Source organism: Elgaria multicarinata, chromosome 1, assembly GCF_023053635.1.
Source record: "Elgaria multicarinata webbii isolate HBS135686 ecotype San Diego chromosome 1, rElgMul1.1.pri, whole genome shotgun sequence".
Taxonomy (NCBI): Eukaryota; Metazoa; Chordata; class Lepidosauria; order Squamata; family Anguidae; genus Elgaria; species Elgaria multicarinata.
This window is the reverse complement of record NC_086171.1, coordinates 160,321,577-160,463,500: the sequence shown is the minus strand read 5'-3', so window position 1 is coordinate 160,463,500 and position 141,924 is coordinate 160,321,577. Positions and strand designations below refer to the sequence as shown.

Below are 141,924 nucleotides of genomic sequence, written 5' to 3'. Positions count from 1 at the left end.
ATTCAGTTCCCCTTTGTGATTCAGTACAGCCATTTCAGTGACATCTTGGGGTGCGGTGGGGCTTGTGTTGGATTCAATCCATAGGGTTCTATTGGCCACAGAGCTGGGAGCAGCAGCTGTCACTATTTTGCTGTACGAAGAGGGTTTATGCCAAGATGGATTTTTTTCCTCTACTTGTCCTGTACTGGTTTATTCAACTAAAGCTACTTTAGTTGAATGAACCAAAGTATTCAAATAAACCAAATAAACCAAATTATTTAGTTGAATAAACCAAAGCTACTAAAGGCGATCAATCAACCAATAGTACCAGTCTGACTGAATATAAACTCAATTGGGGACATGTGCCAAGAAGGAAAAGTACCATAATCTATTCATAAATGACAACCGTAGCTATTATTAAGGCCATCAGCATTTCCACCAGAGGTTGTATCTTTTTGCCAATTAAGTGCAGTGCTGCTATGATGGCCCCTTGCCTCCACCTATGGTGACCTCCACCCGACCAGCCCCCATGGGCACCACCCACCACTGCTGGCAGTTTTTCCCTCCACATTGTGCAACATTTGGTAAATTTTGCAGTAATTTTAGATGTGAAGGCCCAGAAAACATGGGAAAACCCTAGAAAAAAGTAATTTAAAAAAAAATCTCCATATTTCCCCCCAAAATCTGGACAAAACTTTTCCTTTTTTTCCTGTTCCCCTCCCCTTTTTTTCTGTGTCCCCAATCCCAGGCCTTCATATCACTGAGAGACACAATTCAGTGGTAGAGTCCATGCCCTTTGCATGCAAAAGGTCCCAGGTTTTCTGGTACATACAGCAAAAAAGAGTATTGGGAGGAAAAGGTCTTTCCCATCCTTGAGGTTTTGGAGAGTAGACACTGCTCGGTAGAGTTTGGTACCGGACTAGGTAGGCAAATGCTCTGATGCATATTTCCTTCCATTTCATAACTCGGAGCCTGCAGTAGCTAGTCTTTGGGTGGCAGACAGAATTCGGAAAGAAAATATGAATATCTGGGTTTCCTGTCAAGCCATTAGTTTGAATGCCACTGATCCATTTTTTTAAAAGGTGTGTGTGTGGGGTGGGCGGGCAGTGGAGGTTGCTGGCTCCAATGTCAGTGGTGGTGGTGGTGGTGAATCTGCTCCGGGTTTCAGTCAGAACCAGTCATAACTTTAAAGGAGCTATCCAAGTTGTGAGAGTTCTCACGGGTTCGGACTGAAACACAGAGCGGATTCACCACCCCAGTGACATTGGAGCTACCAGCCTCTACTGGTGGGGGGATGTCACCGCTTTTTCATGATTTCTGAGATTGGCAATGTGGAGAGCTCTGCAGCTGTTTAACCACTTGGCGCAAGAGATACGATGGGCTTTTTCAGAATAATAAACAAAACGAAAAGCAGTGGGAATGGGCTGCTAGACAAGAAGACTCTTTACAGGTTTGTTCCCAGCAGCCCAACTTTTCTGTTTCTCTACCCACCCTTTATTGTCAGCTAATCAGGTGGAAGATTATTATTCAAGGATAGAACTAAACCAGGGTTTGTAGCTAAATGGTCATAGAGAGCAGGGTAGGTTTGGGAAAGACTAAAGGGCCTTGCATTCCAAACTTCCCCCTACTGGCAAGGCGGGCCATCTGCGCATTAGCTTCCCAGTGTCATCATCCTGCATAAGTGAGACCACAGCAGGACACGACCCAATCGGCGAGGAAGAGACACTCTGCAGAAATGTGCTTACCAAACCAATAGTTCCAAATGAGGCAGGCAAAGTCAGGCTACATGAGAAACCAGCCCCATCATCCCAAACAACTCAGCGTCACTAGCCAATCGGATTAAGGCTGAAAGATGGAGCAAACAAACTGTGACCAGAACAAACAAATTGAGTCATTCCAAAAGAAATCTGATTTAGATGTAGCTAATGTCATCTAACATCCTCCCTCTAGTTGTGACAGTCCCCGATGGACTAGACTAGAGAAAATGGTGGTAGGAAAATATAGCCAAAATGGAAATTCAAGGACACCTGAAACTGGTGAATTTCAAAACATTCACATTTTCAATATCTAATCATCATTGTCAAATTTTGATTCAGAAATTAACATCTTAGATTTTGAAGCGAATCTTGAAATCAAAATTTGAATTCCAATTTTTGAACCTCCCCAGATTTCACATTTTTTCAAAATTTCATTTTAGCTCTAGTTCCCCTCATCACTGCCAAAATTTCCCCCAATGGCCCACCAAGGATTGCTTCAGCATCAATCACACATTGATCTGGTTCACACACAATGGTAACCCTGAATATGGGTTGAGTATGGGGTGACTATAAGTTGTTGAATCCTGGCTTGTCATTATGTGCAAACCTATAACTATGGGTTAACTATGGGTTGTGAACCAAGAACAACTCAGGAAGAGAACCCATGTTTTGTTTTGGGGTTGTGAACTTTGAATTGTTTAACTATGGGTTGTAGTTAGGTGCAAATCCAGAACTGTGGGTTGTTTTTGCAGGTTACAGAGGCAGCAGGCAAGAGTGGGACCCCTCCCCACTGCCCCTGGCTGCTCTGCATGTTAGTCCTAGAGTGCCACAAAGGCATTTGGGATACAAGAAGGGAGCGGGCGAACTATGAGGGAATTAAAAACACACATTCCTGCACAATCATCTGGCAGACAAAACATGGATAAACTCTGGGTAAGGCAACAACCCATACTGTGGGTTGTTGTTATGTGCAAACCAGATCATTGACAGGAAGCTATTGAGAAGTCAATGGTGCTAAACAGTGAATATTTGCTGACAAAGTGCGAAGAGAAGAACTTTGATATTTTTAACACAGTTGTTTAAAATGGTGGGGTGGGGAGGGAAAGACTTAAAACGATATTCGTTACAACTGCATCCCCATGAACACACAAAGCCCTTGTACAGTACAATAACATTCCCCAAACCTTCCTCCCTATTGATAGGTGAACTGGGATAAGAGATGCTACAAAAACTATCACGGTTAGAGATGAAGGATAAAAACCACAGAGGCCACAATCCCGACCACAACTATCTGTTGCAGGCGACGAGGGGCCTGATAATCCCACGCCCGCTTGCCCTGGTGGCCGTTGGCATTAATTACTCCTCTCTGCTTGTGCTTGCCTCTCCGAGGCACTGAGTGTTGCAGGATGGGACAGGGAACCCTCTTTATCTGCAGCCATGTTGCTATAGCAGCTGAAGCTGTCGAACACAAGCCCTTTTGTTAGCATTCATGGACCAGCTCCAAGTTACCCCTCCCCTCCCCTTGCTCTGTCGGAGCCTTCGCCAGTCTCTGAATTACACATTCTGCACATAGGAAGGAAGAGCAGAGCCCCGGGGAGGGCAGATTGTGTGTGCGGCTGGGGTTACAGCCCTCACTATGGCGACCACCAATGGTGAGGCGGTTACATGCAGCCAGGCACCAATGAAGCCGCTTGCATACATTTAGCAGGAAAGGCTGCTCCCTTCCAAGGTCATTGCCGCCGGAGCTCAGAGCCAGGCCTCTGACTCACGAGACAGCTACAGCAAGCTCCCTGTTGCTGGGATAAGAGCTGGACCACTGGTGTGAAGGGCTGTGGAGACCGAGGAGGAAGTTGATCTCACAGCTACGCATACAGGACAGCCGTAAAGTCGCAAGTGCAGAAAATCAACGCGAGCTTCACGAAGGCTCAATTCTGTATCCCTTCATGACCCACTTCCTGCTGCCCACTGCCAAAATGTAAAGGTCTATATTTCTTTTGGCATTTGTCCTGGAAATGTATTTTCACATGGGGTAACACAAGATCAGTCATGCTGGGACAGACCAAGAGGCTGTCCTGTCCAACGTTCTGTCTGTGATGTTAGCCAGATCTAGATGTGTGAGCAAGTGTATATCAGCAAAATGCACTAACGAACAGCAACTGTAGTGAGTAAACTTGATCTCACCACAGTTATCCATGTTTTGGTAATGTCCAAACTGGATTATTGCAATGCATTGAATCTGGGGCTACCTTTTGGGAGAATGTTTCTGTAAATTTCAACTGGCACAAAAGATGGCAGCAAGGTTGATAACTGGGAGACAGAGATAAAATCATATAGCTCCAGTATTCAAAGAATGTCTCTGACGGTGAATTTTTGTCCAGAATTCAAAGTGCTGGTTCTTACCTAAAGGGCCACCTGCTCTCATACAGATATGCCCATATATTAACACCTTCTTCTGAGGCCCTGCTCTGGGAACTCTCACCTTCAGAAATGAGGTGGGTGACTTTCAGTGACATGAGCTTTTCTGTGGTGGTACCCAGACTTTGGAATACCCTTGACAGGAACATGCATGAGACACCTGATTTGTTTTCTTTGGGCATCAATCAAAAACATTTTTCTTTGCCCAAGATTTTCTTTCTTGTATTGCCTTTGGTTTTGTTGTGAGCCACCTTGGCTGCCTGTATTTGGTGGAAAGGTGGGATATAAACACTATAAAATAATAGTTTCCTTTCTCTCGTTCTCTGGCAGTTTACTGTACATTTGTTTTTAGCAACTATGGCCAGTATCCAACGGGGAAGCCCCACCTCTGTACGTTCTGTTGCATTTGCGGGATTGACTATTTGTGGAATGGGTTTTTTGCTACCTTCTCCGAGCTCCGCTATTCTGAAAACAAGGATTTACATTCATTTCAGTTTATTTTTAGAAGTGTGAAAGCCCCATTGCACAAGCGGTTGCTCCTGTTAAGTGCAGGGGCACAATGAGATGCTACTAGTCTCATTGCACTGGTGGCAGAGAGTTCTTCAAAGTCCAGAGGGAGTTTTCAATTCTTTGAAATCTGTAGTACATTACTTTTTGTGATAGTTTTTGGTTCTAATCTGGAATTTGCATCCAGCACTAGCACTTTTAGGTGATAGCTAAACTCCTTTCTATTTCTCCCAATCTTCCCTTGCATGTCTTCTCATAGTCGGATGTGCTACAGCCCTGTTATACTTTTAAGGGATAGAAGATGAAGTTTAGGGGATCCCAGCACTAGCTCAACAGACAGCTGTATCTCTTTGCGCATTCACAGCTTTCATAACAGTGACTTTCCATTATTAGTGCCAAAATTCATCCACCTTCTAAGGATCCTGCATCCCACAGTTATGCCCCATTTAAGATGATGCGCAGGTGAAATACTATCTAAGTTTAATAAAATGCCAGAATACCATTACTTGGCCAGAGGACAAATACAGTAGTAGGCTTTGCCTGCTGGATCCTCCTGTGTGATTGAAAACTGGAATGCAAATTGTAGATCTTTGTCTCATACTGGAAAATGAAGGAGTAGCACCTGAAGCAAAGAGCAAATGTCACACTGCTACAGGCACAATGATCTAGACTGTAACAAGGGCTGTCCAAAGTTTGTTGTGTAGTATTTGAATATTTGGTGCTGGCATTTGTCTGTGCACTGGCCAACAGCAGTGCTTGCTGAAGTCTACCCAACTTCCCTGGGCTGGATCTACACTTTGTGTCATATTGATACGATCCCATCACGGTGATGGTATAACTCTCTTGCATATTTATAACTCATAGCACACACAAAACATCTGTTTTGGTATTTTGGTTAATAGGGAATAAAAAGCAGGAAATAACACCAGAAAAGTAGTACACGGACTGCACAATACTGTTCAACTGTTGAAGAGCACAACAGTTATCAGTGCTCTTCAATACCAAGAAAAAGCTCTACATTAGGTCTAGCCCTGGGGCCGATCTACACCAAGCAGGATATAACACTTTAAAAATGGTATGAAAACGATATGTGTAATGTGTCCTGGGCCTGAACAGTTGTCATTACCACTATAAACCAGTATAAGCAGCAGTGTAGATCCTGCCCAGATCTCCCACCACTGTCAGTCCAAAGAGCCAAAGGTTCCTGTTCCCTATTGGTTGGTCCTTTGACACCAACTGGGACTTTAAAAAAAAATTAAGGCATAATTAACCTATGTTAAAACATAACACTACTTAACCCAAACGTAACCTTAACTTATTTCAATGTGTGTCCTGCTTAATTTGAGGGTAGATGTTCCCACACTTTGGTATTATGGTTTATAAACTGTTCATTTATTCCTACTCTCTACTGTCTGTTCTTTAACAACTCCCTCCCCCGCCCCAAAAGAGGATCTCTTCACTTAGCCCATGGCTGCTAAGTTTTCTCAGGAGTCTTTAGTGAGGAACTTTGCCAAAAGTCTTTTAGAAGGCCAAGTAAACAATGGTTCCTATCCTCATGCTTGTTGACATTCTCAAGGTATTCTAAGAAAAGACTTATCTTTTCAGAAACTATGTTGGGACTCTTCTTCAGGAAGACATGTCCTCCCATAGGCTTGATAATTTTATCTTTATTAATGCTTTCTACCAATTTATCCAGAACACATGTTAAGCTAACTGGTCTCTAATTTCTTGGATACATTTTTTACAGTTGGTATTACATTGCACACTTTTCTGTCTTCTGGTACAGAGGCTGATCTTAGGGTCATGTTCTTGCTTGTGGAGCTCTCTTTCCAGTGAGCCTCACCTAAAGCCTATATTAATGTATTTTAAGTGCCAGATGCAGCCCTTTATATTTTGTGTTTTATTTTAACTTGTGATATATTTTTCTTTATTTCGACTGTGGCCATAGCTAGATGGAGCGATATCCCGGGGATTGCTCCAGGATCGTCCCTGTGCATCCACATGACGCACAGGGGATCCCAGGAGCAGGGAGGGATGATCCCTCCCTTGCCCCAGGATATGGCCCTACAGGGGTAGCCCACTTTTTCCGTGGGCTGATCCCAAGACTGCGGAACGTGTGGGCGGGCGTCGTGGTTTGTCCCGGCTCTTTGCGGTTACTCACGAGGAGCTGGGAACCAGAGCTCCTCGGGGGTGGGGTGGGGGGAGCAGGAAAAACTGTTTTAAATAAAAAACCCTTACCATTTGCGTATGAGCACTCCTGCACTCTTCTCCTTTAAGAAAAAACAAACAAAATGGCAGGTGCTACATCCTGTTCCTCCGAGGCCGTCGCACGCAGCGTGTAAACAGAGGGGGAGATGTCGCGATAACAATATTGCGAGATCCTCAACCCTCTGTCACACTAGACCTGTAGGTCTACCTGAGACCTGTGACTGTTTTAGTGCTTTTTCTTTACTTATCAACTGGTTTTTTTTCTTATTGTGTTTTATCATTTATTTGGGGTGTGTCCCCCCCCTCTGGTTTTATTATCTAGTTGAAACCATCCTGGAAATTTTTAGTTGAAAAACAGTAAAAAATGTTTTATGTAAATGAATAAAAGTTTGTTTTTTGGTTTTAAATCTCACATCTGAATCTCATCAAACTACTGTAAACAGTGTCCTCGACTGAAATTTCTTTCCCCTAAAACATCCTTTCCCAATTTGGTGCTCTCCAGACGTGCTGGAGTACAACTCCTAAAGAGACCAACCTGCATGGACAATGGCCATGCACCAGATTGGAAAAGGCGACCTAACATGATGATTATACACAAGCATCTTATGCCTAACCCCTGGGTAGGCTTCTTTTCCTTCTTCTTTTTTGTCAGCACTCCCATTACCCATATTTCAAAGAAACAAAGGGAACTGCAGAAGAAAATTTAAATTTAATGGCAAATTTTCTTCATTGTTAGTTAAACAAGTCGATACACAACTGTTTGAGATTTATAGTGCCCATACGAGGGACAAACTCTAACCCACAAAGAACCACACGCAAGGCCATAGCTCAACATCTATAGTGGCATTGGATGCACATAGTGACAACTGCTGGAATGAAACTCAGAAATCACATCAACCATATATAAGATGGGTGCACTTTGGAGAATTGCTCGAGCCCCATGCAATTATGAAGAAAGAAGGTGGTGCTTTTGAATAAGTATAACACTTGTTATGCGCAAGCAAGATCCTGCTACAGAGTTCAGAGAAATCCATGCTAACAATCACTCTATTCCAGTCCAGAGAAGACAGCCCTATGCATCAAGATGGGGCAGACCTTGAAATTATTGGTTTTGGTTTCATTTGCTCTTGAGCATAAGAACATACATTTTCAGATTTGAAGACATTCTTGTCCTCTTTTCACCAAATATGAAATAGAATTTGGGTGGGTTGTACTTCCATCATTGGCAAACTGGCTTTCCACAGTTTTCTTAGCACTTCAAGATGTAATTGTGAATATTTAAAACCTTCCTTACCAGACGTACAACCAGCATTATTGTAAAAGGGGTGTGTGTGTGTGGGCAAAGGTCACTAGGAGCCTACTAAATCGTACTATTGCATAATTGGGCCGTGTGTGTGTGCGTGCGTGTGTGTGTGTAGAGAAACACATTTTCCCCATCCTCCAACACTTTAAATGTCTGTGCAGTTTTGGAGTTTCTGAAGTGGGGGTGGGCAATCTGTGGACCTCATAGAATCATAGAATAGCAGAGTTGGAAGGGGCCTACAAGGCCATCGAGTCCAACCTCCTGCTCAATGCAGGAATCCACCCTAAAGCATACCTGACAGATGGTTGTTGAGCTGCCTCTTGAATGCCTCTAGGGTGGGAGAGCCCACAACCTCCCTAGGTAACTGATTCCATTGTTGTACTGCTCTAACAGTCAGGAAGTTTTTCCTGATGTCCAGCCGGAATCTGGCTTCCTGTTACTTGAGCCCGTTATTCCGTGTCCTGCACTCTGGGAGGATCGAGAAGAGATCCTGGCCCTCCTCTGTGTGACAAGATCCCACAATACTTCACCACTGACTATATTGGCTAGGGCTCATTTGAGTTGTAGTCTAATAATATCTGGAGGACCACAAGTTGCTCGCACATTCTAATGTTTTTATTATACATTATTTTATTCAACAATATCACATGAGACCTTATGTAGCCCCCCATCACTCTGCACCAAAGTCCCACCATTACAAGAAACTTTTCTCATTTAATTTTTCTTTGCTTTGAAGGATGCATGTTCTAACATGCCATCATTAGTATGCTCCCCTCCTCTCACCCACGCTAGTGAACAGGCAATACCACTTTGCAGGTTTATCCCCACTACATAAAAATTTCCACTCGCTATTACATTCTGGGTGCTTCCAGGTGAGGCGTTTATTGCACTATTGCCCTGCCTCATTCACAGAAATTGATAGGGTATGGATGGAAGGGGGTCCACAAGTCATTCTCTCATAACCCTATTGTGTTTTCTCACCGCTTTAAGCTAATCCATTAAGGAAAAAAAGACTGAATAGATACAGAATGCCTTCTTACTATTAGTGCTAGGAGCCCTTTGTGTAGAAGCACTCTTAGACAATTATCACACTCTGGTTGCAGGATTTGAGCTGGCAGCGCAGTAGCACGACAGAGATCTTCAGTACAAACCCTAAGTGGCTGCCCATTTTTGTGACCAGGACTGGCAGTGGAATGCACCAAAAACATAATTTTGCACCCAGAATTTAGCTTATCAATATGCACAAAACAGCTCAGTGTACATAATTCACATTTGTGCAACATTTGTATCTTGCAGGATTTTGAACAAATGCATAAAAAATTAGGAAGGAAAAAGAGCCACAAGTTTCATGGAAACAGCCAGTAGGAACAGTGAGGGAGCCAAGGTTGAAACATGAACGCTCACCGTTAATGACTGAAGTTTAAGTATTCCAAGCTCAGGAGGATACAGGAACCAATGACAAGGAAATAAAACAGACCAGGAAGAGACAAAAGTGTGGTGGTGCAGAAACAATGTAAAAACTGGGAGATGAAGAGAGGTAGAGAGCACAGGAGTCCTGTTGGTAGACTTCTGTAATGCTGCCAAGTCATGACGCCTGCTGCGTTATATGCAGTCTCTGAAAGCACATTTTAAAACTTCCCATCACAATAATTAGGTCTTGAAATGTGCTGTTTTCACAGAGAAATACGTAAGCCAAGATTCTCAGTGTGCTTCCAGATGGACAGCTCGTAGTGCAACCAATCAAAAGACATTGTACAGCTATTCTGTCTTTTCCACCTTATTTTTTTGTAGAAAGAAAAAAAGACAGAAGAAGCGGAGGAGAAAGTATGGGAGGTTTATCAATAGAAGATTATGTAATCTGCCCCCTCCCCACCCCCGGTGAAATTTCATGAATAAGGCAGGGCGATTGCACAATAAAAACTTCATCTGGAAGCACCCCGAGACTGCTGAATTCTACACCATTTAGAGATGTGCATTTATTTTGACCCATTCAGTTCAAATTCCATTCATTACAAAATGAATGCCATGAAAAACAAATGAGTGACGAATAGGTATGAATAGTTCTTTTTTTGTTACCCAATCTGAACCTGTTAGTCACTAATTCAGGCCAGGCATGTGCATGTATTTCTTTTCTCCAGCAGTGATACTGATTTTGGTGGCTATCATTTTATTTTTCCTGAGTGCCTCAGACCAGCCTTCTCCAACCTGGCGCCCTCCAGATGTGTTGGACTACAGCTCCAATAATATGGGAGTTGTAACCCCAAAACATCTGGAGGGCAGTGGTTTGGGGAAGGCTGTCTCAGACATTGCTTCATTTCAGAGCATTCTAGGGGAGACAATGGGGGGTACCATGATGTGGGGCAGTTGCATTTCCTCTACAGAATTATGCAACATCTGGGAAAATAAAATAGTGGCCAAAATCAGAAAAGATGAATGAAATGAGGAGGCTTTTCTCCAACAGACACACAGACTGTCACTACAGAAACTTAGAAGACACAGTACAACAAGGGACCATGTTGTTAGTTAGGCTGCTTAGTGACGGTGCATCATGAAAGGAAAAACTGTTCTGAAGCGCTGTGCATCCAATGATTTCTAAGGCAGATTTGCTGCTCCTTAAGGAAGGCAATAGACTGTATAGTTATCACCTGAAATGGGATGTAATCCCTCCCACAAACTATACAACCTACTACCTCACCTCCACAGAGCAGGACAGAGGCCTCACACATTGGGAAGCTGCTGTGGAATCATGGGCCTGATGTCCAAAGCCCCCCAAGTGGTATTGTCCATGGCAGATGACTTGAGCGCAGATTAACCAGCATCAGGAATGGGTGATCTGACAGGAGCGGATAACTTGACTGTCTCCTTAGGAAAGACAGTAGATTGTATAGTTAGCTCAGAGGGAGAATATGGCTCCACAACTATTCAATCTACTACCTCAGCCTCAAGGACAGCATTGTTTTGTTGCTCATGAACCGCAAACTTGATGAAGTGTTGGCTATGAAGAACATACATGGCCTGGAGCCTTCAGGTGAAGCACAACCTGTAAAAAGAAAAGATTAGGAAACATCAGCAAATGCAAAGTGAGGGGCTCTTGCAACCATATTGAAGTGGACGGTTTCTTTCTTTGTCTGCCTTTTCTAAGTTCCACAGGAACTCACCAAGAGTGCTTCCAGAAGAAGGTCTCTCAGAACTACCAGTCAACAGGCACTGTGCAGCTGTTCCACCCTTTCCTCTTTCTTAGACTTTTTCCTGGTAAGAAAAAAGATGGAAGCACTGGGAAAACACAAAACAGTTACAGACTGAAGACAGTGATGTCCTGTGAATGAGGCAGAATGAATGTATAATAAAACTTTGTCTGGAAGCACCTCTTGTTAGAAACCAGTTCTGTTTCTTTAAAAAAAATGGAGGCAAATTTGGGGTGCTTCCAAACAAGGCTTTCATCCTGCACTTAACCTGCCTCATTCACTGAATTTTATGGGGGTCCAGACATGGTCGTCTTCCATTTGTAACCTTTCTGTGTTTTCTTACCACTTCTTCTGTCTATTTTCTTACAAAAGAAAATCCGTTTTGGAGGGAAAGTTTGGTATGCTAAGAGCCCTCTGACTGGAAGTACCCCTGGAAGCTTAAATTAAATTATTTAATTAATTAATTAATTTCATTTTTATACCGTCCAATAGCCAAAGCTCCCTGGGCGGTTCACAAAAATTAAAGCCATTCAAAATATAAAACAAACAGTATAAAAACATGATATAAAATACAATATAAAAGCACAACCAGGATAAAATCATCAGCAGTGGAGAGATACAAATTTAAAATACAAATTTAAAACAGCAAAGTTAAAATTAAATTTATAGACGTTAAAATGCTGAGAGAATAAAATGGTCTTTACCTGGCATCTGAAAGAATATAGTGTAGATGCCAGGCGAACCTCCTTAGGGAGCTCATTCCATAGCTGGGCTGCCACAGCATAGAAGGCCCTCCTCTTGGTAGCCACTTGGCTCACTTCCTTTGGCAGGGGCTCGTGGAGAAGGATGCCTGAGTATGACCTTAGGGTCCAGGCAGGTTCATATGGGAGGAGGCGTTCCTTCAGATAGGCTGGCCCCAAGCTATCTAAATGGTTAGTTAGAAGAACATACAGATTGTATATGCCCATGAAGCTCAGTACCTAAGCTGGCGTAACATCCAAAAACCTACATGCCTATTACAACTGTTATAGAAATAATTAGAATAATGGCAAACTAAACATTCGGTGTAGACTAGATTACATTCATGGGGTTGGATCCAGAGAAATGCTGGCAGAAGGAATAGGTGGAAGGTGGCTTTCCTGCACCCATTTCCCCCTAAAAAGCCCCTCTGTTCAGAGAAGATTCTCTTTTTCCTCAACACCCCCCCCCCAATAGTCTATTCTATTTAGCAGGGGGGGCTAATCTACAGGAGAGGCTTTTCACAGAGGTACTGGTTGGGGGGAAATCCACCTTCTGGTGTCCTTTCTGCTAGCATTTCTCTGGATCCAACTGCTCCTTATGGATGGAGGATACTTTTGTTTGGTTCGCATTTCGATCAGAACTTACCAAATTCGCATTTCACGAATCAATATTCAAACCAGAATGCAGTTATCGGTTGGAATCTATACATCACAGAATTTTGAAATGCAGTTCTCCAAACAAAACCATGCAAAATTGTATATATTAGTGTGTGTGGGGGGAAATATATTAAGGAAAGCTGCTTGCAAAGAAGTCTATATTAGACAAAACTGTATACAATAATGCATATATTAGAAAAATGTACATGAAAATGCTCACGTTTTATGTGGGTTGTTTTTTAAGTCACAAACTGTTGTGGAAATGGGATGGAATGGATTTAAGATTATAAAACTTAGATGCTGGGAGAAATTTAAACTGACAGATTTGTCCATCTGTATCTGTCATCTTTATCTATTAATTAATTAAAATATTTCTAACTTGGGGAGACCCCTAAGGTGGCTCAGGATATAAAAAGAACATTTAAGACAGAATAAAATTCTAGTCTTAATTTTCTCCCATAATTTTCAATAGGGCAATAGCCAATGCACCACATAATTGGCTGTGATAAAGTCCAAAGAGCCAAGTCTTTGCAGCTTGCTGAAAAGTGAGCAATGAAGAAGCCACACTGGCCTCCTCGGGGGAGAACATCCTAAAGTTATGAGCTACGGCCAAACAGGCCGGCTTTAGCATCAGTTCTTTGGCGTTCTGTTAATTCTTGAATTCCTGGTCTACGTCTCCTCCCCACTCTGCACAGTCATATTCTAAACAAACAAACAAACCATCTCTCTTGTCTTTTGCAGTAACTTGCCAAAATGCTATTGCCTCTAGATATGTAAATATGAGGCAGGTCTGGCCCAAGAGACTTTGCTGTATGACGTAGAGCAGAAAATGACTGCTTGCCCCCAAGTCAAGGTATACAGCCATAGAATTCAAGGCAAGTTATGTTATATGGCACCCAAGGCAGAAAGTCCCACTAGCACCACTCGCTGTCCCTGGCCGTAAAAATAAGCAAGAAGAATAAATGAATAAATAACCATTTGCTGCACTTCCACAACACCCAAAATCATCTGCCTGAGGCAGCCTTCTGACTCGGCCTAATGGTAGGCCTGGCCCTGACTCCTTTATTCAATATAGAGCATTAGAAGGTGTGTAGTCCTTGGTTAAAAAAGAAAGTTCCCTTTTCTCTGTTAAATAACAAGCTGTAGAGCCCAGAAGGAATACAATCATGACAGAAAATATACTACAGGTAGCCAGGCGTCTATTACTTAGAGTTACTGTGTTAGTGATGGAGAAGACTGCATGGCTGGCTGGGTTATGCTGGAAGTTGTAGGACTTTTTTCTTTCTAAATCAGTATAAGATCGTGTCTTAAATTCGCCTCATCCCCTGAATCCAAAACGTTAACAAAAAAGGTGAACAATATATATGTTTAGAAAGAAGACATATTGTTTGTTCACCTTTTTCGTTAATGTTTAATGTTTGGAATTACTTGTCCTTATTTCATTAATGTTTGGATTTATTATTAAATATATATGTATAGGATTGTGCTTTAAGTTAGCAAGGTGGCACTGGTACAGAAATGACAACTGATATATTAGGTTGCTGGTGTAGGTGGAGAATTACATATCTGAAGTACCCCCTAGAAAAAACATCATGGGTTGTATCCAATGTTACACTAGCAGAAACAGTACTAGAGTTCCACTTGCACTTTCTCAAGTTCCACTAGGATTGTTCCACTAGCAATAGCAGAACAACTATCATAAGCTAGACCTAGTCTAATGAAACCATAATGAGTTGTCCAAGGGCTTGCACAACTGGAATCAAAATTTTGGACAGAACACTTGCACAAAGATGAAAATGGGGTTTCTGCAAATGACAGAAGCATTGTGCTAGTGGAATGACCACATTGAATACAATCCATTGAATTAGATTTTAATAGGTTATTGGATGGAAAGCAGCTGAGTGCCTATGAAAGACTAATGTGTTATATGAAAAGCCTGGAATGTTTTAGATCTAGAAAATGAATCCTTTAAACTATTTGTTTTGATGCTCTGTCATTTGGCATTCTAATCACGTAGAGTTGTGGAGCCCAATTTTAATGGAAAGGCTCAAAGAGTGAGGATGTGTATGCATCGTTTATGAGCTCCATCACACCTACTTTTTTTATCCAGTTTTCATCCATAGTTTCCCCCTCTATTTCTTTAGCGAGTCGAACACTGGGCACTTTCACATCTGTGCGTTGTTGCACTCTTTCAGCTCATGTATCTTTTCACCTGGAGTGCTACTATGCCAGTGAAATCTCCCACCCCACAGCCTACGTCTCCTTTCCCCTGCAGTTGTTTATTTTTAAAAAATATTTCTTTATTTCTGCCAAATACAATAGTACAGCAGCCTAAAACTGCACAATTACAGTAAAACAACATACTATATTTCCCCCTAAGATGATATTAAACAAACTCCAAGGAAGGGAGGCCATTTGTAGGAAGCAGGAGAGAGCCCATGGGCCAAGACTGTTGCTGCCCCATGGCTTGGGAAAGGTTTACAGGGGAGTAGTAGTGAGGGTTTGTTTTGCTTGTTTCACAGGGTTGGCAGATGAACAATCATTTTAACAAATTTCTTTTGTAAGGTGGTCAGGTCCCCTCCTTTGCTCCAAGGTAACCAAAATGCTTACATCTGCTTAATTTTTAAAGATAAAGAGATCAAACTTGGCATGGTAATAGCTCTTAAGGAGGGCTTTAGCCACCCCAAAACTGAATCAGCTTGGTTCATCCCTTGATTTTAAAGAATTTTTTAAATGGAAGGTCCCTCACTCAAGAGTAAATTTACTGCATGTAAATGCAGTTGAAATCAATGGGATTTACTCTTGAGTGAGAGAACCAGCAGATCTCTATTTTATGAACCTAGTTGCACAGCTTCGCATGATCAAAGGAAAGGAAAGTGATCCTTCTCAATGGTGGACTATCAGGAAAAGGGTTTAAGGGGGGGGGGGATTAAAAAAAATCCCAAAACACCAAGGGATCAACCAATCTGATTCAAACTTTGCATTCTGAAAGCCCTCCTTAAGAGCTATCACTGTATCAATTTCGATCTCTTTATCTTTAAAAATGAGGGAGCTACAGGCAAGGAGGGTGCATTTTCCACATTTCTTTTAAGTTTAAATTTACCTCTGGTCATGCCTACTCAGGAGTAAGAACATAGAGTTAAATGGGACCTCTCTCCCTCCCCCATCACAGCTGAGGCCTCCTCTTTTGTTAGTGAGACTGCCCTTAGACACCCCCACCAAAGAATGGGATGGTCGGATAGAACGCAACGACAGCAATATATGGTATGGAGGAGCGCATTTATTTCATATGGAGGGAAATAATCCAGACTTTCTCTGCTCCAAAAAGAAACCAAACATGCAGGGGAAGAGGTAAAATTAATGCAAGACTTGGACGACTGTCACGTGTGTATCGGGCTGCAAAACTGCATACCAGGCAGGCGAATGTGCGATAAATTGCTTGTGTGATGGATATATATCTAGGTGCTTTGGAGGAAGTGTTTTAAAAAGAAATAGTATCACTTTCTGCACACACCCTTGGTGGTTTCAGAACTTGTTAATACATTATTATTTCCCCCCAAACAACCTTATGTGAACCTAGTTACATAGAAATGCAATCTTATGGTGTAAGGTAATACCTGGCCAAAGTCTTAGACTTGACAAAGGACTGTTAATAGTCTGGATATTCAGGTGATGTCCCTCAATGGGAGCTAATTGTTAGAAGATTGCATCTCATCACACAGAAGGGTGGGGGATAGAGGGTATAGCTTTCCTTCTTCCTGCTAAGAACGCTATAATGTATTTCCCTGGGTGAAAAGAAACAATGGAAGCTGTGGTTCTGAGTCAGGGAATAAAACAGAGTGGGAGAGGCAGAGAGGGTTTTGCAGCTTTGTAAGCTCAAAGCATTTGGGGATGCAGAGGAACTTCTCTGGAGATCCAATATGGGGCAATGGGCACATTGGCTTTACTGGAATGGTTCAGCTGCCTGCCTCCACCCAAGCTCAGGCTGAATATCTATAAATAAACTCAAATACAACAAGATGCCGCAGGTCCTCAGTAAAGTCAATCGAAAGGAAACCAAAGCCAGGTAAGAAATGGGACACACGCAAAACTAGTATCAGCACAGGTACAAAAGAATCTATTTTACAGATGAGAGAAAGTGGTGTGCCATAAGAGATTCCACAAAAGAGGTAAAGTCCATTAAGTTGGGTTAACTGCACTAATGGCTGCACAAATCCTCTTTACAGCTGCCATCTGTGCATTTTAAGCAAACATTCTCATTTTTAAAGCTCATCCCCAATTCCATGTCAATTTTACATTTGCCATATATTTACATGAATTAGCATACCAAGAGTTATACATACTAATCCTCTCATTTCTGAGCTGTGGGACTCCGCCTCCCAGGAATCAATGCTCCAGACCCAGATCACAGTTCCCAGCGAGCAACGTTGCACAGAACGTGTAGTAACACCGGAAGCAAAGCATCACGAAAACTTGCAGTACCTCTCGTAGCAACAGCTAGATGCTAATCCAGGAAACCCTGTTTCTATTTTTAGTATTACAATGGGGGCCAGAGGCGCCAACTGTAATTAGGACCCCGCCTTAACACAAACTGGACAGGCACAGAAGAAAATAGCTGCTGCAAAGACGAGAATGCAGAATAACTAAATAAGGGAACCAGGAAATCATAAAAGAGGGGATTAGCCAAGCTGATATTCCCAGTACTATCAGTGGTGCAGCTAGGCCTAGACTTGGGGCCATGAAGTCCAGCACCCCACATCCCATGGGCCCCTGAAATGACCACCCACTCTATTTTATTCCTGTACTCATGACGGTGTTATGATTTAAGTGAGTCTAAGGCCATGGCTAGACGAAAGGGTTGGAGGGCGACGATCTCACAATTTTATGATGGCGAGATCGTCTACCTCATCTACATGCGGCGTGTGACATCACGACCACCATTTCGGGTTTTTTTTTAAAGGAAAAGGAGTGCACGAATGCTTGAATGCAAGGTAAGGTGTTTTTTTTAAAAAAATACCTCCCCTCCCCCCACCCCACCTCCGATGGGCACAGAACTCCTGAGGAGCCCCGTGCCCGGTTACTTGCGAGGAGCCGGGAACCTGCAACACCCGGCCACACTTTCTTCAGTCTCGGGATCATCCTGAGACTGTGGAAAAAATGGGGAAAAAGGGTAGGGCGATATTTCGGGCCAAGGGAGGGATCATCCCTCCCTGCTCCCGGGATGCCCTGTGCGTCATGTGGACGCACAGGGATGATCCTGGGGCGATCACCGGAATATCGCCTGGTCTAGCCATGGCCTAAAATGCAAAACTGCACATGCTCAGAGATCAAACATGGCAAACAGTTTCATTGTTGTTCTAACATCAGGAAGCTAGAAGCAGATGTAAAGCATGACTTGGCAAGGGGTGGAGAGAAATGTTACTTGTATGCTATATAAATAAAGTAATTCACATTAACACCCCTGCCCCCCCCCAATAAGACAGTTATATCCAGGCTCTAAACTACCCAGCTGCATCACTGACTGCTATAACCCACATTTGCAGCCATTTTGTAATAGTACAAAAGATGGGCAGGGAACATAAAGTCAACATGAAACAATGGATGCATAAATATAAGGAATGCAATATGTTTACAATAGTCAATTAAACAAATTTTAAAAACCAAATAAATTAAATAAAATGTCAAGTGCTTATTCAATATTTCAGAGCCTTTGCACCCTTGGACAGCATACTGGAAATCAAAAGCACATTTACTTGTTATTATGCAAGTGCACGCAATACCACCTGCATGTTCTTTTTAGATCTCTTAAAGGCTAGAGAGATCATCAAAACATAATGAACATTTAGGGACAACTCTGGAATATCCCTGAGGAAACCAGTCCTTTGCAGCCCCTCCATTTGGACCTTCAGGAACCCCTAAATCAAAACACAAATGATCCAATTCTGTTTCTCAAATTGTTGTTATATTGTACATCAGAGACTGTCTGGACAGAGCTGGGTTGCCGGCGCTTTCTTGAAACCCCCATGCTTTCGCTGCTGCAGGATGGTGGTGTGTGATCTTGACGCAGAAGGCAACGCGTGCTTTCTGGCGGCTATTCAGCTTGCTGGGTCTGCCCCCTGGCTTCTGCCTGGGCTTCCAGTGACCAACCAGGTCATACACCCGGGAATGCCTCTGCCACAACGCTGGAGTGATGACAGAAGGTGGAAGAGCTGGGGTCACCTTGCTGCAGCGTAAAAAGTTGGGGTAAGTGCCCAACTTTTTTTAATACGCAGCTTCGTGGAAAAGCCCTGCGGTGGCTGCTGCGTTGTATAACTGACGCAGCACCATTGCTCAGCCACTGTGGAGCTTTTAAAACATATACACAGCCCCTAAGACTCTGTGGAGGAGGGGAGATGTGTCCCCTTCAATAGCTAAAGGAGAGCTTTTTTGTTCGGCTTTCTGATTTCCTGCCCAGTTTTCCTTCCTACTTATTACTTTTAAATATTTAGGTTTTTTAAGCACACACCACTGGCTGAGGAAAGAAGGGGTCTGGGCAAGCAAATACAAGAGAAGCACCAACTTTAAAGTGGGCAGGGGGAAAATAATGCTCATCTGGCAGGAAAGAAAGTCATTTTATGGTCAAGAACATCTTTAATCCTACCTCAACCTACCTCAATCCCTAAATAATATATTTACTTAGGGTGACCATATGACCGGATTTGCCTGGATTTGTCCGGGTTTTTGGGGACAAATCCGGGAGGGGAAGGGGAAATCCGGATTTTTCCAATCTTCCCCAGCCAAAGAGCAGTTCTAATGGGAATTAACAAAAATGCTTATAACTCCATCATTTTTAAAGATAAATACATGAAACTTGGCACGATGGTAGCTCTTAGGTAGGGCTTTAGTCATACCAAATTTGAAACAGATCCGTTCATTCATTGATTTTTTAGGATTTTTTTTTAAAATTGAGGTTTTAAAATTATTATTTTTAAAATCGTCATTTTTAAAGATAAATAGATGAAACTTTGCACCATGATAGGTTTTAGGTAGAGCTTTAGCCACACCAAATTTGAAACAGATCCGTTCATCCATTGATTTGTAGAATTTTTTTAAAATTTGAGGATTTAAAATTATTATTTTTTAAAAATGTTATTTTTAAAGATAAAGAGATGAAACTTGGCACCATGATTGCTTTTAGCAAGGACTTTAGCTATGCCAAGTTTGAAACAGATCTGTTCATCCACTGAGTTTTAGGATTTTTTAAAAAAGTTTGAGGTTATAATTTTTTTTTTAATGACATTTTTAAAGATAAAGGGCTGAAAGTTGGCACCATGATAGCTCTTAAGGAGAGATCTAGCCATGCTAAGTTTGAATCAGATCTGTTCATCCATTGGTGTGCAGTCGGGTACCTGGAGCTCAGGAGAGGCAAGGCATCCACAAATCAAAATGTGGGAAAGGAGAGGTCAGTTAAAGCAGCCCACAGGGCAAAACAGAATGGGCCAGAGGCCTTTTCCGCAAATTTCCACATCATGGGCGATGAAGGGTCATCTTTAGAGAAAAACTCTCACGACCAACAGTAAGGTGCCAGTCAAGAGAGAGGGTTCTTTGCGGATGCCCTGTTGCTGCGAATGTTGGAACCTGACATATCATTGCTTTGCTTCGCTACCACTTCCCTTCTACTTCACTTTGTACACTTGTGAGCTAGGCTCTGACTGCACTGCTGGGATGCAATGCAGAACATTTGAAGTTTAACATTTGAAGCATTAACGGTTTTAATGCTTTATGTGTGTATGTTCTGTGTTTTAGAATTTTAAATTTTGTATACTTTTTTTTATCTCAATTTTAGAATTTCTGTAAACCGCCCAGAGAGCCCTGGCTATGGGAGCGGTATATAAATGCAATAAATAAATAAATAAATAAATAAATAAATAAATAAATGCATACCAGAGAAAAATAGATAGATTTGTGGCTTTGGCTGGCAGGCACATCTCTTAGAGACGGAGTTAGACTGAAGACACAACTCAGATATGGCTGTAGCTGAGCACTGAGAGGCTGCTGTACAACACAGAGCCTTTTTAAGAGTGTCTCAGAGTCCAGTTTTGGTGCAGGCAGAGGCGGCTGGCGGTGGAGTTTTTTTAAAAAAGCAAGAGTCACCGGATGCAACCAAGCTATAAGCTGTTGCCCTACCCCCAGCCACAGGGTACAAGTGCACAGCCTGGCTGGACCGTTGGGAGACTTTGGCAGAGAGAGAAGGGGGTGGGTGTTATTTGAGTTTGGAAATGTTGGCAGGCTGGCATAAGGCAGAGAGAGGCTGAAGGCAATCCAGATGCACCTGTAGCTTGGCCCTGAGGCTGGCTTGCCACACAGAGTGTTTTAAGAGTGCATCAAAGTTGTGCAGGAGGAGAGGAGGTGGAGGCGGCTGGTGGCAATGGTTTTTAAAGTATTGGGCAAAAGGTGGGATATGACGATGATGATGATGATGATGATGTAAGAGTCACCAGACATGACCAAGCAATAACCTGCAATAAGCAATATCCCAAGCCACAAGTGTGCAGCGTAGCTGGACAATTGGGAGACTTTGGTGTGTGTGGGGGGGGGAGAGAGAGAGAGAGAGAAAGAGAGATTGTTTGAGGCTGGAGGCTTTGGTTTGTCTGCAATGACTTAGAGTGAGAGACAACAGAGGCTGCACAGACAACCCAGAGACATCTATTGTAACGTAGCCCCATGGTGCTGGCATGGAACGCAGGGCATTAGGAAGAGGGTCTCAGAGTTGCATGTTTGTGCAGGAAGTAGACAGGAGTTCAAAGTCTGGATGTGCGAAGTGGTGCCAACACACAACCCTTGAGAAGCTAATGTATATAAGTGAGACGTGTGAATGGGTAAAGTAGTGTTCACTGCCGCAACACCCACCCTAACGTTAGAGTAGAGAAACTTGTGACAATAATACACAAGCTTTTTTAAAAAATTGAAATTAAAAAAAGCCAGCCATCCGGCCAGCCAGTAACAAACCCTGTTAACAACAACAGCAGCAGCTTGCAATGAGTGAAAAGATATTTGAGGGAAGGGGAGAATGTAACACAAAGAATATAGCAAAAGCTTCAAAGTACAGCAAAACCTACAAAAGTAGGAGCGAGTGAAGTTAATTTCAGATACATTGAATCTCTCACTTGTTCTTTATTTCAGTGATTTCAACATTAAGATGTTATGTAGAACAGGTTTGTCTTAAATGTATGCTGTAAAATCAGACATTTGACCAAGGCTATGTTCGGGTGGGCACACCCCCTTTGTGCTGGACACGCCCCCTTGGGGGCTGACCATGTTGTCCTCCTTTTTGGTTTTCAAAATATGGTTACCCTATATTTACTTGGTATGTTTAGTACACAAATATAGTGCTCCTGTGCATTCTGCAATTTTTTCAAGGAAAGCAGTGTTTTCTTTGCATAGATATTAGAGAAAAAATCCATTCAAATCTCCAGAAAGCAGATAAATCAAAACAGAACAATATCCGCCCCCCACTGCTAAAACATTCAAGCTTTATAACACAGTGTGTGTGTGTGTCTGTGTGTGTCAGTGTGAGGTCGTGGGGTGGGGCGAGTGGAGAAGGAAAGCAATATGATTTGCAAAGGCCACTTTACAGAGTGGGGCGGTTCTCAAGATGTCATGGTTAAAACAACAACAACAACAACAACAACAACAACAACAACAACAACAGAAAAAGAAAACCGTCCTCATTACAGCAAGAAATCAGGTGCTTTGAATCCTGGTTTCATGCACATTTCTAGGAAAAAAAGATGCCACAGCTGTGCTTTTCCTATGGCTTGATATCAAAGCTCCAATGTCCATGACTAGCATATCTGATTGAATATCTTAGAATCCAAGCATTGGCAAAGCCAGAAAGTCTGAATGCAGCTAAGGCAGCTATTTAGAACGCAAATAAACGTGAGTGATTGTCAGATCCTAAGCTCATCTCAAAACCAAAAGGTTTTTTTTGGAGAAGTCCTAAAAGCTTCAGGTGCTGCTCTGGATTATTAAAAGAGTCTGGCAAACTCTAAAACAAAGAACAAAATCTTTCTTTGAAAAGTGGATGCTGCTTTCAGCTTTTGTGTAGTCGCAGTCCGGAGAGGCGCTGCCAAAATGATCCAGAGACATTTCCCAGAGAGAAAAGTGATGCCAGTCTCTCTTAAAGTCTTTTCCACCCCTCAAAGTGATAGCTAAACTGGGAGACAACCAACCTGAAACAAAAATACTGGATTAAGCCAGCTGCCTGCCTGCTTACAAAATGGCTGATAGGAAGCCATTTTGTCATTTAGATTTGCCTATGGGAAGGCTGTAATGATTTTTTGTCAATTCGTGTGACTGATTTAAAAAAGTAGCAAGATCAACAGCAAGAAATGCTTTTAAAAGGCATCCAGTCCTTTAAAACATTATCATAGTTCCAGTATTAGGATTTGCATATGGAGTAGTTTCTAGATTATATTACTTAGAACTGTTTTTTAAAGTTCACAATAGCATCTTAACCCCCGTGCGCTTACTTCTGTGAGTCACTTGTTGAAGTACTAGATTGATTTTTATTTTTTATCTTTTGAAGGAGTGTGAAAGCAAACCATAGATATGCAGTGAAGTATCTGTAGAACACTTGGGCCCTTTCTAACAACAGCAAGAAAAATTCAGATTTAAAATGATTTAAAATTCACATCCAATTTTGTGCCTTTGTTCAAAGCAGCTAACAACCATAATGTTAAAGCTACAATTATCATAAAATCCTTATTTGTAAAGATATCCAGTCAACATTATACTATATTAAGCAGAAAGATAGCAAAGATCAACACATTGGTTTTAATCTGGTTTTGTGATATTGTAATGATTTTATTCTTTGCTGCCGGTTTTATCAATGTTGATTTTATTTTTTAATATTTGTACAGTATGTTTTAATGTATTGTACAATGCCCAGAGAACTTCAGTTATTGGACATTTTAAAAGGACAGTAAAAAGGAAGGGAGGGAGGGAGGGAGAAAACATAAAGGAAGATCTAGGTGCTGTGCTATAGCAAACTCCAGTCTAAAAATGGTACAGCAATATTTTGACCTTTCCCTGGAAAATAGATATCAAACTAGAGGAAGGGGGAAACCTTAGTCTGATGGTGATTTCTTAATCGTTTTTGGACAGGTAAGGGAAAAAAATAAAATCTACATCTATCTATCTATCTATCTGGAAAGCCATTTTGACTGTGGGATAAAAACGTAAAAAGAAATGTCTGTGTGCGTGTGTGGAGGAAGGTGCTGCAGCAGAAGGGTGATATTAATATGATTTCCCCCCCCCAAAGTTGTCCCCCCCAGCAGCTTTTTTTTTTTTTTTTAAAGACTTTATAAACACTCTTGCATGAGAACAGTACTGTTGAACACACAAAAGAAAACCTTTTAATAAAGTTCACAAAATCCTATGGCCCTATGTCACTTGACACCAGTGATATGACAGGCTTGCACAATCCCACATGCCAATAGCAAAAGTGCAGTAACATGGAAAAGAGTTTCAGGCCGTAGCTAGACCTAAGGTTTATCCCAGGATTATCCTGGGGTCAAACCTGTTCATCTAAGTGCCACACAGGGCATCCAGAGCTCAGGCAGGGACGAACCCGGGATGATCCTGGGATAAACTTTAGGTCTAGCTAAAGCCTCATTTTCTCAGCAACAAAATTTGGCAGTCTGGGAAAATACAATATCCCTACAACAGAAGCACTACCTGGAGAGATGACATCAGAAACCCCTCAGCATGTAATTAACTATTGCACCAATAAATGATAGCAGGAAACGCCCTTAGAAATTGTCCATTGCCATTCATATTTTCGGGAGGAAAAAAATTCTAACTCTATAGACAGCTCAGCAGGTTATTCAATGACTTCACTCCTCAGTTTCTGAGAAAAATAGTGCAAGTCATTTCCCCCAATATTTTCAAAATATCAGTAGTGCAAGAGTTCCCTTCTTTTGCTTCAGCCATAATCCAAATTAGGAATGAACTTGACATTTGTAAATGGCTTAAAATCAGAAATATTTGTTCTAATACGTGACAAATTAGTTGTTCTCCATTTTACTAGTTTATAGTGCAATTCCATTCAGGCTACTCACATGAGTTTAATGGGCTTACTCCCAGATAAGTGGGTATAGGATTGTGGCTTTAATATATTGTTCAACAGCTTTCACTATAATTACAAATATTCACAGCACTTTGACTTTTCCTGTATCATGCTTTTGCTTTACTTTTTCTTCATAAATCATGTACAAACTAAGTATAAATGTAAATATAACACAAATTACAGTTCCAAATTACATGCCCTCTGTACCTCCTATACATGAAATCTCATGGTACCAATAAGGCTCAACATGTTAAATTCCATGCAGTGGATAAAGTACAAGACGCTTTATGTTTAAACTGTCCTATAGAGTTAAGTAATCATGATAGAAAAAGTGGCTCAAAAAGTAGCTTTCTGTACACTGTATAGAACATTTCCATACATTTTAGGTATTGTTAAAATTCGGGCAACAATATTTCTTTTTAAATAAATATTATTTAAATATATCTCACAATCTGAAGTATCTCTTATTCCTGAACAGCATAAGCTTCTGCTTTATTTTCTCCTGTGTTCCAGTTACCTGTCTATTACAGGCAAAGTTATTGTCCAGTGGTGAGAGAAAGTATTATATCCCCATTTAAGTATGTTATATTAAAAAACAACTGTCCAGATGATAGTTGGATTCTGTACCACAAATGTAATTACTCTTTTGATCCACATAGAGATAAATTTTAGATATTCAGATATATCGCTACTGTTAGTCCTAACTTATTTAGCTCTTTAAAGTTTAGTACCTTTCCAATGGGTATTCACAAAATAATCATGAATGGACTTCTTCTCTAGAAGCAGCTTTTTGACACAACCGACAGAGACACATTACTTTGAATAACAGACCCATAACAAACATTGCACTATTACAGTACTGAGGACCCTGAACTGTATAGAGATGCTTAGAAATGACATCAAGGTCTTTTTTTGCTGTTCCTTCAGATTCTCCTGGCGTGAAGCATCATGAATTCTTGTAATTTATTATAGGACATGCACATATTGCTGCAGGAATTTTCTCTTACGATGCTAGCTCCACTCTTATATAAGCTAAATGAAATGATGGTACCCAACAAATTACAGCAGTGCTTTTTAAAATTTAACAATTTGACTTCCCTTGAGGTGAGCACTTTTGAGTAAAATAAGTAGGCATGAATAATTGGTCAACAGATGTAGACAAATGAACATAAAGATTCTCGGCACAAAATTATAATCAAATCTTGCTTTCAGAATTGTAAAACAAGAGTGGAAGTGGGATAAGTTAAATCCTACCTATAGCATGGCCTGTCATAATCATATTGACCAACCACATACAATTATTTACAATTTTAGGGCTTAATCAAACAGCAATTGATGATACAACATCCAGAAAAACATACAAGAAACACCATTTCCTTTGATATTGCAAACAAACCTTTCCAGCTGGTTCTAGGCAAAGCACCACAATCCTGGCTATACCGAGTAATGTTATACCGATAACACAATAGCTCAGTTTGGCAACCCGGGCTATTTGCAACACTCGGCATATGCCAGAACTACCCACATGTGTCTTCAACTCTATTTTATTCCAAACTGGCTTTCTCAGTTTTGTTACAGATGGTGCCACGTAGAGATGAAAGAGTTAGGTTCAAACATGGCCGGAGATACCCAAAAGAGCCACGTCCCAGCCTCTTCGCTTCCCCTTCCTGACGGAAGATGAGTTGGCCAGGCAGCAGCCATTTTGCATGACTCGAAAGACAGAGAAAAAAAGAAGGGAGGGGAGAAAGAAGCCAGGAGGGATGTGTGCGTGTGTGTATAAATTAGAAAGGAATCGCCAAAGCACTGAGATACACCTTCCATTCCTGCTATGGGGTAGAAAAGCTAAGCCTAAATGATCAGCTTCTGAGGTTTCTTACATTCTATTGCTCATGAAGTTTGGATCTGCTGATCTTAAAGAGAAACACATCTTTCCTAGGACTAGCTTATTGCTGGCACAAGCAGAAGCATGACTCAGCTTATACTTCTAAGCCAAAACGGGACACACATACAAGTTCTGCAGGAAAATTCCCAATGGGAAAAGAGCAGGGTAATGGAAACCACCTGGCAGTGTCAAACTGTACCAACCTCCCCCGGTAAGAAGCTACACAAATATTTCATTAAAGGTACAGTAAGGGCCTTCTCATCAGAAGGGTCTTTGGCCATATGGACAATCCAGCTTCTAGGTGGCTTCTCATACTACATGGTGGAGAGCAAAAGAAAATCCAGCTGATAGTTTTTAAAAGATAAGTCATAATGTTTCTCAGAAATGTCTATTTCTGGTGCAGTAGTACTGATTCATAGTTTGGCATAACTAGGTTGTAGTTTTATTGTGAGGACCAGATCTCAAGTGCTGGTTTGTTCCGGAATGATAGTCTTCAGCTTATTATTAGGATGTACCTATATTCTATAATAAAATATTGAAAGGAGTTTCCAGATGGGGACTTTTGTGAATGACAATCTGACATGCCTGACATTTACAATACCCATTGTGCAAATCCCCGAGCTGATCTCATTAAGCCCAAATGGACTGATAACATCAGTTGAATGGCACAAAACCAGTGATGGTAATGCCAACTCTCCATGCTAGTTGGTATTTTTTTCTCATGGTCTCCCCATTACAGTTTACCACTACTTTTAATGGAGGAAGCAGCTATCTGGAAACACTAACTTTATATTGATCAACGTAATTGCCAACGGCTGAATTAAGCCTAATACTAATTGTGCATCTCAAATCGAGACAAACAGACATTATCATAGTCGGTAAGCAGTATGAAATCTATGTTGTTATGGTTAAGCAGTCCTTCAGAAATATTTCTGGCCATAGAGATGTGCATCCCATTGAAAGCAATGAAATGTGGATTGAAAATATCTGCATACAGCTGTGCATCTGATTTATGCCTCTGGTTCCCAATGCAGAGAAGGATGTCCTCACATGGAAGATGTTTCTGTGTGCAGATCACCCTCTTAGAATTGGGCTACTTAAACATAAAAGTAAATGTCTAAGAGTCCTACAGGTTGTAATTTTTAATGTTCAGTAAGTTCATATCTATAACAAAGGACAATAACACTACTTGGATGCAGACTTAAAGGGTGACATCCAACATCAGATGAATGGATTTTCAGTCATACAAAAGGACTTCCTCTTCCTCTGCTCCATCTTGTACTCACATAACACCCCCCCCAATTTGCAGTTATGTTAATGAACAAGTTGATGTATTTAAAATGCTTGTGAGAGGAAACAAACTGCACAGCAGTCTCATAACTGGACCAACAACGGCCCTTTTAAATATTGAAATGCCATCAGAGTTGATGAGAATATTTTGGCAGGAAGAAGTGTCAATGGTGTAAGAGTTATTCCATCAAGGATTTACTTATTATAAATGTAGCAACATTTGTAATATTTTAATTTATACTTTAATAAACTATGAATAAAATAGGCATGTCTATATTATGTTCATCCCGCTAAATCTAAAGAAAGACCCCCTCAAAGTCTTGATAAAGTAACTCTTTTAAACTACTTCATAGTTAGCTGTTTATTTATTTAGTTTTGCTGTTAAGACCTTTCCTGAGCCAACCAGAGACAATGTTGTATAGCTAATGGTGGATTTATTATGAATGAGAAGGTGCTTGCTCTGGGAGCAATCTCCAGGTTTTATCACAACAGCGTGACAACATAGCCCAGATTAACTCTTAGTGTAGATTACCGGGTAGGGCTAGAACTCAGACATAACTCAGACATAAGCTATAATGCTCCAGAGTTGCAAATGTTTCAGAATCTGATTCTTAATAGAATGGGGTGAGGTGGTACTTTAGGGCCAACATTTTAGTAAAAATTAGTGGGATGTGGATTCAAATGTTATTCTGGAAGCAAGCAACTGGAACTGCAAGCAACTGGAACTGCAATTGGAACTGGAAATGCTCTTCCATGGAATGTGTCAAAGCAAAAAAGAAGAAAGCCTTTGCAGGTTTGCAGAGATGGATGTATAATTTAGGTATGTACCCTTGTTAGGAAGAGCTCAGGCCTTGTCAGTTTCCTTGAGGAAAGACCAGTTAGGCTTAGCTGAATGTGATGCATTGTATGCAAGGGTTATGCCCCACCTAGCTTACATAAATGGACCAAGTCTTACAAGCAATGCTATTGTTCAAACAACTTCCCTTATTCATCCCAGGAAACTGGCTGAAATTTCCACTTCAAAAGCTGAAGTCGGATAATTTGATAGCAACCATCAGGGCAGATCATATATATATTGTGAACCGCCCAGAGAGCTTCGGCTATTGGGCGGTATAGAAATTATATATATATATATACACACATACACACACACACACACATACACACACCCCACACTCCTTGCTATTCATACAGAAGGAAATAAGAGACAGAGAAATTCAAGGTGTGCCTGCTAGTTCAGGGTATGCCACATAGATGGTAATCCAAGAGCTTCTTTAGCTTTTTAATTTTCCACATTTAATAAAAACTTGCCATTCACAATATCTTGGGATGGACAAATCTGTCCATTTCAGTTTCTCATTTTTCCAGTCTTAAGTTTGGTTCATTCCAAATGGTGAGTTGTTGTTTTTTTAAACATGTTTGCATAAAAATGCATAAGCATTTTTGTACACATTTCTCTTAACATATTTTTGAAACTATAATGCAGAGATCTTAATGATATAGGGTGGGATACAAATGTTTTAAATAAATAATAATAATAATGCATTTTAAGGTTATTTATATGCTTTTTCATGCACATTTTTTTGACTGGAGAATTCCATTACAAAATTTGAAGAAGGGCAAATTCCAAAAGGTAACTGAGTTTCAGTTCGCATTCTGGTTTGAAAGTGCAAAATAAGGTAAGTTCACCTTAAAATTTCTGCCCCAATCCCTAACAGTATCCCAAATTCCATTCATTCAAAGGGAACTAGAGATGGTCTGCTCCTCTTTTAGGGCAGGTAGTAATTTTCAAACACTTGTAAGGGAGGTGGAAGTGCAGGTTTTCAGTGGCTAAGGTACTTGGTTATTCCTCACAACACATGAGTAGCTCATGTTAGAGAAGTCAGAGAAGTCAAACAAGACTGGGTATGATGGTGAATAGATAATTCTGGTGTGTATGTTGTGCACAAATTTATGTGACACTGTGCACATAGCTTGGAACCAATTTACTCTCAATTTTCTTTTCATACGTAAGGTAGAATAAAGAATGTACATCATTCCAAGCTTTACAAGTGCCACATGGCCTCTAGCTATATCTGAAATTAATGTGGGATATTATTAACATATTAATATAGCAACAGACAGGGCCACACTACAGATTTTCACCTTGAGTCAATTTGGGTTGTAGACCACATGGGTAGCATCCTTTACAGAATGCCTAAGTGCTATCTTGAATAGATGCAGTGGGGAGTTACGACTGAAAGTCCAACTGGGGCTTGCAAAGACCTCATGGTCACATTTAGGAAGAATAAACGTTGTCACAGAATCTTTTCTCTACTTATCATGTTTTGTGAAGTCAGTGTAATTGGTTTAAGAGGTCATTTGCATAGATGTGTTGGTATTATAGGCATGACATTGTGCACAAATAAATATGTATGTAATTTTATGTTAAGTTTCTGTTGGAAGATAAGTCCTCAAAAGTAACTTTGGCTGTCGCTAAATTTCTTACAGTGGCGGCCAGGATTAGAGTTTTCTCTGTATTAGACGAAAGTTGACAATAGCCTTAACTGTCTAATGTTTCATGTTTGATTCTTGTTTCTTCATGGATCTATGGATTGCAATAAAGATGTATGGTATGGTAATACGTATGTAAAGGTGTACAAGCAAAAGGGAAAGTTCATGCATCAAAGAGAGAATCCACAAACAAATGTTTTTCAAAATATTGAGTGAGACTTAGAATTCAGGACATGACCCTTAACAATTATGAGTTTAAATTAAGATATGGTAGTTTAGAGTAACACTGCCACTTTGTTACTCAAGTGAAATATTCAGTTTATCACATTTAATTAGGATTGTGCCACTGGGGTAACATGGAAAACAAAGAAATGGCAAGACACCCTAGTGATAAAATGATATGTTAAATGCAGTGAAATAAAATGGAGCATGAATCACAGTCTTGACAAAGTATGGACTAAAGATTGAGGGGAATTGGTATCTAATGTTAACTTTGCCATCAGCTACCAGAAATCAAATTAGAATAACATGTAAGTATCGTACACCTCACCATAATGTTGTGATAAATGAGCACAACTGGTATTAGATAATAATACATCATTGACTGTATTTGAAGTCATGTTTTAATTGTAATCTGTTTAGAATGCATGAACTGGAACAAAAATCGCTACAACCTGTGGTAGCAAATTCCATAACATCCTAGGAGATCAGTCCTAGACACAATCACAAAATTGTCTTTTACTGTACTAAAAGAATTGTCAGGTAGATGGGTCTGTGCTGCATGCCTCTGCTGCTTTTGATCAGTATGGCACTCCACATTAGTTGTAGTGGTGAGTAATGTCAAGTGAGTATTTACACTCCTATAGCTAAAGCTAATTAATAGGATTGGGCTGGCTAGGCCAAATCCTATATGTTTTAGCTTAGCGTTTCCTGTACCAGTGCAAAAGATTGAACTGATGAGTAGCAAAGTCCACACCTCTATTATCAGAAAAGAATTCTACTCTTATATTCATCGTGGAACGGAGTAGAGGATGAATAACAAATGAATGCAGACCTGTAAAGTCTAACGTCTAGAATTAGGGATGTACAAGAAAACTAGTTTTGTTTTGTTGCTTTGTTTTGTTACCTTTTTTTGTGATTAAATCATGCTTTTGTTCATTTTTCATTTGTTAAAATCACATTTGTTTCTTAATTTATTCATTGTACTCACATTCAGCAGCTTGTTGCCATTTATTTTCATGGAATTGTTTGCCTATTTTTAACCATTATTTTTTTCCACCTATGGAAGCAGAAGCTTACTTCTGTGGCTATTCCTAGTGGCTGCACTTTAATTTGCCCAGAATTCCTTGGATGTTAAGTTGTTCCGGAGCATTCATGGGAGGGAAGGGATGGCAGCTGCCACAAAAGAGATGCCTCTTCCCCTAGCAGCTGCCATCTCCCCTTCCCAGAATGCCCTAGAATAACACATCTGGGCATTCCTACTGAATAAGCTGGTGGCATCCAGGAATAGCGCTGCTGCCACCACCACCACCACGTGAGTGGTAAGGATCCCCCACTGCATGATATGCATGGGTAGAAATTGGTACACATGGGAATCCCACATAGGCTTCCATTATTTATTCTCTTTGCATTAATTTCAGAACAAATAATAACTGAACCGAATGAGCTCGAATTTTCATTTGTTCTGAAACGAATCCACAGCCTTATAACTACAGTAGCATTCCCCATCTCACAAAAGACAGGTTAAGATTCTCAGACTAGTTGGAAGCAGACAAAAAGTGCGGTGGCATCTTGGATACTTATCGTAGTATGAGCTTTTGTAGGCAAAAAGTCTTTGGCATCAGATGCATAAGGAGATATGGTAGGTATATGTACATAAGGGATAAGTCAAGTTACTAAGAAAACCCCACACACAATAATTAGATGTGGCGTGACAACAAACCATACACATTTAAAGCATATAAATGCTAAATTGCACATTTTAGGATGTGGGGAAATGTATACTTTGAAGTTAATATTTCAAAAGAATTTTAAAAGGGCATGTCATCAGGTCAAATGGATGTGGCTCACTTTATATGGTTTGGTCACTATCCCCTTCTTCACCAAAAGAAAACAAGTGTACCTATTTTTCCTCTTGTTACCTATTGAAAGGTATGAAAAGAAAGACCAAATTAACTTTGAGGCTCTCACTGGATATGAGCTCTACGTTTGTCTAGTCCCATGTTTATGGGCCAAGTCAAGAGGCAAAGTTGTTTTGGTGCTATATCTACAGAATAAGTGGATCTACAGCTAGAAATGAAAAGTATGGGTCTAATGCTACCAAATGAAAGCTGTTCATCAGCAACCATGTTGCTCAACAGTTTAAAAGGTGCAAGAGTCAGGGCTCCAATGTTAGCTTAGCCTGCATTTTTTAAAGAGATAAAATAGTACTGCATTGAGCTGTAAAATCTCTTGGAAGTCCACTGAAGTTAATGGAGGTACTTCACATGGGCATAAGGTGACTCTGGGAAGTAAATGAAGCAAGGATCTGCCAGTGATGTTGGCATTTGCTTCCCATGCAGGAAACTGGGCCCAAACTGGTAGCCAATGAGGATATAATCACCAAACTTTGATTTATGCCACTCTTCCCCAACCTGATGCATTCCAGATGTGTTGGACTGCAACTCCCATCATTCCTAGCCAGCTGGAGGGCACCAGGATGAGAAAGGATGATTTATACACTATGGTAGTATTTTCCAAGAAGGTCATGCTAAAGGTTTGTACAATTTAGGAATTACCCTGCCTCTGGCAGGATTTGTAACTATTAACTTCATGAGGAAGGGAGAGTTAAAAAGATCCATCATTAATAAGTGCCAGAGCCTTGGCTAATGACAGTGTACAGCAGAGCTGTATTTATGTCAGATAGGTCAACTTGTTTTATATCAATGGATATTCTGGATCACGAATAGAGCCTTCAGCGTGGTAGCCCCCCTCCTATGGAATTCCCTGCCTCTGGAGGTCAGGCAGGCGCCAACTTCGTATTCCTTTCGGCGCCTCCTGAAAATGTCGTTGTTCCAGGAAGCCTTCCCTTGATGACCAGCCACAGTTCACTTTGCATTTTGCTTCTTTTAAAAATCTATTTTAATGTGTTTTTATTGTTTTTATTTTATTTTATCTTGTACACTGCTTCGAAATTTTGAATGGGGAGCGGTATATACATACAATAAATAAATAAATAAATAAATAAATAAATAAATAAATAAATAAATATTGGAGGATCAGGAGAGCAAACCCTGGTGTTAACCAGACAGATTTTCTAGGCACTTATATAGAGAGATCCAGACTTGCATGCACCAGTGCTCTAGCTGATCTGCTCTTCTCCAAGCCTCCACTTTTGAGGCAGTGAATATATTAGAAGTGATGACCTACCCTGGAAGTCATACCCTTTCTCTAGAATTCTGCATATGTTCACAGCCATTTGTATTACTAATATGGATCTTCCAGAGCCAAGCTGTAGCACTGAAACCACATCTGGTGCTGTGCCTTGGGAAGTCCAGGTTCAAATGAAATGAAATGAAATGAAAGGCTGTTGGAGAAAATGGAGGAAAGGGGGGGGGAGGGAAATAGAAAAGGTTAAAAATGACTAGGGGCGGGCGGGCAGAGAAACGACGACTAGGAAAGAAGAAGAAAATAGTGGGCATAAGGCTCAAAGAGGAATAAAAGAGGGAATGAGGGCTTTGCTTCTAAGAATGGGATGTATTACAAAGAACAAAAATCTTGTGGAGACGAATAAAGAACAGTAACGTAATTAGTAAAGAATAGCAGCACACATGGAAAGAGTAGAAACCAGATTTCGGCTCTCGTCAGCAAGCCAAGTGCCAGTCGCCAGGCCCCATTTTAAGTTGCTGGTGATGCTTGGATTTTTGCACCTTCTGGAGCACCTTCCACAGAAAAACGGTTCAAACAAGCTCTTAAAGCTAGCAAATGAGTCATGTCTGCATGGCTGAATATTAGGGATGGTGCAAGACTTTAAAGGACAGGGAATTAAGAACTCCCCTGCTCAAAATGTCTGACTTCATTTTGAGCCATGCCTGGTCTCTTTATGCCTGATTCAAAATGGGGTCTGAATTTCACCTCCATTGTCCCCGTCCCCTCCCAACAATTTGCTACACCTTCCTTGAGCAGTTCGATAAAATGGACTTTTTGAACATTCGCATTGAATGTTAAATAACCCCAACCCTTGAGGTTTTTCGAGCAATCAAGACAAATGCTCAAAAAGCCCAATTGATTATTAGGGTACACTGGAGTGGGTTTGCTACTGAATATACTCAGCGGAGAATAATAGAAAAAATATGAATCAATGGAATGTGGATGTTTGAAATGAACTTTTATTTGTTTAAGAGATGCTGAGCATTCCACTTATGCACCTTGCTTCCAACTAGATATGTGCACATCTGTTCCTTTTGTCTGTAAAGGTCATCATGCGATATTTGTATGCACCCACAAAGATTCATTAAATATGATTTCAGCATGATTTTAAAGTTATTTAAAAATATGGTTTAGGCTTTAAGCAGAGTTCAAGTAGGATGGCAGCACAGCATGGGAAGCTCATGCTCCAATAGAGAAATACTTTTAAAATATTGCATGCCACCCTGAGCCTACTTGATATGGCTAAATGCACATTTAAACAAACAGCAAATTACTAAGTGATCAAATTTATATTGGGATATCTGGACTTGTGTGAACACTCACGTATGGCAAGAGCAGTGAATTGTGTTCTCTGGCATAACTTACAGCTGAGAACATTCCCCCCCCCCAAAAAAAGCTAGTCCCTGCTTCCATTGGAGTTGTGGGACGAACACAAGGTACAAAATGGTGGATCTATAGCAAACGCCCAAGCTGTGAACTTACTATAGTAAACCAAAGAGAATATTGTATAGCTCTCAATAGATTTTGTTTTTAACCCCAAAAGTAAAACACCAAACCAAACCAAAACACAGTCAAAAGCAAGCACAGAGAAATCTAGGCAGCCATACCTTCAATCGCCCCATTCTGCTAGCTCCTAAACACAACGCACTGAGTTATAACCACTGTTCCTGCGGGCCAAGAGGTTTTCTTGCATATGAGATATTGGCAAGGGTGCAGAGAGAAGGGGATGGTTTTACTTTTTGTGAAGAAGGGTTTTCTTTTCAGCTTAGGTAGTAAGCTGTCTTCTGCCTGAGGGGGCAAGAACCAAGATCTGTCCTCTCTGTCTCTGTGGCACTGGGAAGTGGGGAATCTAGAAAAATGAGTGGAAGGCCCAGTTTTGAGCGAGCTTGAAGTCAGGTTCAGTGGATTGATGAGAGCACTAGTTGAAGCTAGGGCACTGCTGGGTTGCACAGGATTCGTCTCTTTGCATTCAACATGTGCATTTAGCAAGCCATATTATTACAAGGGGTAGGCAAGGGATTTCCACTCATTTGGGGAGGCTTTGTTAATAACAAAACATTTACAAGGAAGCTGATGCACGTAGGAGGAATCTGTTACTCTCGGGGAAACAATATTCTTTTGTTTTAGACAACAGGGGCCTAAATTAAGCTTGACATAAAGAGGCCACATTTTCAGACACAAGGCAAAGCCCTTAAGCTCCATTCCATCAGGACTCAGTTTTGCTGTGGCATGACCCTTTCAAGTTTACATCAGTGGCACTTGGAGGGAGGAGCTACCATTAAGAAAGAGCAAGCCTTCAAAGTGAAGCAAGGTGGGCACTTTGGAAAAACATCCACTTCACTCTTTCCAGAGACCTCCATAATGCATCTGGATTTCTCCGAAAGAAGACCAAGTGATGTCATCCTCCAACCTTGAAGTATACCAGAAATTTACCTAACACACATCAAATCACTCTTCCCGCTTTTCATAAGCTCCAAATATGTGCCGACTGAGCAAAAACAAAAAAGGACAAAACATAAATCAGCACCTAAACGACAGACACAGAACAGCTTGCAAATAGTTAACCTTTGCAAAATTCCAAGATGAGGATAACATGGCCGAACTCTCCTTTCGAAGGCAGCACATAAAATCCTCCCAAATTATTCCCCCAAGGAAATAATGATTCCTCTGTCACCCAAGCTCTGCCAAATTTCATGTCTTCAAAAAGGGATGTTTCTTGTCACATCTTTTCACATTGCAAAGCCATACAATCTTAGTTAGGGCTGCCATGTTGAATTGCAAGTCTGATATGATTCAACACTTTCCTCTCTCCTGCGTAGTGGCAAAAATCCAATAAAATAAAATAAAATAAAATAAAATCCCCCAAATACTCCAGCCTCCCAAATACCCATAATCAAAGTATGCAACAGAACCAGAAGAAAAACCTGAACTGAGCGGGCCGATGAAATAGATAATAAAATCCACCATCAAGTTTGCTCGTTTTTGTTTTTTTTTAAAAAAAGAAATCGAATGTTTTAGCACCATGAAAAGCGGGAAGGTTGGGGCAGGACATCGCGGTAGCAAGTGCCAGAACATTTGGACAAATAAAATGGCATTTTCAAACATTTTAAAAAGAGCTACATTTGATTTCGTACCAGAAAGAGATGTGCCGGGAAGGAGAAAGGTTTTGTTGCTCAGTAGCCGCTGGCTTTAGTTCCGATTATCTGGACAATCATCAGGAATGGTTTCTTTTTTTCGAGAAAGGCCAGTTTGAGTGAGACAGCCTCCCCCCCTCTCCTGTGTTCCCTTTTCCTTCTCATAGCAGCTCAGCGCCAAGAAATGGGCGGTGCCTGCATGCCAGGCTTCTTCCGAATGAGACGCCAAGGCCGACAAGAGGCTGGCACAAAGAGAAGCTGGCAAGAATTCCAGCACTTGGAACCATTAGTTAGTGTTCCCCTGAGATGGTCTTCCGTTATTAACATGGTCTTTCAAAATACTTTTTTAAAAGCCATGCTCCATTGACTTTTCAGGAGCTGGTGCACGAAAAGTTTCTCAGCCTTTTGTGAAAACAGGACAAAAACAACACCACTGCTTGATTTTGAGCAATACAGGTTAAAATCAACGGCTATTTCCCCCCCTGTCTCCCCACACTATGAGCCCAACGTATGCACAGAAAATAAATCTTGGCTCCTACTTTCTTGAACTTGAGATGCTAGAAGCGGTAGGGTTCTTTAATGCAGCCAAACAGATAGAGGGTGGAAAGAAAAGGGGGGGGGGAAACCCCCACCACCACCAAACCAAAAACGAAAAACAAAACAAAACAACCCACCCCATCTTAGTTATGTAAGAAGCATTTTGCTTTTGAGAAATGCCTCGCTTGCCGACTGAAAAAATGGAAATAAAGGCAGAAATTGAGGCAGGTGAGGATAGCTTAAAACAAACCACCAGGATATGCTAGAGGAGGGGGGAAAACCCTCCCCAATTTTCCATTTTGTCTGTGCCAGTCTGAGAGAGAGACAGAGGAAGAGAGAGAAAGGGGCAGAGTGAATAGCTGCCTTGCTTGGAAATGGGCCTACAGCCACTTCCCACTTTGGAAGCCTCAGTAATCATTCTCTCCCTCACTCGCTCGCTCTCTTTGCGTTCTCCCTGCCCACTCTGGCTTGGCTGCCAAGTCAGAGTTGGCAGAGCTTCCCAGGCAGCGCGGAACAAAGCCGTCTCCCATCCCTGAACAGGCACTGACAGTAAGCAAAGTGACAGGCGCATCTTCTGCATGTTAATCTTAACGGAGAGGAGATACGGACAAGAGAATTCCACCTCCCTCAACCCCCTCCCAAATAAAACAAATTATTATTATTTTAAAAAATTTAAAAGCTTCCACCAAGCCTGCTTGAAAGGAACCTTTTAAAAATACAGCTGGCTGCAATAAGGATTGGAGAAAAAGGGGGGGGGGGGAGGGAGGAAAAAAAAGAGAGGATTTACCCACCAGCACCCTGGCAAACAAGGCTGCTTTGCATCTGTTGTACTACCTGTTCCTGTTGCCTTCCTTGCCTCTTGGAATCGTGACAAGAGAGAAAAGTCGCCTCTTGTGGGTTGCTCAAAGCTGCGGGTCTGCAGCCCTGTGCAGGAAGTTGGCACCGATCCCAGGTAGGACTTTACTCCCACATTTCTACCCTCCACCTCCTCCCGCTCCTCCCCTCCCCTTCTTCTCCTCCTCCACCCACCCTCCATCTCCCTTGGTAAATCTCCCCCTGCTCTCCCTCAAGCCTGCTCTTAACTTACCTCTTTCCACTGCACCACAGTGTGTGCATATGTGTGTGTGTGTGTGTGTACATTATGGATCGATAAGATGCACTGAGCACCCTCTAGAATTCAAGCTAAGAAACACAAACACCCTTTAAGGGTGACCTGGGCAGCAAAGACGGCAACAGCTTCCTGCCTGCACTGGCTCCCCTAAATGCCTGTTTCAGCACATGGGCTGGGTAGTGGTTGGGTTAATTTCCCCCCCTCATGCTGCCAAGGAGACTGGACAGAACGCAAGACAGAGAGAGGAGGGGTGATACTCTGAACTAAGTACAGGGCAATAAAGGAAAACGTTGAGCTTCGTGAAACTCCAAATCCAATCCCTCCCTCCCTCCCCCTCCTTCTCTTTTAATACTGCTCAGCTTCTGAATTGTTTGAGCCCACAATTGCGAGGGAATGTACAGTATAGACTCCCTGCGATTGGCAAGAGCCTTGCGGGAGGGGGGGTGGAGAAAGAGAGAGAGAGAGAGTTCGTACAATCGAACAGCGAGAAGAGCAAAGAGAAATTAACATCCAATTAGTGCCGTGTTTAACGAAGTAGACAGAGACAGCCGTTGTTTTATTGCCCTGTTCTTTTCTTTCGGCTCTGACAGGCAGTGAGAAAGGCACCCCCAGATTGTGGTGACGTCATCCCCCCCCCTCTCCCTTCCAAGTTTCGCAGAGGTTGGCCATCAAGTTAGCTGGAAAAGTTAATTATATTTATGGCAGAGCTTCCCAAATACAAAAAAGCAAAGATTTCTCTTCTGCCAAAAGAATCCAACAATTAAAAATAAAAGGAAGAGTTCGTCCGTCCGTCCTCTGTGTGCTCGTCTGTGTGCCTTTACTTGTTTTCCTGCTCACTCAGCTTGTAAAAGTTTGAGCTGTGTGACACTCCACCCGGCCTCCTTTGGCAGCGTGACAAGAACTGCTTTGGTGTATCAAAGAGAACAGGCAGCTTTTAAGGAAGAAACTCAATTCAGAGAGATTAAAGAATTATAATGTTTTAATCAAGGGAGAGCAAGAGGATGAGGGGGAGGCTTTTCCTTACATCTGGATCAACATAAGTGGCCCTCTAAAGGCTGCTACAGCAATTTAGAATTAAGTGAAGGGGGGCGGGCGGGAAGAGAGATAAACTCAGAAGCAGGAATTCAGCATTAACAGTCCCCCTCTCTCTCTCCCCACAAATGTGAACTTCCTGGAGATGAAGGAGAGACGCCATGATGGCCGGGCCTTTGTATTGTACTGCAGAAGCCTACGGCACGCTTAGAAATACGATTGGGTTTTTTCAGCTCCAGAGAAAGATTATTTCCAATGACACGTAAGGCTCTCACCCATCACGGTCACCTTCCATTGTAGACGACTAGGAGAAAACCAGCTGTTTCCTTTTTACAATAATACGTTAGCTGTGTATTCCTTCCTACCAAGCAGACTTAATTATTTCTATCAATAAGGGAAATACTATTCTTAAGCAGCAACAGCTTTTTTTCTCCTTGCCACCCCCGCCCTGGCTTTTTTGCCTCTCAGATGCTATCCAAACTGCTCAGAATGGATGATTCCAACTACTGGAAAGGAAGTAGCTAGGCCTAGGAGCAAAAACCCCTTACTGAAGTAGCTTCATTCAAATGATGCCCCTCCAATGGTTGAGTAGTGGCCACCATTGCTGTCTGCAAGCCTCAGAAACCAAGCAGAGTCCTTTCGAGGTAAAAGTACATATCTTGGGCTAAAAACACTCTAGTGGTTCAAACGGACGGTAACACCCTCCAGTTTCTGAACCTAGATCACTTTAAACTGTAAACCATCTTAGCAGAAAAATAGTATACAAATAAATAAAGTACCTATTTTTATTAACAGAGGTGACAGTAAGGTTTCTTCCCTAAGATTTGCAGTGTCCCTTATCTATCACTAGGGCAACTAGTGAAAGGAAATGTGTTCGCAGTGAGAAAAAACGAACAATGAGTTTGGGTTTTTTGCTTTTGCTTTTACTCCAGAAACTGTTCTTCTACACTACATTTGTACAGTCATCCAGCTGTTGACAGGGGTGTGCATTTGTTTCACAATGAACGAAAATCTGAACCGAATGAAGCTCATTCGATTCAACTTTCATTTGTTATGAAACGAATACCGTAAGTAATTAGGGATGAGCATGTCAAGCTTGATCTCAGTGTGGCTCTCATTTTTCCACTGCCAAACACGTTCCGATTCAGATTTGCATTGGATTGTGAACCTTTTTTACTTCCATGCAGAAATTCGTACATATTTTTGTGTACATTTCTCAAAACGTGGACCATTTTTGTGTGCATTTTCAAATGATACATGTGTACAAACATACATGACATTGACTAAAGCATGTTTTGTATATTTTTGAAATGTATGTATTCTCCACACACATTTTTCAAATGTGCACATATATTTGAATGCTTTTATTTCGTTTTGCGAAATGCATTGTGCAAACATAGAAATGTACAGATTTCCAACCTCAAACTGCATTTGGGTCCACATTCAGTTCTCGGAGATGCCAACTGGCTAATCTAGGGTTGGGGAATGCAAACTCAATGAATCTTTCTCCAATCCGTATGAGTAACAAATGGTGTTGTTTTTGTTATCCCATCCATACGCATTCATCACTCATTCTGAGGTTGAGGGCTTACCTTTCTCCAGTGACAGAAGCTGGTTTTGGTGTCTACCTCCTGGCAATCACCATTTTATTTTCCCAGAATGCTCAAGGTTTTGCATCATTCCAGGACATTCTAGAGAAACAAATGTTGCCCACCAATCTCAGGCCAAAGCATTCTGTGGGAGTGGGGGAAAGGTGGCCACAAAAATCAGGGCAAAAAATAACCACACACAAAAAATCCACCTGTGAGTAATGAAAGCAAATGTACTTGAAACATTTTAATAATGAAACAAGAATGATTTTAATGACTGAATAATGAAACGAAATTTTAAATAACAAAACAATTAGGATAACAAGACATTTTCTTCCCCACATTTCTAGCTGCTGACTGTTGAGCTTGCTCTCTCAGTTCAGCTCTTGCTTGATCGAATTGCCGTGTGTTGCCTTGCTTTTCTATGCCATTGCCAGTCATTCTAACGTAGGATGCCTCTATTCTTTATTATATATATATATATATATATATATATATATATATATATATTGAGAGAGAGAGAGAGAGAGAGGCACCCCCCATTTCTGATGTTAGAGCTGTTTGCAACACAAGCAATTTGAGTAATAACTTTGTATAGCAAGCAAAACTGCAAACGGCAACCGAATCATACATAACAGTGGCCAAATTACTAGTACCAACCATCCTGATAGTTTATTGCCTTTTGCCTTTGATTGTCACTTGACCCAAATCTTTAGCATAGCTTGACCTGTAAATTAAAATAACTAATGGGGAAAAGCCAATTTAGAAATGCTCTTTCTGCCCTCTCTCTCATTGCTGGTTACTGTTTAAGACATCTGCCTCCCATCCCATTTGGTTTTGGACCCTTTGACTTTTGAATTCCATGTCTTTGCTCCCAATGATCTTACACTCCAACTCTAATTCAACCTGCTATCCCCTGTATACAACATGACAGTTTTTTTGTGTTTTTTTTAGATACTTGATATGGTGTCTAGCAATCCCCATGATAACCACTATTCTTGCCAGGACAAATCCAATTTCCCTCTAGTGACAACATGGAGTGAAATACTGTAAGATAAGAAACACTCAGATCATTAGCTATTTCTATTGTCTATGTTCCCAAATTAAAAGTATATAAGCTGACAACTTCCTACACAAAACCAAATGGATTTGGACTATGGTGATGTAAATGCTGAAAGGGCAAAAGAGATTGTGTATTTCAATTTTGGGAGGAGCAGTTTTAAAGCTGACACTGGGAAAAGTCTGTAAGGTCAAGAAGATTGAATATCAAAATGGGTCCAAATATTGAAAATATTCTGTTAAAATAAAGGACGAAGAGCTGTCTTTTAATGCAATGATAACAGCAAATACAGCATATACATAGTATTGGAAAGTATTAAGGCATATATCTTCAATGGAAGAATGGTGACAAAGTCTCTGTGACACTGCAGCAACAAATAGTTCAACAAGCGATGTGCATGTTTGAGATGGAAGACAAAGAATTAAATTCCTTTTTCAAGAGTGAAATGTTCATACATTTTGGGGAAAAAGACAAGTAGTGCTAACATGTATAGAGGAAGCGCCTTTTCATTTTTATGAAGAAAAGGTTATTTTTTCAAGTGGCTGAATTTTTTTTTCCTATAAAGGTATATTTATATTGTTCTCTTTTCGCTCTCTTCTTTAATCTGTCAATTTATATGTCCAATATTCAAGGGGAAAAAATAAAGATTTTAAAACCTCATTTTTTAGAAGATTGTATTCTTTGGAAACATTTAAGCCAGAGTGTTACTGCAAATTCCTGTTCACACATACACAGGTCTTCTTTATACACATATTTAACTAGGCCTAAAATGGAAGTCAGGAAAAAAAAGAAGACTGAGGAAATTAACCATTTACCAAAGGAGGGGTGGAAGGTGCCACTGTGAAAATGGCAGAGCAGGGGATTGGAAGACTCTATAACCAGAGACGTTCAGGTGCTGGTGAAAGTGCTGAGCGGTGGGAAATGGATAGATTTAGAAGAAAAATAAAAGGAATAATGCAGGAGCAGTTATAATTACCTGACTTCATTGGAAGGAGCACCCAAAGGACTGCACTTCCTGGTTGGTTGCTCAAAATTAGAAACAACAACAACACGGTAGCTCAGACTACCCATGGATTTCTCAGCTTTGGGACAGGAGCAAAGCTTTCTGTTTGGGTATATCAGGCACACAGATCTATCTGTGGTGATACAGGGGACTCTGGCCTCACAAATGAGGGAGAAGCATCAGAAGAGAGTGGAGAATTGTGCTAGGAGAGTGTTACAAGGAACAGCATTAAAAATCAGTCGGACCCTGGGTTATTCTCAGAGCTGAGACACACTAATGTAGAGGCTACCCAGGCAAGAAGGATGAATGACTGTCTGAATTCTACGGCAGGTATAAGTAGGGGTGCCCAAGAGTTAATTTTGAGTTAGTTTTTATTAGAACTTGCCTCATTTGCACCGACAAGTGTGAGCACATTTTTCGGGCAAAACTTGCATATTCCTGAGGTTGGGATTGTGTTCACAAAATGCATTTGTTTAAAAATGCAGATTTTGAAAGCAAACATGCATTTCTCACGTCTTAACCAATAAGGGAAAGTATGCATTCAAGTGCCCACTCTAAAAAAAAAAAAAGTTTGGGAATAGGAATGAGACAGACTGAGGCCATAGCTAGACCTAAGGTTTATCCCTGGATCATCCAGGGGTCAAACCTGTGCATCTAGGTGACACACAGGGGATCCAGTGCTCAGGCAGGGGCGAACCCTGGATGATCCCAGGATAAACCTTAGGTCTAGCTGTGGCCTAAGTTTCGAGGTGGAATTTGGAGAAACTGGGCGAATTCAAGCTGCTTCAATTTGCCCATCCCTAGGGTTAAAACAAAGTTAATCAAGATTTTGATTGCTCAGAGGCTGGATCCAGGATGGGTTAAAACAAAGAGAACAATTGTTTGGAACTGAAGAAAAGGTTTGGGGAGGTTCCTGACCTCTTGATGAATCCTTCATCTAGCTTGCTATTCAGTGTGCTGTAGCAGAATATTCAAAAGGTGGTTATTGAAGATACTCAAGTAGTGCTTGATCTGGCTGAGAGATAGAGGCGCTTCAGGACTGGACCATTTTTCCCACCAGGGCTTTTGATTGGCCCATTCAAAAGTATCCTCATGGGTTAATCAGCTGAGTGGTGGTAGCAAATCAGGCAGGCATTTGCATGGTTTCTGCAGATGCAGGGAACATTTTTTTTAAAAAACTTTAAGGTCAAAGCAAGCATATCCTGTGGCCCCTGTGGCAGATTCAGCCCATTAACAGTGCTCCTGGCAGCTGCCTGCCTGTGCCTTCTGGAGAAAATGGATTCTTGTGCCAAGGCCTCAAGGTAATGACATTTAATTCTATAATGGACACTGCATGTGTCAAAGCCAGCACATCTGGAGTTCCTTTGTTACAAGGGGTGCGGAACCGGCATCCAGATGTTAGACTCTCAGCTCCCATCATCTCCAGCCACCATGGCCAATAGTCAAGAATAGTGGAAGCCTAACATCTGGAGCCTTAACATCTGATTTTTATATTATGTACAATGTTGTATATTAAAGGTTTTCAATCAAGAGCTTTGGATGTTGGGTGGTATAAAAATGAAATGGAGGGCCATTGGTTACCCACCCGATTGAGGCCATAACACACAGTCAGATGGGAAGTTACTCTCTCTACACTGCAACCTACTTCTATATGATTTAGGTGTCAATATAAAATTGTATACCAGGCAGTTATTCATGCTCTGGTAACAGTCCATGCGCAATATGGCTATGCACTGTATGTGGAGCACGCCTCTGAAGACTGCTCAGAAATGCCCATTAGTTTAAAACATAGCAGCTAGGTTAGTGATGAGCCGGATGTATGGAACACATTGCACCACTTGGAAAGCAACTACACAGGCTCCCAGTTTGTTTCTGAGCACAGTTCAAAGCACTGGTCATTACCCTTAGAAGTCCTCAATAGTTTTGGACCTGGGCACCTTCTATAACATGAGCCAACCATGTTTTAAGGTAATCGTTAGATATTTTCTCCAGGTCCCCTGTCCTTGAGACAAAGTGGGAAGTGATCAGAGGTAGAACCTTTTCAATTGTGGCCCCCTGGTTCTGGAATCCTGCCCCCATGGAGAAGGCGAAGATCTTTGTGCACTCCCCAGACCTTTTAAATCTGCCATGTTTCAGTCTGTCTTGTTGCTATATTTCCCTGCTGCATTGCTAAACCTTATTACCAATATTGCTTTATTGGGTTCGTTGGGGATTTCTATTTTTTCCTGTAAACTACTGAGAATCCTGGTTGGACTGAAGAGTGGGATATTAAATGCTCCAATCATACACATAGAGACTAGGGAGCAAGCCCCCAAGGAATACAGTGGGGCTTGCTTTTGAGTAAACATGTACAGGACTGTGCCACATGCAGATCCCCAGAAAACCTCCCATTACTGATAACTGGGCATTCACATTGGCCAGGAGGCCTTTAAAATTCCCTTCCCAAAGGAAAGCAGGCCCTACCAAGCAGGGAAGGTGACAATAGCCTGCCAAGCTGTGCCTCATTGGACTCTTGCTTCAATTCCAAATCCATCCATGCCCTTCAAGCTGCTGAATGAGAAGCCTGGCCCAGCTCCCCCTCCCCCTCCAGCTGGGATCTGCTGTCTTCTTGTCTACGTGCTGCCTGTTCTGGCACAGTACAACAGGAGCAGAGAAAAGCAAACATTCCTATCGCTCTGGGCCAAGGGCGTGCTCCACAGCCTCAAGAATGGCTCCTCTGTTTAGCACAGGGCACTACGTCATCCTCAGTCCTGTCCCACACACTCCGGTGCTGGATGTAGTGCAGCCTCCGTAGCTTAGTGCTGTGCGCAGGTAGGAGAACGGCTCCAGCACATCGACTCGAAGCAATCTCAGCACAAGGCCTGAAAAGTTCTTTCGCTTTCTTTGTTCAGAAGGTGGCTTAAAGCAAGCAAGAATCTGGGCTAGAGCTGAAGCCCATTTATTTCCCAAACTTCTCCATTGTCAATTTCGATGTTGGATTTGTGCCAGATATTTTTCAAGTGTTTGCTAAATATCCCAGATCAAGGTTTGATGATGTTTGCTTTCAAAATGTAGATGGTGGCATGCCTGTGGTATTTAACATTTTACAATTTCAAGGATCTACAACAAAACGTTGCAGTGCAGTTCTAGCCAGCCAAGCCCTTTTCCAGGATATTCCGTTCCATATAGCCTCCTCCACCTCCCTTCCCCCACTTCAACAGACATTAAGTGTTGTGTCACCACTCAGCATGCACAGTCCTCATTGGAGGACTTATTGCACCCACTTATGTGTTTTTCCTAACTTTTGGGGGACACTTCTGCAAACTTTGGAGTCCCCCCCACCCCAAAGCCTGCTGATACTATGCATAGAAGGTGCCATTTTGGTTACATAAAGATTGGCACTTAGTGTTTTGCTGTTAGTATATTTGATGGTATTTGAGAACTATCAAAGGCTTCTCAAGTAGTGAGGACAGTCCTAAGGGGTGGGGGTAGGTGGGGAATAATGATCTTAGGATATCTTCATGAGTTAGACAGCTTTACTATTAAAAAATATTTTTAACCCGCCTTTCAGGGTGCACTGCCCTCACAGTGGTTTACAATATTAGAAAAACATGAGCATACAATTACAATGAAACACACACACACGAGCAGAAGCTAATGCTTTTTAAGCACCAAATGCAGACTAGAATACATGTGCCTTCAGAGTTGTTTTTTTAGAGTTAGCAGTGATGAAGCCATATATATTTCTGTGGGGAAGGAGTTCCAAAGGTATGGGGCCACCACTGAGAAAACCCTATCCCTAGTCCTTGCCAACCTAATAGTTCTTAATAGTGGGCCAGAGACTAGGGCTTCTGACGTTGATCTTAATGGTTCGGCAGGTTCATACAGATGTAGTAGGAGGCAGTCCTTCAGATTACATGGTCCCAAACCATTTTGGGTTTTAAAGGCCAAAACCAGCACCTTGAATTGGGTCTAGAAACTAACAAGCAACCAACTATAGAGAATAGGACGACACAACCAAAACCTCCGGATGACTTCTTGCAGCAGTTTCACATAGATGTTGAAAAGAATGGGGGACAAGATGGAACCTTGAGACACCCCAAATGTCAATGGCCAAGGGGTGGGAAAAAGTCCCCCAGCACCACCTTCTGGGTCCATCCCACCCGGAAAGAGTGGAGGCTGTGCAATTCCATGCTCCTAAGTCCCACTCTAGAGAGACAGGCCAGAAGGGCGACATGATCCATTAGTATCAAAAGCTGCAGAGAGGTCCAGGAGAACCCATAGGGTCACACTCCTCTTCCCGTCCATCCGTTTCCCAGAGAAAGTCATCCACCTGGGCAACCAAGGCAGCTTCTGTCCCAAGTTGAGCCCAAAAGCCAGACTGGAATGGATCTAATTAACCAGTGACACTCAAAACTGCCTGGAGTTGACATGACACCACCCACTCCAATACCTTGCACAGAAATGGTAGATTCTGAACTGGACTCTCCATAGCCAAGGAGCTGAGACCTGACTACAACAGTTGCTTTACTACTACTGCCTTGAGGATTGTTGTAGCTACCCCATCCCTTAATGAGGTATTACCCACTTCTAGTAGCCACATTGTAAGCCCAGCCCTGACAAGTATCCATAACAGAATCAGACAGCACCATGGCTACATGCATCTCCAGTTCTGTCAAAACTGTGGCATCCAAGCTGGTGTGAATATCAACAATTTTATCTGCAAAATAGAATGCAAACTGATCACAATGGACCATTAAAGTTGTACCAAGCAGGCTCCTGACCACTCAAAGCTTCAGCAATTGTATCGATAGTCCTAGTCACCTCCTGGTTCCAGTTCATCAACACTTCAGCAGACCACTGGTCAATTCTGCAGGAAACTCCCCCAGTGACATCAGGAAATGATCCAAATCCATAAGTAGCAGAGGGTGGACCATTGAAGTTGGTCAGCTACTCCAACAAAGGGGAGAAGCAACTTGCAACCTCAAACTGACCTGTCCATGACAACAGACTCATCATAGGCTCCCCACTCACAGATCACCTCCCCCCAATTCCATTACAGAAGACCAAATGCAATGTGTGCCCTGCCACATATGTTGGGCCAGATATTATTTGAGACACACCCATGGTGGCAGCCATGAAGTCCTGAACCATTCCACACAAGGCAGCCTCAGTATGGATGTTAGAGTTTTGAGATTCTCCACATCACCTCTGAGATCACCTCCATCAGTTCATGTAGAGAGACTGTTAGGCAACGGGTTAGATGGTACACAGCAGAATCTCCATCTTGTCTCAATTCCCCAAGAGCAAGTACTCAAAACTGTCCAGCTGTTGAAGGGGTAACTATAATAATTTGCTCCAGCATAACAACCATCCAAAGCCAAGGTAAATATAAATATAATCAGAAAGTGAAGAGCTCAGTTTCTTACAGCTCTGTAGCCGAAGTTGACCCTATGCTTGGAAAGCAAGGCAGACCCAACTGATTCTAGATTGTGAGTCTTACCTTCTCCTCTGTACTTAAACTTGCAGTGGTGTTTCCTACCAAGCAATTTGTGACAATGACAGGCAACAGAAGCCGCTTAAGAGCTTTTATATTTAAAACCTGCCAGAAAACCAACCAACAAACCTCAATACAGTGAAAATGTGCCAGCAAGTGTGAAGTACCTACATTTTAAGGCAAATATTTCATATTTAAAATGAACCATTTTCAATTTCACATTGAAATCTGGAGTTTCAAAACCTTTTGTCCGAGTACTAAGTTTCAAAGTGATGAATTTACCAAGGTTCGTCTTTTCGCATGGTCCGTCTAATTACAGTGATTGCCCTTCATTTGAAATATATCTCAGCAGCCTTTCTATTCTGTGTTGACAGAAGCTTTCTCTGGGAGAAATACTAATTGCTGATAAGCTTATCGACATGAATGGGTCATCTAGAGCCACTTAGAGGGGGATCCAAATATATGGCTGCCCATGTTTCTTGGACAGTTAAGTGAACAAGTAAGTCAATAAGGTTTTTGTGTGAGCAACCAACCAATCTTCCATCGTACACTACGTGTATTAAATCAGGGCTGTCTTAAGGCCAGCATATGGCCTGGAAATGATCCAGGAGCCGTATTTCTTTGGGCTCTGATGTTTGTTAACAGAAAACTGCAAGCTGTCACAAATGCAGTGAAAGTTTTGAAGTATAACACTTCTTAGCTGCAGCAATTTCCTGTAAAACAGCATCTATCATCATGCTGGAGAGGGAGAAAGAGAGAGAGAGAAGCCATTTGCTGCTCAAGTTGATATGCCATGCACTCGAAGTCGCCAGATGGAAGTGGCTGCCAGAACCAGATATAACATGGGAAGGAAGCAGATACAAAAGGGGAGGAGAGGAGGAGCTGTCCCTAGAGGTAGATGGTGGAAGGGAATAGAGAAAAGGGCAAGAGAGAATGTTCTATGCCAGAAATGTTAAGCTCCAAGCACTCCATAAGGCTGAGTTTGTTACCGGGAAGGGGCGGGGATGAGGGATACTCTCCCTTTAGCCTCCTCTCCAGTGAATTTGGGAATAAACAGGAAGGTACTGGTCAATATTAAAAAGCATCCCATAATTTACAGCTTTCAAAAGAGCCCGGCTTCATGTCAAAATTAGATGACCAGCATGTCACTGGCTGGAAGAACTGAGTTCCAGAGCTGACTGAGCAGGTCCTCTTTCAGCGGATTTGAGATACTATTTTAGTACTTCCAACCCCCTCACACCAGAAAAGCCTGCAGTTGTCTCACAACAGCACATTGTTTTCTAAATTCTTGGTTGTGTATAGTAATGTAACAGCTTGGTACCAGGTTACCTGAAAGACTACCTTTTCTCGTTCTCATTCATCTTATTTTTTTAGCATGGTTGTATTGTTGATATTTATATCATTATGGTATTTTTGCCTTTATTATTATTATTATTATTATTTATTTATTTATTTATATAGCACCATCAATGTACATGGTGCTGTACATAGTAAAAGAATAAAACAGCAAAACCCTGCCACATAGGCTTACAATCTAATAAAACCATAAGGAAACAATAAGAAAGGGAAGAGAACGCACCAAACAGGCACAGTGGACAATTTTGTTTTCACCTTTTGTCCTAACTCTGACACATTGTCTTTTTAATCACAGTCACAGGAAATTAGGGGGCTTGTAGAAGCCCCGACATCCACCCCACACCTGATTCTCAACTCTACCTCATCACAGTATAGCTCTAAACTCCCCAGTGGAGATACTCTTTAAATTTTCATCACAATCCAATGCATGCCTACTCCGAAGTAAGTCCCACTGGGTTCAGCAGGACTTACTCCCAGGTAAATATGTTTAAGATAATTGAGCAGAGTTTGTGGAAAAGCAGTATTATTAAAAATACTTGAACCTTAAGATTTTCTTCAGAGATCCTGCTCCATGTGTCCCTGCTGAATAAGGTGAAGCAAGTAAACACTAAGGAGGTCTTTCTAGTAGAGGCATGTGGTTACAGAACAGTGTCCCCAGAGAAGCTCGCTTGGCACCCATCTTTATGGTCTTTTCAGCTCCAGGTGAAATATCTTTTAAATATCTTTTTTTTAAAAAAAAAAAAAAGCTTGGGCCTCCGAATTTAAAATTCTTTGTTTCCAGTTATGTTTTCAGTTTTAATAGTTTTTTCTTGTTTTATACTGCATTTTAATGTTGTACTTGCTTGTGAGTTGGCCAGAGAATTTCTGTTATGGGGTGTCTAGATAAGTACAGTAATAATAGAAGCTGTTGATACCCTTATAAGTTATGATCCTAAAAACAAATACTCTAGCTTTAATCACCATGGGTGCTATTAGAAAGCTCAAACACAGTATTTGCCTTATTATATCAATGGGCAAAGCAAAGTTAGCTCTATATGACAGAGCAGAGAACTTTGCATCTTTAGTGGTAGATGGAAAAAGGTCACTGACCCAACACCTTTACCATCATCTACTGATACCTTACTATTTAGTCGCCCTATTAATATCCTAATTAGTTGTACAGCAAAACCACTGCCAGCAGCCAGTTCTCCAACTGATCTGATATAAACTCTTATTGTACCTTTTGAAACACAGAACCTGAACTGTGGACATGAGTTGCCCCAAAGCAGGATCTGGTGAAAAGCGGATATCTCAGTAGTAAAAACAGATTATGGAGTCTACCGAGCACTATTGAGAGAATAGTCTGGGAGAATTATGGATAGAAAAGTTTAGGCCAAGTCATATGCCAATTCAGACCATTGGCCATGTAGTCCCATATTATCTACTTGTATGACAGTAGTTCTACAAGGTCTCAGTCTTTGCCGCCTTCATAGGAGTTTTTATAAAGGAAATGCTACAGAATGAAGCCGGGACAAACCATGTGCTCTGCCATTAAGTTGATTCCTTGTTTTCAACAAATCCATGGAATTTCATCATAGAAGACTTTACTGTCAGTATGTTTTAAGTTAATGGGTTAGAAACGTCAGCTGACTAGTAACTAGCTGAATCAGCACATTATGATTTGCATATAAGGCAACATAGCAACAAGGGAATTCTGGGGAGGTCAAGTCAACCTTCTCTCATGAAGAGGAAGCAACTTTCCACAATGGAATGTTTACTAAAGGCAGCCACTGAGCAAAACACCTTCCACCCCTCTTGTCCCAGCTTGAGACATAACGGGGTAAAATAAGACCAGAGGGTAGAAGTCTGAAAACTTGTCTGACCGGCCAAAGGAAAACCAAATAAGTCTTGTAGTTGGAAGGTGACTGGCCCTGTTTCACAATTACAGCTTAAAGGTAGATCAGCTAAAAGGCAGATCAGCAACATCCAATAAAATGCAATAACCCTGACAGATTTTTAAGTAACTCAGCATTTATGTAACATTAGAACCTTCAAAGCCCTTCACATATATTATATCAGTAATTATACTGATATATGTGTATAGGCCAGATTATCCCATATTGTAGATAGGGGACTGAAGCTAAAAGATAATGCTTTGCCTAAAGCCATTATTAAGGTATTATGGCAAAATTTGAACTGGGGACACAGAGGACACAATTCTATAGGCTGCGCCTTGATGCTCGGAAACCCCTGAACTGAAGCAACCAAGATTTCTATACTCTGCCAGGCTGAAGCTGGCAGGGTGGGAAGAGCTGAGGGGGTGATCTTTACCTTCCCATCCTTTGATCTCCTTTATCTTTCCCTTAATTTTCACTAGATGGGCTGTTCAGCCTGTCTAGGGTGGGCACTTTGGAGGGAGAGGGAAGGAGGCTGGATAATACTTATAATTTAATTTATCTTGGTCTCTCCAGTGTCTTCCTCTCCCTGTCCAGTGGAATGTCCCTTTTTTGAAAATCAATCTCAGAGAGGCAGCCAATACAGGTCTTCCCACACTGGGGGGGGAGAGGGATGGATCTCCGACTCCCCCTTCCAAGGTCAGAGTGCTCTCTCACACCTTGGAAGGAGTAATTTTATGGTTCCTGGGATGCTTACCCAGGGGCAATAAGATCACTCTTGTAGACTGCAATCCCATGCACTTTTATGGGCAGAACTCACATGCATAGGATTGTTCTACTACCCATTATACGAACTTTCACTTTTTTAACGTAAAATTTCCACAACAAAAAAGGGAAAAATGTGGCTACAGAGATTTGAATATATCAATTTCAACCAGCTTTCACTCTTGTTGTGTATATATTCATATCATGAACTGCCCACTCTTGAATGAGGTTCCAGTGTTGTTGTTTTTAACTAAACGAAGTCTGGTCCCTATCTACACTTTTCACAAATTTAAGCAGTTAGCAATTCTGATGAAACTACAAAAGGCATTTAAGAGAACATTTAAGATTATATGGTGTGGAGATCCTTTAAATATTTGAAAATCCTGCCCAAACAAAGCACCAGAAGAGAGACTAGTAGCATAGATTAAGTATCAGCAATGAAAGAATGAAGACCTACTAATCTGAGTGAAGAAGAGTCCATATTGTCTAAACAAACAAACAAACAAAAACAGGATTACAAAGATGCCAACAAATCAAGTACAATCAGAGAAAGATCTCCTCTATTATTTTGGAAAAATTCGCCTTCACGAGCTCTGTTCTATCCTGACTAGGTATTGCTATTCATCTGTTGTCAAGAACAGTGCCTGTCACATATGATACCTAATGTGAGGAGGGAAGGAGCCACCTGAATAGGGCATGAATACAATAAGTGGAGAGGTTAAAAAAAACCCAAACCCAAAACGTGAGAGCATTTTGCATTCTTTCAGACACCAGCATTGTGAAGCAAAGTGAACATTTCATTCAAGTGTCATTCATCCGACTGGGGCTGAACTCTACATTCTCGGGTTGATATACAGTGCAGAATGGAGAAAGCCTAGGTCTATAGCAGCAATAGTTTTTTGAACACTGCCAATTATTTTTTTAAAAAAATAAAGACGAGCCATTTACAGTCCTTAGATTATTAAACAATTTTAAAGCAGCTGAAGAGATGTCATTTTTTCCACAGTTTTATTTCAAAGTGTAATCATGTCAGCTTGGAATTAACAGGTACAAAAACAGACCATGCATTTGCCTTTAACGTCAGCTCTGCATTAGAGTCATGGCAGAGTCCAGGGCTTAAAGAGGCAGCTCTCATTCTAGGTACCACAAGAGCACACTTTGTCCAATACATGTATGTATTACCATGCAGATGACTTCTCCAGGGGTATCTGTTCAAATAACCATGACCAGAAGTAAATGACTGGGGACACTAGATCTGAAAGTCAAATGACCTCATCCCTGTGAGGAATCCCTGCAGCTCCTCAGATGCAAGAGGCAGAGGACAGGTTCTTCCTTGGGTTCATCAAGGATGCAGAGGGAGAAATCACAAGGCAGACGTATCACGGTTCAGTGTATGAAATGTTACAAAATCAATACACTTGGCTCCTGACCCAGAAAGCACTTCCAGGTTCTGCTGAAGCCAATACAACGGCATTTGGAATCACTGAGTAACACATATACACGTGCACATTAACACAAAGAACACAATAGTGGGTGGGAGAGTGAGTGGGAAATTTACAGCAGCACTGGATAGAAACAAAACAACAACTGGGTAACAGATGGACTCCAATTACTATCACTGCACAAAGAACTAGTGGGCTTTGGAATCCCAGTACTAGATTTCCACTCCCTCTTCCCAAAGTTGCCCGATATCAAACACTAAGGGAGGGTCATTAGGACAATAGGGCTTCCCCACTCTCTCCTCCTCCTTGCAGCCCTCAACGCCACCTAAAAATCTACTCTGGAGGGCTTCCCAGCCCTTTTGCAGGTGGGGAGAGGTGAGACCAGAATGGCTTCTGTCAGCAGAAAGACAGCATTGGATCCAACCCTAATCGTTGCATTAAAAAGTTGAGCCAAAATATTTCAACTAATCCTTCATTGATGTGAAATATTGCATTAATGCAGTTCACAGATAAACAGAATTTTCTTATACTGTTGTGCCATACATGATCTAGCTGTTTAAAGGGGCAGAGCTGAAGACATCTGTACAACCGCATTCATTTAAAGAGTGTTTGGTCCTCCTTTGACTCAGCTTAGGGCCAAGTCACATGACTAAAAGGTGTGAGGACAATAGGGATAGGTGACCTGGTGCTCTCCAACACGGCCAATTGATTATGGGAGTCGTAGTCCAACACATCTGGAGACCACCAGACTGCTTACCCTTGAAATATGCCTTAAGGAGAAAGGACTGATTAGTTGGTAACATGGATACTTTGCTAAGAAGATAATCCCCTTTTACTATGCCACTGCAAAGTTGCTGAACTGGCGGCAGGGGAGGGGAGGTGGCAGTAAAGCCTTTGTTTTACCATCAGCCATGCTTGTGGTGAAGTGTTCACATGAGAACCACTAATGGGTTGTGGGAACGGATCCTCAAATCTAAAGAAAGTCTTCATGTTAAGCAGAACCAACTCACTTGATCTAAAGAAGCTTTTAGAAAAGCTAACCATGGTCCAATGAGCACCCCATTCACATGATAAAAGGCAGCCTTAGCCATGGCCACTGTTGCACAATATTATCCCACAGTGGTGGAACAGTGCTGATCTGATCTGGAGAATTTTATTTTTATTACATTTCTATACTGCCCAATAGCTGAAGCTCTCTGGCTGGTTCAAAGCTCCCTGGGCGGAAATACGCCTGTAACAGCATGTTTGACAGTTTACTTACACCCAAGTCAGTACAGCACATTTGAGTTGTGTTCCAGAGAGAACATTCTATCACTCTGCTGACATACAATTTTACTTTGGCCTTACCCAGGTGCTTGAGAAGAGAGCACTTTCACCCTTGCACATAGGATGGTTGCAATTTCACTTCCAGCTCCCTCCCCTTCTGCTGTATTTTGAATCCCATCCCAGGTGGTTCCCTGGCCTTCAGGAGTGGCTTTGTGCAGTGTGGCATGAGAGGCAAAAAAGCCCTAGTGTGCATGTGGTATTACACACATGACCCTTCGAGTGCAAAACCCTAATAGTATTATCTGTTTTTCATCAACATCAAACTAGTGAGCAAATACTCAGCTCAAATCTTAAGTGAGCCGGTGTGGTGTAGTGGCTAAAGCGTTGGACTATGAGTCGGGAGATCTGGGTTATAGTCCCCACTCAGCTATGGAAACCCACTGGGTGACTTTGGGCCAGTCACAGACTCTCAGCCCAGCCTACCTCACAGGGTTGTTGTTGTGAGGATAAAATGGAGAAGAGGAGGATTATGTACGCCGCCTTGGGTTTCTTGGAGGAAAAAAGGCGGGATATAAATGCAATAATAAAAATAAGATACTTCTAATTATGTTCCCTTAGGAAACAGCCCCACCCTCCTCACACACCCCAGGCTCAACATCCCCTTCAAGTGTTCAGGACTGTGGGTTGTTTAAACCCCAGATAAAATGACTTTGTATTATGTGCCAAACATTTGACTCGAGAGCATCCCGTAGAAAAATCCAGGTGGTGGAAGACAGGCTGCCTGGAGATGTTATGGTAAATTAAAGCTCAGGTTTATAAGTGCCACTGTTGGGAATTCCAACATAAATAGGATTTAACATACAGGATAGCCAATGAGGCAGAGGCCATAGCTGACAGAGCTTTCCCTTTCCCCCCTATCTGTCTAACAACGGCACCAAAAAGGAGAGACTGCAACCAACTTGGATCTTGTCTGATTTAGGCGGTTCAGGGAAAGATAAAAACCAGCTATTTAGTGTGTTCCGGTCCCTGAAAGCCACATGCAAGCTAGACCAGCAGAAGCTATAACCTTCCCCTGGTTGGTTGCCCCTTTTTGACTTAAGACTTGACCAGCACAGAAAAGCTGCTCCCTTTCTCTGACAGCCGGGATCATCTGGCAACTTATGCCACCCTTGTCCAACATGCTGGGGGAAAGGATGCTCCGTCTCTTTCGCCTTTGACTTCAAAATTAAAAGCAAATGTCAGAGCGAGCTTTTAGGGTGTCTTCTACAAGAGTTTAGGTTGGCCTCTTTTTCCCAGATGTGATTAATCAATAAGAAAGGTTGCTGGTGTGGATGCTCTACGAAAAAGCAGGCTGGAGCCTCTGAAGAGCTGCCCCTATGGAGAGAAGAGGAGACTGTTATGGGGAATTGGATACAAGATTTGCCCCAGAGTAGCAGCCACTGGAACGAGTGCAGCAATGACAATGTGGGCTCGTCAGACCAGGATGCTTTACACTGAAGTCACAAGTTCAGCAGTAGGGGTGGGATTAACACGGTGCAAGAACCTGCATGGCTGAAGGAGGACAAAGATGGCAACTTTCAGTGAACTGATGGACAAAAGCAGCTATGGTGTGACTGCATCATGACATCAACTAGAGAGAGACATAAGAGGCAAGCATGCCAATTGCACAGAGATAATTAAGCCATTCATGTGAAACCCAAGTTTACCACCATCAGTAGAAACTACTACCAAACCCTTCTTTAGCCAGTTTCAAGTTTTAGCCTGGACTGCCTTTGTGTGCAGCAAGGATAGGCAACCTGGAGCCCTCCAGATGTTTTGGACTGCAACTCCCATAATGCCTGACCATTGGCCATGCTCACTGGGGCTGATAGGAATTCTAGTCCAGTACATTTGGAAGCACCAGGCTGCTCACTCCTGACATACAGCTTGTCAAATTTGAAATGAAACTCAAAGGAGGCCAACGCAAAGGAGGGCTCAAAGGAGACCAACACAATATCCACTGGTGGAGGTTTAGATGCTTTTAAGTCTCTTCTTAAGTAACAATGCCTTATAAAGAGTAGATACTAAGTTGGTAAGGAATCAAACAGATAGCGACCCTGTTCAGATGACACACTAAGCCACGTTGGTTAAGCATTTTGAGCTAAACATTATAGCTTAGCATGTCATGTGAACCATTCCTAACCATGGTGGCTTCATAACCATGGTTTAAAAACTAAGCATTTGCTGCAAAAGGGTTAGCAGCCTAACCATGGCTTAGCATGCCGTCTGTTCATTAAGTTAGTAAGGAAACAAACAGTTATAGTGACGATGAACCACACACACTGTATTATATTTCATTTTCAATAGTGCTTCCTACGTGTTTGCCTAAATCCTACTACAGGTAAAACCAGCAACTGTGCTGTCAGGTTGGGGCAACTTTGCATTAGAAACCTCCTCAAAGTTACTAAGAATCCACATCAAGATTTACAGACAAAGCCAACTCCAAGCCTTCGCCATGCTTGAAGAGCAGAAAGTCAAAGGCTTGTACACCCTTATGTTTGTCTCATTCTTTCAGAAAATCCCTACAGAGAATGGAGCAGAGAATGTCCTCTACCCTGCAATAGAAGCAATGAATTTGTATGGTTAGCGATTTGTATAGGTATTTTTTTAGTGTGGGAGTTCAGCAGGCAGAAAAGCAAAGCAATACAACGTAGCTTAATAGGTCTTGCTAGTTTGCAAAATGGTAGCTGCACGGAATACCTACGGTCATTCAGCGGAACTCTGTCAGTTACACAACACAAAAGCAAAACATTTTTACATTCAAATGAGCTGATGATCCTTTCAGCATGCAAACATCTCTATTCTCTTTCTGACTGTGAGTAAGGTGGGTGATCCACTTATGGGTGCACTTGACATCAAAATGAGCTTAATGAGCAAGCAGGAGTGGGTTTCTCCTGCATGGGGGGCACAAAGCTGTAGAGGTATGAGGACATAAATAATGAACTGGGCGGGGTCCCGGTGGTGGTTATGCTCACATTCCATTCAACCACTACACAAAATCAAGTAAGGGGAATGCAAAGGAAGCCTCAACAGCTGTCAGGAGGAGGAAAGAGATGAGCAGACACTCAGCTAACCCCAGTCTGTGCAAGTCAAGCTGCCATTTGATGATATAGCCTCGGCTATGGGGCGGTATACAAATGTAATTAATCATCATCATCATCATCATCATCATCATCATCATCATCATCATCATCATCTGAAGTTTGCAGGTGTTTTTTAAAAGGAATATTAACATTCAGTATTGAGTACAGAACATTAAGCATGCATGTCTGCATTTCTGAACACCTGCAGGGGAATGCAAGAAGTTGACATGGCCATAGGGATTACGGGAGTTGTAGTCTAACACATTTAGACGCCAGGCTTGGTAGGGCCGTTCTAAAACATGTATATAAAGATTTTAAAAATGGCAGGGAAACTCAGGTAAAGATTAGAACATTTGAAAAAGGGAGTTTGAGAGCTGCAAATGATTTGAAAGAAAACCCTGCAGCTAAGCATTCATCACTTTGTGAGAGAAAGGACAATTTGAGAGCAAAGAGCAGCAGCAATTTAGAAAATCATGTGTAGAATTGCATTATTATTTTTTGAAAAACTCATTTAATACATAGTTTTTTTACTATGTGAAATCAACCTAAAAGAAGAGCTGAAGAGCAAAGAGAATGGTGTGTTTAATTTATATTAAACAAGTTGTGTTGCTTGCAGGAGCAAAAAACAAAACCATGATTTTGTCCTTCACGGGTCTCCACTTGTGCCTCTTATATATAGAAAAACCCTGTGTAATTTAAAGCAGCAGCAAATATACTAGGAACAGCAATCACTGGGAAAATTATCCTTACAGATGTTAAAATTTGAAAAACGTGATTTTAAAGCGGCCTTCTTCAGCCTGGTGCTCTCCAGATCTACCGGCGTACAAGTCCTATCATACCCAGTCAGCATGTGTTTTTTTTAAGTCAAATACATCTGGAAGTTGAGAAAGGCTGTTTTAAAGATTATGGGATGGGGTTGGGGAGGAAAGAAGAGTAAAAATAAAGGGCACGGAGAAGTAATCAGTTGCATATTCAGCAAATGATAAGGCATATTCAGCAAATGATAAGGCCTGTAGCTAGGATTCCTTTACTTCCAAACTCAGGAAAAACTTCTCCCATCTATTAGTTCAGGAGAAATTATGGTCAGGAACTAGGTTTTTTATTTTCGCTGGCTAATCCCACCTCAGAGTAAAGATTGTCAGCTCACCTGAGCACTGAGGTGTCTCCAGCAATGGATCCAAGAGGAAAACACAGGAGCATATGGAGGGAGGCCAGCAAGTAACCTATATAGCAAAGAGAGGAGTCAAAGAGGAGAACACACAGAACACACTATGGAGGAAGAGAGAAACAAGGCATAGGCAGGAACAAGAGTAGTTACTGCATCCAGATACTCATGCATTCAATTACAACTGAAGCAAATATATAACGTTTCTGCTCTAGAAAAGAGGCAATAAGCAATTGCAAAGCATGCCATCTGGGTGTTTTATAAGCTGCAGATATTTTACAAATGCTAAAATAAAGATAATCCACCAGTTTCAGCTGCTTTGATGGCCTTGGATATTCATAAAATTGAGAGAAAGTGACTCTGTTTGCTTCATATTTATTGAGCTAAAAATGCATGCTAGCTGGCAAAAGTAACCCTGGGCTATTTACTTACACAAATACACACACACGCACACAGACAGACAGACACGCACACGACCCTTCCTTTCCTCCTGGTTCCTTCAACATAAATCCTCTTCAAAACCATCTGTCTGAACTCCGCTCGCTCTTCTTTTTTGGGATGAAAGGGAGGAATTTTTCATGTTTTGTTTATATGCGTAACGGTTAAGATTCTGCCAAACAAGAAACATTTTCATTTAAGAAGTTGGATAATATGGAGCTGGTGCTGAAATCACATACCCACAGTTGTTCACTGCCATGAGATCTCCCACAAGAAGAAAAGGGTACGTCAGCATGCTCACAGCAATCTGAAACAAAGAAATGACTGAGGCATCCCCTTCTAGGCTCCAAAGTTAGGCAAAAAAAATGAGCAGAAGGGCTTCGTGTGAGACAATGAAAATTGGAAAGGACCAGTGGGTTTGGGGCACTCAGAGAGAAACTTTTCTACCAGAGGCAGACTTACTGTCAGTTACATAGAAGGAAGAGAAATACGCCACCAATTTATATCACAACTGGCAGAAAGAACTCCAGTTAAGAGATGCACGATACATGCAGCAGAGCCACCTATTTCCATCAAAATGTACCCCTGGGAAGAGACCCGTAGACACAAAGAATAAGCTATGACAACAACTGTTCTCTGCCCACACTGTACTTTATTAGGGTTTATTCAAGTTTGGTTTGGCAGGACAGCAGTTTCTCAAGTATAAAGAGCATCTGGGCAGACCAGCAAGTTTTCAGGATTGTGGCCACGAAGCCACTACAGCCTGCAGCTCCATAGGACTTACAGAGAGGAGAGCTGATGTTTTCAGAAGCAAGCCTTTCCTTTGATTTAACCCAGGGGTGGAGAACCTCTTTCAGCTTGAGGGCCGATCTCAAGGTTGGAGAAGCTCTGGGGGGCCACATGCCAGTGGTGGGCGGGGCTGAAGGCAAAGAAGGCGAATCCCAAAAAAACAGTAATTAAAACTATACCAACACGTTGGAGCTTTAAGCTCTTACTGCCAATAGCTAAGCCTTAGTGGAAGCATTTCAACCTTTTGGAAGGGGGGAAAATGCACAAAAGTCAGGAAACCACTAAACAATCTTGGTTGACCTTCTAGAATGTGTGTGGGGGGGAATGCACAGAAGTCAGATCAGTGGTGGGAGGTTAACCTGGTGGGTCCAGAAGAAGGGGATAAGACTGGGACCCCAGGAGGGCTAGATTTCGCTCCCAAGCATGAGGTCCTCCACTCCTGATCTAACCTAAATCACGTCGAGCAGATAAGACTTTAAAAAGTCACATAACTACTCCTTTTATGAAACTAAGAGCCACTAAGGCACTAGGGGCCAAGCTGTGTCACGAGCTCCATGGCCAGTGGCATGCTGCAGCAGAAGAAGGGGACTTGGTGAGATTGTAAATGGCACGGACACAAGCCTACATTGTTGCCTGCCCCTCCAATGCTGTGCTACAGAATCAGGAAGAAGGCTGCCGAGTAGCAGCCAGGGCATGGGGGTGGAGGATATCTACTTTTGGGTGCAACACAGTGGGATTGTTTCATACTTTGAACTTGTGGCACCGTTGCCCCCAAAGTTGCCGGATACTGCTTTCAGTCAGGGTATCAAAAACCAGCGGTTCAGACAGCTTTGACCTGAAACTCTCCCAAAGATCACTTGCTGCTATTGACTGCTATTGACTACATGCAACGATTTACACAGAACAGTGAAATCACACAGAACAAGGAGCACAAGCACGTAACCATGCACCCGAATTTCTCCCAACAGAAGCAACTGCTTACATACCCCCATCACAAACTTGGTGTAGCTCCGGATCACGGAGGCCTGGCTGAACTGAAAAACAGACATCAAGAGAGGACTTGAGCCCAAGCCGTCACACGCAATGAGTGAATACAGGAAGGTCATCAGATATCAATGCTACTACAATTTTGGAACGATCTCCCCAATGAGGCTCGCCTGGCGCCAACATTATCTTTTCGTCACCAGGTCAAGACTTTCCTCTTCTCCCAGGCATTACAGCATATGTTGAGTTTTTAATTGACCCAGAAAAGATAAATATTGCATGTAACCTGTTTTTACACTTTTTATGGTTTTAAATTTTGTATATTTGTTTTTAATGTTCCGTGTTCTCGAGCTTCAGCTATGGGGTGGTAAATAAATGCAATAAATAAATAAATAAATTGTGCACAGAAACTGGTAGAAGTCTAACCACAGCTATGATCTGCCTAGTATCAACGTCATGCAGGTAGAAACAACATTTTTGATGGACAAGAGGCACCCACTGAATTGAAGACGTTGTAATTACATTTCCTCCAGAAGGAAGGCCAAGACCACTGAGCCATGATATAACTATGTGTAGTCCAGGCTGTCCTTCCATGGAAATAACTTTATACTTGAACCCATGCCCAAGAGGCAACAGGCTTCATGAGTTGTATTAATCAGCAGCTCCAGGAAATAGGTGTTGCGTGTTTCGATAGTTCTGTAGACCTAGTTAGTTTGCTGTAGACTAGTTAAACCAGCCAAAACAATGACTATGGGAAAGCAACGTGGCTGAAGAGAAGCTATGTGCCCAGAGCAGAAAGAGTTGGCTCAGAGATGGCGAAGGGCCCTTCCAAAGGAAGCACTGTTGTATGGTGAGGCTCAAGCTTGTGAAGTTCACATCCTATCGAAACAGCATTAACGAATCAACACAAATGATTATTTTTCCTAGTTTCATTTCTCATCTAAAGTCACACTCATTTTAAGTTGTGGAAACAAAACAAGGAGTGGTTTCGTTCACAGATGTTGCGTGCCCTTCAATTTAGATCAAGGCTTCAACCAGGATCCATGAAAGGCTAAAAATCTTTTCATTTCTCCCTCCACGCTTTTGCTGCCACCCAAACGTATCACTTTTATTTCAACTGTTGACAAGCACAGCAGGTTCTTGAGGCCCCACATTCTTCCTTGATATCAGCATAAGTAATGGTCTCTAAACCAACAAACGACCCAACAAAATCAGAAAGACCACCACTCACGTTGTCATCCACTGCATAGGTGTTGATAAAATGAGCCAGAAGGTTGCAGCACCATAGAAAAATAACATCACCTAGGACATGAGGAACTAAACCTCTGAAAAAGCAAGAAGAAAGATGGAATGAAAAAACCCCACCTTGAATTAATTTCAAAGGAAGTGGAGAATGAGAGTATTTATGTCTCTAAAGGTTATACGTATGAAGTTTGTACTCTGAGTATAGCAAACTTATCAGGTTGTATGCTGAACTAAAATTCTGGATCAAGCCAAGAGGCATACATAGAAAGAGAAAAGATACAAGATTCCCCAGTTCTGTACAAGCTCTTTTGAGCCTCGAGGAGAAAAGAAATGCAAACCAAATGTTAGCGTATTTATTGAGAATGCAGAATTTCCAAGCAATACAGCAGCAATATGTTTTGGGGGAAGAAATTATTCTATTTTTAAAAAATTGATTTTTAATGTTCAGTCTTTTAATCTTTGTAAATCGCCCAGAGAGCTTCGGCTATGGGGTGGTATATAAATGTAAATAATAATAATATATTAATAGCCCAATTTAATCTGGCACGAAATGAATTCAGACAATCATTTACCAATTGCTAAGTAACTTACCACAGCGTTCATACAGCTACTACGGCAGAATAGGGCCAGTTGGTATGCCTTCCACCCGCAGGGTGAGAATGCCACCGCTTAGTATATGATTGTCTGCATTCAACCCCAGTGACAACAGAAAGAGAGATTTAACAAATCAGTAGAACAGAATTCCCATTCCTGGTACCCGCCTGATGTTTTGGACTACAACTCCCAGCATTCCTGATCTTTGGCTATTCTAGTTAGAGCTGATGGGAGCAGAAGCTCAAAACATTTAGAGGGCACCAAGTTGGGGAAGGCTGCAGTAATATAGGCATTTATAAGTTCACATTGACTGGAAGCCATATCCCTGTAAGGTTTTATTGTAGCCCCTGATTAACTGCTTCTAACTACTAAACATGCCCTTGTGCTATTATCCGCCAAGCAGAAAATAACAATGCCTTACAGGGCTCACATTATCTTGCTTCTTGTTGTATTGTGCCAGTTCTGTCCACGTTTCAACTATTTAGTTGGAGTTACCTCCTCTATGCACCTTTTATCTCTGTTCTTCCACCTCAACTTTCCAGGCTGTCCAATCTCTTGGTAGGTTGAAGTAGACTAGTTCTTTTACTGGATTCTTTTCATTCACATTCAGGTGAATTTATGAATGTTTTTCTTAAGCAAACATTTGATGTGATATTTTCCATAAGAGCAGGTGCCAGAGCACATAAAAACATTTTTCTTCTATTAAAAAGATGGCCTAGAAGAGTATTGAGCTGATTTAAAATGGGATTGCCACTGATAATTCAGCGTTTTTGTTTTTTAAATCAAACTAGAATGAAAATTTCACCAAGTGACCTGAAAATCTGGAGCTTTCCCCTACCTCTAGTTGACTGCAGCCCTTTTCTCACCTTCCAATTCTGTGAGTTCAAAAGGACATCACTAATTCATCTGTCATGACATTAAACAGTAACTGCACAGATGAATTTAAGCAACCTTAGTGCTGATTAAAAAGTAATCAGATAAAACAAGATTTGCTAATCTTCTTATCACTGTTTTGATTGAGACAGTCCTAGTAATTATTGTTGTTTAAACAGTAAGTCTTGAACTCCTTCCAGAAAATTCCCCAGGCCGACTTTATGCAGAGAGGAGTCCCAGAGCTGAGCTGCTGCCTGTGATGTATTATTTTGTGTTCATTGTTTTTATTTGACATAGAGCAAGCTTCCCCAATTTGGCACCCTTCAGATGTGCTGGACTAAAATTCCCATCACCAAACAGCAGAGCATGATTTGTTGGGGATGCTGAGAGTTGTAGTCCAACACATCTGCAGGGATGGGGGGGGTGCAGGTTGGGGAAGGCTGATGTAGTACTATTGGCTGACCATGACAGACTGCAGATTCTCATGGTTCCTCTTTCTCTCTTGTATATATTTGAAATTGTAGAATCCCAAAGCGTTTCCAATTGGGCATTGTAATAACAATGCTGTATTGAACTAAAGAGAGCAGGAAGAGTAACATCCATTTCTGCTGGCAAATTATTGTTTTGAATAAGAACTAATCCAAAGCCTTCTTGAATGTATGATACTTGATCATAAAAGCAACACAGCAGGTTCAAATTTAATGAAAGTTGCTAGGAATTCAGATAGACTCACGTACACAAAGAATCCCAGGAGCCCTTCTTCTTTCCAAATTGTCCCAATGGAGCTAAAGACACCTCTGTTGGGAAAGGAAAACAGACTCAGAGGAAGGTTCTCACACATCTGTTCAGCCTGCAATAAATTACTGCAGCTCCCACCGCTATGCTTCAACATGGGAAAGGAGAAATGTCTACATGTCCTGGGAATGATCCAGCTGCAAGTGCAGCACTTATTACTTGTGTTCTCATTCTACTATATCACAGAATCTTAGAATAGTGGAGTTGGAAGGGGCCTATAAGGCCATCGAGTCCAACCCCCTGCTTAATGCAGGAATCCACCTTAAAGCATGCCTGACAGAGGACTGTCCAGCTGCCTCTTGAATGCCTCTAGTGTGGGAGAGCTATGGTGAGTGCTGCCCTGTTTGGACAGGGGCATTGCTGTAAGGCCAACGCCCCTGTCTGTCAAGTCGTCTGGAAGAGGCCTACACCTCCCTTTCTAAGCTGGTGCAAAGGCGAGGAGCATTTGCTAGGAACATTTGCTATGCATTTCCTGGAAAACCTCCCTGATTTGATCCATTATTGTCATTACCAGCTGCAGTCTGCAACTCCACACTACACCAGCATGGAGCAGGAGAAGCAATTAACACCAGAAACATTCCCAGAAGCATTTCTGGAACACAAGAAATCTTTGGTGGCTTTTTAAAAGTATATCCAAACAAGTCAGAAGTGTGCTAAACATGGTGGTGTAGAACTATTTACGGCTGGGATTCTGAACAGATATCCTTAATGAGCAAAATCAAGGCCTATTCACATTAACGAATAGTTTTAGCATGACATGCTTAGTGTGACACTCTGCCATGACAACTGCTTCCCACCCACTTCAGATTTGTGCCAAACTCTCTTGTTTGCAATTGTACTAGCACTGGTTTAGGTTCCTGCCCAGGCAGATCGTGATATAGCACTGGTGTTATGCCTCCTTTTTTCAGGAAATAGAAAAGGTTGAAACACACAGAATTACAGAGGGATAATGGGTATCTTAGGGCAAAGACACAATGGACCATGGGGAAGGATTGGGAGCTGTGAGGATGTAGACGCTGAAGCTTCTCTGTTTACATTGAGCAAAGAATGTATCTGGGATTCCTTGCTATTATTCTCAGATCCAACTGTATGCCAGGATGATCTCACCTGTATTTAACTTCGCGTCCTACGAACTGGACCATCCAGCGCACAGAGATCACTGTAGGGGGGTGGGGAAACACAAGCGACTGTAGAAGTAATTCATTCAATCATTTGACACAGATCCAGTAATTCCACCTGTCAAACTCCACCACTCTATCAGCTATAGTTCTCCACTCACTGTACTTAACAGAGGTGTCAATTGCATACCTGAGCACTCTTCCATATTACTAAATACACCACAGTCTTGTAGCACATTAAAGACTAACAAAGTAAATTGTAGTATAAACGTATCACACACACACAATTTGTCAACAGTAGGAAAGGGTGGTAATTGGTAGGGATGGATAAATCCATCTATTTTGATTTTTATAATGTTCGTCTGTTTTAAGCACAAGTTTATTCTGTCTCATTTCTGCATGTTTTAGTCCAAATGCTTATTTTTTGTGTGCAATTGGCCCTAGTGTACACATTTTTGTACACAATTTTTGATCTGAGAGAACTGCATTGCAAAATTCGGCCAAGTGTGTAAAACAAAGGATAATTGTGTTTTGGTTCATATATTAGTTTGGGAAGTGTGAATTAGGTTGGTTTGTACTAAAATGTGAACCAAACAAATTTCTCCCCCATCCCCAGCTGTATGCCTGTTGCATTTCTAAGATAAACAAGATGTATGCAGGTTAAGTACAGAGTTAACCATTTACAACAGCAGGCTCTAGAGATATGACATTTTTTGCTATGCTGGTTTTGACACCTGAAGAGGGACAATTTATTTATTTACTTGCAGTGGAAAAGACCATCTCAAACTTGACTGACTCAAGTTCAGATGCAGTCAAGACTGGGATTATCTCTGTGAATTATGCAAGAAGTAATTGCTTTCAAGTGACCAAGAAGAGCTGATTCTAGAAAGTTAATATTGCAGCCAAGGAAAAGACTGAAGAACAGATCACACATCTTACCATGCAATGGATGAGAGATAACCCTGGATACACACTGCATCATCATCTCATGGGAAGTCTGATAAAATATATCAATAAAGGAGAATGTGAACTATCTTCTGAGAAATGGGCCTGACTGAAATGGATCTTAGTCAGTAGGTCTAGGGAGGGAAATTGATTACTTTCTACCCATACCCCACAGTCCCTGACACAAATCTACAGTGGGGGCCAAAATTGTAGACACTTTTTTGAAATTTTCATGTTTTGCAACTTTGCTGATAGAAAATGTTCTGCCTCACAAAATTCAAATGTTTATATATCAATTGAAAGACCTGACTCACATAATACAACAATACTGCGTCTTTTCCTGGATGTCCAATCAACTCTATTCTTTGGTGCCATTGCTCTATTTATGATGTACGTACGTACACTTTTTATTTGAGAAATACTTCAAATATTCACACAATCTCCAACTGCGCTTCAGTGACAAAACAAACATCAAAACTGACTTTCCCCAGCTTGAAACATGATGTATTGCAACTACTGCCATGTGATTGGTCCCCGGAACAAGGACTGTGATTGGCCAGCAGAGCTTGCAATTCCAATCCATTTCTTCACTCAATCACACCTGTGTTTGTTTTTAGACTAAAGTAAGCATAACTTTTTTTTGTATTGCAGATATTTGCATTCTGGTTTTTTTATTGAATTCAGCATTAAATTCTCTTTCAATTGATATATAAACATTTGAATTTTGTGAAACAGAACATTTTCTATAAGCATGCAAAGTTGCAAAATATGAAAAATTGAAAAAGTGTCCACAATTTTGGCCACCACTGTATTTGCTGGACTACATAGAATGAAATAACTCCCACTGTCACTTCATTACTTTCAATCACTCCTGTTTCCCACATAGTCTCACTCTAGTACAACTGTAACCCAGGTAATTTAGATAGGGGATATCATGAAATTGCTGTAAGTAGAAGTTGCTGAAAATGTACCCCCAGTGCACACCCAGGTTGTAGATGTTTGATGAGTTACGTCTGATGGCAAAAACTCATTTTCTTTGAACTTTCCAAGTTTCACAGGTTAAATACTTTTCATTCCTATATGCACTTAATTTATACCATTTTTAACAAGTGTTTTATTTGACTGCTTGATTGCTTGAGTGCCAAAAGAGCTGAATTATTAAGAAATCAAGCAGCCCCTACATTTGCATTTTCCTGATAATCCATTCCACATTTAGCAGTCTCAAGATAATCTGTATAACCACAGCAAAATGTCTTAGAAAAATTAGGGTTTATTTACGTTACAGTGTTTTATTCAGTATTAGAGGTGCCTAGTGGGGGGCAAGTATTTGTGCCCATATTTTCATACCACTCATACAGGTTTTCCCACCTTCTCATAATGGCGGCCCGAGGCAGTTTTTCAAACTAGGAAAGGGGACGGGCAGGGAAATCAGCCTTCAGATTGATCTTTCTTGATTATTCATTAAAATGCAAAGCTCTCATCAAGCACTAGGTAAAAGATAAAGCAAAGAGAAACCGTTCAGTGGGTTCCACCTCTTTCGCCACTTTCCTGAGGGATGTTTTCACATCATCCTTGTTAGAAACATGTTCCATATCCTCCAAAGGAAAGGCCTGGGGTACAGAAAACAGGAAGCAAGTAGATATTAAACTCATCTCTCTTGCTATGATAAGGAGTAGCACCTGTGGCCCTGCTACCAGTATATTCCCAAGACCTTACCCCCACATTAGATAAATATAGCTTGGTTGGGAGAGTAGAACCTGCACAAACCGCTCAGGGTGGCATAGATGGGGTAGGATTATCCCATTGTATCTTCATAAAAATGCTTTGAGGAAAGTTAAGTTGAGAGACAGTAACTCGCCCAAGACTATTCAGCGAACTAAATGGTGGAGCAATGATTTAAATCTAGGCAACCACTTATCTTCGCTTCCCCTTCCTACCTCTATTTCCTTCCCCGCATATGATTGCTGCAAGGGGAGAGGGCTGCCCGACTCCTTCCACCTCACAGAAATAGAGAAGTTGCTTCCTGCTTTGAAAGCTCCCAGCTTGGAAGCATGCATGTGCCTCCTGCTCACCACCTTGTGCCTAAAGCAGTGCCCGCCCAGGCACCCCCCACCCACCCCGCCAAGCTCAGAAGGCGCATGAATGAGCTTCTCTTCCCCCTTTCCAAGCAATGCACAGAAGGGAGGGAGGTGGCCGCCTGCGCAGCTGAATCAGACAGTGTCAAGCTTTCGGAGCTTTCCTGTGCACAGCAGGAGGGGATGGAGTGGAAGGCAGCCAACCCATCTTGGCAGGAGACACAGCAGCACTCCGCCCATCCTTAATGAGGAGCTGTCGCTGAAGATTAGAAAAGCGAAATCAACAACCCCACTGTCAAAGGTAGAACAGGCCAAGAAGTGTCAAACTAGCCAGCTTTCACAGGAAATAAAAGTTCACTAAGAGACGATCAGCACCTCATTATTTTAGGGAGGTTGGAGGCATTCTGACATTCCTAAAGCAGCCTGAGGGTGACTTAATAATCAATTAATTTAAAATATAGTCCAGGAGGGCCATCAGGGTTTGACTGTAGTTAAAAAAAATATACTGGAGGATTAAGGAAATTGTTCACAGAACTAAAAAAAGTGAAAGACATGCTTTGAGGGGCTCCATTTACCATAAGGCCAGCTGCAGCTTTGAGAATTCAGAGCCCTTGGGTCTATAAAAGGATTTACTGCCTCTGGTTAAAGGAAAAAGCCTGATTACCCCAAACCAGAGTGGCTGCTGCTCAATTCCTTCCAAACTTCAGCGGGCAAGGATGTCAGCTGAGACTTCACTTATAATGAAATGCTGACCCAAATTTCCTATCTATCACAAGACTAGCCTTCAATACATATAGCGCAGAGAGCCAACATGTGCCTTACCTTCTTTACTCGCCCTCGGCTTACAGTGGATAAAGTGCTAGAGATGATGCGAGGAACAAGGCCACGGAAAAGGCCCCTTTTCCCATCTACTTCCACAACGTGTCTGGCTAGGGAATAAACGACAGCGTCACTTCAGCATCAGTCTTCAGGAGTTACAACTTTCAGCTGACTTAAGTATTTACCCAAAACAATGAATATCTCAGGGATTAGATACTGGCATCATAAAATGGGGAGAACCCTGGCATTTTCAACTCATCTTTCAACTATGGTGTGCCTAACTTAAAGGCCTGGTTCACACAACACGCTAAACCATGCTGCTTAACCACAAGGTTAATGCGTTCCCTTAACCATTTTGTGGTTAAGCAGCATGGTTTAGTGTGTTGTCTGAACCAAGCCAAAGAGTTATACAGGATTTCATTGGGCTAGATCAGAGTGTGAAAATTCCTTTAAGTAGTGCTTAGTTGTGCTGCCTCCTTCCACCCAGAGTTCAAGTTAGAATCTACAAAATGTTTTCAAAGGAATTGTATGGAGCTTAAGTTACTATAAACATCCAATGGTTGGACAGAAAAGAAAAGACTAAAATGTGTCTCTAGTGTAATTATATGATGTAGTAGTTTGCTACTGTAGTGAAACGAGACTGCTCCCACTTTTCCAACCTTTAGCTTGCTGTAAAGCAATATTTGTTCCCTATATACATTTAATTTCAGGAATGTTAGAGAGAGGGAGAGAATGAATGAATTTCCATACAGACAAGTCTACAATGACATCTTCATTAAACAACCATATTATTTAGCCCTTCAATTGACAGAGTGATTGCCATGGTTCATACAACAAATAATCACAAAGCAACACGCATACAAAAAACCTCTTTAGCAAAGGACCCAGATTGTAAATTACAGTCCAAACAGGACATTTTATGGATAAAAAGGTAGGTGCAGAACATCCCTTACACAATAATAGAATCTCTTTAATTATTTTTTATCCAAAAGCAAGCTGTGATGCATGCAAGCTTTGCTACCTTACAAGTTATAAATGTGCCTATCCCTTTTAATAGGTTTTCCATCTCCTGCAAACCAGATTGCTAATGGATATTTTTCAATAGGTGCCAAATAGGGAATTAGATAAATGGTATGACAGAAAGTAACAAATCAAATCCTCAACTGCCTTATGCAATACTTGGTAGAATGCCTTTCACAGAAAGGGGACCATCTTAAAATACCATCCTAGGTGACCAAGAGCTAATTTCTGATCTAGTGAAAGTGTAAAATCTCCATCAATCTAAGCAGGTGTCTCAAACAAACACACACAACTGTATTAAGATGCAAACTGTTTTTATAGCTTCACTTTCACTAGATATAATTTACACTTCAGGTAACCAAGCTGCACCTTTTGCAGCATGTATGAACTTTTCTAAAGCAGTAAGCACCAAAAATTGTTTCATATAACCTGCAAACTTCTTTTACAACACCATGGGCACTATAAATGGGACAAAAAGTAACAGTAATTGCCTACAAGACTTAAAAAACAGGACACTAACAACACAATCCTATGTCTATTCAGAAGTAAATCCAACAGAGTTCAATGGAGCTTACTTCCAAGTAGGTGGCTATAGGACTGCAATCTTAAGGGAGCATTCTTGAAAAAGCTCCAAAAACTACATGGTACTAAGGAAAACTGGTAACCTATAAAGCTTTAGCTCTCACTTTTTCCTCTCTCTCCTATCACTTAGCGTTCACACAAGCACCCTTGCAAGAGTAAGACCTTTGACTAAAATAAAAGAAGTGACCCCAAAAGATTTTTCCTCATGGGGAATTTATGTTCCCCCCAAAACAACAGTATACTCAGAAATGGCATTTGTTGAAGAGCTGCTTTACCTGAATCATGTCAGCACTGTACCACTATTTACATAGCAATCATTTTTACTTTTGTATTATCCCTATTGGACCATTGACAAAGCTTATTTATTATGAAATGCTCACCATATGTAAAAAACCCAGGTAGGTAAAGTACTTTTCTCCCCAATAAGTTTCTCCCAACTGTTGGAGGTAGAGGCTCATGTCCAACCTTTAAAAGAAATACCAATCAGCCAACATCTATTTTTTGCAAGTATCCCCCACACAAGTGATCTTTACTTGTAAGTTTAGATCCTATGCCCACCTTCTTCAACTTGGTGCCCTCCCTGAATTCCTCACTATTAGCCATGCTGGCTAGGGCTGATGGAATTTGAAGTCCAAATCATCTGGAGGGCACTAGGTTGGGGAATGCTGTCCTATACAGAAACTCTTCCCTCCCTCCATTGTTCTCAGCTGTTGCTCTATTCAGATTCCCAAGCCTCCTATGTATGAATTGTATCATTTACAGGCCCAGAATGTTACTACTCTTTCTTCCATGTTTGCTTTGCCAAAAAACAGAGTGACTCATTCAAACTGACAACACATTTAAGTCAGGTTCATATCTAGTCACCTTAAAGAAGACAACTCATAAGGAAGGCTACGCTGTGTCCACACATGTATTGCTCTTTGCATATCAGCAGGTCAAAACTTTTCAAAATTTAAACACAGCACACAAACCAGCACGTAGGCACTTCTGCTTGCCAAACCAAGGGGCAGGTTGGGCTGCAACCTTGAAAGTTAGTTGGGCTGGTAGGTTGCTGAAACAGTTAATCAAAAGCAGATTTTAGTTGCAACATAGTGACTCAGCCTGCCATTTTAAGCAGCAGCCTTGAGCTCTCTCTTAAAATATCTACCCAGATAGCAAAAGCAACACTGATCAGAAGTCGGTTCTTCTTTTATGAGGCACTGATCTTGCCACAAAACCTGGAAGTGGAGGGCAGCCCCAAGAATAATTGGACGCAAGTTTCAGCCACTGATCCTCAGATACATCCCAAGGTAGAACAGTTATCACCAAGATCTCGCCGTTTTAAGGCCGTGCCTCGCAATTCCTGACCTCCTGGAACTGCCTGCTCGACAGCTGCCCACATACCCAAAGAAAAGCCCCATCCCTGCCCATCCGGAACCGGCATTGAGGGACTCGAATCCAACCGCACCTGCACCAAGAGCTTCACATAGAGCAGCGGGTGGCTCAAGGCCGTAAAACCGGCGCTTAATGCCACGAAAAGAGCGTCCGCCCCCTCCGCCGGCCCCGGTCCCAGTCCCGGCCTAGGGGCGGGAGGAGGTACCCCGGGACCCACGGTGACAGCCGCCATCCCCTCTGCCCCCATCCAACAAGCCAGCGCACTTCCGGGTGCAACTCCCCGTCCCTATCACATGACCGCACCCGTCAGGTCACCGGGCTTCTACGTCATCACGCCACGCAAGGCGACGGACTATTGCATGACGAAGAAGGAACTTCCTCCCTTCCTAGATAGAGACAGAAAAGTGTAGAGTGACAACGCACCTGAGTAGGAATACAGCTTCTTGACTCCTCCTCATGCTATTTTTCCCTCCCCGGGATGAAGGCGAGAGCTCTCCCCGAGGAACAATGACCAAAAAACGAAATAAAAATAAAATTACAAAATCCCGCATTTTAGCGTTACTGTGAATCGATAATAGCGGGTTTATCCAGAAACGAAAGGTAGCAGCCAAGATAGTTGGACTCGATGGCCTAGGTCCCTTCCAACTCTACTGTTCTACGATTCTATGATAGGAACTCATACCACTTCTACTTTACGTATTATTTAATAATTTTTAAATAATTTTTATTTATTCTAGTTTCAAACCCTCTTTTTAAAAATAGTTTACGAAAGCCATGCAATGTAGAGAGAAGTGCGGAGTCTGACTCGGCTTTGCACCCAAACCTGCCAAACAAAGCACTCCCTAATATAAATCAATTTAGGGCACAATCCTACGCATATTAAGACGGAAAGCCAGCATTTTGAAGGAGTTTTTTCTGTCTAAACATTCATAGGATTGTGCCCTTTCTTAACAGTGCAAACCTATACGAATCTACTTAGAAGTAAGTCCCATTGAATTCACTGGAGCTTTCTCCCAGGTATAGGAAAGGGCCTCAATTGTCTTTTCACTAAGACCCTCTCGGTTCCAGGCCTAATCTACACCCAACAGGATATTGCACTGTGAAAGCGGTATATAAAAGGCAAGAGCCACACTATTGTTTTATAGCAGAATCGAAGTGCACTGACAAGATCTACACCAAGCAAGATATGACACTTCGAAAACGGTTTGATAACTATATCTGAAGTGTGTCCTGGGCCCCAACAGTTGTTACTACTGTTTTAAAGCAGTAATGTAGATCCTGCCCTAGTTCAAATCCAGCGCTGAATTACATTCATACACCTTGTGCTCCAGGCTCCATGGACTTAAGAACTGCACCAACACGCGCGAACATTTTCAGCCTTCTTTGCTGCTGTTTTGCTAACCGGGCGGCGGGAAGGCACGCTACTGTCGGGGATACACTAAAAATTCTGAATGTCTTCGTTGTTTTCTATGGGAGCCATCAATTCCGTCCCAGGCCAAAACGTACCCAGACATTAGCTGAGTGCGGACGACATGCTAATCAACTGGGGGTGGGTGGGTAATAGGAACAGAATGGGAACCAACCGTTGATTAGCGTGTGTACAGCCATTGTGTAGTGTGGATAAATGTCATTGTCGAAATTCCTACCTCTCTAACGTTTAACCCTATCTCTGAGGTCCTGCACGTTCCTATGGACGATACCATTATGTGTAGGGAGGGGTGAACAAGAAGAGAAAGTAGGAAGACAGAGCTAGGAAATTGTAGGTTCTACCTCAACTATACTTTCTTCTTAAACATTAAGAGGAACCAGGTATAAGTATTAGGTGGGTACTTATTAACACTCCTGGGTGTTAATACAGGAACACTCCCCTCCCAGCATGTTACCGGAAGAGGGTTCATTGTGAATTGCCTCTTCGCGGCGATATTGTGACTGTCTAATAAGATAGAGATAGCAAAGTTTAGAGTAATACACTCTCCTGGTTTTCTGTTCGTTTTAAGAGGCTCCATTTTACATTGACGAAAGGATTAAAAGTGCGGAGGTCCGCATGAAAATGAATGCAGCAGAAACGACGTCTGCGTTCAGTTGATTGGGAGGTGGTAATAACCCAGTCACTTTGGATGTGTGTATAGTTGCAACCTCTGTTTTCAGTACAAGCGCAGCAAGATTTCGGGTGAATGATAAGCACTTACCTGGGAGTAAGGCCAGTTGAAGTCAATGGGGTTTACTTTTGAGTAGTCACACATAAGAGTGCACTGTTAGATATGCGACCCCAGTTAAATTTATTTATTTATTCTATTTTATACCGCCCAATAGCCGAAGTTCTTTGGGCTGTTCACAAAAATGAATGAGTTTATTTACGTTCGTAGCGTTTTATGTAATTGTTCGATTGCCTGTCTTGATGAGTCTCCTATTGCCACCGGAGCCTTCAGAAAGGTGTTGTAAGCCATTATTTCTCAACCTCTTCCCCGTTGGGGAGATCATAATACAAAAGTGATGGTAACACGCGGGATTTGGGGATAATATTCCATCGGTGTTAGAAATCACTTCTACCACCCAGCCTTATCTCTCCCCATTGCAATCTCTGGGCATAACGGGGTTGACCCAGTTGTCACTTTCTCTCAGCCTGGACCGATCAAACCTGCAAAATAAGGAGAATAACACTGGCCTACACTGCAGGATTGTTGCGAACTACAGTCTCCCTCAGCATGCCTCCTTCATCTGCAGTATGGGGAAAAGAATATTGGACAGTTTACTTCTCCTTTCAAAGCACAGCAAAAATTCACAAGATAACTGAGATAGAAAGGCAATTAACTTCTCTTTTTCTTTGTGCGTGCGGGTATGAGGTGGGAATTTCTCCTTTGTCTCCTATGAACAGCTGCGACTTTTACCCCTCTGAAGAAAAACACACATGATGGTGTTAAAAATAACCAGGGATTACGAATGTCAATAGACAAGTTATCCATCAGTGAATTGTCTATTTATGCCTATGATTGGGAATTGCCTGATGGAAAGCCTACACAGGAGTAGTTGTATGGCGCTCCCTTGCGTTTGTATGTGTGAAGTACGGGACGGTGTAAAAGCCGGAACGGAACGGAACAGGCCGGAACAGCCCCATTATATTAAAAAACCATACCAAAAACAGTGGCATGTGTTAGCAACACTTGAGAACAATATTTTAGGACTAAAACCATACCAATATTATATCACTATTAACCCCAAAACTCCCAAAACGACGTCCGGAACAGAATGGGATGGCCGGAACGGCCACTACTGAACAAGCGATATCAACCAAACTCACCAGTCATGCATACCTCCATGGCAGGGACGCAATAAGACACAAAAGTTGCCCCGAAACCACGTTCAGATACCCGTTCCGGGCAAAAACGCATATTGCGCAAAACGGGCCGTAACGGCAGCTTCCCAATGAGGAAAGTCAACCAAACTCACCAGATGCACATAACTAGGTGGGACAAATATAGAAAGCTCCAAAAGTTGCCCCCAAACCACGTTCAGATACCCGTTCCGGGCAAAAAAGTGTATTGCGCAAAATGGGCCGTAACGGCAGCTTCCCAATGAGGTAAGTGAACCAAACTCACCAGATGCACTTGACAAGGTGGGGCAAATATAGAAAGCTCCAAAAGTTGCCCCGAAACCACGTTCAGATACCCGTTCCGGGCAAAAACGCGTATTGCGCAAAATGGGCCGTAACGGCAGCTTCCCACTGAAGTAAGTGAACCAAACTCACCAGATGCACTTGACAAGGTGGGGCAAATATAGAAAGCTCCAAAAGTTGCCCCGAAACCACGTTCAGATACCCGTTCCGGGCAAAAACGCGTATTGCGCAAAATGGGCCGTAACGGCAGCTTCCCAATGAGGAAAGTCAACCAAACTCACCAGATGCACATGACAAGGTGGGACAAATATAGAAAGCTCCAAAAGTTGCCCCGAAACCACATTCAGATACCCGTTCCGGGCAAAAACGCGTATTGCGCAAAAACGGCCGTAACGGCAGCTTCCCAATGAGGTAAGTCAACCAAACTCACCAGATGCACATGACAAGGTGGGACAAATATAGAAAGCTCCAAAAGTTGCCCCGAAACCACATTCAGATACCCGTTCCGGGCAAAAACGCGTATTGCGCAAAAACGGCCGTAACGGCAGCTTCTCAATGAGATAAGTGAGCCAAACTCACCAGATGCACATGACAAGGTGGGACAAATAAAGAAAACTCCAAAAGTTGCCTCAAAACCACTTTCAGATACCCGTTCCGGGCAAAAACGCGTATTGCACAAAAACGGCCGTAACGGCAGCTTCCCAATGAGGTAAGTGAACCAAACTCACCAGACGCACTTGACAAGGTGGGGCAAATATAGAAAGCTCCAAAAGTTGCCCCGAAACCACGTTCAGATACCCGTTCCGGGCAAAAACGCGTATTGCGCAAAATGGGCCGTAACGGCAGCTTCCTACTGAAGTAAGTGAACCAAACTCACCAGATTCACATAACTAGGTGGGGCAAATATAGAAAGCTCCAAAAGTTGCCCCGAAACCACGTTCAGATACCCGTTCCGGGCAAAAACGCGTATTGCGCAAAAACGGCCGTAACGGCAGCTTCCCAATGAGGTAAGTCAACCAAACTCACCAGATGCACATGACAAGGTGGGACAAATATAGAAAGCTCCAAAAGTTGCCCCGAAATCACGTTCAGATACCCGTTCCGGGCAAAAACGCGTATTGCGCAAAACGGGCCATAACGGCAGCTTCCCAATGAGGTAAGTGAACCAAACTCACCAGATGCACATGACAAGGTGGGACAAATATAGAAAGCTCCAAAAGTTGCCCCGAAACCACGTTCAGATACCCATTCCGGGCAAAAACGCGTATTGCGCAAAAACGGCCGTAACGGCAGCTTCTCAATGAGATAAGTGAGCCAAACTCACCAGATGCACATGACAAGGTGGGACAAATAAAGAAAACTCCAAAAGTTGCCTCAAAACCACTTTCAGATACCCGTTCCGGGCAAAAACGCGTATTGCACAAAAACGGCCGTAACGGCAGCTTCCCAATGAGGTAAGTGAACCAAACTCACCAGACGCACTTGACAAGGTGGGGCAAATATAGAAAGCTCCAAAAGTTGCCCCGAAACCACGTTCAGATACCCGTTCCGGGCAAAAACGCGTATTGCGCAAAATGGGCCGTAACGGCAGCTTCCCACTGAAGTAAGTGAACCAAACTCACCAGATTCACATAACTAGGTGGGGCAAGTATAGAAAGCTCCAAAAGTTGCCCCGAAACCACGTTCAGATACCCGTTCCGGGCAAAAACGCGTATTGCGCAAAACGGGCCGTAACGGCAGCTTCCCAATGAGGAAAGTCAACCAAACTCACCAGATGCACATGACAAGGTGGGACAAATATAGAAAGCTCCAAAAGTTGCCCCGAAACCACATTCAGATACCCGTTCCGGGCAAAAACGCGTATTGCGCAAAAACGGCCGTAACGGCAGCTTCCCAATGAGGTAAGTCAACCAAACTCACCAGATGCACATGACAAGGTGGGACAAATATAGAAAGCTCCAAAAGTTGCCTCAAAACCACGTTCAGATACCCGTTCCGGGCAAAAACGCGTATTGCGCAAAAACGGCCGTAACGGCAGATTCCCAATGAGGTAAGTCAACCAAACTCACCAGATGCACATGACAAGGTGGGACAAATATAGAAAGCTCCAAAAGTTGCCTCAAAACCACGTTCAGATACCCGTTCCGGGCAAAAACGCGTATTGCGCAAAAACGGCCGTAACGGCAGCTTCCCAATGAGGTAAGTCAACCAAACTCACCATACGCACATTAATAGGTGGGACAGCAATTCAATAGTCCTGTTTCTAGAAAATCACCGAAAGGAGCATTCTCTACAATCCAGTTCTTGTCTTCAGCAATACAACAGTATTACACTTCATCTTGGTCTTTGTGCTTAATGGGTGATCAGTGCAAGAAACCCAAGAGGGACACCATGGTTCTGTGCGAGGGAGCATGTCAGGACTGGTACCATCTCTCTTGCCTTGAGATAAATCAAGCTTCTCGTGGTATATTCAAATGTCCAAAGTGTTGTGAGAAATGAATAATCTACACTGTAGGCAAAAATTTATGTTAACAGGTGCTATATGTTAGCATTTACATTTACACACACATACACACACACACAAACAGAGAGAGAGAGAGAGAGAGAAAGAGTATATATAGATAGATATTATGTACATTGTTTTTGTTCTTACTGTTTGTGGTTATTTTTCTTGTATTCATGTTGTCATAAAGAATATGACTAAAGAAGCGTATATGTTAATAAAGCTTCAGAACATCACAGCCAATGACAATGGGTTATACTGAATCAAACAAATGGTCAACCTAGCTCCCTCTTATTCACATGGGGCTAACCTATTCAAAACACCTAACATACAATTAAAAATTGTGTGATTGGCTTTTAAAAATAAATTCCATGTTTGGGGAGGGGAGGGGTACCTGTCAAGATTGTGGAATGTGGGCATTAACGCTTTGTCTCCTGGTGTGATAAGGGTGACCAGATGACTCGGAAAACCCGGGGGACCTCTGGAAAAATGGAGATCTCCAGGGCAACCGGGACTGGCACCCAATTTCCTAGGGGAAAGGGCTGAGGGGGAAGGCCTCCATCAGCCCTGGAAGGGGTTGGGGGCCACGTTTTTGGACTTCCTGGAATGCAGCCTCCAGTACTCCCATGGCAATCCTCAAAAGACCTGGGCTTTTTTGACAGAACATTTATATCCCACCCGCCACCCAGAAACGCATGGTGAACTACAATGGCCTTTCCCAATTTTGTAATAACCCTGTGGGATAAGTTAGGTTGAAAGATGTGAATAGCCACAGGTCATTGTAAGCTTCATGATGGAATGAGACAGGCCAACTCCAACAATGCCATCATAGACTGATATTTTAAGCACACTATCAAACCACATGACAACTATGGGCTTCTGTAGGAAACCATCTTTGCAGAACTTCACTCCGGATTCTGAGAAAGTTTATTAAATGTTCCAGTTAGTACAATGAAAGTAGTTTATTTGATTGCATTCACACACATAGAAGTTGCCTTTCGAGGCAATTTCCCGACAATAGATAGTGCCTCATTTTCCTCACCCATAATTTTCTTTTCCAGCTAATTTTGGGAATATGAACTATGGCCCGGAATGGGTAACAGAACCTGACTTTCATGGAAATTTCAGAGGTTATTATATCTGTCCCACCTAGTAATGCGCATCTGGTGAGTTTGGTTGACTTACCTCATTGGAAAGCCGCCGTTACGGCCCGTTTTGAGCAATATGGGTTTTTGCCTGGAACGGGTATCTGAACGTGGTTTGGGGGCAACTTTTGGAGCTTTCTATATTTGCCCCACCTAGTTATGTGAATCTGGTGAGTTTGGTTGACTTACCTCATTGGAAAGCCGCCGTTACGGCCCGTTTTGCGCAATACGCGTTTTTGCCCGGAACGGGTATCTGAACGTGGTTTTGGGGCAACTTTTGGAGCTTTCTATATTTGTCCCACCTTGTCATGTGCATCTGGTGAGTTTGGTTGACTTACCTCATTGGGAAGCTGCCGTTACGGCCGTTTTTGCGCAATACGCGTTTTTGCCCGGAACGGGTATCTGAACGTGGTTTTGGGGCACCTTTTGGAGCTTTCTATATTTGTCCCACCTAGTTATGTGCATCTGGTGAGTTTGGTTGACTTTCCTCATTGGGAAGCTGCCGTTACGGCCGTTTTTGCGCAATACGCGTTTTTGCCCGGAACGGGTATCTGAACGTGGTTTTGGGGCACCTTTTGGAGCTTTCTATATTTGCCCCACCTAGTCAAGTGCATCTGGTGAGTTTGGTTGACTTATCTCATTGGGAAGCTGCCGTTACGGCCGTTTTTGCGCAATACGCGTTTTTGCCCGGAACGGGTATCTGAACGTGGTTTCGGGGCAACTTTTGGAGCGTTCTATATTTGTCCCACCTTGTCATGTGCCTCTGGTGAGTTTGGTTGACTTACCTCATTGGGAAGCTGCCGTTACGGCCGTTTTTGCGCAATACGCGTTTTTGCCCGGAACGGGTATCTGAACGTGGTTTCGGGGCAACTTTTGGAGCTTTCTATATTTGTCCCACCTAGTTATGTGCATCTGGTGAGTTTGGTTGACTTTCCTCATTGGGAAGCTGCGGTTACGGCCGTTTTTGCGCAATACGCGTTTTTGCCCGGAACGGGTATCTGAACGTGGTTTTGGGGCAACTTTTGGAGCTTTCTATATTTGCCCCACCTAGTCAAGTGCATCTGGTGAGTTTGGTTGACTTATCTCATTGGGAAGCTGCCGTTACGGCCGTTTTGCGCAATACGCGTTTTTGCCTGGAACGGGTATCTGAACGTGGTTTTGGGGCAACTTTTGGAGCTTTCTATATTTGCCCCACCTTGTCAAGTGCATCTGGTGAGTTTGGTTGACTTACCTCATTGGGAAGCTGCCGTTACGGCCGTTTTTGCGCAATACACGTTTTTGCCCGGAACGGGTATCTGAACGTGGTTTCGGGGCAACTTTTGGAGCGTTCTATATTTGTCCCACCTTGTCAAGTGCCTCTGGTGAGTTTGGTTGACTTATATCATTGGGAAGCTGCCGTTACGGCCGGTTTTGCGCAGTACATGTTTTTGCCCGGAATGGGTATCTGAACGTGGTTTCGGGGCAACGTTTGGAGCTTTCTATATTTGTCCCACCTAGTTATGTGCATCTGGTGAGTTTGGTTTACTTTCCTCGTTGGGAAGCTGCTGTTACGGCCCATTTTGCGTAATATGTGTTTTTGCCCGTAACGGGTATCTGAACGTGGTTTCGGGGCAACTTTTGGGGCTTATTGCATCCCTGCCATTTAGTTATGCATGACTGGTGAGTTTGGTTGATATCGCTCGTTCCCTAGTGGCCGTTCCGGCCATCCCATTCTGTTCCGGACGTCGTTTTGGGAGTTTTGGGGTTAATAGTGATATAATATTGGTATGGTTTTAGTCCTAAAATATTGTTCTCAAGTGTTGCTAACACATGCCACTGTTTTTGGTATGATTTTTTAATATCATGGGGCTGTTCCGGCCTGTTCCGTTCCGTTCCGGCTTTTACACCGTCCCGTGAAGTACAAGGCATTGTGAAGTTGCTCGCTCTAGTAGTGCGTCCAAAAGTTAGACATCTGGATTTAAGAGACGAACGACAAAATCCTATAAATCGTATTCTCCATATATGTAGTTAGTAGGTTTTATAAGAATTTGTAGGTTATTTCTTCCCTTGAATAGCAAATGTCTTTTCCACGTGGCTACTGTGGTGAGGCTGAAATTGCAGGTATAATGTAATGGTATTACAAAAGCAATTATTGCATACCAGGCATGATGTAAACATGAGTCAAGATAGAGCCAACCATAAATGAAAAGAGCACAAACTCTGAGGTTATCAATGAGCCCCTTTTCAGTTGCCCACCACCAAGGGAGGTTAGGGTGGTGTGTAGAAGGAGGGTGACCTTTTTGGTAGTGACTTCACGCTTCTGGAATGAGTTTCCATTGGGGGTTTCTCAGCCCCCTCTCTTCAGGAAAGCTCTGAAAACCTGCCTGTTTTCATTGGGCTTTTCCCAGTTTTTAGGCTGCTCTCTGTTTTATTGAATGTTATTGTTTTGTATTGCTTTTATAAACATGTTGCATTGTCTGTTTTTATCCAGTACGTCATCTTGTGAGGATTCCACCCTTAAAGGTGACCTAAAAATAATGTTAAATAATAAAAAAATGCTTTTAAAAATTTATTATAAATATACTAGTTCTTGTAAAGGTTTGTAAAATATGTTCCTTTTCTTTTCATGTTCTGCTTTCAGTACTTCCTCATAACTTTTCCATTTATAGCAAACCACAATATTTGCAGATTCCCTTGCACCACAGAGAAGGCAACAATTTTTGAATTGCTCAGTAATTTGAGTATTCTGTCATTTTTTGGGGGGGGGGGGAAAACTCAGAAATATCATAAAGCAAAGACCATCTGAGCTGTTAAACATTAATAGCGTGTCTCACTGTGGATTCTCTTGTGTGCAAGACTTTAGAATTTCTGGAGCAGCTTCAGATGGCAAGGGGATCAGCCTGATGGAGGAGAAGCAGAGTGGTCCACCGACTTCTGTGGTTAACCTTGTGGGTGTATTTGAGAACTTCAGGTACAAGGTGTTTATTTGGGATGTGCAGATCAGGGTTTAGGAGCTGAAGAAGTTGAGTAAGGACAGTCCCAGGTAGTGCAGTAGTAAAACCTGTGAATTTACTATTGGTTAAATTCTGATATGCCTCTAACAAAGAATGCTAAGTGCCCCAGAATCCTGCCTCTAACAGAGAGTGTCCCCAAATCATGGACACTGCAAAGCTCATTCAGAGCCACTTGCATTTATTTGGATTCTTTAAGAAATCTGTCAGTGCTGCCAATCCACCTGCTGGGAATGTGCTCTGCAGCCACAGGCCAATTCTGGGAACTGTAATGAGAAATTGGTCATAAGACCATTTTCTCTCTCTGCCTTGCTCCATAGAGATAATCATTTAGAGGCTGAAGAAAATTTAGCCTCTGAGGATTTAAGGATAATCAAGGCATTATCAGTGGTCCTGGTAGGTAATTTTAGACCCTGCACTTAATTTTTATTATTACATTTATATATCACTTCCCCCCCTTGCAAAGAACCCAAGGCGGCTTACATTTTCCTCCTCCTGTCCCATACCCACCCCCATAACCCCTGTGAGGTAGCTTAGGCTAGGAGTCAGTGAGTAGCCCAAAATCACTCAGTGAGCTTCATGGCTGAATGGGGATCAGAACTCAGATCTCCCAAATCCCAGTCAAACACTCTAACACTACACTGGCTCTCTTATTGCTTTGTTAGAAAACGCTATAACAACAACAATAATAAATTGTGTGTGTATGTGTACAGGTGGAGTGGGGTGGAAGCTTTAGATGACGATGTGTATTATTTTAGTTGTGAAGCATGCAACTAACACTTATCTTCCCCTCCAACGCCACCATTCCATTCTCTACATTCCATGCTCTACATTCTTAATATGTTACAGCAACAATAAAACTGTTCATCAAATTTGATTTAAAAATACTTTCTGAGCATGTGCAGTTCTGCATTTTAAACTCACTTAAATAATAGCATCATCATGACTAGCTGCACTTTTTTTTTTAACGGACCCCCAGAACTGTTGTTTTTAAATGGGTACTGTTGTTTTTATACTGTTGTTTTTATGTTTTTAAATTGTGTATACTTTTAATGTTTGCTGTTTTTAACTTTTGTAAACCTCCCAGAGAGCTTTGGCTATGGGGCGCTATATAAATGTAATAAATAAATAAATAAATAAATAAATACTGGGCAATATGTTCTTATAAAGGCTTTATTTTTACTTGTAGATAGGGGTTGACAACCATTCATAATGTTTACGTATTATTCACTGTTTGGAAGATTTGTCCATAATAAGCAGGATGGGTGGATTTTACTCTTATTTTCTCATAAGAAATACAAGATCAATTGTCAAATTTCATGTGGATTATAATCACAGGTGGTATCTCCTACCTTGAGAGACTGAATTTAATTATATTCTCCTAGTGATATTTATTTATTTATTTATTTATATATATATTTATTCTGCATTTATTTACAAGGGTAAATTATATCCTGTATTTCTGCTAAAATGTAACGCCAAGGCAGCTAATAATAAATTCGTAAAAACATTTTAAAATACAATAATGTTTTATAATTTCATTAAGAAATTATAAAATGAAGACAAAAAGAGAAAGTGAGTTCTGACAAATAGTTAAAGTATCAGAGGCCGTGTAAAATCATGGAGCTAATAAAAAGTCTGCCAAAACAGGATTGTCTTAAGCAGACAGTGGAAAATAAAATGTGAAGGGACCAGATGAACTTCCTATGGAAAACAGTTCTGCAACTGAGGTGCAGCCACAGAAAAGGCTCTGCCTTGCATTTCAACCAGCCTCGCATCAGTTTCTGTTGGGATGCAGAGAAGGCTCCTCTGTCAGATCTTAGTATCTGGGCAGGATGATATGGGAAGTGTTGGTCCTTTAGGGACCCTGGGCCCAATCCATTTAGGGCTTTGTAGGTAATAATAAGCAGCACGTTGAATTGAGCCTGAAAACATATTGGTAACCAGTGCAGCGGTTCAGAATGAATGTGCTCAGAGATCTGTGTTCCTGTAACATCTGATGTTTCCTAAGACGCTTTAAAAGCAGCCCTCTGCCCCCTATCCTTCTTCCCAAGGTCTTCAGATGTTGCAGCCTCTGGAGAGGAGCTGCCACGGTGCTTTCCATGGTGGTGGCTGTAAAGCAGTGGGGGTGGGGGTACAATTTAATTGCAGGTTCCCCCCTTCCAAGGTTGTAGCACTATCTGCTGAGCAGGGGAATTCACCATATCGTATGGTTCCTGGGATGCTTTCCTGGGAAAGTGTCCCAGCAGGAACCATAAGATTGCTCTGCTTAGCTCTCAGGAAGAAAAGGGGACATGACCTGGAGCTTCATGTGGCTAATAGTTTCCATCTCCTAAGGTAAGCCATGGGGAGGTTTTTCTGAGGCAAATACAGACTGCAAGATCCAAACATCACTTTTTAACATGCCCCCCCCCCCCCCAATGCACTGCCTCTATCCCATCCAATAACAAAAAGTTTCTGTTTTAACTCTGACAGTACATTTTCTACATTTCTGAAGTTACACATGATCCATGCTGGCAGTTTTCTATCATGACCCCAAAACACATTCCTTTCTGCTCTTTTTATTTAATATAACATCCAGCCTGAAGAAGATTCTTACAAAGTTTGTTGAGTATTTTTAACTTTTTGATTGCTCCTAATAAGGTATTATCATCTATCTATCTATCGATCGATCGATCGGTTCTACACAACTGCAGATACTTTATAAATAGGGCAATTCACTTTAGAGTTTTATCTTTATGGCCTTTCTCATTGCAAAATCATGAACAATCTGCTATATTTTTAGACCGCAAGCCTGACCCTTTAAAAAATATCAAGAATCAGATAGTGTAGCACTACTACTGCTTTTTGTAAACTTTCTTCTGAATATGGTGGTGCCAAATGATATTGCCTATATCATTTGAAAACATTAAGTTGGAGTCCCACAATGCAACTCTGGCTGCTTTTTTCTATCAGCATTTGCCACATAGAGGTAACGAGAAGCCGCCATGAATGAATTTCTCTGTGGGACTTCTCATTGTGGTGGTGGATGCCATTTTGAATATTCAGGGTGAGGTGGGAGCACACCATAGCTTGTCATTATGTGTGAACCTGGCGAGGGAGGTGGTGGTTGGATGACAAACCACCCAGAACCCTTGGGCTGTTTTAGGTTTGTGAGTGGTTTTAGGGTTGCTGGTGGCCACATGGATTGAATGTGGAACATGTAGGAACTCTACCAGTTTACCCCATTAATTTACCCATTGCTTGAACAGAGGTAGATAGATTTTTCTGCTGTTAGTCTGATCAGAGGCTGTCATATGCCTCTGTTTATTGTGATCTGTGGTTTTGTTTCTGAAACATGAAACTTTGCTTAGTGAGGGGAAATAAAAGCTGACTTTTGGATAGACAAGGAAGCATAGTGTACATTATGAAGTCTGAATGTGGAACAGAAAAAAGGATGTAGCCCTCAGTAGCAGCACTCAGTTTGGAAATAGAAATGTGGAAGATCCTTTCTCAGGCCAGCTCTAGATGTGCACAGGTTAGTTTTACCTACAAGAAGCACAAACAGAAGGTCTAACCATTCCATGGAAGAGAAGAAAGGCAAGCCATGTTTCTGAGCATGTTGTGGGCCAGTGAGGTGGTGTCCAATGAGATACTATGCAGGCAAGATGTTCTCAATACAAATAGATGCAGAACCTTTGTGTATCCATGATGCACGCATGCATGAACATGTTTGTACCACTGTTACTCATAAGGCTACAATGTTTAATTGATTCATTGGGTAGAATTCAGCCTTCTCCAACCTGGCAACTCTCCAGATGTGATAGTCTGCAACTCTCATCATCCTCAGCCAGCATGGTCATTGGATTTGGAATCCAAAACTTCTGGAGGGTGCCAGTTTGAGAAGGATGGGTTTGATTAATTGAAATACAGTGCATTCCTATACATAGAACCATAGAACCATAGAATAGCAGAGTTGGAAGGGGCCTACAAGGCCATCGAGTCCAACCCCCTGCTCAATGAAGGAATCCACCCTAAAGCATCCCTGACAGATGGTTGTCCAGCTGCCTCTAGTGTGGGAGAGCCCACAACCTCCCTAGGTAACTGATTCCACCGTCGCACTGCTCTAACAGTCAGGAAGTTTTTCCTGATGTCCAGCCGGAATCTGGCTTCCTTTAACTTGAGCCCGTTATTCCGTGTCCTGCACTCTGGGAGGATCGAGAAGAGATCCTGGCCCTCCTCTGTGTGACAACCTTTTAAGTATTTGAAGAGTGCTATCATGTCTCCCCTCAATCTTCTCTTCTCCAGGCTAAACATGCCCAGTTCTTTCAGTCTCTCTTCATAGGGCTTTGTTTCCAGACCCCTGATCATCCTGGTTGCCCTCCTCTGAACACGCTCCATCTTGTCTGCATCCTTCTTGAATTGTGGGGCCCAGAACTGGACGCAATACTCTAGATGAGGCCTAACCAGGGCTGAATAGAGAGGAACCAGTACCTCACGTGATTTGGAAGCTATACTTCTATTAATGCAGCCCAAAATAGCATTTGCCTTTCTTGGAGCCATATCGCACTGTTGGCTCATATTCAGCTTGCAATCTACAACAATTCCAAGATCCTTCTCGTTTGTAGTATTGCTGAGCCAAGTATCCCCCATCCTGTAACTGTGCATTTGGTTTCTATTTCCTAAATGTAGAACTTGGCATTTATCCCTATTAAATTTCATCCTGTTGTTTTCAACCCAGCACTCCAGCCTATCAAGATCACTTTGAAGTTTGTTTCTGTCTTCCAGGGTATTAGCTATCCCACCCAATTTTGTGTCATCAGCAAATTTGATAAACGTTCCCTGCACCTCCTCATCCAAATCATTAATAAAAATGTTGAAGAGCACTGGGCCTAGAACTAAGCCCTGCGGTACCCCACTCGTTGCCTCTCCCCAGTTTGAGAAGTTTCCATTGATAAGTACTCTTTGAGTCCGATTCTGTAGCCAACTGTGAATCCACCTAATAGTTGTTCCATCTAGCCCACTTTTAGCTAGTTTGTTAATCAGAATATCATGTGGTACTTTGTCAAAAGCTTTGCAGAAGTCAAGATATATGACATCCACAGCATTCCCACAGTCCACAAGGGAGGTTACCTTATCAAAAAATGAGATCAAATTAGTCTGACAGGACTTGTTCTTGACAAATCCATGTTGGCTCCTAGTGATCACAGCATTAATTTCAACGTGTTTACAGATTGACTTCTTTATAATTTGCTCCAGAATTTTCCCAGGGATGGATATCAGACTGACTGGTCTGTAGTTCCCAGGTTCCTCCTTTTTGCCCTTTTTGAAGATAGGGACAACGTTAGCCCTCCTCCAGTCGTCCAGCACCTCACCCGTCTTCCATGATTTTGCAAAGATAATAGACAAAGGTTCTGAGAGGTCTTCCGCTAGCTCCTTCATTACTCTAGGATGCAGTTCATCGGGCCCTGGAGATTTGAACTCATTCAAGGAAATTATGTGTTCTTTGACCATTTGTTTATCAATCTCAAACTGTAATCCTGCCCCCTCAACTTCTGCTTCACTTTTTCCAGGGGGGGTCATAGACCCGCTTTTGGGAGAAGACTGAGGCAAAGTAGGAATTGAGCACTTCAGCCTTTTCTTTGTCATCTGTTATCAATTTGCCATCCTCATTAAGCAGTTGAATCACCATTTCTTTCCTCTGTCTTTTACTACTCACATATCTGAAGAAAGCCCTTTTATTGCTTTTAGCATCCCTCGCTAATCTCAGCTCATTCTGAGCTTTAGCCTTCCTGACGCCATTTCGGCACTTCTGCGCCACCTGTCTGTACTCTTCTTTTGTAGCCTGGCCTTCCTTCCACTTCCTATATGTATCCCTTTTTGTTTTCAGGTCATCTCTAAGCTTTTTGTGGAGCCACATTGGTTTCCTCTGTTGTCTTCTATTTTTTCTCCTTGTTGGAATTGTTTGTAACTGTGCCTTTTAAATTTCCTTTTTTAAATACTCCCACCCATCCTGCACTCCTTTTCTCATTAGGCTCACTTGCCACGGGATCTTACTTATCATAGTTCTGAGTTTATTAAAATCAGCTTTCCTAAAATGTCTAGAGAGAAGTAAATCACATTGAGTTTAATGGGGCTTCTTACTGGGTAACTGCAGTAAAGTGTTTTAATAATGAAAAATGTGGCCCTGGTTAATTAGGAAGCTATTTTCTAATTTTAAATATATATGTATTGTTTTTAATACAGGGACTTTAAAAACTGCAGATGGCAAGTACCATTTTCAAAGAAGCATCTCCCCCTTTTCTCATACACAAGAAGGAATGCCTCGTCTAAGTTTATGCCTGCTTTGACCCTCTAATAACAAAGCAGGTGTGCTTCTTCTTTCAATAACATTGTTTTAATACATTTGCAAGTCTAATCAATATATTAATCAAGGAACCAACTCAGACTCATACAAGTAACCAATTGACGCTTCTTTAACCAGGTTGCTTGCAACCTTATCTATCCAGTAGCAATTACTGCTGTTGGACAGCTAAGCCCAGAGAGCTTTCATTGACATCTCACAATTCCATATTTCTAATGGCCAAAACCGGTATGAATTCAGAGGTCAGTGATCTGATGTCCTGATGACTTTGGTTCACTTAAAAACAGCCACTTCTAATCAGAGCAAGGACACTTGGGTTTTGTTAAACCTTTTATCCCCACACTCTTTTCCAGAAATAAGCATCTCTCCTGAAATCTGCTATGAGCTAGGCAGTGGTAATAATAATAATAATAATAATAATAATAATAATAATAATAATACAGATCTATTATTATTATTATTATTATTATTATTATTATTATTATTGCTTAAAGCAGGGGAAGAGAACCCATTGCCCTCCAGATGTTGCTGGACTCTAACTCCCATAAGCCCCAGACAGCATGGCCTTTGACCAGGTAGGATGGGAGCTGTAGGTCAACAATGTTTGGAGGGCCACAGACTCCCTACCCCTGGTTTTAAGAGCTCAGAACAGTGAAGATTTAGATCTGGAAAATGGCACTAGAGAGAAAAGTTAACCCTTTCACCAGCACTGATGTTCTGTTCAATATTGAGATTCAATCACAGATTGCCCATGTCATTCCTATTTATGTTGCCTGTAATACATTTTAGATCAATCTACAGGCTAACTGGTACAGAACTAGAATCATGTTCAGTTGTCCTAGATGTTCTTTCTCTCGCTGTTCCAGTGGAGGCTGGTGGCTCCAAAGTCAGTGGGGCAGTAAATTGGCTCCAGGTTTCAGTCAGAACTCTAAAGGAACTATAAAGCTGGATTTATATCTCTTTTAGAGTTCTAACTGGTTTTGACTGGAAGCCGGAGTGGATTCTCCACCACACTTACATTAGAGCCACCAGCTTCCATTGACCTGTTCCTTTTACTCCTTCACTGTACAGTGAAAAAACAAGGGTTCCAAGGGTTACCATCTGACCAGAAACAATAGCCTTGTCTGCTTGTGTCCCTTTAATGTGCAGAAATCAGCAGAGGACGTTTTTCCATAGCTGTTTTTCTTCCTCTGTTAATGTCCACACATCAAGCTGCTGTTAAAATGACACAGCTACGATGGCCAGTTGAAAAGCTGGCAAAGCTATCTGCCACATTGGCTGCCGAGACATTTCCTTGGTGTTGCATTTCCTTGGTATTGTATTGTTGTAGTTTAAATTGTTCTAACCTTATGCTCTAACTCTGCCTTTAAAGCAGTTACTTTATGCCTGGATGTGCACCATACGGGTGGATAAGGGTGAAGATACTGTGTGGGAGATGTCAGTTTCGCTTTTGATCATGTGGCCCTGTTCTGTCTTTTACAGAAGTAGGGCCATTTCTAAAACGGCTTTTCCTTTCTGTGGCCAGTCTCTGCCGGAGTCCTGGCAAGGAACAGGTTCTTTCCCAACTGAGAGCAACAAATCCCATGGTGTCCTACATCCTTCCACCTGCGGCAGGCGGAAGAGCCATGAGTGAGGTCAAGAAAGGCACATTTACAGGGCACAGCCAGGTATCCTGCAGTGCAGAGTCAGGGAAGGAGTCGCCACAAGTTCCTAGGAAGCTCAGTGTCAAATGTCTCAACTCTTTTCGAGGCAAGATAATGGCAAGCAACTGGAGGACTCAACAGGACATGGACCCATCTCAGCCAAGCCTCAAACTACACTCCAAAAGCAGCGGAAAACAGGTAATTAACTGCCAGGTTCATTATAGAGAAGGTCATAATGTTGTGGGGATTCTCAAACTGCAGTGCACGGGCCACTGGTGGTCTGCAGAAAGGTTGTGGAACAGATGGGTATAACTGTACTGGCCTTGCACTTGATTTATTTTTTTCTGATGAGAGGGTGGTTTTTTTTGGCCAGAGCCAGATTTACCAACCAGGCTAACAAGGCTCTCTCCCAAAGCTCCTGATTTTCATATCATGGGACTGGTTTGGATGATGATGATGGTGCTGGGGGAAAAAGATGCTATTAAAATGTGTTATCTTTGCATTTTTATGTGTAGAACTAAAAAAGTTTATTAAGTAGTGCATCAATACCACCACCCCCAAGCAATTTTCAAGTGGTCTTTGGGGGGAAAATAAAATTGAATATTGGTGGATGCAGCCCCCAAACTTGTGCAGAGGATACAGGAGCTTGTCCCACAGTTATAAACAGGATATTCCCCCCCCCCCCCCAATCCAGGCAATGTAATTCAGTCTTGTTGCTCTGTTGTCATCAAAGGTCCTTTCTCAGGACACTGTCATGGCATGAAAAGGAAGGTCTGAGTGTGTAGAATTGTGTTTTATTTTGGAAGCTTTTGTGCACTGTTAAAATGTATTTATGTGAGGCATGCTCCCTTCCCCTCAAATTCCAGGCCAAACTTATACTCTGAGTCTGCATGCTCAGAACTCTTACTTTGGTTTTCTTTCAGGTTGTATTCCACAGATAACTTCCAGAATAACAAAAGGCATATTGATTGGACACCAAATGTGCTAAAATTAATTCCTAATTAGCAAATTCAGTCCCTTTGACTTGAAGTGCGCTCACTGATAGGAAAGCTAAATCTGACCCCTCGGGTTCATCATGTTCACCATTAATACAGTACACATGATCAAAACTATATCTCTTTATGTTGTACGTACAGGACTCGGAGGAGAAAAAAATAGCTTTGGAGCTCCTGGAAACAGAGCAGGCCTACGTGGCTCGCCTTCACCTTTTGGATCAGGTTGGTTGGCAGCAACATCTAAGCTTTCTGGTGTCCTTGGCCACAAAGCTGAGATGCTCACCTGGTTATTACTTCACTCTTCTGCTGCTCCTAGACTGTGGAATAGCCTGCTGGGAGAGATTTGCCAACTTAACAATCTTTCCGAATTTAAAAAAGCTATAAAGACTGATCTTTTCCAGCAGGCCTACCCAGTCGAATTTTAAGATGTCTGGCTTTTATTTTAGTAACGTATTAGTTTTATATGTTTTTAATCAGTTTTATGTTATTTTATAGTTTTTTTGTATTCAATGTTTTACCCCACCTCGATCCAGAGGGATAGGCAGGTAAGAAATTTATTTATGTATTTATTTATTGCATTTTTATATTGCCCAATAGCTGAAGCTCTATTATATATTATTATTATTATTATTATTATTATTATTATTATTATTATTATTATTGCATGAAGATATAATAAAATTCCCCTAGCAGTTCCTGCATTCTGTACCAGTGTTGGCTTTATTTGTTCTCAGGTCTCAGAAGCTAGTGAGCAACTAATTCTATATTCTTTGGAAATTCTGGAATCCTGGCAGAGTGAGAACGGAATCTTCTGGATGTTCTCCCATGAAATGTTTCCCCAACTCTCTCCCCCACAATCCCCAGTATCTTGCTTCCTCCCTCCACATGCTGCCATTTGCACTCTGGCCCTTAGATGTTTGCTGTATTTTTCAATCTGGCAACCTTGCAGAACCAGCAGTGAAAGTTGACTTCTGTGGCAATGCCAACACCAAGAACACATAGAAAGGGGGAGCTTTGCCACAGGGCTGCCACTAGACATTCAGATGCTCTGGATAAGTCCCGCCTTCACATCCCCCTCCCCATCTCACCCCATCATGGCTCTTTATCAACTTCTTCTACCCTACATAATCACATGATGCCACCACCATGTAGCCCCGTCTTCCTCCTTACTTGCATGCTGCTGCTTTCCTTCTATGGGGGCAGAACTATAACCTTTAGCCTTCTACAGTGACCATGTATCCTCTTTTACAAAGCACATCCCTCTAGAGTTGTCCTGTCCAATTCTGGTCTAAAGATAAGAATTGCTGCCCACCACCAGTTAGGACTTGGACAGGAGCAGACTGTACAGACAGGCACATAGGTTACCTCGTCACAGTCTTCCACATTATGATGGGGTGTACTCAGAGGAGGTTGATAGCTCTGATTTTGGTGGGATTGTAAATTCATTTTGAGTTTCAGGCAGGACCAGCCAGGACTTTAGAGGTGCTATCCAAGGTGCTGAGCCATACCACCAACCTGGATTCAGCACCTTGGACAGTTCCTTTAGGGTCCTGGCTGGTTTGACTGAAACCCAGAATGCATTTACAGCCCCAGCGAAATCTTTATTTCTATTTCAATTATAATAATTAGTTCTACATTTGCATCTATACATATTATTATTATTATTATTATTATTATTATTATTATTATTATTATTATTATATTTATTTATTTATTTATTTATATAGCACCATCAATGCACATGGTGCTGTACAGAGTAAAACAGTAAATAGCAAGACCCTGCCGCATAGGCTTACATTCTAATAAAATCATAGTAAAGCAATAAGGAGGGGAAGAGAGTGCAAACAGGCACTGGGTAGGGTAAACAGACACAGGGTAGGGTAAAACTAACAGTATAGAGTCCAAACAACATCAGGTACTCTAATGAAAGAAATGTTGTAAGCACAGTGTCTGCACTTGAAAAAAGGACAGAATCAATCCAAATAAATATGAATCGATTTGGATCATGCCAATTCGCTTTGGACCTGTTGCGATTGTATTCGGAGCTGTTTTAAAGCCCTCTGAATCACCACGATTTGCCTCGGATTCAGGATTGGGATCCGATGTGATGCACAGCCCTAGATTCCAATGTAGAACCATGAGAGATCCCCCAAACCTCATCTCTACACTTACATCCCTCCATTAAGAATTGTCTCTTTACTCCTATCCGAACTTTGACAAAACTGTGAGTGTGGGTGTTTTGGAAATCCAAATATATAATTTTATCACCATCTGTATACATATGCATTGACATTTTAAATTAATATATGCAAGCATGTTATGCAAATTGCAGTGCTCTTTCGTCCTCTTGTTTGGTGACACATTTCCTCTTTTTGGCAATTCATAAATGGCCACAAACACCTGATCTGGTTAGTCATTTTGCTAGTCCAGGCTAAATCGGATCTATGGCATTGGTGGTGGAAGAGGCTGAAGCATTGTGCCACATGAGGCAGCAGCAGTACTGTGTGTGTGGGTGTTTGTATGAAGAATATGATGGCTGGGTCAGGTTGAGGGGAGCAAGGGAATGACCACAAGGTGGTAGCTGAATGCTCAGACCCCTATCCAGGAACTTCTTACAAAATCGCACAAAAATCTTGATCCAATCGTCTATCTGTGCTATTGATGGTCATTGCAATATTTAGAAGCTCACTCCATGTTTATTCTAGTAGTTTTAATGTACTAGAATCCAGAGTAGCTCTAGCCCAAGCTTTATTTAGGCCAGTTCTGCTTGGCACTAATGAAAGATTCCAACAGGCCTCACTCTATGAATGTTTCTCTTCAAGACGTATTAATAAAACTGTGCTTGTTGCTTTGTTTTGAAAACTGTCGCTCGTTTTTCCTGAGTCCCTGAATCTTATCCTACATCCACAGTCCAACGTTGTTTTTCAAGTGAAGTGATGTCGAGGGATAGTTTGGAACTAGAATGTCCTTCATGAGGAAGCGTGTCTAAGAGCTCTGAATCCACCTCGCTGGGCCTCAACCTGTCCGTTTTCCTGACCCTCCCTTCCTATCAGCTGTGTTTGCCACTAGCTTCTGAGGGCTTTCATCCCAACATATATCCTACCACTATCTTTGCCCTCTCTTTTTAGTTTCAATCATAAAATAGAGACAACAATGAGTATTGTGGCACCTTAAAGATTAACAAATGTATTATGCCATAGTAAGTTTGTTAGTTTTTTAAGGTGTTAGCTGCCTTTGGCTCCCTATCACATGAGCTGTTTCAATTCCTGCTGGTCATTATAAGAACTACTGTGTAACCTTAAGAATCAGTGTCTGGGTTTGCTTGCTTTCCTCTTCCCTCCTCATTCCTTTTTCCTTTTATGTTGCTTCTTTTAGACTATAAACTTGCCCTGTGAACAGGAACTGTTTTCTTTTTATTGATTTCATATAAGCTTCTCTAGGAACCTTTTCAGTTGAAGAGCAGGGCAATAAAGCTTTTTATAAATAAGTAACTCAATGTTCCTTTACTGGCTATGAATGTTCCCCTCCAGGTTTTTTTCTCAGAGTTGATGAAAGAAGCCAGAAGTGCAAAAACGTTTCCGGAAGATGTGGTGAAAATGATATTCTCCAATATCTCATCCATTTACCAGTTCCATGCTAAGTTTTTTTTTCCAGAGCTGGAGAAGCGTATGGAGAACTGGTGAGTTATGGAAGCGCTCCTTTCCCTTCCCTGCCAATTTCATTCCCAGAAAGAGAAGTGAGACGGGATTAGGAAACTGGAAGCATGTTGCAGGCTTTGGAGTCCAGACTCTAAAAAGACACAATACAAGAAGTCTAGATTTGGGTCAACCCAAATGAATACCTAAAGATTGTGTCCCACCATGATATAGATCTACATTATAAGTTGTGTTAGCAAAACACTAAGGGTGCAGTTCTATGCATGTTTAGACAGAAAAAAGGCCAGCGTTCTCCAGCCAGCATGGCTGGTTGAGGAATGCTGGAAATTGTAGGCCTTTTCTCTGTCTAAACACACATAGGATTGTGCCCTAATTGGTGCAAAACAGATAACTTTGTGTTGCTTCTATTGTGGGCAGAGGCAAGGATGGCACTCTGACAAACAGGTTACCATGATAGAACACAGATTTGTAATTATACTGCTGTTCTTTTCCCCCTATCCATGTGCATCCTTGAGAACATTCTAGGTAAGTGATAAAATAAAGATAAACTCTCCATAAAGATAAAACCATAACAAGGAGGTTCACCTTGCACCAACCCTGCTATCATTTAGGTACCGGGCAACAATATTTTTATCTATTCAGGCATTTTAATATGCTTACTGATATAGACTCCAGTCCTATATTTACTTACTTATCTGGGTGGGTGTGCCCCATTGAACTCAACAGGACTTATGCCTGATTGCATATATATGATTGCATGGTTCATTCAGCAAGTTTTAGTCTGTGTTACAGTTTTAAAGTTTTATCTGCCATTTTCTTGTTTTTGCATATTTGTTTTTATGCTGTACCTTGCCCTGCAATCTGATATGATGATGGGTGGCATAGAAATGTTTCAGAATAATACATTAATAAATAATCAATAGTAACTTGTCACCAATTTGCCTGCCTGAGGAAGACCCCATCTGAGGACATTCATTCAAAATACTAGTTTAGTTTAGTATTTTTCATTGAAGATGTAAACGTCCCTTTTACTGAAGGGACTGATAGTATTAGCTGTGCCGTGATATATTCTTGAGAATGTGGACAATTGCCTACTAGATGCTGAGCTGCATACAACAGAAGAAACCCTTTCACATGTCAGAAAATAATCCCAATGATGCTTGTTAACTAAGGCAGGATCTACACTACTGCTTTAAAATGTTTTATAACAGTAGTGACAACTGTTGGGGCCCAGGACACACTCCATATACAAACCATTTTCAAAGTGTCATTTCCTGCTTGGTGTAGATCTGGCTTACAGATAGAGAGAGACTGCAATTTCCCCAAAGAGTTTCCTTAGCCTAGTTTGGCTACCTTTGCGAAGATGACAATAGCAGACCTGTTCTCTTGGCCTTCTGACTGCAGGGATTCCAATCCTAGGATTGGGGACATTATTCAAAAGGTAGCTCCTTTCCTGAAGATGTATAGTGAATACGTGAAGCACTTCGACAAGGCTGTGGAGCTGATCACCACATGGTCTGAAAAGTCGTTGCCATTCCAAGAACTCATCTCCAGCATTCAGGTGAAATAGTCTTAGGCAGTAACTTTTTCATCCAGATTAATTCCTGTCAGGGGTGCAATCCAGGCTGTGGCTGTGTACATGTATATATGAAAGGTAGGCCTTAGGCATTTGAGTGACCTAGGCAGTGTTGGCTCCAGGCTTTTGAGGGCGCTCAAGGTCTCCTCTTAACTGCCATTGTTACCAGCTGCTCTTGTTCCTCCTGCTCCTCCTCTTTCACATCATTGCTATCACTTGCTTGCTTGACAGACAGAGAACCAGCGGGAAAGTAGACTGCTCCTGCTCACCCACATTATTGTCTGGGCTTTCCCTGTGAAAGAGATATTTGTTTTTCTCCATCTCCTGTTGGGATGTCGAGAATTTCTGAGAATTTTTTTCAGGGTGCAGGGCTTCAGCGTTTGTTTTACTGTGAAGAAGCGACACCAAGAGTGGCATTACTCTCACTATTTGAAAATCTAAAGTGTAAAAAAGAAACTAAGGAGTTGATAACAAATTTGCTGACTGCTGCTAGGTTAATTATATCTAGGAACTGGAAGATTCAAGGGGATTATCATATTGAAGAATGGTATAAAGAAGTTTGGGACATTGCTATTAATGATAGATTGACATGTAGTATCAAAGTAAGAAGAGGTATAGCAAAGACGAATGAATTTGATGTGATATGGAAACAGTTCCTAACTTTCGTGTTTTCTAAGGGAAGTGGAAATCCACCACCAGAAGAGGTGTTAAGATTCTGGAAACAGGAGTGATCCCGAAGGGAAGGGGGTGCACTAGTTGGATTATGTTGATTGTTTATGGATAACAAGTAGTTAACATTTATATACTTAAGTAATTTGTTATGTATTTGATTGTATTCGTTGTTTAGTTTGTATGTTATGTTAAGCGGTATTATTTGAAACAAAATTTATTTTAAAAAAAATTCTGTAAAGAAGTGGCTGAGGGGTGTGTGTGAAGTTTTTTAAAAATATCCCCCCCTCCTGTTTAGTTCTTGCAACTTCTTTGGCTGCTGGAGCTTTTCTGAAAAGTCCTTTAGAGGATTTAGTCAGGACTTCCTCCCTTGGGCAGTTCCATTGTTGCTGACTGCTGAATGCCTGATAGTTGCGTGAGGTGGTCTCCTTCCCCTTCCCCTTCCCCTTCCCCTTCCCCTTCCCCTTCCCCTTCCCCTTCCCCTTCCCCTTCCCCTTCCCCTTCTCCTTCTCCTTCTCCTTCCCCTTCCCCTTCCCCTTCCCCTTCCCCTTCTCCTTCTCCTTCTCCTTCTCCTTCTCCTTCTCCTTCCCCTTCCCCTTCCCCTTCTCCTTCTCCTTCTCCTTCTCCTTCCCCTTCCCCTTCCCCTTCCCCTTCTCCTTCTCCTTCTCCTTCTCCTTCCCCTTCCCCTTCCCCTTCCCCTTCCCCTTCTCCTTCTCCTTCTCCTTCTCCTTCTCCTTCTCCTTCTCCTTCCCCTTCCCCTTCCCCTTCTCCTTCTCCTTCTCCTTCCCCTTCCCCTTCCCCTTCCCCTTCTCCTTCTCCTTCTCCTTCTCCTTCTCCTTCTCCTTCCCCTTCCCCTTCTCCTTCTCTTTCTCTTCCTCCTCCTCCTCCCTTTTAACAACAACAAAGCTAAAGGACAAATGCCTCGCTGAGCTTTTAGGGGCTTAGCAGTAAGAAGTAAGCACTGAAGCCCCCCTTCTCACAATTTTCTTTTTGTCCTCCCTGCAATGAATAGTTGAAAATAAATAAACCAAAAACCTCGGCAGTGCTAGGACCAAGGCCTGGGGACTCTTGGCACCTTATTAGGGTGTTGGCACTTGGCCGGTGCCTGACCATGTCTACCCTTGTTGTCAGCTCTAGACCTAGGCAAAGCTAATGGCCAGTACTGGAAATGTGCAGTCCTACACATCTGGAGGGCACGAGGTTTGGGAATGCTGCAGTAGACAAGCATCTTGGGTTGTTAAGTGGCATAGCCAGCCATTGCACAGGGATAGCTGTATAACTATGCTGATGAAGTCTTCATTGCCATGGGTTCTCTTTCTCTTTCTGGTACTTTTGCGGCCCTGACCAGAGACGAGAGATCTCTGCCAACCTCACCTTGCAGCATCACATGCTGGAGCCGGTACAGAGAATCCCCAGATATGAACTCCTTCTAAAGGATTACATCCGAAAGCTACCTCTGGAGTCACCGGACAGGGAGGATGCACAGAGTAAGAGTCCCATTTGGTTCCCCATGGGATTGGGTGCAAAGAATAAAAAGATGAAGGAGAAGTTGTTAAGGGAAAGGAGACTCTCGTTTAGCAGTGGCACCCACATACATGCTAGTTGGGCGGTTCATTCCCAACAGTGTTGAAACCCAGTATAATGCTGCCCTTTTGCCTGGTTTCAGGATACAAATTTCCCTTCCAAGCTTGTCTCTCCATCCTCTTGCTAAATGCCCTACAATTGCTATAGGTTCTGCAAAGTGTTGGGAATGGAGTAACAAGCACCAATACTGGAGTTACTGTATTCTAGAGGTGCCCTCCAGATCTTTTGGAATACAGTTCCCATAATTCCTGGGGCTGATGGGAGATGCAGTCCAAAACATCTAGAGGGCACCAGGTCTGGGCTTATGCTCCATTAAGAACTACCAAGAAAGAGAGTCATCCCTTCAATGCATCATGTTTCATTTATAAGAAACTCCCTGGCACTTGCTGAACATGATCCTGGTTCACCTGTATCATTTTTAACATGACAGTTAAGAAACAGGGAAAAATCTGAATACACTTCAGTGCTGTCATAGCAACATACCAGAAAAGTATCCTAAGGTCTTTTAAATACCAATTGTGTAAAAAGGGTTTAATGGTTCTTCTCTGGTGTTTTGTAGAAGCTCTGGAAATGATTTTCACAGCAGCCAAGCATTCTAACACTGCCATTGCAGAAATGGTGAGTGCCACCAACCCCATGTAAGTGCCTAGGCCCCATTCCCTACTACTAGAGATCTTTGTAGATGAGTAGTTCTTTTCTGTCTGGCATAACTTTATTCTGGTGGCTTTGCAGGAACGACTCCAGAAGCTTTGGGAGGTGTATCATCGGCTGGGTCTTGAAGATGACATCGTTGACCCGTCAAATGAGCTAATTAAAGAGGGACCCATCCAGAAAATCTCTTTCCGGCACAACAACACAACAGAGAAATACTTGTTCTTGGTGAGAGATTCATACGATTCTGGGATGGTGGAACAGGAGGAGAACATCAGATGGTTATTGGGCATTCATTTGCACAACTCAGAAGAAAGCCACTGCTGGGATACAAAAGAAAGAAGAACAACTGTAAAACAAAGAAAAGATAATACTATAGGATATGATTATAGTGTGCAGAAATGGGCATCTAATGAGGTGGTTGGATCTTCTTCCCCATGAGGAAAAGCTATAGTGCTTGGATTTTTTTTTAGTTCAGACACAACTAACTTAAGAACATGATTGGAGTTAAGGCTACAATCCCATGAACACTTCCCTGGGAGTAGATTTAATTCACTATTTGCTACCAGATGCTGTCATAGAACTGCACTGGCTGGTTTCTTTCCTGCCTTCTTTCCCACTTTTATTTGGAATGGTTCTCATGTTGACATCTCTAGTCTTTACAAAGGGGTTTACTGCGGTTATATTACTGTCTCATTCATTTGAGTTTGGTTCTTTCTTTTCGTTTTGCACAGCTTTGATCTCATGTGATGTTGTTGTTGTTGTCTCCCTCAGTTTAATAACCTGCTGCTCTACTGTGTACCAAAGGTCATTCAAGTGGGTGCGGAGTTTCAGGTGCACAGCCGGATTGATGTGGAGGGCATGAAGGTCAGAGAGTTTCATTGCTTATTCATTTGCAGTGCAATCCTACCCAGGTCTGTCTGTAGTAAGCCCCATTGAGCTCAATGGGACTTTTCCCCACATAAGTGTGTAGAATCATAGACTAGCAGAGTTGGAAGGGGCCTATAAGGCCATCGAGTCCAACCCCCTGCTCAATGCAGGAATGTGTATAGAATTGTATAGAATCAATGCAGGAATGTGTATAGAATTGCAGCTGGGCAGAACAAGCCACAGAGGACTGGAGCGTAGGGGGTAGGGGGGAATCAGTAGTGAAGGAACTCCCAAATGCCAAACTCAGCCAGGCATGTACTGGCTGAACAGAAGATGGGAAGGGGGCCGGCAGTGGAGGAAGAAAGTATGCAACTCCAGGTTTAGCATACTCCTGCCCTCCCCATTCTGTAGATTTGTGAGGGGAATGAGAGGGATGTGGATCAAGTAGATCCAAATTCTTTAAGAGCCACCCCAGGCAGGCCCCTTTTTGTTGTTACTGCCAATGAAGCGGCAACAGTGGCAGAGGATTCCACGACCTCCAGTGCAGAGGCTTGAGAGCAGAGGCTGGAGGCTGCGATGTCTGTGGGGCAGTGTATCCACTCTGGGTTTCAGTCAGAACTCTAAAGGAGCGATCCAAGGTGCTTTACACCTTTGTGTTTTCCCATACAGTGGCCATTTCTGTGTTTTCCCACACAATAGGCACTTCTGCAAAATAATAATAATAGTAATAATAATAATAATAATAATAATAATAATAATAATAGGCAAATAATCATCAAACAGAAAAAAACCAATGGGGGAAACTAGGAATTATGTACAAACAGAAAAAGAGTATCTGCCTGAGAATTAACTGAGGAGGCATATGGCATATTTCTGGATAGATTGAGACCTTATATTTGACAATAATAGAATTGATGCTGATTTCCTCTTCCTGTTTGCCCTGCCCCAAATGCTTCAGGTCTGCTGTTCCTGTCTACCCTCTAAACCCTCCTCCCGAACCTTGGATGTTTAACTGCTGAAATATTTGTTCATTGTTTTTGCATTTCCTCCCCCCCCCCTTTTCTTTTATTTTCTTTTTATTATGTTTGTATTCCTTCAACTTCCAAACATTATCAGGGTGGCTAATACTTTAAAGCAAAAATAGAAAAAGAAAACACACACCATAAAATGCAACATCAGCAAAATAAAACTTCAAAAACTTAAACAAAACAGCAATTTAGATTATACTTAAGATGAAGCAGCAACAACTTTTCCCTAACTGCTTAGATGTATAGGGTTGAATCTAATGTTAGAGTAGACCTGTTGAAATGAATGGGACTGTCTAACTTTAGTCCTATTCATTTAAATGGGTATACTCTAAGTAGGACCAACATTGGATGTAGCCTATTAAGAAAATCCATAATTTCTAAAAGTTCTAGCAGTTTGTTTATACTTATAAACTGCTTATAAACTGCTCCAGATGGGCATGGGCAGGTTTCATGACTGTCCGAAAAGCCGGCCAATCAGTGCTATGCACAACCCCTTTGGCTCCAAACAGGAAGAATATCAGCATTTTTACATGATCCTTATACTGCACAAATGTGATTGGTCACTCACGGAAGTTCATGGGTCCTTTACATGTCTCCGTCAACCTCCAGGATTGACCTTTGTCACACTTTTTAAACAATCAGAGATAACCTCATAAGGAATATTAATCTGATATATCTGCACCTCCACAATGAAACATATAGAACTTGCTGAAGTACGTGTCCACCCGTATAAAGGAGCTGATCTTAATTCCCTAAAGAATCTGGAAACAGAAGCCACAGTAAGGATGCAGGATTTTTAGCACTTAATGGTGAAGCCTCAGAGCTCAATGCAAGGGAGTAGGCTGTATGCCTGTCCAAAACACACAGAGCGTGCTTCCACAGTGGATTCGTAGTTAAAATGATGCACCATCTTCAGAGAAGCTAATATCTGCTCTGTGGACTTCCAGGTTCGAGAACTGAATGATGTGGAATTTCCTCATGCTTTTCTTGTGTCAGGGAAGCAGCGCACTCTGGAATTGCAAACCAGGTAACTAAGCTGCAAAACCTGTCCTTTCTGGGGCTATTGGCAGAGGAGCATAGAACGCTTCCTCTCCAATGGGTGACTTTTCTTTCTGTGCAGGTCGCAGGAGGAGATGAATACCTGGATAAAGGTAACTCATGCCTCAGTCCCTTAAGATTGGCCAGAGTCATTCGCCAATAAGAAAGGCAAACTCCAAATAGAGCCACTTTCCACTCTGCTAAGCAGCTGGACCTTAGTATGAGCCTTGTATTTTGGACTCAGCTCTCTTCAGCATACAATAAGCAGGACAGTAAAACCACAAGGAACATCTAGTTATTCTGCAGGCCCCCGAGATGTGGAGGGCTTCCAGACAGAGGTTGCTTAGCGCTCCCAGTCAAAAGGCATCATGCAGCTGCCATCTTGTCTTTTCCTCCTTAATGGATTTTCTGCGGGAAGAAAAAAGAAATGGCAGGGATAAAATGAGAGGCTTACAAACGGAATACAATGATGTTCAGCCCCATAAAATTCTTTGCACAATTGGATAATACAGACCTTATCTGGAAGCACCCATTGGGTTGAGTCTAGACTTGGTCATATTGATCTCAATTAAGATCAATGGGGCTTATGCCAGGTGCTACAAATTTCAGTCCCATTGATTTCAATGGGCCTACATTAAATACGGCCAAGTTTGGAGCCAACCTGTTGTGTGGTGCCATTCATATTCTTTCAAAGACCTGATGCCTTGCTTCTGCATGGTGCTTTCTGCCCACTGCTGTCATTGCGACAATTGGGAAGGATGGAAATCCCTGATGATGTCACTGATCTCCTGTTGAGCATGTCAGTAGGGATTCCTCCAGAGAGTGGGGTGTGGAGGCTGAGCTCTGCCCTCTAGATTAGGCCCATGAGCCAGAGATCGTGTATCCCTAGTTTAAGCAGAGGCATGCCCCAATCACATAGAAAGTGGGTCAGGGCTGGCCCAAGACATTTTGCTGCCTGAGGTAGACAAGATGGTACCTCCACCTCACCCCATGTACAGAAAATGCCAGGATGGGCATTGAATCCTACTTCAACACTGACAATGGGACAGCATCTTCCACTACATCTAGCTTAGGAGGTGCTGGGCTGTCCACATAGCACACACAGAGTTCTGTCTTCCAACACTCTGCTCTCCTGGGACCTGCTGCCTGAGGCAGCCGCCTCACTCTTTCTAATGGCAGGGCCAGTCCTGAAATGGATGATGGCAAAGGGGGTTGATTCTCCCAGCCAGTTTCACTTAGGCTGTCAGAATGTGGCTGGGAGGAAAGTGGAGTCAAGGGAAAGTAAGCCAAGACTGGAGGGAGGGGGAAGGTTTAGCACTCCCTGACTGACCTAACTGACCCTTTTACTCTTAAACCCCCTCTTCACATGCACATCAGTATGATGGGGCAGGCCTGGCTTAACCAAATAGATCTGCTGATTTCAGGTGTCATTTCCTTTCAAATGCCTTTCCTCCCCGCAGGCCTTCCAGTCTGCCATTGACAAGAAGGAGAAGAGGAGCGAGACCTTCAAGGCAGCCCTCCAAGGGCCTGAAGCTGAGACCCAAGACTTCAGTGTAATTCTCCTGATGCCCTCTCCCTAATCCTCATGCTTCTGCCTCCTGCCTACCATGGAGCTATTTGATTCATTTCCTATTCTAAGGCCATGGGTGATTCTTCCGAAGCCCATCACTCTGTAAAAGGACTTGCAGAGAACCTGGAGAACCAGCAAGGGTGTGATGATGGGGAGAGAAGATTGAGGGGAGGGACAGGCAGAAATGCGGGGGTGGGTGGGTTCTAAGAAAGGAATGGTAGCCAGATGAAGGCTTCCAATTTGCATTTGTCACAAAATGTTTGAGTTATTGTAGCCATAATAACCTTTTATTGCCAAAGAGTCTATCACAAGGGTTATTTGATTCCAACTCTCTCTCCACCCCAGCAGTGCCAATCTGAGGAGTTGGGTAAGCGGGCTCCTCAGTGGATTAGAGACAAGCTGGTGAGCATGTGCATGCGTTGCAAGGAGCCATTCAATGCGATCACCCGCAGGCGGCACCACTGCCGGGCCTGTGGCTATGTGAGTAAGCCTGCCTTCCCCCTGGGTAGGGCGGTCATGGCTCAGACATATGGAGGGGGCATGGAATTCCATGTTGTGAGCATTGGCCACCAAGATGGCTGTGGTTGGGTCCAGCCATATCTGGGCGGTGGAGATTGACTGAACTCTTCCAATGTCCCTTCAGCTTTAGCTCAGGTTTTGTTAAAGAGGGGAGGGGTTTCCTAGCCAAATCTGTCCTCCAACAATCCTTTGGTTCCTCTCCTGGAGGCAGGTGGTGTGTGGCCGGTGCTCCGAGTACAAGACTGAGTTGCAGTATGACAAGAATGGGCCTAAACGTGTCTGTGTGGAATGCTATGTCTTCCTGACAGGGCATTTGCTGCATGACGAGCGCCATGGGAAACACAAAGGCATCCTGGAGGTGAGGGAAAAACAGAGGTGGAGGGGGGTGGGGCTGTGTCCGCTCTTTCTCAGCCATCTTCCTGCCTCTGTTTGATTTCCTAAGAACATAAGAAGAGCCTCTGCACAGTGACCAACCAGCGGTCGACCAGGGACCAACAAAGCAGGACATGGTGCAACAGCACCCTCCCGTCCATGTTGCCCAGCAACTTGTGTATGCAGGCTTACTGCCTCTGATACTGGAGGTTGCACTTAGCCATCAGGACTAGCAGCCATTGTTTCTCTCTCTCTCTCTGCCTCTGCTTCACGGATGACTTGGGCACCACTGGCCTGGGTTGGGATTTCCTTATTACAGGTACTTTACTCTGACAATTTGGAGCTGCTCATCTGGCAGCTGGGTTCCACCATTGTTCCCCACATGAAATGCATAAAGTATGAAGAGGAGATGCACACACCTTGATGTGAAATAGATTTGCACTGGGGAGTCCAGGCAAACAATGGTTTCCCAGCACATCCTTGGGTGTTTTCTTCATGTGTGTCTGTCCTTCACATATTTAGTGCACGAAACACCAATGGACAGCCCTGGATTAACCTTTAAGCAATATAAACACGTGCTTAGGGCACCAAGGGAAGGGAGCACCACAGAGTACCAGTACGATAGCTGTAGCCATCTAATTTTAAGGAATTCCAGATTCATTGAAAGGGTTTAGCAGCATATTCTAAGAGTGGCAATTTTTTTTATTATTTGTGCTTTATTTTATTACACCCAATCAACCAGCTTTAGGCTCTATGTGTCCCACGATGTCATCTGACATCTGAGATAACTTTCTGACAATCTTTGTCTCAACATATACTTAGAGTTCAGTATGTTTGACTGTCTTACCAAGTTTATATTTAATATAGTTGTGTGTTCTAGCATGGGGAATGGCCTTGAAGAAAACTGAGTTTTTAATGACTTATTTCACCTTCAGCACTTACGGAGTTTTAATGTTTTTCTGGCTAAGCAATGGAAGGGCCAAGGGGGCACCATTATTGAGCTGTGGTTAGGGCATCAGCTGGCCTTAATCTGGCCCTGCCAATGGAACATGGTTGCCAGATAATAAGTGAAGAGGAGTTCTGAGAGAGAGAGAGATGGTGGTGGTGATAGTGGTGGTGGGGAGAGACTCTGTCCAAGGTACTGAAGATCAAGAGAACAAAAGAACACTCCTCCTGTCCCCATTATGCTTGCACAAGCTACTGAGGGGACATTGTGCTTGTATGTACACTTCAGATTCAGGAGTTTACATTATACCCCAGAAGTTTTGAACATAGTATCTTTGATTGCTTCTGCTATCCGCAGGAGTGACCAGGATCTAAAGTGTTACGTGCTTATTGTGCTCCATTCCACAGACAGCTAAAGTCTGTGAACAAGTGAAATCACCTCCAGATATTTTGGAATATTAGTTGGTCTGCTAGTAGCTTTAGTGTTAATTGAAACTTCCTGAGCCCAACATACCTAAAGGACTGCCTCCTTCTATATGTACTATCATGGTCTTTAAGACCCAAGAGTGATTGAGAAGGGACAACTTTTTGAAAATATCATGCATGTGCCAAGTCAGAAGAGTTCAGGGATGTGGAGTGACATTCTGCATAGCTGCATTCCACAGCTATAAAGTTTCATTTCCTGCACAATACTTTTTTAAAAAAAGGATAGAAGGAAAAGGATGGAAGAAGTCACATAAACACAGAGCATTATGGAAAGATGATTTTTATATGATATAGGTTGAGAACAATTGCCCATCAAGAGTAGTTTCCTGTCCAGTTATGAGGCCAAGAACAGCAGCTTTTGAATTCAGCGTGCAAGGAAACATCTGGTGACCAGTTATTATGTATTACCATATTTACATCGAGATCTTCTTCCTGGTTAGTATGTTGTATTTGGGTATGGGAAATGCATGTTCAAATTCCTTCCCTCCGTGATGAAGTTCCTTGGGTGACACTGGGCAAGTCAGTGCCTCTCAACCTAGCCTGCCTTGAAAGGCTGTTGAAAGGATAAAACGAGATGTGGATAGAGAGACAATTTTCTCCCTCTTTCAAAATACTATAACCCGGTGTCATCCCATGAAGATGATTGGTGGAAAATTCAGGACAAACAAAAGGAAGTACTTCTTCACACAATGCATAGTTAAATTATGGAATTCACTACCACAAGATGTATTGATGGCCACCAGTTTGGATGACTTTAAAAGGGGGTTCGATAAATTCTTGGAGCAGAAGACTATCAATGGCTACTAGTCCTGTAGGCTATGTGCTACCTCCAGTATTAGAGGCTGTAAGCTTATATACACTAGTAGCTGGGGAACATGGGTGGGAGGGTACTGTTGCACCATGTCTTGCTTTGTTGGTCCCTGGTCAACAGCTGGTTGGTCACTTTGTGAATAGAGTGCTGGACTAGATGGACCCTCAGTCAGATCCAGTATGGCACGTCTTATGTTCTTACGAGATGACTCCATGTAACTACCCTGAGCTTCTTGGAGGAAAGGCAAGACACAAATGTAACAAAAGTATAAAATAAAAGAGGCTTAATCCCAAAAGAATTACTGTGACAAAATCACAATGCTTGCAATGTTGTATCTGTATTAATGTATTGTTGTATATATGTGTTTGCTGCATTAAATAAACCCAGGTAAGTTGGGGTTAATTGTATGGCTGACAGTGAATGAGAAGTGGAAGTGGTGTGTGTGTGTGTGTGTGTGTGTGTGTGTTGACTGAGGCCTTAGCTAGACTTAAGGTTTATCCCAGGATCATCCTGGGGACATCCCTGCCTGTACCTGGGATCCCCTGTATGTCATTTACATGAACAGGGACAACCCCGGGATAAACCTTAGGTCTAGCTAAGGCCTGAGTGTATAAAAGGCAGGAGCAGACAGTTAGTCAGTTAGGAGACAGGATTTAGCGGATAGGGCCTTAGGGATTGATGAAGCTTCCTCTAGTGAGTGGGGTTGTGGGATTAAGGAGTTAGAGGGGATAGAGTAGGCAAGGTAAGACCAAGAACTGAATTATTGATTATATGATATAACATATTAAATCAACTTTAATTTGTTTGTTTTTAAATTTGTTCATCTTTCTGCAGTACAGTAGTGTCCATATTTCCTGGGTACTCCTCCAGATTAGGGAAAGGGACCCAATTAGGCATATCGGGCGTCCCTTTTACCTGGGAATACAGAGGCTGAAGCTTGTGGGACAGTGAGAACAGCTGTCCTAAAGCAGAGGCAGACATTCCTGAGGGTAGGTCACTTCACAAGGGGTGGCAGCATCAGGTCTCATCACTGTTACCCTTGTGTAAATGCTATAAATCTGTTACTGAGAAGCAAGTACTTGATCTTCTTTTTAAAAAATCTATATCAGGAGTGGGCAGCTAAGACCTTGCCATGGGCTCCATCTGACTCTTCCAATAGGTGGCCTCTAACCCACCCACCCCCACCGACTCTATGAATCTGTGAGTCGCCAATTGAAGCCTCTGGGCAATGGAGCATTAACAGAAGGATGTGGTTGTTTTGTTTTGCTTTTCATTGGCAGAAAGAATCCGCAGAAATATCTGGGCAGAGCCTGATGTGCAGTTTCCTGCAGCTGCTGGATAAGAGTGGAAAGGGGAGCATGAGGGGCTGGTTTGTGATCCCACGGGACGACCCTCTTGTGTTGTACATGTATGCTGCACCCCAGGTATGTTTGGCTTATTCTGCCTGTAAAAGTCACAGTGAAGGAAACTCATAAGGCTTGGAGCCTGACTACTTCCTGCAACAGTGCCTCCAACTTTCATACTTATGGTTTTCACAATGCTGAATTCGGCCCTATAAGGGGACAGAAATCAATCCCTCAGATAGGAGAATCTCACAGGCCCAAGTTCGATGTGACATGCAGTTGTGTGTATCTTTAGACCTCTCCTCTTCCTCTCCCCTTCTCACCCCACACCTCATCCAGCCCTTCAGGAGGCTTCAAGTTTATGTCAAAGAGCTAGGGAGGAAAAGCTGCCTAGTTCTTTTGCCTCCAGCTGTTTTTTGTCTCAAAATTGGTTGTCTTTTTCTGCTCCTGAAGGAAAAAGATATGGGAGTCTGTATCTTCTCTCCACTGAGGAGAAAAGGAGGGGGAGGAAGGGGGTTTCAGGGCTGAGCGGTAGACTGCTGTCAGAGTGATCGAGGAATCAAGAATTGAGCCAAGAGTCAGAGCTGAGGGATACACATGAACATATCAGAGCCCAGAAGCCTTTGTTGCTCAGGCAAGATCCCACCCCAGACAGGAAGTCTTTAGTTCTTCCGGTCAAGGAAGGCCCAATGGCTATCCTGAGCGGGCATGGTCAGTCCAGAGTTGAGAGTACTTCACTGCCAAGATGTTCCACATCACAGTTTTGCTACACAGGGACACCACATTTAGACCTGGTTCATGCAACATGACAACTATGGTGGACTGTTATGACACCCTAATGCAATGCGGTTTCTGCAGGATGGCTTATTTTTCATGAACAGGCCACCCTGAGAACCCATGGCTTGCTGTTGGGTTGTTCAGGATGGCTTGTTTTCAGAGTGGCTTGTTGTGGCATCTGAACACAGCAGGGTGACTTATTGTGGATTGTCAAAATGGCTAGAGAGCTGCCCAGAAAGAACCGCTAACCCACCCACCCCCTGGCTGCTCCTTGTGATCCCACTGGTGTTGCTGCCGTGCTCCCTCATCCCTTGTCAGTGCTCCTAAAAACCAAGAAGAAAGGATATTGGAGAATGTCCCAAACACGTTTGCAACCTTTTTTTACTTTTTATTTTCTATTTTCAGTCTTGACAAGTGTGCCGATGTGAAAGTCCACCGCTATGAAATTTGCATAATTTCCTCCTCAGCTTTACTGCTCTGCCTTGAAATTTGTGTTTCTTTACCAATCCCCCTCACTGCTCTGCCTTGAAATTTGCATATGTTTACTAATCCACTTCACTGTTCTTGACTCCAACCCACCTGTAGCTAACAATGGAGACCAGTGGAAGGAAGTGACAAGCACGAAGGGATGGGGTGGGGGAGCCAAAAGTGGCAAGCAAATCCAAGAGAAGGCACTTTCTTCCAGAGTAGGTGAAGCAGCCCTTAAAAAAAAAAGGGGGGGTTGCTAGCAAGAGAAGGGTGGAGGGGGAGGGTGCAATTGATGAGGATAGTGACAAGAGGGGGATATCAGTATGCTTGGCTAAATAGTTGAGAGGAGGCCTGGCGTACTTGCAAATTTTTTTTGCTAACACATTTCTGCATTCATAAGGGCTCAGAAAACCAATTCCATTTGGTGATCTGATGGGAAGGGGGGGTCTAAGACAGTCTCCCATGTGAACCAGCAATGCCAGCTGATCAGTTGCAGAAAGAGTGCTGACGTAGGGACTGAGAAAATTAGTTCTGTCACGAAGGCACCTGGGATACATGCTGGGAGCCAGCGGGAGGACTGGGGGGTGGGGGGGTGGGAGACGCCATGGCAAGCTGCAGAGTGCTCAATCATCTGTCGAGTTAGTGAGCCAACAACCAACCCATGCCTTATTCTCAGGATGGCTTAGTGTGATGTGCAAACTTGCCCAAAGGTTGCTGGTTCTAGTCTTGGCAGATCCTGACCTGGAATAGAAAAATGTCTGGATGGGATGTCGTTAAGCAGCCCCTCCCTCCACAACTATTTCTCTGCTTAAATTATAACAGCCTCTTATGGCTGCTTTTGGTAAAAACAGAACAAACAAAATACCACATAAGAAGACAGAAACAACGAAGTATCATGACTAATTTGGGCCTCCAGGGTTGCAAAGTCAGTCCAGGTTGGGAACTCTGTTGTCAGGGCCAGCCCTACCATTAGGCAGAATGAGGCAACCACCTCAGCTGGCAGAGGCTTGGGAAGAGCAGCAACCCGCCACCAAGATATTCTTCCTGAGCCCTCAGACCATTCCCCTCTGTTGGACAGAGCTGTGTGTGTACATGGCCTGGCCTGTACCAATTTTTTTCTGCTGAAAAAATGGTCCCCTCACCGTTGTTCCTTGGGGAAAAGGTACAGTCATCTGTATCTGAGGCCTGCATGGTGGAGAGGACACTGACCCGTCACCAGGATTGAAGTAAAAATCCAACTTCTAGTCCAGTTTGCTTCTGTGTATGGAATTTGGGTGTGTGTGTCTTGTGCCAGCCCTGCCCACTATTAAATATGGAGCAATTCTGGAGTGAGTGATTTTGTGGAGTCAGTTTTGGGACATCTACTCCCCCTTTGTCTAAGCCTCTCTCATTCTCTCCCCACCTCCCTTGCCTCTCAGGATGTCAAGGCTCACACCTCCATCCCCCTGCTGGGCTACCAAGTCAAGGAGATGCCTCAGGGTGACACCCGTCACATCTTCCAGCTGGTACAGTCCAAACAGGTCTATACGTTGGTCGCAGAGACTGAGGAACTGAAACAGAGGTGGATGAAGGCTATAGCACAGTCAGCTCATGGAGAAGAAGAAGAAGACTCATTTGATGAACTGGAATAATTGAAACCTTGTTGTGAGGCTGTTACATACTCTGAACCATCATTTAAACATCTGCAAAAGGAAAAAAAAACTTGTTTTTTAAATAATAATAATAACAATATTTTCTACAGATTTTCAACCATTTTGGCATGTCCTGGTATTTCTGCCTAGCTCACATTTCCCTAGTTTGCGTATGAGCCCGCCATGTGGAATTGCAACAAATGCACCCATCAAGTCACTGTGCATTCTTGTGGATTACAACTGCAGACCAGTAAACACTTGCTGATGTGTTTTCCCATTCACATACTATCTGCCCATACTCAAACACACAATGCACACTGGAACAAGGAACCCTTCTTATATACACACTCTCCAACCGCTTTCCCAGAGCCCAGTCAGCAAAATTAATCTGAGGCAGTAAGCCTGTGTGCACCAGTTGCTGGGGAACATGGGTGGGAGGGTGATGTTGCACGATGTCCTGCTTTGTTGGTCCCTGGTTGACAGCTGGTTGGCCACAGTGGGAACAGAGTGCTGGATTAGATGGACCCTTGGTCTGATCCAGCCTTGCACTTCTTACGTTCCTATGATCTTAATCTCTTATCATGGATGCTGCCCTTGTGCTTCTTTAGGCTGCAAGATCCAGATATTCCTTCCCTTCCCCTCCCTGAGAGGAAGCGGTGGAACTGGCCACCTGCAGAGATGGTGAGAAAGCCTCTGCAAGCCTTTAGGTATACTGGTAGTTCTTTAATGGGTGGGTGGATTTTTTTGGCCTGATTCCCTCTGTGGCACATAGCTCAGGAACATGGCCAAGCTAGCTGTTGAGAAATCTGCATATCAGCCCCTGAAATGGCTGCCAACTTTGATTGCTTTTTAAAAAGGTTTAGACCAGTTATCATAAACCTGTAGACCTCCAGATGTTATTGGATTTCAACTCCCATCAGCCCCAGCCATCTTGGCCAATGATCAGGGATGATGGGAGGTGTAATCCACCGATTTCTCACCCCTTGGCTTAGACACATTCATGGATTTTAGGGCTACTTATGGTAGCTAAATGGACCTTGGAGATCCAGAGAAACTATGCCTCAGAGCACCTGGGGACAAACAGCAGAAGGTGGCTATCAGTGACAGGCCCTGGTTGGGAGTTTCCAGAGGCAATTGCCTGACCACTGTTGAAGGCAGAATACAGGATCAGCTACACTTTGGCTCGCCCAGAGAATGGTCTAGAGGCACATGACACAGTTCTCCTGCTGAAACTCAACACATTTGACTTTGAAGTTACCCAGATGAGAGATTGCCTGGGAACCTTGCCTGAACTTCCTGGGAAAGAAACACGGTATAAGTGTAATAAAAAACAATAAATTCCAATGTTCTTGCACAGCTCTTCAATCATCAGGGACTTCTAGGTGTGCATGGAAATAAATGCAGGTGACTCAGCTTGTTTCCTGGCACTTCTGAACTAAATACATGTTGATTCTTTGACATATTCTTTTGCTGATTACTTTCTTATCTTGACTCATGATCCCTTTCCCTTTCTTATCAGTAAGGATTTGTGTTTATTTAGTAGTGTCTTTGTATGTTAATAGCACTGAGTAGGCAGTGCTAAAGGTATTGGGGGTACAGGTTCAAACCCTTTAAGAGTGAGTTTCACTGACAATTACTAGGGTGACCATATGAAAAGGAGGTCAGGGCTCCTGATTCTTTAACAGTTGCATAGAAAAGGGGATTTCAGCAGGTGTCATTTGTATGCATGCAGCACCTGGTGAAATTCCCTCTTCATCACAACAGTTAAAGCTGCAGGAGCTATACTAGAGTGATCAGATACAAAAGAGGGCAGGGCACCTCCAGCTTTAACTGTTGTGATGAAGAAGGAATTTCATCAGGTGCTGCAGGCATACAAATGACACCTGTTGAAATTCCCCTTTCAGTACAACTGTTAAAGATACAGAAGCCCTGTTCTTTTTATATGGTTGCCCTAGAGTTAACTACAGACAACAGACAATTGTGAACCGCCCAGAGAGCTCCGGCTATTGGGCGGTATAGAAATGTAATAAATAAATAAATAAATAAATAAATAAATAAATAAATAAATAAATTTAAGAAGCAATGACAACAAATTTGCTCATAGTAAACTGAAGACTGGGATGGATGTGACTAGAAGTAGTAATCCCCCAACACACACCCCTACGCCCAACCTGGCATTCTCCAGTTATTTTGGATTACAACACCCATAATTCCCAGCTAGTATGGGCAATGGGAATTTTTGTCTAAAATCAAACTTCCCTGAAAATGATAAATGTTTGGAGGGTTCTAATTCCAGATGGGTAGGTTGTAATAGTCTTTTATAAAAGAAAAGCCATGTGATATTTAAAAATATATACTGTATGTTTGTTTTTAAATTGGAGGATTATGTAATTCACCTTTTGCACACCAGGGAGCAGTGTAAGACATGAAATAGAGAAAACCAAGTTAACTTGTTCTTTTTTCTTTTTTAATCTTTTTTACTACTGACATTAGCAAATGTCAACAGGCCTGGATTTTGAGCAAGCAAAGTCCTTAACAGGTCCGGATAGCAAGTAGAAATTCCATGGAGGATGGGGCACCCAGTATCCCAAAAGTCTGTACATTGTTTACGTTAAAGTGATAAGGGCCCAGGGCACACAAATGCTAGTGCTGTGACCTGTAAAGGCAAATTTTGTAATCCTCCTGTGCCTGACACTTGGCCACATTCCATAGCAATTTAGTGGGAGAAAAACTGGCTGAAATAGACAACAGTTGTACAATAATTACATGGATCTCTCTCTAATGCTAGTCACTCAGGGTGGCGAAGACAAGGAAGCTGTTCTTGGCAGTGCATCTCTCTGCATGCAGAGCTACATCCCAGTGACAAGGCTGCTGCAAGGGGCAAGTAAAAGAAGGGGGCTTTCCCCCATTTCTTCCCTGTGTGGTAGGCAATGGTGCTGGTTAATAGAACTGTGCAAATGGCTACAGCCATTGCTAATTGCCTTGCCTAGAGGATGGCCAAGATCTCTTCTCGATCATCCCATAGTGCAGGACAGACTAAACGGCTCAAGTTACAGGAAGACAGATTCTGTCTGGACATCAGGAAAAACTTTCTGACTGTTAGAGCGGTATGACAATGGAACCAGTTACATAAGGAGGTTGTGGGCTTTCCCACACTAGAGGCATTCAAGAGACATCTGGACAGCCACCTATCAGGGGTGCTTTAAGGTGGATTCCTGCATCATTATTATTATTATTATTATTATTATTATTATTATTATTATTATTATTATTTATATAGCACCATCAATGTACATGGTGCTGTACAGAGTAAAACAGTAAATAGCAAGACCCTGCCGCATAGGCTTACATTGAGCAGGGGATTGAACTTGATGGCCTTATAGGACCCTTCCAACTCTACTATTCTATGATTCTATGAACCTTCCCCAACCTGGTGCTTTCGAGATCCTGGTGCCTTTGGACTACAATTCCCAGCATTCCTGACCATTGGCCATGCAGACAGGGGCTTCTGCAGTTGACATCTGGAAGGCATCAGGTTGGGCAAAGCTGGCAGAGACTTTTTTCATGCTGTCACACGGGGAAAATGAGAAGAGGTGTCTCTATCATCATCATCACACTCGCACACACCCCACTTCCTATCCGAGGTAGCATTTCGCAAGTAAGAAAATCAAATAAAATCTTATATTGCATCACACCCATGATTCATTTAGTCCAATAATGTTTCCCCTCTGATTTCCCATTCCTGCTACTTGGAGATGAATCAATGCCCTGATAGATTCAAAATATATGCCCAATCCCAAATATAAAAGATATGAAACCTTGAGGGTTTTGTTGGTCAGGTCTGAAAGTGGGGCTGGACGTGGCTGCACATGGAGTCATACCCCATGGCAAGTCCACATATAATATTGCTCTTCTTTAGCTTTACACTGCGCTAGAAGAAGATGCTGACTACAGGGGAGGGGAGGGCCCCATTTGGGGGCATGTGCAGATTTGGCAGCAAAAAGGTACTGTTGTTAAACTGAACCCTAAAAAGGAGAACTTTTAGTGCTCTGCTAGAGCCTAGTAGAGTTGCTGCCTTGGGCTGGGTGAGTGGGTGTTGCACTCTATTGACTTAAGAGCGGAATGGCAGGCATTCAACCAATGCAGCGTTTTCCAGTCATGTCACATTGACACTCAGGATGGGTTACCAAAACATAAGACATACAAGACATTTAAAAATGACTGAAGAAAAGTCATGCATATTGTTGTATGTGTGATCCCAGGAGGGCTCTTGCCCTAAAAGGTGGTCTATAAATATTTTTATTATTTTTGTTAACAACAACTAGCTTGACTCATTCAGACCATCTGCATGCTAGTACTTTATTGCTTAGTATCATACTTGCCCAGCTTTTCTGTGGGTGCCCAGAAAAGCTGGGTGCAAGCCTGACCAGGAGTCCATTGCACTCCCCCCTCCCCGCTGCTCCCTGTTGTATTTATATATCCTGTTGCTTAGCAACACAAAGTTCTTCTGATAGCTCAGAACCTCCAGCTTGTCATAGCTCAGAACCTCCGTGCCACGCATCTCCTTAGCATTTTATGTATATAGATAATATATTTCATTGAAAACTACACAGTAATAATAATTAATTCCATGAACCATATAACCCGTCCCAATGCTAGTCAAAGACACTTTGTCCCCTAATAAATTAGATAAAAACTAGAAAAACCCAGTTGGTTGCTGTAAAAAGCAGAGGAAGTCCTCCCCCCCAGCCACAAGCCTGGACCATCTTCTCAATCATTTCCTGGTTAGCGTCATCCTGCATTTCAGAGAGGTACAAACCAAGGCCACACGGCCAAACTGTCATTATCCCAATCACCGATGGGCCTCTGATCCCAATAATAGACTTCCTGCTCTCCTCAGGCTAATAAACTTGAGAAATTGCTTCCCAGCCAAAGGTCACCCTGCTTCTATTTTTATTGCCTTTCTGGATCTTCACACTATAGTCTGATCCCTTGCCACAAGCTGTCTCACATAGAAGTCTCATTGTCCAAAAGAAGTGGATAGGGAAGAATTCACAGTACGCTGACGATGTACCAAAATAAAGCCGAAACCAATTCAAAGCTTAGATCCACATTCCAATGATCTCCAGAGGATGCTGCAAAGATATGTTGTAGAAATTCAAACAATTTGGATACAGGATTGGATAGGGAATAGATAAACAGCAACAACAAAAAAGATTAAAATAAATACATTTTGAATCTAGATAGAAGTTGGGGGGGATATAGACATTTTAGAGCTTTGCTGAGACTGAAGTGCAGTACTGTTTTTATCTCTGTGTTTTTTGTAATAAGGACACACTTACCAGAAAGCTTCACGCCTCCAAAATACTGATTTATTTATTTATTATTAACATTTATGTACTGCCTTCTCTGCTAAAGAGCCATCAAGCAGTGGAGGCTGGTGGCTCTGATGTCAGTGGGGCGGTGAATCTGTTCTGGGTTTCAGTCAAAACCAGTCAGTAAGCTAAAGGAGCTGTCCAAGATACAGAAGCTGACATCAGAGCCACCAGCCTCCACTGCCATCAAGTTGGCATATAACAATTTACAATGATAGCACCTTAACACAATAAAGGTTGATCTATTGCATTTGTAGCCCACCCTTCCGCTACGGAGCTCAGGGTAGCTCTTATCCCATGTTATCCTCACCAGACCTCTGTGACTTGGGCTAGGCTGATTGAAGTGAGCTTTAAGGCTGAGCAGGGATTTGAACTCAGGTTTCCCTGGTCCAAATTCAGTGCTCTTTTTGCCCCTACCACGCTGGCTGTAATGAATGCAACCTTTCCAGCTGCAGAGAGGAGGAACATGTTGCACATTTGGGGCTCTCTGGAACATGTATTTCATCTCTTATTGGGGTACTGAGCAGCAGCCATTCCAGCAGGCTGAACTGAGGGGGAGCAGGGCCATTCCACCTGTGCTGCCCCCTCTGCCCTCCACATTCCCTTTTTCCTTTTGTGTCCTGTCTTTTTAGAGTGTAAGCCTGTGGGCAGGGACTGTCTTTTAATCTGCTTCGGGGGTCTTTTGGGGCTGAAGAGCAACATTAAAAAATGCTTCAAATAAATAACTAGAAACCAAAAAATAAATAAAACAGAGCCCGTGTGGCGTAGTGGCTAAAGTGTTGGACTGGGGGTCATGAGATCCAGATTCTAGTCCCCACTTGACCATGGAAACCCACTGGGTGACTTTAGGCCAGTCACAGACTCTCAGCCCAACCCACCTCACAGGGTTGTTGTCATGAGGATAACATGGAGTAGAGGAGGGTTTTATATGTCACCGTGGGTTCCTTAAGGAGGGGGAAAGTTGGGATATAAATGTAATAAAATAAATAAATCTTGCTGTTTTTGTGTGCAGTATGTGAAATGGGCCCCTTGAAGAGCAACTGAGCCTGAAGCTAACAACCTTTGCATGCTATCATGTTGACAAATAAGGCTGAGTTGGGGATTGGGCTCTTCAGCTGATCTTGCCGGCTGCCCCTTGTTTTACCGGGGCAGGGATGTTCTACAGAAATAATCTCACCCCTGAACTCTGGAAAGGAAACTCCCAGTTGCAAAAAAATGCTAGGGAATTAAGACTGCAAAAGTGCTGTATAGAACAGATTCCTGTCTCCTCCACAGGAATCCCTTCCTTTGGAGATGGGCGTTCCGATGAAGGCCTGGTGAAGTAATTGAACAAACTCCTGCATGGGGTGATGTAGAATGATAAAAGACTTGGAAGGGAGTGGATGGGAAAAAGAGTTCCCAGGCATGATTTGTAATGTGATGTTCGAACCAAGCAAATGTGAACAGTAGGTGAAAGGGCAGGAGTGTATCATGTATCCAGGGCAAGGCTTGAGTCATCCTGGTCGCTCATTGAACTCCAAGTCATCACTTCCAGGAACGTCACATTCATGTTGTTGGGCCAATCAGCAGACGCTGCAGTTGGCCCAGATGGGTTGGACGCCCTGACCCCTTCTGCAGCCTTTTGCAACTCTGTGTGTGTGTCGAGGATTGTGTTGTGTCACCTGGTCCGGCCCAGCTGCACGTGAAATCTTAAAAACCAACACCAGGAGCTGCCTGCAGTTGGGTTCAGTACAAGCAGGGAGAACAGGTTCTTCCCCAGAGAGGGCACCAGCGGCTGATGTTGCTTGTTTACAGGCTGGGCAGGTCATGTCCTGTTTGACCTCAAAGATGTCAAAACCTGATCAGTGAGGAAGATAGGTCTCTCGAACAGAGGCTCCCTTCAGATGTTTTGGACTCCAACTCCCACAATCCAAAACCATTGGCCGTGTTGGCTGGGGCTGATGGGAGTTGATCCAAAACACCAGGAGGACACCAGCTTGCCTAGCCCTGCTCTACAACAGGGGTGGGCAGAAGGTAGCTCTAGATCTACTGGTAGATCACTGGATGTTTTGCAGCAGCAAGGATTTCTGACTCTCAGTTGTTTTTAACAATAGCAACAAAATGATCCCTTTCCCCTGACCTACATTATATTTGCTGAGATGAAGGGTGCTTGGGGTAACCAAGAGCAGTTTTTTGTGTAGAAGGACTTTGAGCTCCATATGAGCATGCAAAACAAATTCCTGGGCATAGAATTCTTGCATTTTAAATGCATGTCTTTCTGCACCCGACTCCGGTTGGTGAATCTTAGGATTGTAGTAGTAGTAGCAGTAGTAGTAATAAGCAGCAGCAACAGCAAAACTGAAGTCTGCCCTTCGCTGCTCTAGAACTTGCAAGCATTAGTGTCTTGTTCCAAAGACAGGAAATTCTGTTCTCCTTCATGATGCTTGAGTGAAACCCATGAAATTGAGGGGGCCAATAAACGTAGAAAAACAGCAGCAATGGGGAAAAGACATAAATATCTGGCAGGTTCTGCAAGAGCCTGGCAGTGAGCAAAGGTTAGAGAAGAAAGACCTCTTTCCTTGTTAAGCAGAAACTGAAATCCCCAACGAGAAGTACAAACACTTCCGATTCTCAAGAATGAAGAAGAACAAGAGGCAATTTACTGGAATTCCCCCCTCCCTTTACCCCACTGCCTTTTCTTGTAAACTCTGACCAAAATATATTGTGAAACACACATGGTGAGGCAGAGTCACAATGTGGAAGTGGGACCCGCCTAACCATTGATAAATCCAGGATGGGGGAAGAGACTGCTGTGTTGCCTCTTCTGCAAGCATATGACCTTGATCCATCTTTTCCTCTTCAAGCCAACGCTATTACTGTCCCAGGGCAGACAGCACTGACTCCTGCACTATTTTTGGAGGAGTTATTGTGCTATATACATCAATCAGTATTGTCATAAGAAGAAGAACTGCGATAACAATATTATCAACACCCTTCTTTATTTCAGGGATGGGCCGTAGCTCAGTGGTAGAGTTCCTGCTTTTCATGCAGAAGCTCTCAGGTTCAATCCCTGGTTTCCCCAGGTAGGGCTAGGAAAGAATCCTGCCTGAAACCCTGGGGAGGCATTGCTGCCGGTCAGTGTTGGCAATACAGAGCTAGATGGACCTAGGGGCTGACTCAGTATAAGACAGCTTCCTACTTTCCCAGTAATGCTTACAACAACTGGGTCAAGGAGGCCACTTTGAGCCCAATAAAGGGAGAGGAGGAGAGGAACAAATCTTGCATGGATTGAGCACGCCGTGTTTAATTTGAGCCCAAAGGGCCAGTCTCCCCACAACAAGCTGTACAAAATCCACACAGTTTATACATAAATAAATAAAATAAACCCTCCCTAGTGCAGTTTGGGAAGCAGAAAGTGTAACATCCTTTAAATACCTCCTATTATTTTGGATTTACATGGTATTTTTTAAACTTTTAAAGATTCATATTATATTTTAATTTGGTGTATTTTATGGTTTTAATTGTGAACTGACCTATTGGGCAATATAAAAAAGTATAACAACAACAACATGACCAAACCAGAGCAGACAACCTGCTTCCTACATGCACAGTCTTCTGTACACTAATGGGGAAAGCCTTTAATGTTTGCATGGATTGAATGAAGGCCACAAGTGATTGTGTGTGAATTAGCCCTGGAAGGGCTTCTTTTAACACTGGAAAATTTACCTAGACAGTATGTGGGTCAAATTCAAGGATGATGAATCAGTGAGGCAAGCTTCACTTTGAAAAGTGTGTGGCTGCATACATTAGAAACAGAGGCTGGTATACTCTTCAGTGTGCATCCGTGTGCATTACTGTAGACATCTACCTTGTGTACATTCAGGGCTGTGTTAGTCTTCTCTTAATCCTTCCTCAGACCAGGTGGTGGCGCTGTGTTGTATGTTTCAGTAGCTCAGGGATATCGCTATCTGTCTATGGGGCAAGCCCTTGGGCTATTATTATAGTGCTCCAGATTAGTGAGCATTTCTTCCTTCCATCGCAGCAACCCAGGGAACAATTAGGGTTGAAAGCCAAAGAAATATCACTGCCGATCCTCGCTCCAGGTTCTGAGAACCAAAGCCTGTATCACTAATGCAACCCTCTGGGAAAAGAATGAACTCAGAGGGAATTTTGATCACATCAAAAGAATTGGGGGAGAAAGTGAGTTTTAGAGGGGCTCCCCCTTCTCTCTGCATATACTTCTGGGGAGAGTCACGTCATGTTCCCCAAATAAACCCCTATTACAGAGATTGGGCTTTATGATGAACACAACCTGCAAGGTGGAGAATGCAGAGGTGGGTTATTCTGGCTGCGCAACTGAACAGCTCAACTACTGCATTCTGCACTTGCAAAAGCTTCTGAGCAGAGTGCTATTTGTTCTGTTTGCTCTCAAGCACCATTTCCTCAGAACACTTCAACCGCCACCTTGAGCAATCTGCATTTCTTTGAAACTTCAACTCCCCCCCCCCTTCCCTCCTGCACACAGCTAGATCAGGCTTTATTTACCTCCCATCTGGCCAGTACCTAAGAGGGCTGATTCAAAAGTTCTCTGGCTTGATCATTTTTAGGGGTAATTGTGTCCAGTTCATCATTTTTCACCACTGCCACAAGTTTCACAGCTATGATCCTTTTCCATCCAAGGGTAGGGTTCCTCTGCTGATGAGCGGATACCGTTTTCATTTCCCATAATTCCCATGGGAAGAACACTATGTCATCTTGTAGCATCAGTCAGAGGGGACTTCTGGGGAGAAAAGAATAAGAAAGAGTACTGGAGGTGATTCAATGTCCCTGAACCTTGGAAGACAGAGCATCTTTTGTGCAATGTACTCACCTGGTTTATGCATTAGCATGGGACATATGCTGTGGTGCACTGGGATCCTAAAGATGTAAGGAGAGATGCTTATTTTACATTGTCCCTTATTATTCTACCTTCCTGATGGAGGCTTCCAGTTCTAAAATTGTATGGTTTGGATCCAGATTTATGATGGATCAACTATGTTGGTGGAAGCGGACTTCCCTGTCCCCCTTTCCCACAGCAGCCCCTCCAGCCCTGTGAAAACGTTACATGGAGAGTGAAGAGACCCTTCTGAAGGGGGAGAACTGTAGTGAGGGGAAAGAAGGATCCCCAAAACCTCAGGTGGAGAGACTTCCATGAGCAGAGCCCTTACTCTTGCAGAAGGCAGGTCCTGGATCCAACCCTATGATTCTACAACATTGCATCCACCAGGGCTGATTGTGCCATGCCATGAAAATACTGGAGAACCCTGGGAGGTGTAGATCCCTTCCACCCCATGTAACTGACCCCTCCCCCATCCTTGACCTTATGCATTTTCATACATTCTGGGCCATCTTTAGTGTCCCTCAGCAAACCTTCTAAGCAATGTAGCTTTCAAGCTTCCAGATTACATGTATCTCTAAACCTAGAAACCTGCTACCTTAATTTCACTCAGTGTAAAGGATTTCCCTGGCAACAGCCGCAAATTGCTTTCTTTTTCTGCACATGTAATTAAAAGTGTCATTGTGTTACTTTTTCTCCCCAACCAGAGCAGTAGAGTAGCTGCAGGCCGCCATCCGTATGTTTGTTAATTTCATACCTGTCTGTTCAAATGGTCCAAGATAGTACAGCTGCATCATTGTTGCTGTTTTACGACCTTGTGAGATGGGCGTACGCATACACACCACACACACAAACATGCTCAGTGTTCATGCCCCCATCAATGCCCCTGCAGGTGTCTGCACAGGCCCTTAAGAAGTTAACACAATGTTAATTGGTGAGAGGACTATAAGTTGGTCAATGGTCTAAAAGAACCCGAAGAACGTATCTCTGATGCTGGACCTTTGGGGGAAATTTAGCCTGGGCCCAAGAAGGAGATAATCTCCACTCTTTGGGGACACAAAAGCCCTGTTGTCTTGGGGCAACAAGGAAGCCAGAGTCTTGCATTCCAATGAAATGAGGAACTTCCTGCAGCCACAGAGAGGAGAGGGCAAAACAGCTGAGACAGATGGGGCCAGTAAAATGAGAAAGCAGGCTGAACCTGGGTGGTTGGGACTCCTCAAGGGAAGAAGCCCCCTGTGATGTGAGCTTAGGCATGCAGCCAGTTACTTGGAGGTCCCCCATACTTGTCCTTCTTCTCATTGAATCTCTGCAGGAATGGCCGACATCATGGTTGGGCACTTGTTGAGGGCCCACACCCCAGCAGGGGCCCCCTAACAAGGGCCCCCTGGAGTTGCTCCTCTTTTTCAGCACAGCAACCTGCTTCTTCCCCTGCCTCTTGCTCTGGCCCAGACAGTGGTGGTGGTGTGAAGGAGGACCAGTGGATGCTTCTGCCTCCTTGCTCACTGGCTCTCTGCCAGTCAAGCAAGCAAGTGGCAGCAATGATGAGAGAAAGGGGATGAAGCAAGAGCAGCTGAAGATAATGGCAGGGAGAAACTAGACTCACTGGGCCCATTTCTGGCCTAAGGGCTGCCCAAAAACCTGGAGTCAGTTCTTCCTGCAGCAGTACAGCAAGCCCATCTCCTACAGCTAATGGCTATGAAGATGTCAGGGCTGCCATTCTTGACTTGCTTAATGTAAATTAGAGAGAGAGAGAGAGAGAGAGGTACACACACATACACAAAACCATGGTATATAAACGAACAAGCAAACAAATATATTGTTTTTTCAAATATCTGAAAAGGGCATCTGTGTTAATCCTCAAAGAACATAAGAAGAGTCTTGCTGGATCAGACCAAGGCCCCATCTAATCCAGCTTTTTGAACTTGCAGTGGCAAGTTCTGGGTGGCAGGGGTTGTTTGAAGGTATAATGCCATTGGGTTTTTTTAACAACCCCTGCTGCCTGGGTTTGGATGACATGACAAACCCAAAGGCAGGTCATGAGTGCAACAGCACCCTCCCACCCATACTCCTTAACAACTGCCTCTGATACTACCTTTGATACTGGAGGTCACATAAAGCCATCAGGACTAATAGCCATTGATAGCCTTCTCCTCCAGAAATTTGTCCAACCCCTTTTTGAAGCCATTCAAATTGATGGCCACCATTACATCCTGGGGTAGCAAATTCCATAGTTTAACTATGTACTCTGTGAAGAAGTACTTCCTTTAATCTCGCCTGACTCTCCCAGCAATCACCTTCATGGGATGACTGCAGGTTCAGGTATCATGAGGGAGAAAAAACTCTCCCTATTCACTTTCTCTGCACCATGCATAATTTTGTATACCTCTGTCATTTCTTCCCTTACTCACCTCTTTTCTAAACTAAACAGTCCCTGATATTATCACCTTTCCTCATAATGAGTTGCTCCAGCCCTGGATCATTTTAGTTGTCCTTTTCTATATTTTCCCCAACTCTGCAGAAACTTACCAACAGTCCTTTCTAAAGTTAGCTTTCTGTCTCTTTTTCTCTCTATTTCTCTCTGTGCGCATGTGCTAGCCCAAGGCATTAGTAAGCTACCAGCTGAAGTTGGTTAGGAAGTGGCCTGATGCAGACAGGACTGTGGATGTTATTGAGATCATTATTATTGACTGCTTTGATCAAAAGCTGCACCAGGCAGTTTTGGGCACCAATGGAAAGCTGTGTTGTCTCTGAGGTAGTTGCAGTTTTCTATAGAGCTTTCCATGTGTGAAATGGGGAATGTTGAAGCATCTGGCACCTCACCTGGAGAGTTGGACGTTCATGGACCCACTTGAAAGTTCCATTGCACAGGGTTAGAGCAGCCTTCTGCAATCTGGTCCCTCTACAGATGTGTTGGCCTGCAACTCCCATTATCCTCAACCAGAATGGCCAATGGTGAGATGACCATATGAAAAAGAGGACAGGGCTCCTGTATCTTTAACAGTTGTATTGAAAAGGGAATTTCAGCAGGTGTCATTTTGTATGCATATACAGCGCCTGGTGAAATTCCCTCTTCATCGCAACAGTTAAAGCTGCAGGAGCCCTGCCCTCTTTTGTAGCTGGTCACTCAAGTCAATGGCATCATGCAACGCACCTGGAGGGCACCAGGTTAGAGTATGGTGAGGTATTTCTGGGGAGGGAAAAGGTGAGGTCCAGGAGGGCCTTAAGAGAAAGCTCTACATTTAATAACACAAAGAGGATGAAAGCATTGTTTCTGAAGGTATCCTGGTTTTCTTTAGCCAGCTGCTGGGGCACTTCCAGAGAGGGGTTTTTTGGGGTGTTTTTTTAAAAAACTTATGGAGTAGAATTATGCACATATTTGGCATCAGAGACTGTTCCCCACAGAGTGGAGATGATTTTTCCATGCCTAGCACAATTCACTGCTAGACAAACTATGGGAGACCCTACTTGACACAGGGAGTGATAAGATCCTTGTAACCCAGGACTTCTAGGGAGGCTAGAACTAAAAAAGTCTCAGGCAGTGGAGGTTGATGGCTCCAATGTCAGTGGGGCAAGGAATCTGCTATGGGTTTCAGTCAGAACTCTAAAGGAGTTATCCAAGGTGCAGAGTGGATTTACTGTCTCACTGACACCAGAGCCACTTCACAGGTCGTGGGATGATGTTTCCTACATAGATGGATAAATCCAGCTTTAAGAGAGAGGAGCCAATAGACAGTGGCAGGAACAAGACTATGACCAAATTCACACCACCACCGCAGCCCACCATCACTTATTTAAGCCACAGTGGTTTGTAGTGTGTCCCGGCAGCCATTTTGGATATTCAACCTCCAACAGGAGGTTACCATGGTTTGTCGCATTGTCTGAATCTGGGTGGTAGGGGTTGTTTGAAGGTATAATGCCATTGGGTTTTTTTTAACAACCCCTGCTGCCTGGGTTTGGATGACATGACAAACCACAGCAACCCCCTACCTGGGGCTGAATATTCAAAATGCCTATCGAGACAAAACACAACTCACCATGGCTTAAATAAGTCACAGTGGGCTGCAGTGATCATGAGAACTGGCCTTGTGAATTGCAGGAAAAGGTAACTCATAAAGCCCCTTTAGCCCTTGCCATTGGCAACATGGGAGCTGCTTACTCATGACACCTTCCCACACTCCAGGAAGGGCTCTTGCATGCAGGAACCACTTGGGTGGTGCCAATTGTGTGAATCCTTCACACCCAGTTACTGGGAAGAGGGCAATGGCTGGGTGGGATGGAGCTGTGGATTTGCCACAACCCTCGTAGTCTTTGTATTCAGTGGTCCCTGGAGTGGCAATGGGAAGACCTCATAGTGAAGCAGTTTCCCTGCAGGAAAGGGTTGTAGCTCAGGTGTTGTGCACCTGCTTGGCAGGCAGGAGGTCCCAGGTTCAGTCCCCAGCAGCTCCAGGTACAGCTGGAAAAAGTCCTGCCTGAAAACCTGCAGAGCCACTGCCAGTCAGTGTTGACAATACTGGGTTAGATGGACCAATTTTCTGACTCAGGGCTAAACTACATGGTATATTAAACATGTAGAAAGATCCTCACCATTTCGTTTTTACCTTAGTGTAAGCATGTGGGGACCTGGTCCAGACTGGGATCACCATATGAGGTTAGAGGAGGATGGAAAACGTAAAAATAGCAGAACCTAGTGCATCACCACCATCAGGACATCAGTGATGGCTTTAGGGTGGCATGCTAGATGTGCCACCTCCCTCCCATCCAGTGGAGGCTAGTAGCTCTGATGTCAGTGGGGTGGCGAATCCAGTCTGGCTTTCAGACAGAACCAGCCAGAACTCTACAGGAGCTATCCAAAGTGCTGAACCCTAGTCCCAAACTAGGCCCAGCACCTTAGAGAGTTCCTCTAGAGTTCTGGCTGGTTCTGACTGAAACCCAGAGCGGATTCACAGACCCACTGGCACCAGAGCCACCAGCCTCCGCTGCTCCTCCCTCGTGGTCCCTCTCCTTCAGAGCTGGGGGCGTTTGGCTCCTTTTGCAGCACCAAGGCAGACTCTCCGTCCTATGCAAGGTCGTATGAGACTCAAGGTCGGATCCTGCTGCCTGCGCGTGGGCTTGAGGCCCCTCTTGCGGGTGGAGCCCGTGGGATCAAGATGGGTGAGGCCTCCGCCCTCGCCCCCGCCGCCCCCTGCACTGACTACAGCACAGAGCCGGCTGGCGGGAAACTGGCTGAACGGCCGCTAGTTGCCTTGACAGCTTGTTTTACGCAGCAAGAGTAATGCAGAAGTTCCTGCTCAGAGTATAAAGCACACTAAAAATATCCCTGTGTGCAAGAAGCTTCCCAAGAAGGAGGAGGAGGAGGAGGAAGCAGCAGCCGCGTGGCAGCATCTCTAATGAGCGAGCCAGCGAGGAGTTCATCCGAGGACAGCAGAACATTCCCTCCCTCCCTCCCACTCCCCTCCGCTGCTGCATGATCAGGTGCTGCTGGCTGGCTGCAGCTCGCTCCAGCCCCAGAAAGGGATGCCAGCTGTATTCAGGAGCAGGGAGCTGCGAGGAGAGCCTTGTTAAAGGATGCTTTTAAAATGGAGGAGGGGCGAGGAGAGCAAGCTTTAAATTAGAACAGAGGTTTGGTGCTTTTTTTTTTTTAAGTGAGAAGGGGGAGTGGATGCTGTGATCTATACATAGCCGCAGAGCTGTTGATTTTTAATGAAAGCGATGAGAGAACAAGCCACGTACGAACCATTTAAAGGTGGCAGCAAAGAAGTGGGTCAGGTTTGGCAGAAGGACTGCTCCAGTGTTAGAGATGGTATATAGTGAGCTTCCCTAGAATTCAAGCCCTTGATTCTAGCTGGGATCGAGGTAGTACTGTGTGTTCTTTGGTAGGGTGACCAAATACAAAAAAGAGGGCAGGGCTCCTGCAGCTTTAACTGTTGTGATGAAGAGGGGATTTCACCAGGTGCTGCATGCATATAAATGACACCTGCTGAAATGCCCTTTTCCACACTACTGTTAAAGATACAAGAGCCCCGTACTCCTTTCCATATGGTCACCCTATATTTGGCAATCCCCCTACTGCACTGCACAAAAATTTTGGTCTTGGGTGCAAAATTTGGCATCCTGGGACTCTCTTGGCTCTGCCCCTCCACCCCAGTCTTTTAAACAACTGTCTTTTAGCCTTTTGGTTGTGATAGTGGACTTTAAAAAATATGGGCAAAACCTACTCCTGGCTAAGTATGTGTAGGATTGTAGCCTCAGTGGGATTTCTCTTAGCTGGAGGGCATGGGATCATTCATGGTCATGGTTCTTTTCTCCTACTCATATCTAGTGGAATCCAGGGTTATAGTGATAAATTTTGAAGTGCAGTCACTCATCATGACTCTTCTCATAGCCACACTCCGAAAGAGAGTCCAAAAATGCAGGCAACTACATTGATCCATGTCAACAACCTCTTCTAAGAGTTTTCATTTCCAGCAAAAGCAGATTTTTTTTGGAATGTGAATGAGTTCAAGTCCAAGCCACCTAAAAATCCTTTGTATTACAACAGGGATAACTCACAGAAAATATATTCTTGCTGGGAAGTCTGAGTGGGGTGGCACATGGCATGATCATCACCCTTGCTAGTCAAAAACACCTGGCACTTTGTCCCTATGAGTTCTGGTTCCACTACAACACGGGTGGAAGTGGAAAAAAAAATAGTGCCAAATTTGCCTACAATGGACAAATCTATTTCATCAAGTGCATCGTGTATATGGTTTCAGACTTCAGTGTTTCTTGGTGCATCAAACAATCAGTCACACAGTCCTGGGCTATGGCAACTTTATGCCTTGTGTAGTGGGCATTTTGCAGGAGCTTCTCTTCTGGGTCACTGCCTTGCTATGTTCCCCATGTCTTTCCTTCCTATCATCGTCAAAATCATGACTTCTTGCTGAAAGGCACAGTTAGTGACCTTCCCCAATTTCCCTCTTACTCAAGACACCAGTATCAAACTGTCTAGTGTCCTTAACCAGAGGACAGTCCCATGTTGCCCTTCCTGTAAGAGTTGAAAGATACTTTGCACAGCTGCCACTACAACCTCCTGTGGGGAAGTACCCACCAGCTTGGCCTGACAGCTCATTTCCTTACTGCCTTCTCTGTAACCTTTCATCTACATACCTAGATGCCAATTACTCCTGGCACTTGCTCAGGCTGTTAGAGATGATACTGCATTTTGCATCCCACAGAGATCTTCTAGATGGGATGGGATGGAGGGTTGCAAGGGAAATGGAAGGATGATACATTTATTTATTTATTGCATTTTTATACTGCCCAATAGTCAAAGCTCCCTGGATGGTTCACAAAAAGTAAAACCATTCAGTATAAAACAAACAATATAAAAACATGATATAAACTACAATATAAAAGCACAACCAGGATAAAATCAGCTGCAGTGCAGAAATACAAATTTAAAATACAAATGTAAAACAGCAAAGTTAAAATTAAATTTATAGACTGTTAAAATGCTGAGAGAATAAAAAGGTCTTCACCTGGCATCTGAAAGAATATAGTGTAGATGCCAGGTGAACCTCTTTAGGGAGCTCATTCCAGAGGCGGCGTGCCACTGCAGAGAAGGCCCTCCTCCTGGTAGCCACCTGCCTTACTTCCTTTGGCAGGGGCTCATGGAGAAGGACCCCTGAGGATGACCGTAGGGTCTGGGTGGGTAAGGCCTTCTCCATGCTGGTGCTAGATTTGTGGAACTTCCACCTGCATGAGGCTTACCTAGCTAAGTTACTTGGAGGTTTCTTGAGAAAGCTGCTTTTGTGTCAGGTAGTTCATACATTAGATGGGTATAAGGTTATGCATGGTATGGAGAAAGTGGACAGGGAAACCTTTTTCTCCCTCTCTCCTAATGCTAGAACTCAGGGTCATGCCATGAAGGTGAATGGTGGGAGAGTCAGGATAGATAAAAGGAAGTACTTATGCACAAAATACATAGTTAAATTATAGAACTCACTACCATATGATGTAGTGATTAGGGTGACCATATGAAAAGGAGGACAGGGCTCCGGTATCTTTAACAGTTGTATTGAAAAGGGAATTTCAGCAGGTGTCATTTATATATATGGAAAACCTGGTGAAATTCCCTCTTCATCACAACAGTGAAAGCTGCAGGAGCCATACTAGAGTGACCAGATACAAAAGAGGGCAAGGCTCCTGCAGCTTTCCCTGTTGTGATGAAGAGGGAATTTCACCAGGTTCTCCATATATACAAATGACACCTGCTGAAATGCCCTTTTCAATACAACTGTTAAAGATACAGGAGCCCTGTCCTCCTTTCCATATGGTCACCCTAGTAGTGATGGCCACCAACTTGTATGGCTTTAAAAAGGGGTTAGACAAATTCATGGAGAAGGCAATCAGTGGCTACTAGTCATGAGGACTATAGGCCACTTCCAGCATCAGAGCCAGTATGCCTAGTGCTGCCAGGGGAACAGGAGCAGGAGTTGCGATTGCATTTGTGCTCTGCTCCAACCACAAGCAGCTGGTTGGCCACAGTGTGAACACAATGCCGGACGAGATAAGCCCTTTGGTCTGATCCAGCAGGGCTCTTCTTCGTATGTTCTTACGAAGCATTGCCAAATGGAAGTTTAATGAGCTGATTTTATGGCGCTTTATGGATCGTTGGCATTTTCATAGTGATTTTATTGTTTTATTTATATTTCGTAACCTGCCTTGGCTCCATTACATTTGGAGAAAGGCAGGATAGAAATCACTCAGACGAATACACAGGGGGCGGATGGGATGATGATAGCTATAACAAGTGGGGGGGGGGGCGGAGAGAGCAGGATATGTGGTGTGTGTGTGCAAGGGGAGGATACAGGGAGGGAAAGGAGCGTGCCTAGCTCTGCTCCCCCTCCTCATACCTCTCTGTAGTGTAGGTCCCTCTGCAAGCCACCCCATCCTTGTCTGAAAGAGCAGCAAAGCCTCTTGAATAGATCTCGGGAGCATTGGTTTGCCTGGGGGGCAGGGAAGAGTAGTAGCAAGTTACTCTTTCTCCTTCTAACCGTACCTATCTCTCCCAACTCCCCTGATGCATAGGTAGGGTGACCATATGAAAAGGAGGACAGGGCTCCTGTATCTTTAACAGTTGCATCTTCATCACACCAGTTAAAGCTGCAGGAGCTATACTAGAGTGACCAGATTGAAAAGAGGGCAGAACACCTGCACCTTTAACTGTTGTGATGAAGAGGAAATTTCACCAGGTTCTCCATATATACAAATGACCCCTGCTGAAATTCCCTTTTCAATACAACTGTTAAAGATACAGGAGCCCTGTCCTCCTTTTCATATGGTCACCCTCACATAGGAGACTGGTTTTTTTGGGAGCAGATGGTATCCCTTATATTCTAACAAATTACCCCGAGGAAGGACCTAAGGGTATAAAATGCATTGGAGTTTTTCTGTAATTGCATTATAAAACATTCTTTTTTCTAACATTGGCCTTTGGACTTTAAAAATAAAAATAAAAAATTGGCATCTCTTGTGGGGTTTCCCTTTTTTGGCTTTGGCCCTCCAGATGTGTTGGACTGCAAAGGGAGGCTCCGGAGGCAGGAAAGAGACCGAATGGGGCTGCAACTGATTCCAACATGGGATTCCGTGCCACAGTTCTCCAACAAATACAGATGCCCAGCAGTGGCTCTGGCTCTCTGGCCGCCGGCTGGCACTGCGCAGTGGCGCTACCTTGTTTCATCTCTCTTGGGGCCTTGAAACACACAAAAGCCGTTGGATCCCACCCAGAAGGAGCATGGAAGCTGCTCTCCTTCTGTCTCTCCCTCTCCCTCTCTTCCTGTAATAACATCACCACTTGGCAGAGCCTTATGGAGGCAAAGGGGGGGGGGGATTCTCTCCGGAAAGCTGCCTTTCTCCTGGGAAGCTCCGAGGGCCTTTGTGTCAGTGCATGAATGAGGCTCCTCTCAAGTTCTGTCCCTGGCACATCAAAAGATCCCCCCCTCGGCATTCATACTCAGCTCTCTGCCACCCACAGCACCAAAGGCAGCTGGAGACAGCCCCGGGATCTCTGCCTTACTGTTGCCCGGCTCTGATGTAAGGGTGGCTCCCCTTTCACATGGGGTAAGTTGCCGCCACGGAGACTGACAGCTCCATTCAGTGGCCCTGTATGGGGTGCGTGTGTGTGTGTGCGTGTGTGTGATATTAGGAACTGGCTGCCAAGGCTTTCACACTGTTCCCAGGGAAGGCAGCGTTTAGGAAGGCTGTGAACTTCTACCTCCGTGCCAGCGCTCTCCATGCTGCAAAGGGCAGGAAGGACGAAATGTCATTCATTCATCCCCTAAAAAGGCAGAAACCGTGAACTTCCGATGCATTTGTTTAGATATAGGTTCTCAGCCCTGTCCTGAAGTTGTGTTAACAGAACTCTCTTATTCCATTCATGACACACAAATCACCTGGGGACTGGCACCAGGTGGCCAGCTTTACAGAGGACGATCCTCCATTTGAAGGTATGTCATAGAGCAGTCCTCTACTTGAAGGCGTCCTCTTCTTGAAAGGCTGTGCAGTCCTGTCCAAGAGCTTGAAATTGCCCATCAACTGCCAGCACCTGGACAGCAGGCCATTCAGGCACAACCTTGCCCAGGGCAGTCAGGTTTATTGCATTTCTATTTATGGCAACTGTTTCTAAACTTGCACCTGTGCATATAAATTGGCACATGTAACTATTACGCAAATTAGTATCCTATGTTATCCTCTTTTGGGGTGATGGTCTTCTCCCGCCCTAACACGTAATTGGCCATCCTAGACTCTCAACGTTCCCATTGGCCTCAGTTCCCCATCAGTACAGTCAATAGTGATGCCGAGAGAGTCCACTGTTAAGATGGAACAGAGCCAGGCCTTCCGCATCCATGCCCTGAGCTCTGGCTCCTATATGCGCTGGCCCTCCCTCTTTTAAGGGTCAAGCAGTGACCATGATTTGGGGCCAGTGGTCCATCCTTTGTGGTGTCCCGCAATGTGTGCTTGTTGGACACCTCCTTCCATCAAAATGAGAGGCAAGAATAACAGGCACAGTAACACCTGGGGCCAAATCTTGCAAATAGCCCTCTTCCTCTTGCAAAGAACCCTTCTTGTAAATACCCTCTTGCAAGAACGGACCAATATCACTGTCCATACTTAGGGATATATGCTCCCTGTGTTCTTTTGTGCCATTTCTGTATTTGCTTTCATATTCAATGCACGCCCACACTTGAGAGTCCAGGATGATAGAGGTGTGCACATCTGTGCTTTGTATGTAGATTTATGTAGCAGACCAGTGTAACAAGATGAATCATGCCTTTAGGGGGTCAGGCTCTCACCTTGGCAGGATCTCTCAGGCTGGGGAGGCGTATCCAGTCATCCTGGGCCTCCCTTGCTGCTCCTTTGCCACAGAAGAATTCCTTGAAATCAGACCGAGCAGCTAGCATTGGTCCCCATCACTGGAAGCTCCAACAGGCATGGGTGGGTGGGTCGCTGAGGCCAGAAGAACCCACAAGTGATTTGGTATCATGTCCTTGCCCCCACTCAGCAATCTTGCATCAGAAACCTTTCCCAGTATTGCTCATCACCACCATCATCACAGTCCTCATGAGGAAGGAGCACGGGGAGGGGGGTCCCATTAAAGTGGAGACTCAGGATAAACTGCAAAGACAGCATTCACTGCTTCCAACAGCTGCGTAGTCCAGGGGAGCTTTTTGCTCATCATCTGGTTCTCATGCTGGGCCTTGTAAATAATGAACACATGCCTGGTGCCACTCCCCTTCCGTTACACCTCCCTCCAATATGGCGGGGTGAAGAGACATGTCTTAGACAGGCTCCCAAACTTGCCTTGGCTGCACATGCTTTTATTATTGATGGGTATGATTAAAGCTGCAAGAACTATACTAGAGTGTCCAGATACAAAAGAGGGCAGGGCTCCTGCAACTGTTGTGATGAAGAGGGAATTTCACCAGGTGCTGCATGCATACAAATGACACCGGCTGAAATTCACTTTTCTTCACAACTGTTAATGATACAGGAGCTCTGTCCTCCTTTTCATATGGTCATCCTACCTTATACTGAGTTCAGACCATTGGTCCATCCAGCCCAGTATTGCTGACACTGACTGGCAGTAGTGGCTCTCCAGGGTTTCTGGTAGGATTCTTTCCTGAGATTGAACCTGGGACCTTCTGCATGCAAAGCAGGTGCTCTGCCACTGAGCTATATGGCCCCTCCCCTAAAATGGAGGAGCCTCCTCCTTCTGTTGACACTTGTAATAAATGAACAGGCAGCAACAGCAAGGAGGAGGAATGTGAGGAATGTGTTCTGGAGGCTGTGGAGATCAGCAATGGGGGCTTCAGCAAGTGTTCTGTGATGCCCAATGTGGACGCCAGCCCTGCCTCCTGTCACTTAAGCCTATTAGAGCTAGCTCTATCCTCTTGGACAGCAGAGTAAGTCTTTGTCCACTGCCATTCCAGTTTTTGAAGAGTGCTATCTTGACTCCCTGCTCCTGGATGAACAGTTCTTTCAGCATTTCCTTTTAGGCTTTCAACCTGAAATGCTTTCTTTCCTGTGCACCTCAGCAGTTAGAAGATTTGCCACTAATAATTAATGCAGAATGCAGTGCTCAGCCGTATAAACACTCAAGATAGGAAGTCAATGTGGTGCACCAGTGTTATGACATTCTCCAAACAGTTTATACAGGGTGACCATATGCAAAGGAGGACAGGGCTTCTGTATCTTTAACAGTTGTATAGAAAACGGAATTTCTGCAGGTGTCATTTGTATGTGTGCAACACCTGGTGAAATTCCTTCTTCATCACAACAGCTAAAGCTGCAGCAGCGCCACCCTAGAGGGCCAGGCTCCTGCAGCTTTAAGTGTTGTGATGGAGGGAATTTCACCAGGTGTTGCACACATACAAATGACACCTGCAGAAATTCTATTTTCTATATAACTGTTAAAGATACAGGAGCCCTGTCCTCCTTTTCATATGGTCACCCTAGTTAATATAATGCTCAAAATGCCCATCAGTACTTCCCTCCAATCCTGTGTGTAGACTGGTAATTTATACTCAGGGGTGAGCCTAACGCTCTCTGCACATGCTTCAAAGTACCATCTTCACCCCATTGTTCCGAACCTGAGCATAAGCAGAGGAAATGGGTTCTGACCAGTCCAGAGGCCTGGAAACCGCTGGCTCAAATGGAGAAGCACTGATGGTGTACATGCACATTTGAGGCCTCTTTGGGCCAAGCTATTGACCAATGCACTCACCACTGATACTGGAAACATTGTTGCACCATCTACACCCGAGCCAGAGAGGCCTCTGACCTACTCTGCACAGGACTGCTAGAGTGGGAGAAAGGAATCTCAGTGCAAAAATGTGACCTTCTTGTTCCACGCTATGGAGGCGAGATGGCCGTACAGAGAGAACACGAATACAGATGATTTTTAGGCCAAACGAGTAGGCGGCAGCAGGGTGCTTTCCAGTAGCACTAGGGGGACCCTGTGTGTGTGTGTGTGTGTGTGTGTGTGTGTGTGTGTGTGTGTGTGTGTACACTTTCATCCAGGAATCTCTGAAATGTGCTTGCTTCTCTCTGGAAGCCTGAACTGTGAGTCACTGCTGTGGCTAGAACATGACTCACTCCTGCCACTCTTCAGGTAGGACATGACCAGACTGCCAAGTCTGGGGAGAAATCCCGGCATTGCTGCAGTCTGCTGTCATATTAAGCAGCACTTACCAGAGTGAACAGAGTGGGAGGATAAAGAGCAGCAGGGAGGTGGTGGAAGGAGTGGAGTGGAATGAGCAAGAGTTAAGGGAAAACATTACACACATAGGAAAGAAATCGCTCCTGCTGATGTGGTTCTTAGCCAGATGAGAGATCCAGACAAATTCGTCAGCCTTTAATCAGAGAGCAGGAGTTGGAGGGGGCTTAATCAGCCTTCCCAAACCTGGTGTGCTTCAGATGTTTTTTACTTCAGCTCCCATCAGACCCAGCCAGCATGACCTATGGTCAGGAATGCTGGGGGTTGCAGTCCAAACATCTAGAGGTCACCACATTGGGGAAGCTCGGGCTAAATGCTCAGAAAGGAACCCATGGTCCAGAAACTACATTCGGTTCCAGGACATTGCTTCTGGCATTCTTATGGGCAGACAAGGCAGTTTGGATGGCCTCAGGCTTGCCCTGTTTGACAATTGGCTTTCCCAAACCTTTGATAGATATTAGGAAGTAAGGAACAACCAAAATGGTCAGGAGGCTGGAGCAAGGAAAGGTTACAACATTTGGGGCTAATTAATTTTTTTTTTAAAGGTGAGTAAAGGTCAAGTGTTACAGGTAAATGAAATTATGCATTGTGTGGGGAAAGTAGCTATGGAGAAAAAAAAGTCTCATTAGACTGGACACTGGGGTCATCCCATGAAGCCAGGGGGTAGGGGATTCAGGACAGATAAAAGGAAGGACTCCTTCACAAAGTGAAGCACCGGAATCAGTGGTGGGCATGGTCAGGTATGTACAGAGGGGCCATGGCCCAGTAGGGGCCCATTGGCCAGTGTCCCCTGGAGTTGCTCCTCCTCTTCACCATTCAACCTGCTTGTTCACCTGCCTTTTGGGGGCTGTCTTCATAGTACCAAGTTGGTGCCGCCTCCCTCTTCAACCCCACAGTTTCCCTCTCTCGGGGCATTGTTGGTCCTGATGCTGAGGACAGGAATGCAGAGTTTCTGAGCAGCCCTCTGGGTCCCAGAGCCAATCCGCCCTCTTCCTGGTGGAAGGTGACCAATCGCTGACCAATCCAGGTTGTCCCCGGATTGGCCCCAGAATGACATCACATGGCCCACATGCAGCCCCAGAACCACAGGTTGGGGAAGGCCAAAAACCATCCCACCCTCCTGCATTTTAGAGACTATGATCTTGACTGTGTGTGTGTGAGAGAGAGAGAGCAGCTATTGGGAGCATCCCACTGGCCCCTTCTGCTGAAATCCGAAATGGGAGCCCTGCACTGCCCCAGCCCAGAGATGTCCTGCCTGCAGCCATAGTTATCCCTAGCCATTAAGGGAATCCCCTCATCCCTTCCGGACTTGAAGCAGGCTCCTTCCCAGAAAGCGGTGTCATTCCTCCCTCCAGAATCACCTTCATGGCAGGTGCCAGCAGCAGGCGCCTGTCCTACGTGAGCTGCAGTTCTGTGTCGTGTCGTGTCTTCTGACGGGGTGAGAAGCTGCTGTGGAAAGCACTTAACGCTTCAAATTCTGATGAGCAGGGAGGGGCATGGGGGTGCATGAGGAAACCAAAGATGGGAGTGTGGGTGGAGGGGGGGAAGCTGGTGACGCAGCTATAGACGGAGGCCCTCAGAATCATTCTAGCTAGTGCAGCCGGGGAGCAAGCAAGCAGAATCGAATCAAAGGCGAACAGCACAACTGGCTAATCCCATGCCGTTGTGGCAGCTCGGCCTGTAAAAATGACAAGCAATCTCCCACAGAGGCAATCAGGCCAAACAGAAAAACCCTTTAAACTCTGGAAGGGGCTAATCCCCTCCCTCATGTCAACAGATGGGAAGGGTTAGTCGGTGCCCTGCACGCAACATGAATATTGCAGGAACAGCCCCGGGCACTGCAATTGGCAAGTGTGTGTCACTTGCTCTAGTATTAATATTAGGAGCAGTGAGAGGACACAAACGCACAGCACCTACAATCTGCATCATGTCCTTCTCTTGTGCTCTATCCGTTGTGCCTCTCCTGTGGCAATGGGTCAAATGCAGAAATAGAGGGCCAGCTGCTCACGTTGTGCACCGCAGCATCCATGAGTCCCATTGCTGCATAGCCAGAGTTTCTTCATCTTGCAGAATGGAAAGGGCAGAGAAGGAAAGTCTGTTTGCATCATCTCGTCCCTCTTAAGCACTGGGAAGGAAGTGGCCTGCCTCAGGGAAGTGGGCCTCAGGGCAGTCTGGTAGTCTCCACCATCCCCTTCTGCTTCCCAGGGGGATTGTTTCTGCAGCTTTGCTTTGAGGCAGAGAGTGGGGAGGGGGTTGGGGACATTCTCCCAAGAAGCCAAAGAAGGGACTTGGAAATTCTAGTGAGAACGTTCACACATGGGCTTGGGACAAAGTATCTGAAGGGCTACCTGTAGCCACACAAACCAGCCCAGGTGTGTAGCTCCTTACTGGAAATCTTTCTTAGGGTGAGGCAGGCTGTGAGCAGGGACAGGACCTTGCTGTTGTTGTTGACCTATGGAAGAGAACCCCCTCAAAGGCCTGCCTGGCCCATTTGTTGCTAAGTTCTAGCTGCCCAATGAAAAACTTTATTTGCCCCAAATGTCTTGATAATCATAAGTTTGATTTTATTCTCGTGGCTTGTTTGACATTTTATCTACTTGTTTTATTCTATTTAATTTGTTGCTGGGGTAATAGTTCTGATTATTATTATCTCTCTTTTCTTGCTCATGGCAGTTTTTCCAGACGGATATGATGGGCTTTGCCAAGTCATGCTGTCTTTTACAGATTCAGAAATTTCCTGACTATTGAGCATGTTTTAAGTATGACTGCTTTCTGCTGGATATTGGTGTGGATGTATTTTGGTAGGCCTGGTTTCTGAAGGTTTTCTGTAGTTTTTTTTTTTTTTTTAATGTGATGCCGGTGACTGATGTGACTAACAAAATAATTGTGATCTTTTCTTGTTGCCATAGTTCTTTAACTTTCATAGCCAGTGGTGTATATTTTTCTGTCTTTTCCTCTTCATTTCTGCAACATTTTTGTCGTTAGGTATTGCTATGTCAATAAGATAGGTGTGTTTTTCTTTTTTGGCTAAAACTGTTATGTCTGGTCGATTGCAAAGAATTGTCTTGTCCGTATCAATTGTTCTGTCCCAGCATATTTTATGATCTGCATTTTCCAGGATTTTTTCAGGTGAGTATGTATAGTGTGGTGTAGGTTGTTTGATGAGGTTGAATTTGATGGTGAATTATTTTTGCAGCTGTAGTGTGTCTGTCTGTAAAGCCCATTCTTGCCAGAATTTTATATCCTCCTGTTACATGGTCTATTGTTTCTTGGGGCTGATGAGAATTCCTACATGAATCTGTTCTTACACTGTTACCTTTTATGATATATTTTGATGGTTCTTGGTTGCTAAATCTTCTTCTTCTTCTTATTTATTTATATAGCACCATCAATGTACATTATCCTGTATGTATTATAACTTGATCTATTATTATTATTATTATTATTATTATTATTATTATTATTATTAGCTGCTTTTTATTTATCATTGTATTTTATTGTGCTTTTCATTATTTGTTTGCCACATTAGTGAATTTTAAAGCTATAAAGCAAGTTAAATATCATTTAATAAAGCAAATAACACTTTCTCTGTGATCTTGTCTGTGTGTGAGAGAGGTGGGGGAACCTCCATGCATGGTCGAGGGCTAACACTGAAACGCAGGCATGGTGGATTGAAAGATGTGTGACCCTCTGAATAGTCGAAGGCTTCTGTGTGCATATATCTGCCAACACTGCCTAAGGCAACTGCTTCACTCTGCCTAACAGTAGTGCCGGCCCTGTGGGCTGAGTTGAACACATGTGAAACTGACAATGTTCTTGCATCTGCTTCAGAATGTACTGAACTTTCCAGAGATCCACTCAACTTTGATGGTGCCAATTGGCAACAAACTGGTTTGTACTGGCTTTGGGTTGGCACAGTGTCTCTGATGGCCACCCCTCTTCCCGCCCCCACCTCAGCTGAAGTCTGGCAGCAGCTGCCTTTGTCAACAGTGATTGAAAACCCAACCCGGCCGGCATGCTTTCTCTCTGATCTTGTTAATTAAGAAATACATTTAATTAGCAGCACCCCAGCTGTGACTCGGCTAATAATCATGATATAAACATGAGAAGGATTCAACTGTTTCCATCAGGGCATGTTAAAATCAAACCAAGGCAGGAGCATGGCCATGCAGTGGGGGCTGGCTGGCTGGCCAGCTCTGGGGTGAAAGCCCTCCACCCATGCTGCTGCTGAACCTTCCCCAAGAAAAGACTAAAGGGCCAGGCTCCAGATCTCTCTCTCTCTCCCTCCCTCCCCCTCTCTCTCTCCCCCGCATTGCCTATTTGTCCCATGAGTTATGCTTCAGGGAGAAGGGACTTTGGCGGAGTTCAGGGCAAAGAAGGGACATGAAAGCCAGAGCTGCAGATGGGAAATGATTAAATTACTGCCATCCCTGAAAATCTGGCTGGCACTAATTAGGGGCTGGAGGATTCATGCACTCCTAGGCATGTCTGCTTGTGAATAAGTCACATCCAGTTCACTGGGGTTAGTCCCAAGTGGTATGAAAGTGGTGTATAAAAGGCAGGAGTCACAGCAAGTAGGATATAGAAGGGAAGTCTCTGGGTTGTGGTCATTAATGTTGATGGTGGAAACCATCTTTTCCCAACCTGATGCCACCCAGGTATTTTGGAATTCAACTCCCATCAGTTCCAGCCAGCATGGCAAAAGGTCAGAATTCCTGGGAGTTCCTGGCAGAATTCCTGCCTTGAGAGCCTTTTTGGCTAAAGGGCAGAATAAAAATGCATGCATGCATGCATGCATAAATAAATAAATAATATAGCACTGTGAAAGTGATATATGGTACGTGTCAGAGCACTTCAGTACTGCTATAAAGCAATAGTGTGGCTCCGACTACTTCCATAGTGCAATATCCTGCTTGGTGTAGATTAGGCCTTGGTTGATGAATTGGTTAATCTTATGCATGTTTAGACAGAAAAAATCCTACAACTCCCAGCATGCTCCAGCCAGCATGGACCTCCCCCCCCCCCCGTTTAAACATGCATAGGATTGCACCCTCAATTGATTTTAGAAACGAGTCCCTGGTCTACCAGGCAGCAGATATTTTAATTTTAAAATCATATCAAATAGAAATTCTTAGAAATGAAGAGGTATGGCTTGGCCTGTAAGAAGAAAACCTGCTCTGAAGGCTGTGCCTTGCA

The 141,924-nt window shown here is 43.1% G+C and overlaps 2 protein-coding genes and 1 long non-coding RNA gene across 3 annotated transcripts; 1 reads left to right on the top strand and 2 right to left on the bottom strand.

Annotated features, from left to right (window-relative positions):
• Positions 1 to 7,556: 7,556 nt before the first annotated feature.
• LOC134408497 (uncharacterized) lies at positions 7,557 to 37,544 on the bottom strand. The gene is made up of 3 exons (XR_010026101.1): positions 37,068 to 37,544; positions 10,857 to 11,209; positions 7,557 to 9,945 (listed from the first exon to the last, which is right to left on the bottom strand). It is a non-coding gene; the product is annotated as an uncharacterized LOC134408497 (long non-coding RNA).
• A 16,317-nt stretch (positions 37,545 to 53,861) lies between these two features.
• MTCH1 (mitochondrial carrier 1) lies at positions 53,862 to 75,414 on the bottom strand. Its single transcript, XM_063138236.1, has 13 exons — positions 75,400 to 75,414; positions 73,590 to 73,802; positions 72,523 to 72,607; positions 70,544 to 70,650; positions 69,179 to 69,256; positions 67,641 to 67,698; positions 66,691 to 66,742; positions 65,526 to 65,585; positions 63,308 to 63,401; positions 62,079 to 62,126; positions 60,543 to 60,610; positions 59,848 to 59,923; positions 53,862 to 56,952 (listed from the first exon to the last, which is right to left on the bottom strand). Exons 1-13 carry the CDS (start codon positions 75,412 to 75,414, stop codon positions 56,881 to 56,883), a joined length of 1,026 nt encoding a protein of 341 aa, XP_062994306.1. The 3' UTR covers positions 53,862 to 56,880.
• Positions 75,415 to 83,458: 8,044 nt separating this feature from the next.
• On the top strand, positions 83,459 to 112,863 carry FGD2 (FYVE, RhoGEF and PH domain containing 2). The gene is made up of 16 exons (XM_063140884.1): positions 83,459 to 83,727; positions 91,636 to 91,951; positions 92,890 to 92,970; positions 96,279 to 96,427; positions 97,809 to 97,965; positions 99,998 to 100,136; positions 100,793 to 100,851; positions 100,966 to 101,112; positions 101,659 to 101,751; positions 103,730 to 103,809; positions 103,903 to 103,933; positions 105,281 to 105,373; positions 105,736 to 105,870; positions 106,121 to 106,267; positions 109,804 to 109,947; positions 112,530 to 112,863. The coding sequence occupies exons 1-16, from the start codon at positions 83,660 to 83,662 to the stop codon at positions 112,740 to 112,742; spliced, it is 2,052 nt and encodes a 683-aa protein (XP_062996954.1). The 5' UTR covers positions 83,459 to 83,659; the 3' UTR covers positions 112,743 to 112,863.
• Positions 112,864 to 141,924: the final 29,061 nt, after the last annotated feature.

Bases quoted from the DNA above. Each gene is read 5' to 3' on its own strand.
- MTCH1 (XM_063138236.1), bottom strand. The intron at 66,743-67,640 runs GTAAGATGTGTG...ACCCCCCTACAG, and splicing joins TATCTCTCATCCATTGCATG to TGATCTCTGTGCGCTGGATG. The intron at 56,953-59,847 runs GTGAGCTGACAA...TTCTCTCCATAG, and splicing joins GGAGACACCTCAGTGCTCAG to GGGCAGCTCTTCAGAGGCTC.
- FGD2 (XM_063140884.1), top strand. From the start codon at position 83,660: ATGGAGGAGAAGCAGAGTGGTCCACCGACTTCTGTGGTTAACCTTGTG. The intron at 97,966-99,997 runs GTGAAATAGTCT...GGCCCTGACCAG, and splicing joins AACTCATCTCCAGCATTCAG to AGACGAGAGATCTCTGCCAA. The intron at 100,852-100,965 runs GTGAGTGCCACC...GTGGCTTTGCAG, and splicing joins ACACTGCCATTGCAGAAATG to GAACGACTCCAGAAGCTTTG.